The sequence below is a fragment of the Chaetodon auriga genome, chromosome 22 (genome assembly GCF_051107435.1).
Source record: "Chaetodon auriga isolate fChaAug3 chromosome 22, fChaAug3.hap1, whole genome shotgun sequence".
NCBI lineage: Eukaryota > Metazoa > Chordata > Actinopteri > Chaetodontiformes > Chaetodontidae > Chaetodon > Chaetodon auriga.
Genome location: NC_135095.1, coordinates 16,134,836 through 16,259,481, shown reverse-complemented (window position 1 = coordinate 16,259,481; position 124,646 = coordinate 16,134,836). Strand labels below are relative to the sequence as shown.

General features: G+C 44.5%; 11 protein-coding genes across 22 annotated transcripts; 5 read left to right on the top strand and 6 right to left on the bottom strand.

The window, feature by feature from the left end:
* Positions 1–3,009: 3,009 nt before the first annotated feature.
* On the bottom strand, positions 3,010–5,026 carry ndufa12 (NADH:ubiquinone oxidoreductase subunit A12). The gene is made up of 4 exons (XM_076722419.1): positions 4,902–5,026; positions 3,860–3,945; positions 3,621–3,708; positions 3,010–3,267 (listed from the first exon to the last, which is right to left on the bottom strand). The coding sequence occupies exons 1-4, from the start codon at positions 4,988–4,990 to the stop codon at positions 3,087–3,089; spliced, it is 444 nt and encodes a 147-aa protein (XP_076578534.1). The 5' UTR covers positions 4,991–5,026; the 3' UTR covers positions 3,010–3,086.
* A 1,004-nt stretch (positions 5,027–6,030) lies between these two features.
* On the bottom strand, positions 6,031–24,597 carry fgd6 (FYVE, RhoGEF and PH domain containing 6). Its single transcript, XM_076722253.1, has 21 exons — positions 24,350–24,597; positions 20,472–22,548; positions 17,512–17,623; positions 16,488–16,555; positions 16,372–16,402; positions 13,877–14,028; positions 12,788–12,944; positions 12,533–12,620; positions 11,767–11,817; positions 11,620–11,678; positions 11,464–11,535; positions 11,001–11,069; positions 10,743–10,826; positions 10,320–10,399; positions 10,103–10,205; positions 9,868–10,011; positions 9,680–9,782; positions 9,180–9,274; positions 8,939–9,067; positions 8,705–8,853; positions 6,031–7,760 (listed from the first exon to the last, which is right to left on the bottom strand). The coding sequence occupies exons 1-21, from the start codon at positions 24,357–24,359 to the stop codon at positions 7,718–7,720; spliced, it is 3,876 nt and encodes a 1,291-aa protein (XP_076578368.1). The 5' UTR covers positions 24,360–24,597; the 3' UTR covers positions 6,031–7,717.
* A 414-nt stretch (positions 24,598–25,011) lies between these two features.
* Positions 25,012–39,165, top strand: vezt (vezatin, adherens junctions transmembrane protein). 3 transcript variants are annotated; one of them, XM_076722409.1, is made up of 12 exons: positions 25,012–25,157; positions 26,404–26,541; positions 30,843–30,932; positions 31,053–31,237; positions 31,935–32,219; positions 33,148–33,294; positions 33,822–33,969; positions 34,538–34,896; positions 35,615–35,808; positions 36,152–36,258; positions 36,450–36,657; positions 37,157–39,165. In XM_076722409.1, exons 1-12 carry the CDS (start codon positions 25,122–25,124, stop codon positions 37,708–37,710), a joined length of 2,451 nt encoding a protein of 816 aa, XP_076578524.1. In that variant the 5' UTR covers positions 25,012–25,121; the 3' UTR covers positions 37,711–39,165. The 3 variants fall into 3 exon arrangements, with proteins under 3 accessions (XP_076578524.1, XP_076578523.1, XP_076578525.1); XM_076722408.1 differs by having other exon boundaries at positions 33,136–33,294; XM_076722410.1 differs by lacking the exon at positions 25,012–25,157 and adding an exon at positions 25,484–25,591 and having other exon boundaries at positions 33,136–33,294.
* A 1,237-nt stretch (positions 39,166–40,402) lies between these two features.
* metap2a (methionyl aminopeptidase 2a) lies at positions 40,403–47,193 on the top strand. The gene is made up of 11 exons (XM_076722263.1): positions 40,403–40,583; positions 42,650–42,745; positions 42,864–42,926; positions 43,062–43,164; positions 44,002–44,163; positions 44,756–44,937; positions 45,243–45,337; positions 45,428–45,524; positions 45,639–45,742; positions 45,850–45,965; positions 46,141–47,193. The coding sequence occupies exons 1-11, from the start codon at positions 40,427–40,429 to the stop codon at positions 46,391–46,393; spliced, it is 1,428 nt and encodes a 475-aa protein (XP_076578378.1). The 5' UTR covers positions 40,403–40,426; the 3' UTR covers positions 46,394–47,193.
* Positions 47,194–47,859: 666 nt separating this feature from the next.
* Positions 47,860–56,941, bottom strand: usp44 (ubiquitin specific peptidase 44). The gene is made up of 6 exons (XM_076722795.1): positions 56,859–56,941; positions 52,877–54,594; positions 51,587–51,785; positions 50,666–50,774; positions 49,822–50,072; positions 47,860–49,396 (listed from the first exon to the last, which is right to left on the bottom strand). The coding sequence occupies exons 2-6, from the start codon at positions 54,425–54,427 to the stop codon at positions 49,272–49,274; spliced, it is 2,235 nt and encodes a 744-aa protein (XP_076578910.1). The 5' UTR covers positions 54,428–54,594; positions 56,859–56,941; the 3' UTR covers positions 47,860–49,271.
* A 6,559-nt stretch (positions 56,942–63,500) lies between these two features.
* ntn4 (netrin 4) lies at positions 63,501–89,213 on the bottom strand. Its single transcript, XM_076722396.1, has 10 exons — positions 88,703–89,213; positions 86,624–87,177; positions 80,522–80,800; positions 75,048–75,174; positions 73,822–74,007; positions 67,188–67,401; positions 66,992–67,086; positions 66,423–66,491; positions 65,538–65,711; positions 63,501–64,761 (listed from the first exon to the last, which is right to left on the bottom strand). The coding sequence occupies exons 1-10, from the start codon at positions 88,851–88,853 to the stop codon at positions 64,622–64,624; spliced, it is 1,989 nt and encodes a 662-aa protein (XP_076578511.1). The 5' UTR covers positions 88,854–89,213; the 3' UTR covers positions 63,501–64,621.
* Positions 89,214–92,713: 3,500 nt separating this feature from the next.
* Positions 92,714–95,374, top strand: snrpf (small nuclear ribonucleoprotein polypeptide F). Its single transcript, XM_076721868.1, has 4 exons — positions 92,714–92,829; positions 93,734–93,859; positions 94,660–94,724; positions 95,081–95,374. The coding sequence occupies exons 1-4, from the start codon at positions 92,827–92,829 to the stop codon at positions 95,145–95,147; spliced, it is 261 nt and encodes an 86-aa protein (XP_076577983.1). The 5' UTR covers positions 92,714–92,826; the 3' UTR covers positions 95,148–95,374.
* A 122-nt stretch (positions 95,375–95,496) lies between these two features.
* amdhd1 (amidohydrolase domain containing 1) lies at positions 95,497–99,870 on the top strand. Its single transcript, XM_076721869.1, has 9 exons — positions 95,497–95,723; positions 96,247–96,353; positions 96,469–96,533; positions 96,616–96,893; positions 96,976–97,201; positions 97,470–97,594; positions 97,995–98,088; positions 98,184–98,344; positions 99,340–99,870. The coding sequence occupies exons 1-9, from the start codon at positions 95,587–95,589 to the stop codon at positions 99,443–99,445; spliced, it is 1,299 nt and encodes a 432-aa protein (XP_076577984.1). The 5' UTR covers positions 95,497–95,586; the 3' UTR covers positions 99,446–99,870.
* Positions 99,871–100,097: 227 nt separating this feature from the next.
* On the bottom strand, positions 100,098–105,410 carry LOC143314749 (tetraspanin-9). The gene is made up of 9 exons (XM_076721867.1): positions 105,243–105,410; positions 104,065–104,111; positions 103,352–103,431; positions 103,038–103,229; positions 101,809–101,883; positions 101,607–101,708; positions 101,209–101,340; positions 100,664–100,747; positions 100,098–100,565 (listed from the first exon to the last, which is right to left on the bottom strand). Exons 3-9 carry the CDS (start codon positions 103,412–103,414, stop codon positions 100,494–100,496), a joined length of 720 nt encoding a protein of 239 aa, XP_076577982.1. The 5' UTR covers positions 103,415–103,431; positions 104,065–104,111; positions 105,243–105,410; the 3' UTR covers positions 100,098–100,493.
* Positions 105,411–105,717: 307 nt separating this feature from the next.
* On the bottom strand, positions 105,718–118,315 carry LOC143314748 (endosome/lysosome-associated apoptosis and autophagy regulator family member 2-like). The gene is made up of 22 exons (XM_076721866.1): positions 118,048–118,315; positions 114,388–114,508; positions 114,112–114,301; positions 113,865–114,012; positions 113,647–113,736; positions 113,454–113,559; positions 113,162–113,311; positions 112,903–112,991; positions 112,027–112,207; positions 111,098–111,226; positions 110,757–110,847; positions 110,454–110,556; positions 110,135–110,272; positions 109,318–109,590; positions 108,607–108,780; positions 108,326–108,515; positions 108,153–108,249; positions 107,978–108,079; positions 107,725–107,851; positions 107,093–107,271; positions 106,468–106,630; positions 105,718–106,149 (listed from the first exon to the last, which is right to left on the bottom strand). The coding sequence occupies exons 1-22, from the start codon at positions 118,153–118,155 to the stop codon at positions 106,078–106,080; spliced, it is 3,021 nt and encodes a 1,006-aa protein (XP_076577981.1). The 5' UTR covers positions 118,156–118,315; the 3' UTR covers positions 105,718–106,077.
* Positions 118,316–123,018: 4,703 nt separating this feature from the next.
* tnnt2c (troponin T2c, cardiac) lies at positions 123,019–123,928 on the top strand. 10 transcript variants are annotated; one of them, XM_076722325.1, is made up of 2 exons: positions 123,019–123,047; positions 123,147–123,928. In XM_076722325.1, the coding sequence occupies exons 1-2, from the start codon at positions 123,019–123,021 to the stop codon at positions 123,844–123,846; spliced, it is 729 nt and encodes a 242-aa protein (XP_076578440.1). In that variant the 3' UTR covers positions 123,847–123,928. The 10 variants fall into 10 exon arrangements, with proteins under 10 accessions (XP_076578440.1, XP_076578439.1, XP_076578438.1 ...); XM_076722324.1 differs by having other exon boundaries at positions 123,019–123,075; positions 123,163–123,928; XM_076722323.1 differs by having other exon boundaries at positions 123,019–123,075; positions 123,160–123,928.
* The last annotated feature ends 718 nt before the right edge of the window (positions 123,929–124,646 follow it).

The following is a 124,646-nucleotide window of genomic DNA, read 5'->3' as shown; positions in this document are numbered from 1 at the left end:
TTAATCACTTTCAAGCATTCGGATGGTATTCTGCCTCCACTCTCCAAGCAAAGTCTCCTCTGGTTTCTAAATTAAGAGGGAAGAGGATTGTTGTTCCCTAAAATGCTGACTCAAGAGGATGCCAAAAGCCTTTTTCTTTCTCTCTCACTGATCTTGCAGTGATACAGCCGAGGCGACAAGGCTGACTCACAGACATAAATCAATAGGAACAATGCCCCCTCTTGGCCATTAAACACTGTTACAGACATAGTGGGTGCTGAAGCTTACATTTGGCTGGTTTTCTTCTTCTTCTTCTTCCTCTTCTTCTTCTTCATCTCTCCCCAAATTGTTCCCTCGACGAAAAAGTGATCGAAACGTGCGCATTTCTCAGCTCTTTCCCTGACACTGCAAAGACAATTCAGATCTTAACTTCCAAAACCCAAACATAACATCATGTTATCATTAGGTCAATAATATAATTCATTTAAATTTTAACAAAAAACACACTTTTGGCTGTTGAGCAGTGGTGGAAGAAGAATTCAAGGTATTTTGCTGAATAGCAGTAGTGTGAAATGTTTGGTGCTCTTATGTGCTGGTATAATGAATGTTACACCAAACTCCATTCAAAAAACAAGACATTTAAGCAGCACCAGTTCTCTTGATTTAATCTTACTAAAGCTCAGAGGTGGATGACGTGCTCGTGTATTCTATTTGAGTAAAACAACTCAATTTAAAGTACTGCATTAAAAATCTTACTTAAGTAAACATACATGAGTATTAAAATCAAATTTTACTTCAAATCGGGTACCAAAAGCAAAAGTACTTATGCAGAATGACCCATTTCAGAAAAAGGATGCATTAATGTCTAAGGATTACTTATTACTTTTTCATATACAGCTGGGCTGCTGAATCCATTACATCACAATTTATAAGTCGTTTTATATTTTGTAGTGAGCTGAATCTGCAAAGTTACTTAAGTTATCAAATAAATGTAGTGGAGTAAAAAGTATAGCATTGCATTGGTTTGCAAAATGTAGTTGAGTAGCGATATAAAGTAGCATAAAATGGAAATACATATGATTAACACACATTTCGTGCACTCAATAAGTGTTTAAACAAAGTTGGGGGAAAAAAACCCACCTGAAAACATCGCCAGTCAAATTTGAACAGCAGTTAAAAGCCAACGGCTATCCTAACGGCTAAGAGCTAGCTAAAATCAAACTTAAACGTCGGCAGCGAGTTAGCATGCTAACATTGGCTACGTAGCATTGAAACACAAAGTCCAGCTGATGGGAATCTCATCAGTTTTGTAGGTATTCAGTCATAAACCAGAAGTGGATAAATAAAAGTTATAACCTGATAGCAGCGCTGAATGAAAAAACACCATGAAAAGCCCTCCTAACGGCTAAGAGCCATCCGAACGGCTAATAGCTAGCTAAAATCAAACTTAAACGTCGGCAGCGAGTTAGCATGCTAACATTGGCTACCTAGCATTGAAACACAAAGTACAGCTGATGGGAGTCTCACAAGTTTTGAAGGTACTCAGTCATAAACCAGAAGTGGATAAATAAAAGTTATAACCTGATAGCAGCGCTGAATGAAAAAACACCATGAAAAGCCCGATATACATATTTTAAGACATTTTAAATTAAAAGCTTTAGATAATAATTTGTGTCTAGTATTATTTTTCCCACAAAAATTGTTCAATTGCCTCAACAAAATATTATTTAAAAAAAAACTCAAATATATTGTTAATTATGACATAATGTAATTGGTACAGCCCAACTGATGTAGTATAATACAACAGTCGTGCAATAAATATGAATGTAATATTCAGTCCAAAGACTGAATATCATAACCTTCGTGTCGGCAGCATTTATTTCAGGACAGCTGTCTTAGACGGTGTTAGTTTGGGTTCAGTGGACCTCATTTGAATCTAAAAAAAAAATGCTCAAACATCCACCCACAATGTTCAAAAAGTGGAAGTAACAGAGCACACGAACATGTCCTGGTCCTGGCTGGAGTTTCACAGGGACCCTGGCGCTGAGTCATTTTGTATGTGTTGTATGTCCAATCAGTTTCACACACACACACAGAGTGAACAGGCAGCTCCGGAGGATCTGCACTCACCTCAGTGTGAAATGTTGCATGCTGCAACTTTCCCTCAGCTCGAGCAGAACCCTGTAGTGACTAACACGTGACAGAAACGGAGCCGTAAGCCGACGATGACATCAGACACTGGGCTCAGTCTCTGCTAACATCTGTCTGTGTTCATAGTCACACCTGTACGCTCACATACAGCACTGAGACAGTCTCTTTGATTACATACTGTTGTATTTTATACACTACCCTGGTTGTCTATGTGACATTTAGATCAAATTCCTTACAATTACGCATAGATATCATTTCAGTGATGCTCTAAAAGCCTTTTTGGATGATTTCCAGAATGACAAGGACACAATTTGAAGAAGAATGTGTTGCTGCCACTTCACCTGCCAACTACCGGCCACTTAGTTTAACAGTAAATGAATCACTAACAAACCAGGAATAGTTTCAGTCATTCAGAAGCAGTGGAGGAGTAGAGGTCAAACATTCTGATTCTCAAACATGACAATTTTCTACTTTTGTTTAAATGGTAAGTTAAATGTGAGTTTTGGACCCCTGGCTGACATGCAGTACATTTTCAATCAAAAGGTTATATTCGAGATGTCTTGTGCATCATTTTGGACACACTTCCCAAAAATTCAACCTGACATATTTGCTTCCTCAGAGACTTTGGGATCTCTACTAGGACTGAAAATGAAGTGGACGTAAACAAAGTCCGCCTGCACAGCTTGAGACTCTGAAGACTGACCCACCAGTGGCTTCTGCGGGGTTGCAGATGTTAATCAGGGATCAGGTTGTACATTTATTCCTGTTTGCAGCAGACACTGAAATGTCGGATATAGTCGTGTAAACCCCCACAAATCAATTCTCAGCCTGTGGGGAACACTACAGTTTTCACGGAAGGATTGCTACTGCCATCATAAATGTCGTATAGAGATTTTATTCAGGACATGCTGGGTACAGAGGCAGAATACCATAATTTACAAGTATGCTGTGAGAGTTCACTGAGCTCCGGCTTTGGGTGGAACCCACTCGTGGATCTTCTTGCGGGTGGTGGAGTAGGGCACGTACTGCTGGGGGGTGGCGCTCACATTGAACTGGTGGATCTCAGCCAGGAATTTCTTGGGCTCTGGTGGATGTGTGGTGGGGGGCTCGTCTGCTATACAGTGCAGCCAGCGATGCCTGAAGAGTGAACAAGGAGGAGGCAGCTGGCTTACATAACAGAGACTTTGTTTGTGGTTTTTGTCTTTGATGACACTGAGGTTACGTTTTTTTTTTTTTTTTTAAATCTACATGCAGTACAGTTTAACAGTCTGAGTCCACTACAAACAACTACTTGTTTTAGGATTCAAAAACTGAACCTCAATTTTTATTTAGGAATACATTATCATATGCTGTATATTTAAAGGGGAACTGTTATAATGTGGGATAGCAGACATGCCAAATTTGGCCCAAAAACATGAGTTTCAGCCCAAGTGGTCACTGCTTGCATTATCATTATTTGTATTAATTCAATAGCAAACTGCAGGTTGTACCATTCAGCTGGAACCATGCTGCCGTCCACCTCCCACAAGGTGTTCTTTCCATTCATCTCTGTGGTGTAGATCACCCAGCGGTGACGTCCTGGACACATATTTGACACAGACAAGAGTTTATTTAACAAATCACACGCTGGTGCAGAATCCTTTAGGTGTTGGTCTGCTGGTATAGAAGAGCGATGTAAATGCCCTGCTAGTGACTTGAATTAAAGCACATGTGGGGAAACTCGACTCACCGAAGAAGTAGTGCTTACTGTCCTCATAGTATTTGTTCCCATATTTATCCACGCCAACCAGGGTTCCTGTCTTCACATCATTCACCCTGCCAGTGAAATGATGATAGTCAGGTTGACTGGCATCAAGACCTTAATGTACTGAAGGACAACAGAAACCAAAAGCCTGTCCTCTTCATCAAAAGGGGGCAAACACTCTCAGTGAAGCAGATCTGTGCTCAAAAACATCGTTTTCCAACATTTTCCTTTGTGAAAACAAGCATTGTGAAACAGTGCTCAGGTAAACAGCACCTGGTGACTTTAGCTAAATTTATCAATCATGACCTTCAGCAGTGAAGTACTGTGCTTAAGTACAATTTTGAGGTTCTTCAATATTTCCATTTTCTGCAACTGAAACTTTTACTCCACTACATTTATACCATATCTGAAGTTATTAATACGTTTGCAGATTCAGATTAGACTATTGATCTCCAGTGGTACTCAGCAGTATATACAGTTATTCAAATGAGCTCCACTGCAACAATAAAGTGATGAACACATTAATGGATCAATAATCATTATCCAGCAACATAGTAAACATTACTCTGAAATGGGCCTTTCTGCGTGAGTTCTTTTTTCTTTTGGTATTTTAAGTATATTTTGATGCTAATACTTTTGTACTTTAATGTAAAATCGTGAATACAGTTCTTTTAGTTGTATTTCTACACTATGGTATTACTACCTGTATTTAAATAACATTCCTGAGTACCTCTTCCACCACTGCTGTTGCTGACCTCTAACTTAAATTCGTGGATTTTTTCATGGAGTTTGGCGCAGATTTCCATTCAAACGCCAGCAAGAGAAACGTATCAAACGTTCGGGAGTGTCTGAACGGTGTTTCACAGGTTTAACGCCGTTAAACGTTTGCTGGAGATCCAGACTCAGTTAGATGTCAACACGCTAACTCGGCCCTGAACAGAAGACCCGGGTCACGCATCTTTACGAAGCTCTCACACCATCAGCGGTGGTTCACGAGCAACAATAAACCTTTATTAACTAAACTGACCTGAATAACTGGAGAAGAAAACCTCGGACTCCGCCATGGCCTCCTATCTGCCCGAAAGCCCTTCGGACGAGGTTAACATACTCCGCCATCTTGAGACGGAAGTGTTACTGAGACGGACCGTTCTGCACCCAAACAGGTCCGAGTAATACAGCCTGGGAACCTTTATTTCCCTATTCAAACGCAAACATGTGTGATAAAAGTAATATTTATTTAATACGAATAATATAACGTGTGCTATTAGAAAGAAGCATCATATCCTGTTGAAAAATGTTTAATAGACAATTTCTTATCGATTGTTGGACTAAATAGATAAACAAAGAAGTGCAAAACCTCAAATCAAGTAGAATTACCTCAAAACTGTGCAGAAAAAGGACAGTACCTGAGTAAATACACTTAGTGACAGTCCTCCGCTGTCGATGGTTCGGTTTGTTTTGCCCTGTACTTTTTATTTTGGTCGTATTTCTATATATAGGATGGGGCTTGATACAAATAAGTAACACAGATACACCGGTTAGTTTTCATGATTATATACAATTTATATGCTGTGAATTTATCAAGAAACATTACGTATACATATGATATGTGTATTTTTTGCAGTAAAATAATATCTAATTGATAAAAGATGTGTAACAGGTGACAAATTGAGATTCCGCTATAATAGTTGCCTGGACAAAAAAAAAGGCAAATCTGCAAATCCATTCAGCAGGTTGCTTGAGGACGCTTCTGCAGCAGAGCCGAGGTTTCCTGACACAAACTTGAACTCAAGCCTTTTAATTAAAGGACCGTCTCTCTGCGAGCTACGTCCCTTTGCTGCCCGAGAGGCTGGATTTGACACGGTCCAGTGTCACAGCTCAGGGGGTGGAGGGGAAGTAGAGCATAAAGCCACAATAAAATTCACTCATTAAAAATGCAGTATCTCTCAAAGCAGCGCTTTGATCGGCTGCTCAAAGGGAGACCCAGGCGATAGATGCATGTGACAGACAGTTGAACCACTGCCTCCCACATACGTCTGTCTGCACAATGAAATTAAGTAGTGACAGTGGTTTGTGATTATGTGTGCTCTCCACAGTTCACTGCTTTTCATCCTTTGAAGTACCAGAACAGGAAATTAATACAGGAGGACAAGATATATATTTATATATATTTTATTAAAAACTGTTGCCTGACAGTTTAGAATCATTGCTTATAAGAGACTTGAACTCTGATAGAGGAGAAGTTTACAAATGGTCACTGTTAATGTACAATCATGAAGAAATGCATGCTTAGTAGCTCCTGACTCACACATTTACACCTCCCTGCCCAAATCTGACTGACGCACACATGACATTGGATGATGACAACAGCCAAACAGCTATAACGTCAGTATTAACCTTTTTATTCCTTCACTAAAAAAGTAGGATTTGGGTTTCTTCAATGGTAAAATCAACTTATTTGCCCTAATTGGGTAGTGCAACATATGGCAACTTAACAAAGAAGAAACAGACGTGGAAAATTACTGTTTTTAAAACTACAAACCCAGAGTACCCTGGCTAAAAAGTGAGTAGTCGCACAAACTGGATGCTGAAATTTATCCTTATTTAGTGAAGAATTTCAAACAGAGCACCTATATTATTGCAATTTATCTCAAAACAGGAGATATAAGGCACAATGTCTGCAAAAACAAGCATCAAAATTCCAACTGTTTTCTTCCTTTTGAGCATTTCCTTAGAAATATAGTTCATGCATACTTTCCACAGTATTTGCTCATTAAAAAGCCCATTTCCTGTAAGTAGTTTTCTTTTAAATTTAAAAGAACAACGGTTTTGATGGAAACATATTTCCTAACAAACCATAACTCCCTAAACAAGTGGCAGCCTGTGCTTTTCAAACAATAAATCTCCCTGTTTTATAAATATTAGCTCTCGGCTTTCATATAAAAAAAAGTCACTGTTGCTGTTTCGTGTCCATATACACTGTTTTACCCACTAACCTGTGGCTAAAAAGGCAAACACACATTTTAACTGTATGAAAAATATACACGACATTTCCAGTTTTCTCCAGGATTCTGATTTTTCAACCCACGATTTAAATGTTTTGTACGTCAACTTTAAAAATACAGGAGCAAAATCTCTTAACCAGAGAGATCAGAGAGCAGAACATCAACTTCCTGTTTGCTTTGTAGAAGCTGGATTTTCACAGTAAAATCCCACCTTGTTACGTCGTTAAAATCTTAAACAGACATCAACGATACTTTGCATCCATGACTCAGATTTTTTTTTTTTTTTGAATTCTATCTTTAGATTTTGTCTTAACAAAATGAAAAGTAGCTTTTAAACTACAAAACGTGGCCAATAGCAAAACGTTCAAATGAAGGCGGTCAGTTTTGAATATTTTGTTTCACACAAAAGTAGCTCCTTCATCCGTGTGCAGTGTAAAAAAAAAATGAAAATAAAAAAATCCCAGACTTCCTTGGATTTGCTCGGCTTTAAATATTTCTGACAACTGTTCTGTCTCACTTCCACACACATGCTTCTGGACTTGACCTTTGACCCACAGCTGTGACAATCTATTAACTGTGACCTCAGCCAGCACTGCTGAGCATCAGTAGCTGTTGGTAAAAAAAAAAAAAAAAAATGTTCGGAGAAACAGAATAAAGCTCTGTGAGGGAAAAGCAGTCTGGTTTTCCACATACAGTATGTGGCGCTCAGCAGTGGGTTTCTGTCCGTCCGGAGTCCTTCCTGAGCTGGTGACCCCTGACCTGAGATCAGTCAGGGGTCGTGAGTTGTCTATCAACTGGCTCCGGTGCTGTGATATGACTTCACTGCTGTAAAAGCGAGTTACTGTTCAAGAATCATTGCCTCTTGGAAGGCTTCGATCCATCTGAAGACAAAAGCACAAAACAGATAATCAGCTACTGAAATTCAACTTCAGAGGTTAGCGCTGACCACGACGCCCTTTTTCCACATTTCTGAATTTGTATCACTTTTAAAGGTTCACCATGCAGGAGCTGTTGGTTCACCGTTTGTCAACACAAACACCACCAGAAACACACATCCTGCCCCTGAAACACAGCACGGCGCACCACCTGCAGCATCACATGGCTACATCAGGCAGTGACTCAGCAGTGTACATGACTACCTGTGGCTCCAACTAGCCAGCGAGTTTAGCTGTCTTCTGTATAGCTCACTAATAGTTATTGCAGAAGACATTAATTAGATGTCATGATGATAACGTTATTACAGTGCCTCATCATCTGTGGAGCTACAGACAGCAGGCAGCAAGCCAACAGCGACTTCGGCTTGCTGCTTTTGTATTCAGACGGGAGAATTTAGCGGAGCTTCCTGAGCTTCAGGCACAGACGTCACAGATTAGCCAGGTCGCTACCTTTCCTTCACCTGTGCTATCATTGGCTGGGGGCCACACACCCACTGCCCACAGGCTGCAGCCCTGCAGCAAAACAATAAAATGAGCAAAACAGGCAGAGTCTGTGCAGGTGAACACACCATCACACACTTCTAGTGGGTCATCAGTGATGACGCAGCTGGAAATCCTGCACAGCAGACCTTTAAATATTGCAGCAATGTGACGAACGTTTCTGTTCTCTGCTGCTGTTGTGTGAAAACTGCTCGCTCTGTTTTGCAGTTGTAATTATTACTGACTGACTTCTTTCCTGAGTCACCGGTTTGTTTGGCGACACTGTAAACAGACACACAGCTGCTCTTCTGCTGTGACGATGCAGCTGCTCGAGAAGCGTTTGCTGTCGTGTTAAACCGCACTGAAACCTTTTGGATCACAACTTTAAGGCTTTGCTTTAATGCAGATACCTCTGTGCAGTGGGGATGTCGTCAGCTTTGAAGATGTAGAACAGCGTGTTTTTGTGATACAGCTTAAACTGCAGCTTCTGAGCCGGCCCGTTCTTCTCCTCCCTCAGGAAAAACCCGAGCAAGGGCTGACTCTCCAACGCCGCAACATCCTGCGGGGAGGAATAATCACTGAGCCAGAGCAGTGGAAAAGCTTCACAGAGTTCAGAAGATCATAAAGTGACACAGTGTGCGTACCTCGCTGGCAGCGTAGGTGTACAGGACTTTATTCTTGATGACAAACCACAGCCTCTTCCACTGCTTCTTGTTGCCTTTCGACCTGTTTAAGTAGCCGCTCATGGAGGAGTTTTCTGTGTTGGCAGAAACCTGGAAAAACAGCAGGAGAACATTAAATCGATTCATGAAAGATGCAAAAAATTACAAATTTCAACACCAGAAAGTACTCTGCAAATCTAGAGAGCTAACGTCTGTTCCATGCCTCTTTTAGTGCAGCAGGGATTTTCTTCTGTTTTCTGGTGAAGGAGAAAGCTCCAGATTTGATCGGAGAAACTGACGTTGAAGCACAGCGGTCACCTAAAAAAAATATTAAAATACAATCAAGAAACCAAAAGCAAATGGTTCTACGAAAAGTAAATAATCCATACCATGTTAAAGAATAAGTCTGATCATATTCTGTATTTTTATTATTGTTAATAATGTTAGTAAAAGCCATTTAAAAGGTCAATGCGATGTGGACCATGTCCTCCAAGCGCACTCCAGAAAGCAGTAAACACAGAACTACTACACGTCCATTTGGGAGCATATTCAGGCCTTCAGATATATCAGGTTTTAGTGACACACACAGCAATTGGTAGTAAGGTCAATTCATTGTTTTTAAATAAACAATTGACCGACGTCTTTATTAAAACAGCGAGTTTGTTCACCAGACTTCACAGCTGATTCTGTGCTGCTGAATTTCCAGAATCCTTGTTTACTCACTATTCTCCTGCAGCTTGACAAAGCAGTGATCACACACACGTGCCGGCTGGTTCTTCAAGTACTCCAGGTAGTACTTATTGGCAGAGCACGCCTGGCACACCACCTGTGAGAATCACGTGGAACAGCGATGAGAAGGGGCTCATTAAAGCAGGTGCTGTCACAGCAGTGGTAGTCACGGCGGTGCAGACCTTGCCACAGGCGCGACAGTGATGCCTCCTCCAGGTCAGGGTGAACTCGCAGGTACAGATCATGCACATGGTGGCCCTCAGGTCTGGGATCCAGATGGGGGCCTTCGAACCTAAAGGGGCCCCGCTGTCAACAACACCCTCCGCCTGGGTCAAGAGAGATTGACGGTTCACGTGGACGCATTCAGGGTGTGTTCGAAAACACTTCACACACACCCGCACAGATTTACAGTTTTACCTCCTCCTGACTTCGGCTTGATATGAAGGTTATTTTCTTCTTCGTGTAGTCGTCTATGGCCTTGGCGATGGCCTCCAGCCACTCATCTCTCTCTGTGGCCGAGCTGCAAGCACAAAATACTGCAAGTCAGAACCCTCAGCGACGGCGAAAACATCCAATTCAAGTGTTTCCAGCTCACGATGTGCCACAGCTGAAGACGAGGCTGATTGAGACTGACCTGGCAGACAGGATGAAAGAGCGCTCAACGCTTTCAATGTTCAGCTCATTCTGATAGGCCTCCTGACTGGGTTTACTCACCTGGAAAACACACCAGAAATCCATAAATAACAGATTAGGACCAGAGACTGTGGACGGCTGAAAATGTGCGAGCAGAGCCGCAAACATCAATAATTCACTACAGCTGATATCTGAACACGAGCACATTTACAGGACTGGGACTCAAAAACAGAGCTGAAGCTCTAATAAAAAATGCAACATGGAATCAAATATTAAAAATAAAGATGATCTAACATGGGAACAAAATCTGACAACAGGACAGAGGAGGAGCAGGAATAATCAGACTCTGTCGAGGAAAACAGAATACAAACACACAGAGTGAGTTTATGGAACAAAGCGAGAGTAAAGGACTCAAATGCAGCACCTTCATCCCAGCCAGAGAGAGGACACTGTTGAGTTTATACTGGCCAGACTGGACCGGAGTGGTGTACATGAGTGCATCATTGAACTGAAGAAACACAGAGACAAGAAAACAGATTTAAGGAGTCAGAATATAAATATGCTGCGCCTCCGTAGATGTAATTAACTCCATTTCGAGAGGAAACAGAGGAAGGAGAAACGGAAAAGTGCAACACAAACTGGATTTAGTCCAAAACAATTTTCCTGCACATTAATCGCTCACCAGAAAGAACATCCGTGGCTGCATGACCTTCCTGGACAGCTTCATGAGAGTGCCCTCCTTCAGAAACACCTGCAAACATGGACAAACACAAATCCTAAAACTAAGATTAGACTCAAAACTAATTTAAAACAAGGCACGAAACCGATGGTGGGAGTCCGTCTGCTGTGTTGATTATGATCAGACATGAGACCTGCTCAGTGTGTATTATTCAGTGTTTTTTTATGTTTACTTTGATAAGATTGAAATGCTAAGCAGCAGCTACGTCTGAAGTCTTTGTGTTTGAACTCTGTAAAATATGAATTTCTGTGCAGAAAACATAAACAACTGAATGTTGTGTTTCTGTGTCTTGTATTTATCAAATGTAGACAAAGGAAGGTTGTCTAAAAATCACTAACACGTGTATTTGTCAGAGAGTCTGTGCGTGAAAATGCTTTTTTCCAGAGTTATTCCTGGAAACACTTACTCTGCCCGGCTGAACGATCTCATGGTGGCCGTTGAGACTGTACTGAATGTGCATCAGCTTCTGAAAGTTATCCTGGAACACAACATCAGAGCGGTGAGCAGAAGCAAAGAGGCTAATTCAGACAACTCGTAAAGCTGCTGTGGAGTGAGGTCTTACCCCTTGTTTCATAATATCGTTAGCGTGGTTGGCCACTTCTTTCACGATGCTGAGGGCAGCTGCACGGACAGCAAACATAAAACATTAGTGTTTCTCTCTGCGTGCGTCACCAATGACCGTCCTGGTGTGTGCTGGCCTTTATCTCACCTTGTGTGTCTTTATAATCCTCCGAGTCTTCTGGGAGGTTCTTCAGATAATCTGGAAAAGAGCAAAGAGGCGTACATTCATTTTGACAAGAAGAGGTGGATTAGTATGCACAGAAAGAGAAAAGGAGAAGGAGGCTGTCCATCCACTGAAATGAGCACAATCTGAGGTTTGACCATGATTTGAGTGAACAGAACAGATTACATAGAGTCATTATCAGCAATTTGCTATGAAGAGAGAAAACTCATAATGCCTTAAAGAAGGGGCTGCAGGCCAGAATATGCACGGGAAGAAACAAACACCAGGGGAAGAAATAAAGCTAAAAATACACTTTGTAGTATTTTCTTATTCGCTCTTTGTTGATCACAGGTAGAAGGAGCAGTCACATCCTTTACTTAAGTAAAAGTAGAAATACCACAGTCTAAAAATTCCTCATTTTCAGTGTGCAGACAGTCTGTCCCTGTCCGTCAAGGTATTCTGAACAAGTGAAATCTGTTCTGCAGAATTTGCCTCTGATGTCAAACAGGCTTCTGTTCCTGTGATTGTCCACCAGGTGTCAGTACGGCACCGAAACCTGAACGAAACCACAACGGACGGACCTGACCTCAGTCCGAGTTTCATTCACGTGTTGTCAATAAAAGACAGCCGTAATTCGATAAAGTCTTGACCTTTAGAGTGCAGAGCTTTGCAGAACAGACCAGAAGAAGGAGTGTGTGTGTGTGTGTGTGTGTGTGTGTGTGTGTGTGTGTGTGTGTGTATGTGTGTGTACCTGTGAGCAGCAGCTGGTACTGAGGGATTCTCTGCACTGGTTTCAGCAGGTAGTGTTTCAGAGCCAGGCTGGCACATCTTGGACTCATCTGAGACAAAGAACAAACAGCAGAAAGTCGTTTACAGACACTGAAACTCCCAATCGACTGCTTAATGTCTACTAAACAACACGCACACACACACACACACACACACACACACACACACACACACACACACAGTAAAAGCAAACACACAACCCTCTGTCCGGCTCTACCTCGAACTCTTTGACCACGGCAGCGAACGCCGTGTTCTTCCTGCACTGCTCGTCCAGCAGAGCCACGTTGTTGTCAAACTGGCGGATGTAGGTGGAGTACATCTTCAGGTAAGGACCCTTCTGGACAAAGATGTCCGACAGTCTCTGGTGATCGCTCCTGTGACCAGACGGACATAGAGAGCCAGTGAAAAGCGAGTCATGCAGTGCTGCGGCAGCAAAACGTAAGAGAAAGGAAAGACAACTAACAACTGAGTTCACTGTCAAAGCTACAATCAATCAACTGAAGCCTTCAGCAGCGTGAGAACCAACCATGATCTGAGAGGCTGTGAACAAGCCTCCAGTTAAACACATGGTGGGTAAAACACTTATTTGGAAGACAAATAACAGTGAACACAACCAAACTGTCCATTAAAATGCTAAGCGCACTGTAAGACCGCGAGATGACAGCAACTACAGGAAGTCGAAGCCGCTCTGTAAAATCAAACATCTAAGATCGACTACGGACAGTTTGGATGATGACCTGATCGCTCACCTTTGTTTAAACTGCTCTTTAAGTGGTTTAAGTGCGGGGTTTTTAAACTGTGAGGTGCACTTTGGAGAGCGTCCAAGTGCCTGATATTCATTGAGAAATGTTCTACTCCTGGAGTCTTAACTCAATCATGATGCTCATATTTTACACTCAGGGTGACTGACGCGTCTCCGCCGTCCATCACCGGAGCATTTCCAGAAATCCTCTTAGAAATCACACAACTCCTAACTGCACAGCGAGCCTGAGAACCATGAGACGATCTCCTCAGGATTAAAGTAATCCACTGAGAGCTTTCCGGACATCCATTAGCAGATTACAAACGGCTAACAGCGAACTCAGCTCACTGTTAAAGTTGCCAAAAGGTAAACAAACGTAGACGAAAGAGAAAGCCACATCGTGACTCAGTGAACGCCTCCGCTGGACACACAGAGCATGATATCCACCAAGCAGATGTCACACTAAGCCCTATAAATATTTTAGGCATTATTATTTATATCAATAAAAGGTTTGTGTGTGTGTGTGTGTGTGTGTGTGTGTGTGTGTGCGTGTGTGTGTGTTACCAGTGTGCCACTCTCTCCTCCAGCTCCCTCAGCAGGTCTCTGTTCAGCTGGTAGAGCTGCGGCAGGTAATACAGGATCTGGCTGAGGATCCGCTCATCGACCACCGGCTTCCCATTCTGACGGGTTGCCTTGGCAACAGCATCCCGAAAGTCCTGAAGAGCCGCAGAGGGTGAGGGATGTTATGTCACATGCACACACACACACACACGCAGCTGCACAGGGTGGGGTGACGCATGACAACACGGCGTGCTGCGGGAACACCTGCTTATCACCTCGCAAACTGGCCCCTGACCCACATCTCCACATGCACTTTACAACACACACACACACGCAGAGCTGAGTCAGCACCCTCCGCTCTGTCCGGCCGGCCAACACACACATCAACCTGGAAGGAAGCAGGGAGGCCACGCAGGATCCCCACGTCCTGCTTAATGTGTTTTCTCCGAAGCACACACACACGCACACACACACACACACACACACACGCACACACACACACAGACACACACACGCACACACACATTCATTTAGCTGTAAAATTAACACGTGATGAAAGACGACAGTCACAGTCAACAGCACGTCTATCAGTAACGTCTTTTTTATAGATGTACCGTGAGGTCGTGTGTCATTATCATTTATCTTGTGTCTTGTTTATCTTTATGAATAAACACACTGAATGACGGCTGATGTTCAGCCTGTTCGCTGCTTAAAAAGGCCGTTTAGCAAACATTTATCAGTGCAGCAGTGTGAAGCATTACTGAGATCATTAACACATCCATTATAAGCAACAAACAACAACAACAACAACAACAACAACAACACACATAATTAGCAAGTGTCCAGTTCCCAGCACTCGTGCACATCCCTGCGCCCTCCTGTGACCAGAGCAGACACACAAATAACCCAAAGAGCACAAAGAGCTGAACGAAGAGCAGAAAAAAAAAAAAAAAAAACAGCATCCATGTTAACGGGGAAGGGAAACGGCGCCCACTTTCAGTCCCCTCCGCTCCCTCAGATGGACTCGCAAACTACCGTCTTAATATTCACAAAACACAAACACACACACACACACACACACACACACACACACACACACACTTTGGTCACAAATAAACCAACTTCAAAAAAGGGACAAAAAAATGTAAACACATCGGTTGGATGACTTGCCACAAGTATGCACACACATGGTCACCCACGCACCCACCTGTGCACGTACACACGCACACACAGAGGATTATCTAAGGCATGTGTGTGTCTGGAGGTCGTCTCTGCGGCCTGAGGAAGCAGCTGCTGCCCGGCCAGGCCGTCCGCGGACACAGAAGAATGCCATCTGACCTCTTTTCTTGGACAGAGCTGCGCGCCTCGCCCTCCCCCCCGTCAGCCACAGGACGGCGTTTTCTACTAATCCTGCGGCGTTTTCGCTAAAGCCACGTCTGAGGCCCCAGACAGGTGGGCCCTCGACCCTCGGGGCGGGTTTAACCCTCTCACCTGGGATTCCCCTCGGGACAGACCGACCGAGTCCTCCACATAAACAAAGGCAGAGCGCAAAAGACGCAAAAACACAGAAGAAAAAACACAGGAAGTCGCTTCTGGCAGCCATTCGAACACGTCAGACCTCATGTCCACAGAGCTGGGCAGGGACAACCTAAACGGCTCTCGTCATGTCAACATCCATACGTCACCGCGTCACATGGTTCCTGTTAGCCTTCATTCAAAACAGAGAAGCGCGCAACATGAAGGGTGATACGACAGCATTTTAGCATTTGTGTGGAAATAACTCTTCGCGGTTACCAAAGAAAATATGCAGAATAATTGCGACAAGATTTTTAACACACATACTGAAATATAACATCTACAAAAGAAATCTTTCCACTGCAGCACCAGCACCTGCTGCCGATTGGCTGGAATAGTGTTGCGTTGTAGGTTGGAGCCACTTTGTTTGTTTAGCATTTCCAGAGTCGGCGCTGAGCGGACAGCCAGCGGAGCCCCTCATTCAACATGAAATTATCAATAAAAATCGAGCTGGGAAACAAACTTTTTGCCATTTCAACAACACAGCTCGCCCTCAACAGAGCCAAACCTTAGCCGAGGACAAGCTAATAAGTCTCTTTTTAACTCACTCACGCTCTTTTTCTTGCACACACACACACACACTATGGCCTGACAGCGCTCCCCGTCATTGGGCTGATCAAAGCGCCGCCTGCCCACTTGCGGCCATGCGTTTGCCTGCCCACTGCCGCCCCCAGGAAACCAAAAACCCCCAACGCAGCAGCTTTAAAAGCCTCAGCTGTGAAGCAACGGCGTTATTCAACTCTGAACGGGCACTTGAGCAAAGATAACATGAGCCAAGACCTCATTAATTCGTGTCCATCCCCTGGAAAAGGCTTTGATCACCGTTCAAAAGAATCATGTGCGCGGGTGAGAAAACACTGACTGCAGAAACAACTCGTAAAAATGTTCCTTTAATGTAACTCTTCAGTAAATAAGACACTTACTATGTGAAGAAGCTTCAGGACATCCACAAACCTGACGAGGGAGCAGAAAAACATCCGTTACGAGCATGAAGTTCAGCACATTCGGGCCTTTTGAGATTGGAGCAGGGACCACTTACACTTTCTCTGAGCTCATGATCTCCTGGGCGATGTGCACCACCTTCTTCCTCTTCATCTCATCCTCTTGCTGAAAAAGGGGAGAAATCAGTTAAGCAGCGCGACAGAAATGCCAACAGCGACCGACTTCGCCAAAGCACGACGCCGATCACTCACGGGCTCGCTGCAAATCACCATGATCAGCGGATCCCGTTTCGAGCATCAGGATCGAGTTCACAGCCCTCCAAACGAGCTCGACCAGGCCTGAGAGAGCAGCGCCGACCTCTCCCTTCTCCCCCTCTCTCCCCTCTCCCTGTGCCTTTCTCTTGGTGTGTGTTGTTGAATGGTAATGGGGCGGTCTCTCAATGACTTAATTTGGACAGCGGCCTTGGCCCCCGTCAGACTGAAATGTCCTACTGGTCCCACCGGAGCCTGTATTTGCGATACCCCGGAGCTCTGAGTGGCATCAGACACAGGCGCTGACAGTATCATGGAGAGGGTCACACAGGACGATGAAAGGAAGAAAAAAACCCTCTTTCAGTCAGTGACAGAGCTATTCCTGAGCCTGTAACCTTCTGTGTTTGCTCACCATCCCCCCCCTTTAACACACACACACACACCCTCTTCTGGAAAGCTGTGACAGGCAGTGAACACACTTGGCAGCGAACGTGTGCACAATCTCCGGCTCGGTCGGTGATACGAGGCGTCGTTGTCAGGTGTTAATATGTTGGCACGGCGTCTGAAAAGGAGCTGATTTTCACAGCGTCCGAACTTCTTTAGAATCAGAGCCGTAAGAAAAGAAAACGGCTCCTGTGACTGTTTCAACATTCACATCATTATTTTAATATTACTGATGCATCAGAGTGTACAGAGCATTTACTGTTTTTCTTTTTTAAGCTCTGAGCTTCTCTGTCTTATATGTTGGTCATCAGGACTGGCAAATCTTTCAGTTTCATTCTTATGCACACCTAATTATTTTATGACTTTATCACCTTTGCTGCTTCACGTCTGAACTGCCCTTTCAGTTTAGAGGAGGTGACTGATTACCTGTCGGTCTGCCTCGTCCAGGTGCTCCTTGCTGGAGGTGGAGCTGCTGTCCTCTTCATCTGAGCTGTGGATCTCCTCCTCCTCAGAGTGGACGTCCTGCCTCAGCCAGTCACTGCTCGCCAAAACACAAAGGCCACACGTTCAACGCCACAAACAGCCGGAGCGACAGCCAGAGGAAGATTCAATCATGGTTTTTCATGATCCAATTAAATGAGAGACGCACATTCAGCACAAGGAAGAACACACGAATCTGAAGGAGACATCATCAGCGGAGGCTTGTGATTGGTTCACTCGCTCTGTTTTTTTTCGTCAGACAGACCCTTTATGTGTTTGTCTCTGCAATGTCGCTGCTTTCATTCACGACACAGACGTATCGGCATGTCCCTGAAAGGTTATGAGGTCCTGAGGCAGGAAACTGGCCTGAATATCGATCGTGTTCCCATTCACACACGACTCCAAGCAGGAAATGTTCTGCATTTGAACAGTGACGCAAACAGTTAGCTTAGGAAGAAAAGACCCAACAATACATAATCAATGACGACGGATCTTTGAACTGAACTGAACGAAAAGATCAGAGTCTGCCGTGTCTTTATCGAGCGTGCTGCTGGCAGACAAGCCGCCGGCTCGACTCTACCCACAAACCTCCGCCAGGTCAGTGCAAGCAGCAACATGTGTTTGTGTGTCGCTAATGTTTTGATCACGCTCTCATCTGTAGATTTAAGCCGTCTGATTTCAAGCAGGAGGATTTAATGTGTCTCGTTGTGGCTTCTTCAGGCCTCGTGCTGCTGTTTCTCTGCACTTCCTGCACAGCCTGCAGACGGAGCACAGAGTGATGGCTCAGAATAAATATTAGATAGGAAAGACTGTGGGACTCCAAAAACTCTCACATTTCCTTTCACTCTCATCAGCAATAGCCCGCTCTCCCCACTTCCTTTTTCTTCCCTGCCTCCCGACAGCCTCTTTTACCTAAATCGCAAGACACACTCACTCTTCCTCAGCTTCTTTCTCCCTTATGCTTTCTCTATAGCGGAGCATTCCAACACACTGGGTCAGGCACAGAGCGCCACTTGTTTACAGCCTGAGGGTACTTACATAAACTTAACAGGCTCAGATGCCTGGGAAACACTACAGATCCACTCTCTCTCTCCTCTCCAGCACACAAACACCGAGCTAACCACTCTGCATACCAGACAGAATTAAGAAGCAGGGAACATCTTAATTGTTCTAACGGCCGATTTCACACCGGTGCGCCTCACCGTCGCCTAACGTGGCCTCGACTTCATCGCCGTCTGACGGCAGACACATGCCGTCTATGATGGGAACAGCTCCTCATCATAACAGTCTGTGCCTCCTGTCGAGAGAAGAGTGGCTCTGTGGGATCTTAATATAGCACGACTGTGACCGAGAAGCCGGCGGTGAAGAGATTAGTCGAAACAATTAATCAGCTGATGAAAAAGGAAGCGATAAATGACTTGATGATGAATAACATCGCGAGTTGCAGCTCAATTTAAAAGCACTTCTGATGCGTTATCTTCACTGCAGAGGTGATCTGTTGGAAAAACATTAACAAATAACTGATTCATGCGATGAACTTCTGTGCACTTTGGCGAGCAGCTGCTCTGTGGCAGACACCAAGAAATAACTGGATCTACAACATCCTGAAACTGGTTCACTGCTGGAGGTTTTGAGGTTGTTGTTGATCTTCCCACAATAAATCAAGTCCAGTTTACTTCATGAGATACTGTCATTATGTACTTTCATCTGTTCAATGTCCTTTACAGCCTCTTTTTTAACTTCAACTTAAATATTTAGCTTTCCTTAAATATTTCGCTCCTTCCGTGTGCAGCCCTCTGCAAACCGCTGCGTTTCTATAGGCGTGATGCAAAACGGCGACTTAACCGGGATGCAAACAGAAGTCACTTCACATGTTCTCACGGAGACACGGCGCAGAAAAATGGAGTGATGAGGTTAGGAAGAGGCTAAACACAGCGCGAGGGCGGGCAGCCTGAGGAGGAGGAGGCTGGTGGTTGCTGGAGGTTTATTTTCCCTGTTCTAGAGAGCTGTGTGGCGTTTCTGCGATTCTCAGACATTTCCTGCCCCGGCCACTGAAAATAACCCACAGGAAAACAGGCCGACCTGCTGCACATCAATGCTCTATTCAAATTCAGTGCCACTGGCTCAAAGGCTGACTTTCACCCTCCTGTAAACACGAACCGCTAATGTCACCTGTGCAACCTGTCGCACACGGCGGCTGAAGCTGCAGGTCAGCTGAAATTACAGGGAGGCGGCAGGAGTTAAGTGCTGCGCTGCAGGTCTGGACCTCAGGCCCACGTCCACTTTCAGGCTCTTCTTCTCCTCACACACACGAATACAAGCAGCCATTGTTCATCGTACTGTGATAATGTCTTTTTTCTTGAACTGGGAAACTTCATGGACAATGGCTGTTTAACAGACATGTTTCCAGAGGTTCTTTTGACTGAGACGATAAATCAGCTTTAGATACACCAGTTACTGCTGAATCGCCCCAGAAAGAAGAATTCAAACTAATTAATCTATTAGGTGTCAACAACATATCATCAATTCTGATAACTGATTAATGCTTTAAGTAATTTAGGACAAACATTTTTTCTGTTTCTAGCGTCTTGAATGTGACATGTCATAACATGTCATGACATTTCTGTCACTGTAAATGCAAAATTTGGGGGGTTTGGCCTGAATATAAATGAGCTGGAGCTGGAGTGAGCCTGGAGGAAGAGGCAATGTTCCAGGTTTGAATTCCGCTTTGTTGCAGGTTGTCTGTCTCCGTCTTTCCTACATTATTCTCATCTCTTTCATAATAAATGCACAAAGTGACAGAAAGGAGTACTAAAAATAGGCCGACCCATCAAGAATAAAAAGAATGATTAGCTGCACCTTTAAACAAGATGTGCACAAACTTGTAGACATGTGAAATAGCGTACCTCTCGTACTCATGGTCCTGGTATCTGTGATATGGATCCTGGACCTCATAGATGTCTGAGTCGGCGGCGTCGGGGTCGTGTGGCCAGCCCAGCCTCGCGCTGTGAAACGGCAGGTTCATGTACTCAGGGATCTCCTCATACAGAGGCACGTTCTCATACTCCACTGATTCTTCTTCACCTTCTCCACAGATATCAGCCTCCCCTATGCAGCTCTTGGGCCGCTCCAGGCTTTTCTCCCCCCTGTTTGACTCCACACTGGTACAGTCCAGAGACTGGCCCCCCTTGGCCAGCAGCTTTGGCAGCATCTTGACAGACAGCCTGAGCTCCAGCAGCTTCCGGAAAGAGATGCTCCTCTTTTGAGAGTCGGCCCGGGTTGCCAGGTCGGCTGCAGAGAAGGACTGCGCCCTCTGCTTGCCCCCCAAAGCTGGCGCTCGGCTCTTTGGCGGCACGCTGCTCCTGGTGGGGATCTGCCGGCTGAAGAAGGTCACACAGGGTCGGGTGAAGCGCCAGGCTGTTTTCTCCTGAGGAGGCGCGGGCAGCTCCCTCATGGGGGTGTTAGCATGTGGAGGAGCAGGAGGGCACATGGAGGGTGGTGGGGGCGCCGGCAGGCTGTGTCTCTGAGGTTTTCTGGGCGGCGCCCTCGGCGACTGCTGGTCCTCGGTGGAGAAGGCCTTCCTCGTGTTCGCCAGCGGAGGGTGACAGCCCAGTTTGATCTGTTTGGGAAGGCTGTGAGTGATTGGGTAGCGCTCAAAGTCGCCGTACCCATCCTCTTCATCCTCCTGCACCCGGTGCTCCTCATCCTCTTTCTTGTGGCTCATGGAGTCAGGTTGGGAGAGCAAGACTAAGGAGTGGGAGGTGTTTTTGTTTAGAGAGGGAAGCATGTGGACTGTCCTGTGGAGGCGAGGAGAGAGGGAGGTCTGTCGAGGAGGGGGGACGGGCGCGTTGGCCTCTTCATCTCCCAAACCTGAGTCTTTCTGGGGTAAAAGGTCGTCACATGTGTCCTGTTTCAGCTCCTCGCCCTCCGAACTAAGAGACGGACCAGCTAGACTCAGCGTCCCCTCAGCCTCTCGCGTCTCAAGCCCCCGTTTTTGATCCTCCGCCACCTGATCCTGGGCGCCGCCCTCCATGCCATCTTGCCTCACCAGGGCGGGCTTTTTAAGTTTACGTGGTTGAGGGATCGGGAGAGGCTTACTGGGGGCAGCGGGGACCTGCAGGTCAGGGTGTGACCTGGGGGGAGATGCTGTGCTGACAGACTCGCCGTGTTCTACCTGAGAGATTTCTGCAGAGGATTCATGAGCAGCGACGCTTGGAGAGACAATGATGCTGCCTGCAACATCACAGGCTGATTTAGAGTCTGTTAAATCTGTGTTTTCAGTCTGAACATCTGCTTTTGAAACATCAGACTCAGCAGCAGCAGCACTTTCCTGATGTTTTACAGTCTCTGAAGCTTTCCCCTTCTGCTCCTCTTTGTTGACCAATACCTTATCCAGGTGTCTCTGTCTTTGAGGTTTATCCCTGGGCTTTCTGCTCATCCCTCCGCCTTCACTCTTCTCTGCAGCTACGCCCTCCCCCTGGTGTTCTGTTTTCTCTTGTGGGCTCGTCCCTGTGAATCCTTCTGTGGAAATCCCATTCTGCAACAGCTCTTTGTGCAAATCGCTCCCAATCTCAGCCGTGCTTCCATTTTCCAGATGATGGTACTGGGAACAGTCGTCGAGCCCACAGGCGCAGGTGGGGATGATGTAATCCGATTCACGTTTGATCGTCTCTGATAAAATCCCATTTTTGGAGTTGAGAAGCGAGAGGCTATCACCTAAAGCCTCCTCCTGTTCCTGAGATAGGATAAGGGGTTCGCTGGGTTTGGGTGGTGGGGGTGAAACAGGGGGAGACGAGGCTGTGGATTTGGGGATGCATGGTTTGGGAGCAACAGCCGGTTTTGTCCTCTTGAGAGTAGACGGGGACGGTTGGGAGATGACCGAAGACTGAGAGAGGAGACCTGGTTTGGGGGCGATGGGCGGGGGAGAGGGTTTGGTGGCAGCAGGGAGTTTAGGTTTGGGAGCTAATGGAGGCTTCTTCACACCTGCAAGTAAAGAAGAAGGAGGAGATTTACAGGAAAGTCAAAAATCATTTACTCACACTTCCTTTGGAGTGAATCATGCATCACCAACACTGCACATAAAAACATGCTTCATCCACCCCTCTGTGAATATAAGCTTCGACAGCTGCAAGCTGTGGTTAAACCAAGGGGCAAGAGGTCAGTCTTAGGGTCAGAGGGGAAGAACTGAGGGTTGGAGTTATGCGCAAAATAAATTCCAGGATCAAATTTAGGATCTGTAGCTTTAACAAAATGATGGAACTCTTGTCACATCGGCTCAACCATGTTGATTTATCTTGAAGTAATTATCTGAGACATGAGTTCTGAAGGGCTTACAACACACTGGTGGCAGCAAATACAAAGGAAAACTGGGTCATTCAATTCAGATTCACATGTGTTGTCCCAGCCTTCCTGTTCTTGAGAAGTGTGATATTACTGCACTTCATACAGCAACCGATATTATAGTTTTCTGTCGTGTTCTTGTATTTGTAAAAGTCATATTTTATGGTCTGCTCCCCCCATATGGAACTACTAAATATATACTATGAATAAATACTAATGTTATACTAATATTTGAAGTTGATGAAACACTCTCACTGGGATTATCTTGGTTAAATAAAGTTTAAATAAAAAACAGAGGCTCCACACCAATAAAAAGCTGTGAATTGTGATTGTAGGCCATATTTTCCGCTCTACTGGCTGAAACTCTTGGCTGGCTGACACCACGAGAAGTGGAGTCATCGAGCGGATGTTTCCGAAAAGGCCAACGACCAAAAAACCGCTCTGCCTCCGATACACGCTGCTCTGACTTTGCGGGCAGCGCCTCGCCAAACTCCGTTCAAAAAACACTAAATATAACGTTACTGGGCTTAAAAACAAAAATATCTACATAAAGAGGCAGTAATTATCTATGTGTACTAATCAATGAGAGTTGCTTTTTAATTCGGCATACACCTTTTCAGAAAATTTCAACTTTAAATGGTGGTTCACCCACAGTTATAGTAAAATTCACCATTGATTGCGGTAACGAGCTGGGAGAACCAATTCAAAACTTTATCCAACTGTTACTTTGTCGTTTATCTATATGCCGAATTTGAAACTACATGCTAACAATGCCATCAAAGTTAATAAACGATGTCCTCAGAGATAATACGCCGACCAGACAAACAGATTTTTGAGCGGAATTTGGCCTTATGTTGTCGCTATAATAGGCACTACCAGGTATCTGGACTGAAACAGCTCATGTCGTGGAAAGAACAATCATAAAAAAAAAGAAAAAAAACTCTATGGCACTTGTCCAATTTGGTGACACGAATTCATAAAGGACACAACTCTTCGTCCAAGCAAATGTTAACTGTTTTATAGGATATGTTAACAGTGCAGTGTATTATCGAGTCCGACTTGTTGCATCAACAGCAGGACAGATGTTTTAAGACAAAGGATTTAACCCCCTCCAGCTCCAACAGTAGCTGTAATATCCAACGGAAAGGGACATTTTTGATTGTGAGTTATGATGGCGTTTTTAGAAAGCGCTCAAATTGAAGCCTTTCCTCTTTTATACATCTCTGAAAGCTGTTATTAAGAAAAACTGTAATTAGCTAACTGTGGCAGAGTAAAAATAGAGTGGATGCTACCGTCCGTTATAACATTCAATCTGCAAACTTTTTCAGTCTCTGCGAATAAGCTCGAGAAGTATTTGGAACATTATTTAGTTTTAAGCTAACCTCAACGGGCGCTTGCACAGCAGGGTTTTGCTAAGTTAAGTTAGCTCCCCCACGAAACAAACCTGTGCTCATGACTCCCGACTTGCTCCTTTCTCCATGAGTAAATATGCTTTCAATGGAATTGCGAGAAAATCTGCGTTTTTTTCTCCTTCGACACCATTGTCAGTTTGAAGACCACTCCACGGAGAAAACATGCAGATCCATCGCTGTTGTCCCTTATCTCGCCAGCGGATGCTCGGATAAAGTCTTTGCGCTTGTTACTTTTTCCATTTTTCCCGAAGTTTTCAGCCACTGTGCTTTTCCCAACAGTGTCCAGTACAGCACAACGAAACAAAACAGTTCCGTTTCGCAATTTCAAAATAAAATCTATCGTTGAAGAAGATCCGCCTCAACTGTTGGATAATTAGGTAAAGCACAAAAGTGAGCATAAAGATACATTCAACTTAATATTTTGATTAAACTAAAATGTAATTAGAGCTGCTTTGCCCTCTTTTACTATCGTAACAAATTGTTTATATCGTGTAGTTTTTTTTTAATCTTGAAGGGAACTTCCGGTAACCTACTGAATGTTTTTCGCTACTTAAACACTACATTTCCTTGCCTAGCTTTCCAAGCGGTTGGGCCATTGCCCCTCGCAGCCACTTGAGGCGCTGTAACTGGAACGAGCTCGTTACTCGCGAGGAAGTGGTGGTAGAAGATGAGCGTTTTTGGGAATTGTAGTTTTACACGAAGTTTAGCAACCGGCTAACCACCAACTTCTGAACGGCTGTTCACGACTACTGTCGCCTACAACTTCAGAATGCAGAACGGGCTGTGGATAGATGGCGGAGAGCAATGACTGAGGAGTTTGATGAAGATGTGGTTTTTGAGGTTTGTGTCGCCGCCGCTGTTTGTAGTCGAAACTTGTAACTGATGCTTTGTCATACCTCCTGAGTTCCGAGGTAAAGACAGACGTTGGGTTCCCGAGCTAGCTTACACAGGTAGCGTAGCAAGCTAGCAGGCATGCTAGCCTCACATAAGCAGCCGTTTTCCCTCTTGCCATGCATTGACAATCCCAAACAAATCCACATATTTGGCTCGCTGCTAACTGCTTGTCTGCCAAGGAGCTTTCGTGGTCATGAGAGGGGCTGAGCTGGGCTAGTGTGCGCATTGTTGTTGGTGTTTCATCATTACTAGACTGGTAGTCAAAGGTGGGGTGGGGATGATCAGATCCAATGCGTCGGTTCTGGAAAAAACCACACACGCGCGTAGCTGCTACAGCTGGATGGTGACAACATGAGCTGCGACTTCGTGTGACAATGCATGTGAGTAGCGTTTCATTGTCTGACAGCTATCTGTGCACACAGTGTGTTGTGATGGGTGATGCGTTAAACTGAGATGCTCCTGTGCAGCTGTCCAGAGGCATCAAAACGCAGCAGAGACGGTGATAGGATCAGCAGCTGGGGGGAACTGGGTCAGGCAGCCTTTGGACATATTCTAGCCGGGGAGGTGTTTCCTTCCTCTCTGCTTATTTCATGGTCGATTTGATTATGGGCTTTCTTTTTTCAGGCTAAGAAACAGCATCTTCTGTGTTCATACCTCGATGGGAACACAAGATTATTACATTATGAGCAGCGCTTGCATTTAGTCCAGTTTTCATACAGGAGAGGAGGATTAATGGGAATCTTGGGTTCATGGCTCGAAAGACAGTCCTGGCGTCTGTGTGAGTGTCTGTTTACAGATTCTCATGTGAAGGCACTTAGGCTTTACAGCTTTCCTTTCCAGGACAGAAAAGTAAGCTACATGGAGGAGAGACGGGGGTTTGGGTGAGGGTGGGGCCTCAACTTCGGCTGAGGAAAATGGAGTTGCTTGACGAATCAGTTTTCCCTTGATTGTCAGCGTCAGGACGCCGTCGGATTTACGCTGGGGAGAAATTTGGGCAAAATCAGGATGAGTGTCAGCTCAGCCCACATTAGACTGACGACCTAACCAGCACACCTTCCTCTCTGCCTCCTCCTCTCCAACCATCTGGCGTTATTTTATCCATCTCTCGCTCTCCATGTCCCCCCTTCCTCTCATCCAGCATTCCTCAACGACTGCGCCACCTGTCTGAGTGTCTCTCTGTTTGTCTTTGCAGAACTCCCCTCTTTTCCAGTACCTGCATGATCTAGGACACACAGACTTTGAGGCATGTCCAACAGCGTCACAGGAGGAGGAATATTGCGGACAAGAGGGAGACCTCACCTCTCCCAACCAAGATCCACAGAAACGTTCAGTGAGTTCCTTCCATCCTCCACACAAATATCACACGTCCGTCCTCTCCTCAGGAAATTATTTAATGTTGTCAGTTAATGAAGGAGAAAGGTGTCTTGCAGCCAGGTGAAACACAGAATGGACACAGACGTGGACATAAAATATGATCAAATACATAAAACATATTATAAAGATCTGTAAATGTTTGTGTACGCCATCAGTGATGACGTACGTAAACCTGGTGTCCATCCAGGCCAATCATGAAACAGTTAAAACAACTACAAAATCACAACCAGAAGCACCTCATCCTGTTTAGATTGACTAACTAGACATTATTATTGTTTGACTGTTATTACGTGTTATTTTCTGGAGACATGGTTATCATTTTGACCAGTGACGAATACCTGTAATTACATGGAATCAGTGCGCATCAAGAAAGATGACCTTAAATGTGCAAGAAGGTTATTTTTCATCCATAGTCCTGCACAGATGTTCCATAGTTGCTCTGAAATGGATCATATAATAATGAAAATGAGTAGAAAAGATGTAAAATAATAAATAATCATATCACACTCCAGCTAGATATTATTTTCATTGTCAATTACATCGATTGATAATGAAGATGTTTCTATTTTTGATGAATTGACTTCTTGTTTGGGCTGCAAAATGTCAGAAAATAGTGAAAAACGATCCCGTCACAATTTCCCATAGCCTGAGGCAGTGGGTCGGACAAAACCTGACATCTGATGACCTGATTTAATGGACATTTTGTACTATTTTCTGACTCTGTGTTGGTTGCAGATCTGGATAAATGAAGTAATAATTTCAGCTGTAGATCACATAACACAACGAATCAGCTGAAGCCAAGTCTCAGTCAACCAAAACCCCCAAAGTCAGTCAGCTAGCTGTCTAACAGGGGGCTAACAAACGCCTGTCACTATTCAAACAGTCTGACCCAGGCCTGTGTGTGCATGTGTGTGTGTTCAGTGTTTGACGTGTGCAGTCAGACACAAAGTAATTAATTTGACTATTGACTATTGAGGGGGGGTCAAACAGCAGTGACATGTTGGCACACAGTCGCCCACAGACCGTCATCTGAGCCGGCTCGTGTGCTTCGCTTCGGTCACACAGGACATGGCAGCGCGGGCTTCCTTCACAAACATGCAGGTATTTTGCGTTGCTCGTTCTCTCCTCTGTCGTCCTGCACAGCGGATTCCTTTTAGAAATAAGACCCGTCTGTGTCGCACCTTTCTCCTGCTGGTGTTTTGGTTTTTAGAGCGTATTCCACATGCGATTACTGCGACCATCCCCTGCTCTCTGTCTGACGTTATATCCTCCTCTGCGAGCATCCTCTTCCATATTGTGCATGTTTTGCTGATATTCACGCCTGTTTGTACTGGATGCATCAGTCTGCCGTCACACGAACCTGTGAACTCTGAGTCGCTCTGGCATTAATCTGACCATTGATGACTGTCGTTTGAGTCGACCTGTGATTCATACAGAGGAGTAATGTGTCCTGGGAAGCTCGGGATCACATGACTCGGCCCCTCCTCGTTCTCCCCCTCCTCACACGACAGGAAACGGCGTTGTGTTTGCTTCGTTCAGGAACTTTCCGTACGTGACACGCTTCCTGTCTGGCACAGTGTTGTTCTAAGGAGTCAAGGAGGATGAGAGATTCGGATGAGACAGGAAAGCTTCTGGGTTGTCCCTCTGTGACCAGCTTCCTGGAGCTCAGATAAAGTCGCAGCCGAGGCGCAGCACCTTGCTCACGTATGCAGACGGTTTGTCTTTCTTTATGTTAAAGGCCAAACTGTCTCACTGGACAGCTCATACATGATAATTGTAGTAAATACAGTGTGTGTGAACGTCCGTGACCTGATATACTGATATTCTGGACGACAGTTAAATGAGCTTGAATGTTAAATCTGGTGATGTGTAAGGGCATAAAGAGGTGGGATTAACATATGGAAGTGTGATGGTGATCACAAAGGCTGCTGGTTCAGATCCTCAGACTGGTTTCCATTAACATGCTTGTGTTGATGGACAGTGAACGAGTGGTTCCATGTGACCACTGGTGCAAGTCAGAATTAGTGTAGCTGTGTGAGTATGAACTGGAAATGGGTGTTTGGTTGATTTTCCCCTACATAACTACTGAAAATAAAAGGTTTTTGTCTCATACTGGTAGCCATGAGACAAAATACTGTTTTATTTAGTGTAATTTGATATTAAAATCTTTATATAACCACATTTGGTTGAGTTATTTATGCGTGGTAATACTGCATAAGCAAATAAAGGATCATAAATGTGCTTTGGAGAGTCACCTGTAACCAGCATAAGGCTGCAGTTGACAATAATTTGCATTGTCAGTTAATCTGCTCTGCAGCCGTATGTGAACTGGTGCACAGCACATACCACTTCTCCAATCCCCTCTCTCCTAATCTTTGTGCACAGTATGCATGCTTGTTGCTTGTTTTGTCAGAACAAAGATACTCAGTTTAGAAAATTATAAACAAGAGATAATTGTCAAATTTTCATATTTGAGAAGCTGGAACCAGAAGAAGTGACTTTAACAGTTGATCAGTAATCAGACACTCGACCCGCCATGAAACCACAACTTGTTTCTAGGCTAGCTGTTTCCCCCTGTTTCCAGTCTTTGTGCTAAGCTAAGCTAAGCTAACCATCTCTGGGCTGTAGCGCTGTACTGAGTGGATGGACACGAGAGTGGTATCAATCATCTTGTCTGATTCTCAGCAAGAAAGCCGTAAGACGTGTTTCCCAAAGGGTCAAATCGTTCCCATAAAGCAGCACTTTCTTTACACATACACTTCCTCTTGCTATCATATAGAGCTGTCTGTGCTCAGTCAGCCGCTGTTCCCTGTGTGACAGCAGGAGAATACTGATGAGCAAGGACCGAGTGTGCCAGGATATTATACAGTATGAGAGTATGGGCGTAGTGTGAGTTAATCTGGACGTGGTTTACATCATCTCTGTGGTCGTATCCGGCCGGATTAACTGCTGTGATACTGCAAAAAACACTGAACAGAGTTGTGGCCTACTTTGAGGCTGATGATCAGTGTTGTGTGAACGCCCAGTCCTGAAGCTCAGTCTCCAATCAGTAATCAATACTGCTGCAGCCTTTAGACTAATAACACTTGTGCTTCACCCCCCAAAAAATGGGTCAGCTCGCGGGCTGATCAATAACCTCGTGCATTTGTTGTGAACTGCAGCACACACGTTTTTTTTCTTTTTTAATTATTTTTTGGGGCTTTGTAGCCTTTATGGTAGTGACAGCTGAAGGTATGACAGGAAAGGGGACAGAGAGAGAGGGGACGACGCGCAGGTGGGATCGAACCTGTGGCCACTGCAGAGGGGCTTACACCCTACCAACTGAGCTATAGGGGCGCCCCACACACACAGTTTTTATCTTAAAGAGTGGATGCATGGACTCCGTTATTAAAGCCTCAGCGTCTTTCAGAATGAGTCCCGTTTTTGAACAAAGCATTTCACACTGTAAGCCGATTAGTGAAAAGTAGATCCTATTCGTGATTAGGCATTACACAGCTTGGGATTTTTTCAGGCTCTGAGCATGTGCAAGAGACACTTGCGACATTTTAAACCGGCTGGGGTTTGTTATGCTTCAGAGTGTCAACACACTTGAAAATGTGAGGCACCGTGACACTCTGGCTGTGATGGGACGTCTCAGACTGTTTACAGAGGGAGTCCACGGTGCCGGGAACGCAGAGATTCACAGGAAGCTCGAAATAAAACAGGAGTGTTCGTGTGTCTGTGTAGCGTCTCCACTGAAAGATGTGCAAGCGCGGTTCTTTTTCTGGACCTAAAGGAATCCTTCCTCTCCGTCTGTCGAGCACGCACTTAGAAACGATTAAAGCTCGAGTTTTATTGATGCCAAAAATGTAAACATTCAGTTATAACACCAAAATGGAAATTCAAGAAACCGAAGCAGTTGTGTGGTTTTCTCGTGCCACAGAAGAGCTATATACGACCCGGGAGTGAGTGTTTTTACAAACACACATTGCACTTATTGTCATTTCCTGAAAGAGTTCGTCTCCTGGGAAACTCCTCTGAACCGTGAGAGCGTATGTTTGAGTGCTCACAGTTGTTATTTAACTGATGTGTGATTCCTGGGAATTAAACCGAAGGTAGAAGAAGAACTAGTGACAGAAAGACTTGCAGGTGAATCAGTTATTATTCTTATCTGGAGTACATTTGAACAGAAAATGATGGAAAGCACTGCATAAAACTGGAATGGAGCCATTACTTAACTGACTCAATCATAACCTTTCCCCTGTGTGTGATTTGCAGGGAGGACGCTTATGGAGACTGGCTGAAGCCTTGTGGAGATGGAGTCCGATTCACCAGGCGGCTGCGTCTCATAAGCTGGGCCAGCAGCTGGTAGGTGGACTGGGAAACAGAAAGGAATGCTGGCACTGAAACCAGCAGCTTCACTCATATATTTCAAAGGCATCTCTTCTTTCAAAGCACTTTTTTTCACGTCTTTCTCTTTTCTTGTAGGACTGTGTGTTCGGTCAGTACTCGGCGAGGTGCATCCTGGACCAGGACGTGCTGCTGCAGGAGGACGTGGAGCTGATCGAGCTGCTGGACCCGAGTCTGCTCACCCTCGGATCGTCGCCCTCTGGCTCATCCAGCCGGGCGAGCGCCCTGCCCAGACCGAGCCTCATAGCCAGGCCCTCCCTGTGGTACGCTGTACGGCGGATGAGTAAAATAATTGGCTCATCGGAGAATATGATGCATTCCAATGTAACACCAGCACAAACTGAAACTATGGCCTCATGACTTTCCTCACAAAAGTAAACATTTAAACTCTGGTACACTTTTAGGAGGAAAAGTGTCTTAAAAAATATGTATTGTCGGGGAAAAAATAATGGTTTGTGTTATATTGTGAGGGTTTCTTTTTGTAGGTTGGAGATATTTTGGAACAGTGTGATGAAATTAATGCCAGAATATGTATAAGTTCAACTAATGCATTCTGCAGGATTCTACATACAGATGAAAGAAGCTGTAAAAACATAATGAATTGGTTGTGATTGTGTCTTATTTAAGGGAATCTCCAGAGATTTAGTAGTGAACTTCCGTAATGATGAGCAGCGTAGAAGAAGCCGATCATAAAGACAATGGTCAAATCGATTGAGGAGAGGCTTGACACATCCGAAATCAAATCCAGTATTAAAACTAATAGAGTAACTGAGCTAATACACCATTAGAGCTTTACGGCATTTGTTTGTATCTGGTTTGATTTGTTAATGAACTGCAACAAATATGTGAGACCACGAAAGCTAATTTTCGCTATCTGTCTTTGTAATAAAGGGAGGTTTTCTTCTGGGGAAGACTTCACGGCTGCACTAATCACACTTCCCTCCTGCTCTCCTCTCTCAGGGATATGGCGGGCCTGGTGGGCCTGGCTGCGGTGCTGCTGGGTCTCTGCTCTGCGTCGGAGGGCCTGTGGTCGCTGGTCGCGGCCCCGTGGGGCCTGGCGCTCCTGGGCTGGGCGGGGCTGAGGGGGGTCATGCTGTGGAGACAGGGCCGCATGCAGAGAGCCGTCCACGCACGAGCCACGCAGCTCCAGGCTCTGGTCCACAACAGCAAGACCCTGACCGGGCTGTCTCGCAAAGCCCTGCGCCTGGTGCAGGAGACGGAGGTGATCTCCAGAGGGTTCACCCTGTAAGTGTGCTCGTTTTATGTCTGCCTACATGCACATCACCAGATCACGTGATGCTAACGTACATTTCCTATCATGACTCCTGTCACTGCCTGATCCAAGCCTGCTCAGTTAATTCCCTCCTCTGTTGGCAGTGTGTTGGTGAACTTCCCTCCTCAGTCAGTGTGTCTGCTGGTGTTTCATTATTTATGTTAACACTTATTTTAGACCACTGTTTGTCTCTGTGTGGATAGCTTTAGCATTGTCCTCATACAAACTGTTTATCTAGCATGAGACACCACTCACCAAGTTAATTAGAGGAATAGTTCGACATTATGGAACATTTTTTTGCTTTTTTAGCTGAGAGTCACATGAGCAGATTGATATCCCTCATATGTCTGTACTGTGAAGCTGAAGCTAAAACCAGCAGAAGATCAGCTCATCTTCGCATTAAGACTGGAAATGGTTAAACATCCCGTCTCTGTCAGGTTAGAAAATCCTTCTGCTTAGGCTTCAGTGCACATTAAACTAATTAGATGTGTAAATTATTGAGCTTTAGAGGTGTCGGTAGGTGGATTTTGTTACCTTTGGACAGAGTCAGACAAGCCGTTTCCAGTTGTTATGCTCAGCTAAGCTAACCAGCTACAGCTTTAGCTTCATATTTACCACACAGACTCGAGAGTCCTATCAGTCTTGTCATGTAACTCTTGTAAGAAAGTGATTAAGTGTATTTCCCAAAATGTGGAGCTGTTGCTTAAAGTTCCTTTCATAGCATGTCATCGTCTTGTTGGTCAGTGTTTTTAACACTCGTGTGTCGTGTTCGTGTCTGAATGGTCTCGTTTGTCGGTGTCATCTTTAGCGATGTGTCGTTCAGTGTTGTGTGTGCCCCCCTGCCTCTTTGGGACGTCTCCACAGTTGTATCACATTTCACTTGTCAAGTTTGCTCGACAGGGTGAGTGCGGCCAGCTCCTTTAGCAGGGCGGGGCCGGGGGCGATGCCGCGGGGCCAGCAGCTGATTGGACTAAGGAAGGCGCTGTACCGGGCGCTCCGCTCGGCCTTCAGAGCCTCGCGCAGAGCCACCTGTCACATGCTTAAGGCATATCCTTTACCTGTGTCCACGCGCTGTTTTAGCCTCTTTTGTAGTGACACAGTGGGGAAACTCACCTGGACGTGGTGCTATTAGTATAAAGCACATTGCATAAATGAAACTTTAAAAGCATCCTGCTGTGCCTAAAAAGCTGTCTTACCTGATTTCTATGTGTCTGGGTTTGAAACAGTGTGACCCATGCGTAAAGATGCTCTCATCAGAAAGAGCTCAGATATATATAACTGGAGTGTGGACGGGGGATGTCTTGTGGGAAAATGTCTTTGGGTTCTTGTCTTTTGAGGTTAACAGCTGTTATTAAGCAAAAGGAGAATGTTTTGATGGTGAGGCTGGAAATCCCAGGACCTTTTCGTGTCATTCAGTTGTTAAGATTTGAAGTCCTTTTATAGGCATAAACAGGCTTTTGAAAGATGAAATGGGGCCTGCAAGCCGAGGTTTATGTGATGATCTTTTTATGAGTCAAAAATAGGTGCACACATTGATTTCACTGAAGCGTGATGTGTCCTTAATTCCCCCCAACGTTTCCTCTGAACTCTGAGATCGATAATGTGACCAACTATGTGTCTGCGGTGCCTCTGAAGGAGCTGGGGCTCGGCCTGGGTATTGAGCACCTGGGTGACGAGCAGGCTCAGGAGTTGACAGACGACTACAGCCTTCCTGCCCTGAAGGTAAGTCCCGGGGGGAAACCTGCGGCTGCTGGCAGCACCACTACACCTTCAGTCCAGGAGCGGAAAGGCATAATCCACAGCCTTAATAATGTTCAGTTTGTCTAAACTTGATGACGACTACCAGAGTAAACGCTCACTGCGTGCAGCTTCATGGACTTCAGCAGCCTGGCTCTGCCGACAGCTCAGCTAACCAGCTGCTGGCTGTAGCCACATACCGAATCATGCTGACATGAGAGTGCTGAAGATGTTCTTATCTAACTTTTGACGGGAAAGTGAAGAAGCTTAGTCTTAATCCACTTTATCCACTTCTCTGCTGTCTGTCGGTAAGCTCAGTATTTCAGCACTTACAGTTTGGTCTTATCCGTTCAGGAGCATCAGAGCTTTGAGCAGGATGATGGCTGGACACAAAAGCAGCGTATTCATGAATTAATTTAGGTTAAAGTGACTGAAAGAAGAAACAGTTGACAGCTAAAAACTGAAGTCAAAGCCAGGAATGTTTGTGGTATTACGGTGAAGTGCTTACACCACGTGCAGAAATGGTGACGTTTGTTGTTTTGTGCTCCTGTAGATGCTGTTCCAGCTGTGGGTGGGACAAAGCTCTGAATGCTTCCGTCGACTGGCTCTTCTCCTGTCGCCACGGAGAATAGAGGAGGCAGAAGAGGGCGGGCCCAAAGGAGGCACCTCCCCTCCTCCTCCACCCCTGCTGCACCAGTCCATCGCCGCAGTGACTGAGCCCCTCCATCACGCTCTGGCCAGCTGCCTCTGCGATGTGCAGCGAAGCTACGACTTCCATCGACACTTCGAGACCCAGCTGAGGACCACGGGCTCTGACAGGACGGGGAGGGCCAGGGAGAAATGCCGAGAGCTCAACACCCTGCACACCTCCATCCGAAGCCTCCAGCTGCACCTCAAGGCCCTGCTCAGCGAGTGAGACACACACACACACACACACACAATCCTGACTGTCCCCGTTCTCCACTCTCCATAAGATGAGATGAGACTTTAATGACTAGTGTGGGGAAACTGGTTCATTCCAGCGTGACCCAAACTATCAATCTAAACTTAAAGGGTAAATCTGGTGTTTTTAAACCTGGGCCCTATTTTTACATATTTTGGTGTGACTGACAGGTACAAAAAGTCTTGGAGTTGGTCCAGTAGATCGCCTCAACCGGCAGATGCGATGCAGGCTGCAGTGGCTGCAATGTAATCCTTGTGGTTAAATGCGTCCGTCAAAGTACGTCTACTAAAACTGCTCGTTGTTGCCACTAATAATACTAAAGGATCCCTACAAAGACGGGCCTTTTTGTTTTCAGAGAAAGATCCTTTTTGTCGAACCAGAACCGGAAACAGCTCCAAATCACAGGTGTCAAAGCCACCAGACTCCATTGACAAAAACAGTAATTTTACAGAACACAGGATTTACTGGTCTACCGCTGCCTCGTTTGTTTGTGTTGTTGTGTGACTTCAGTGTTTTAAAGGGATAGGTCAGATCTGAACATACGTGATCTCTAATGTGGAGTCTGGTGGCATCCATGTTGCGGCAATGTAACATAATGTCGGTAAGCATGTCTCATGGGTCGCCTGCTTGAAATATTAGTCTGTGCTGTCAACACTCTCCCTCCTCTCCTGTCTTTGATATCGTCAGGATGATCATCCTGGAGGATGACCTGGAAAAACTGATGGTGTCCAAGGAGTTGACGGAGTTGACGTTCGAGGGCTACCAGGACCTCAGCGACCGGCTGCACCAGCTGCAGCCTCACATGCAGGCCAGCACTGGCTGCTGGGAGGACACCATCAGCCAGGTGGAGCGCATGCTGAGACGGGCCAACGCCTGCCCAGGTGAAAATGCCTTAAATGTCATTCTGTGCTATAAAATCTGAACTGTGCAGCACTTGTAGGTTCAGTGCTCGGTCACTGCATTACTCAATATGTCATTAAATATATACAAGACAGAGCAGTGACACCCCCTTTAGTAGTACATTGGTTTCCATATTTACACAGGGCCTATTTTTAGCACAGACTTCCTCCTTCCTTTACAATGACTCAAGACTATTGCCAGTCATGGAGGAAGTAGCTCCTTCAGAATATAGGACAAGAAACAGACCAACCAGAGTGGGACAGTCAACACTGACACCGAGCTCCAGCACCAAGTCGTTCACGTCAGCCTTAATCATCTCTGCAGGTAATGCTGAGGGTCTGGAGCAGTGCGGCCCCCCTGTACCCGAGATTCCTGCTCCTCCTCCATCCTACCCGTTGATCCTGGACAGGGATCCTGTACCAGAAGAGCTGGTACGATGAATGTCCTCCTTCCACCTCATGTCATGCATTGTGCACCTCTATTTAAACCTATGTTTATCTCTGTTTACACCAAAATGCCCTCAACACAGTCAGGATTTCTGTCATTTTAATGGCCTCCATTGCTGTTACCTTCCTGATCTGTTTCCCTGTGGTCCGTCTCTCCTCTGCCTCATTTGAACCAGGAGTGGGAGGCCTACGTGTCCGACTCAGACTCCGACGGTGAAGGCAGAGGCTCTTGGTCCGACATGTTGTCACCGGAGGAACGCGAGCGGCAGCGGCGGGAGAGGGAGGAGTCCCGTCGTGTCCTGTCGGAGCTCAAAGCTGTCCTGGGCTTCCGTGCATCGGAGGGGGAGAGGATGAAGAGGAAGCAGCTGCTCTTCAACGACCAAGGTCTGTCTGCGTGGAGCCATGTCGACTCTCTGCTGTGATAACTTTGAGACACTGAAGGATAAACTCCTCTTCTTAGAAATACCCACTTTTTGTATATTTGTGGGCAATAAGCTGCAGCTGATGTTTATTTAAATGGCACAATTTTCTCCATTCATCAATTTATTCTTAAATCTACCCAAAGAAAAGTGACAAATGGCCATCACATGTTCCAACAGCTCAAGGCTGATTGGCAAAATGCTCAATTTAAGATTATAATCATCAAGAGAAGAGCACAAATTCTCACATTTAAGAAGCTGTAGCCAGAAAATATTTAATAACTTCTCTTCATAAATGACAAATTACGACTCAAAAAGATAATAATTGTTGACATAAATCAAATAAGGACAAAGGCTTCACCAAGACGATCAGTGTACGATTAATCGATCATGTCAGATTTGTAATACAGAGTTAAAGTCATCAGTTCAGCCTTCAGTGATTTATTTCTTCTTCTTTCTTGCAGCTGCTGTGACGCCTTCAGCTCGCAGTGAGAGTTCAGATGCTGCCACACAGCCGTCAGACGCTCCGGCCTCTCTGCGCCCAGTAGAAACTGGCGATGAAGAAGGAAACCACCTTCCAGAGTGCCCGGCAGGAAACGAAGGGGAGGAAGAGGAAGGAAGAGATGGCAGGGTGAGGCCTGACCCCTCCGCAGAGCCGGTGACGGAGTTCAGCTGCGGTTTGGAGGCGGAGGAAGGGGAGCTGGGAGGAACCTCGGTCTGCACAAGAGGAGGAGGAGGAGCGTCCGAGCTGCACCAATACGACGGCGTCCTGGAGGAGGGGGAGGGCCACAACGGTCTGGACTGCTTCCTGAACCCCAAAGTCCCCGCCGTCTCCGTCATGGACAGACTGACGGAGATCCACGGCTCAGAGGCCCTCAGCTTCAGCTCCGCCCTCGCCGCTCAGGTGGCGGCGCGCTCGCACTCGCTCATCAACATGGAGGAGCAGACCTTTGGTGATGATGATGAGGAGGAGGATGACGAAGAAGAGAACGACAGACGAACCTCCGAGAAGGACTAAAAGGAAACCCTGCTGCTTTAGCCGAGCACTGAGCAGAGACGCACTCCTGTCCGTCTGTCTGGCTGTCTGTGTGTTACATCTTAACTGTCTCTGGTGTGGAGGCATCTCAAATTTACGCCACTCTGTCACCCATCCGTCCATGTTACTGTGCATTACCCACAATTCTTACTGCTCTTTTGCTGTTCAAACTCAGGTACCAAAACCACTAAAACGAAACATGACCTTACAGCGTTGAGGTCCAGAATGTCTTCAGTTTACTCGGTGACATCCACAGTGTACATTGTTCACGATCACTCAGCAGGTGTGAAACAAAGATTGTAAGAAAGCGTTTGGCTCCATACGTAAAAAAAAAACAGTGTAATAATGTGTAACAGGTTTCTTTGAGATTTTTTTAATTGCAGTTTTCTCTTGAGTCACAGAAATCAAAGCACTCCGATCTGAGTTACTGCGAGGAAGTTATGGGCTGGAGGAGCCGAAAGGCTCGAGATGCAGTGGGAACTATCTGTTCAGACAGAAAGCGAGGAGGAACGCGATCAGACGCGAATTCGTCAAAGCACTAAAAACTTATCACAGTGTAAAAGTACACGGTCAGAATTCAACAGAACCTGATTATTGCCAGCGAAATGTAGCAAAAACACTGTTATGCATTACAGCCCATTTCAGGGTTAAAAATTGTACTTAGGAATTAAATACGTGAGTAAATAAATAAACGAACACGATGCAGCGATTTGTGCTGAATGACGCGAGGAGAAACTTCGTTTCGCTTTCTATCTGAACACCTAAAGAAGGTTGAAGCCAGCTGATGTTAATTCTTAAAGGCAGGCTGATTTAAAGACACACAGTGTGAGAGGGAGCTGTGCGTGAAGAGGAAGTGAGATGCTATTTTTACGATAAGCGCTTTATTTTTAGCCGTCTCTCTGCTGTCAGACTGGACACAATGGAGGGGTGACGGGAACGCGGACACGCCGCCGACCACACGTTCACAATCCTGTTCCGAATGACGTATTCGGAAAACCACACTATTCCATCGAAGAACAATTCATTCATAAAGACTGAAACAATGGCGTTTTTCAGCGTCTGTGTTTACAGGGGCACACTCAGCAGAAAGATGAGGAAGATTCGTTGACGACTCGACACTTTATGGACTGAACTGTGTGGCATGAATTCAATGAACTGCTGCTGTGAGGTTTCAAATCAAATACCTGTACGGGTATAGTGATGTAAAAGAGGTTGATTTTCTCTCATGTGAGGGCAATCTATAACTTTACGTTTCATATGAAGTTGCCATAAGAGTCTGACGGCCCTGATGTATGCCCCCCCCACCCCTTCCTCCACCGCCTCCCCCGTCTTTCTTGTCACCATGTCTGCCTTGTCCTGACCCCTCCTGCACCTTCTCCCGCAGCGAGGTCGACCCCTCCTGCATTTTCCAACGTGAAATAAAATGCCATTCTGGAAGTGTTCGTTGTATCCTGAAGTCTTTTCTGACGCTCGTGTTTCACAGACTCTCACGGTGTGGGGGTAAGAAACAGGTTTAGTGAGTTACTTGATATGTTTTGTGGGATTTTGCATTTGTCTCACCCGCAACAGCTGGTGCTCCCCTTTAAAGCCACTCCTGCCTTTGGAGTCTTACATACAGACCTGATGTGGTGGGCTAAAGACTTAACATATAATTGCTCCTGTCTTTGGGTTTAATACATTTAAGAAGGGAAACACCATATTGCAGTAACTCTAGCTCTGACATTTTAGTTGGGCATTAAACACATCAGCTATGAATTTAAGCCACCCATGCTGACACTGTCTTTTCTCCTGAGTGTGCCATGAAGGCAAAATTGTGCTGCAAGTAGGATACATGCTTCTAAATAAACAGCACCACATAACTTTATTAGTGACATTATTTTATTATGTTGTTTAATGTTATAGCGCTGCCACCTAGTGGCCAATTTTGTGATTACAACAGGTGCCTGGGGCAGTAACGCAAGATTTTTTATAATAGTGTATGTGTCAGCATCTCCAACGTCAAATATTTCTATATTTCTGTGTAATGAATGACCTTTATATAAGTTATGATAATGTTATATATTGTTTTAGTGCTAAACGTTTGTTTCATTTATTTTGCTCACAGATCACAGCTTTTATCCATTTGGTTTTACTTAGTCTGGTTAATATTCTTATTGACATGATATTGTGAACATGTTTTCAGTGCATTTATACCTCTATACAGGTTATTTCCACACCGGCTCACCGCTCGGTGCACAAGCTGCTCTTCAGCTGATTAGGCATGTTTTACTTTGTGCTGCCTTCACGTACTCCCATTAAGCTCCGATTTCTGGAAAAGAAAAAAAAAATTATGGATGTTGTCAAATGTTTTGGTAGGATTTGAAATAACAATATATATATATAAGATAGACTCTCTTTAACTATTTATTTAACTTACAATAAACTATTTTGTTAAACAAAGCAGAATGAAGAAGAAAATAATCGCTGTGCCACAGATTCTTCCTTTGATATCGTTTTGTATCATACAACATTTAATTTATGCTAATTGTCAAACAAATAGCAAGAGTAGAAAAATATAGAAGATTATTATTATTATCACTATCATGACTATTATTACTATTGACGATATTTCTAAAATTACCGAGTGTCACTGAAGGCAGCATCACACACAGCACTCCCACGGTCCCTCGCGCTTCCTTTTCCAGCAGCGCCTGCGATCATGGCGGACGTGGTTGCGGAGCAGGTAGCGGACCAGAAACCAGTCCCGGACCGGGAGCTGAACGGGGAGGCAGAGGACAGAGAAGAGGCCGACCCCGTGGAGGAGACAGCGAAAAAGAAGAAAAAAAAGAAGAAGAAGAACAAGTCCACGGTGACAGGTGAGACTGACTCGACCAGTTTCTTGCTAACAGGCTAGCAGAGCTAACGTTACTTACTAGAGCAGCGTCCAGTTAGCCAGAGTTAGCCATGGCAAATTCGGAAATCACGGGGTGTAGCTTTCAAAATAAAGGTGTACCATTCATTTTTTTCTCCCCTGTGTTGAGTAAGATATTTGTAATTAAGTCGTAGGGACATTTAAGATGTTAGTTTTCTATTGGATCAAGTGTCTGTGCAAATATCTGCTGTTGAAGAAATGTAGGGCTTGACTCTGAACTTTTATTTTGAAAGTCAAGCCGGAAGATTGTTGTCGGAACATGTTTAACTTGGCGTTGATCCTTATTAGCCATGCGGGTCGAGAGCAGTGTGGATAGTGTAGCTGTAGCGCCTGTCAGGCCTTATGAAACACGCCGGGCTTTAATCAGATCCACATCTCGCAGCAGTGACATGTAATACAGATGATATAATAAGTCATTAACTGCTTACCTTGACAGAAAACACGGGAATCTGGAGATCTAACTGCTCCCTTTAGTAATGGTTTGCCTTGCTGACTGCGCTGAGCCTCAGCCAAGTTTTCCTGTTTCGTAATTCCCCCTTTGCCAGAGTTATTATATAAGGAAAGAAGACCCAAAGGATGAATAGTATTAAATAAGTCAGCTGCATCAATTAACAACAACCAAACTCCATCAAATGAACTGAAATATAGAGACATTTTACTAAATGTCAAACGTTCATAGTGAACAGAACCTACGCCAGGAACATTTAAAGGAAGTCTCTTTGTGCTGTCCTGTTCATTAAGTCTATGAAAATGCTTCTTACCTTGAAGTGAGAGCTGTACTCTTTAGAAAACCTGTGCTTGAGGTGATGTAACACATTTTCACTATGATTGAAAAGTGATTTCTTAAAACCCGTCTTACATCCACAATAGTTGGTTCGTGCAGCTGCCGCTTTGAGTAAGCAGTAATTAATCTTAAACTATGAAAGCATCAGCAGATCCTCCACAACACACTCAGTGTTTCCCCTTTAAAGATACTGAAGCTATGTTTTTTCTTCTTAATGACAGACAGTATATAATTTACATGTATATCATTAAATTTGAGAAAAGGGAGTGCTGGTGTCGGATTGATGCTCAGTTTTGGTTGATACCCAGAGTTGAGGTGTTGTAATTAGAATTTGCAGAGAGAAAGTGGTCTCTAATGTTTTAATCAGTTGTTTCTACCTCCCTAGTACAATTACAGTTACCATTACAATTAGTCATTGGCAGACACTTTTATCTAAAGCCAGAGGATACTTCGGCATGTGGACTACCGAGGCCAGGGATCGAAACACAGACCTCCTGATTGGTGGACGACCGCTCACCTCCTGAGCCACAGCCGCCCAGTAGACATTAGTTATCATTTTTGTTCATTCTTAGCTGCTCTACAGCCCTGATTCCTAAAAAATGTCAGCACTGTCGAACATAAATAACAGAATACAGTAATTTATAAACAGCCTGTTTACTGATAACAGTTTTACAAAATGTTCTGAGTCCATGCAGTCATCTCCTTCATCCAACAAAGTGGTGACCTTCGCTTGTGAGCGATTGAGCCTTTCCAGGATGCCCCTTTCACACCCAATCATGATACTATCACCTGTTACCAATCAACCTGTTTACCTGTGGAATGATCCAAACAGGTGTTTTTGGAGCATTCCACATCTTTCCCAGTCTGTGAAACGTATTGCTGCATCAGATTCACAATAAGCAGATATTTACAGAATCAATGAAGCCGATGAGCTCAAACATAACATATATTTGTGCTGTTTTCAGTTGAGTTTGCATCAAAAAAGCACAAAACATTCTGTTTTATTTATGCTTCACACAGCGTCCCAAACCTTCGTGGAATCGGGGCTGTAGCTCTTGTCTACTTCTCTTTTCCCACATCAGCCTCTTCTTTCTGCTGCTTGTGCTGATACAGCACCTTTTACTGCTGCTGGTTGATTGCTTTTTGGGCTGGCTGTGTGTGTGTGTGAATGTGTGTGTGCGTGTGTGTGTGTGTTCTTTTTGTTGATGATCTTGTTGCTGCTGCAGGCGCTGAGGCGGAGGCTGATGGAGTGGCCGAAGTGACCAAACAGCTGGAGAAGCAGGCGATAGAAGACAAAGAGAAAGAGGAGGACGGCGAGGAAGGTGATTGGTCAACACCTACTTTAATGCACACGTCGTCTTATTAAAAAAATATTGCCGCATCACATGTAAACATCACACTTGGTAGCCGGCGCTAACAACAGCCTCTTCGCTCGCACAGATGGAGATGATGGAGAGAACTCGGCAGGGAAAAAGAAGAAGAAGAAAAAGAAGAAGAAAGGACGTAAGTTGACCACGTTTTGATGTGTTCATAAGAGTAAAGCTCCATGCGGTGTCACGTCTGGTGTCCTGAATCCAAACTCTCACTGTAAGACATCGGTCAGTCAGTCTGATGGGGTGTTTTCTTTTTTCCTCTCAGCCAAGTCTCAAACCGATCCCCCGTCTGTGCCCATCTGCGAGTTATACCCAACTGGAGCCTTCCCCATTGGACAGGAGTGTGAATACCCCGCCTCACAGGATGGGTGAGAAGAACGCACGCCTACAGCTCGACCAGTGTTCGGGCTGCTGGTTTCCTACATGCTTCATCAATGCAGCTGGAACTGAAAGTGAACTTTTCCTGGTGTTGCTCCTCGACTCTGGAAGCCAAATCAGCGAACATCCTTAAAGTTCATCTTCAAACATTTTCTTTGCCTTTTTCTTGATCAAATATCTTTTTATTTTGCAGGTTGTACAATTCTCGTACATATCTCTGCTGGCTGTTTCTTCTTTCATTTCCCCTTTCTTCCTGTAAAGCACTTTATACCTTGTGACTGAAAATGTGCTCCATAACAACGAATAGTATTTGCAGGTCGTGTTAAAAAGTCTAAAATGATCGGTTGATAGTATCCTGTCTTATCCATGCAGTTTTGAATTTTAACAGAGGAGTTTTGGAGCACTTAAGTTGGTCTGTTGTTCGCCTGCAAGTCTAAATTTAAACTGCGAACACTGCATGAATCAGTTTATCACAGCTTCTCTAAATTTGAATCAAGTTTACTCACAGTTGGACGGCGTTCAGATGTTCCAAGCTGCATGTTAGTAAAGTCGGTGCTGATAATCTTGCAGCTGTCTACAGTTTTACATTATGTGCTTCTGAGGATGAACTCGTGGATCCTGGTTGGGTGAAAGAGGCCAGACGATGAGTCAGGAACATTGTTTTTGTTACTTTAAACCAGTTACTGACTGCAGTATTCACATGTTTACTTTCACCACTGACTGTCTGGAATGGTCAGCCTTTTTCATCTATAACTCCTCCAATAAAGCAGCGTTCCTGCTTTGTAGTAAGTTCTGTGGTAAAAGTGTTTGTTGTGTTCGTTTCCCAGTCGCAGCGCGGCGTGGCGTACGACCAGCGACGAGAAGCGGGTGCTGGACAAGGCCAACGAAGAGGTGTGGAACGACTTCAGGCAGGCAGCCGAGGCGCACAGACAGGTCCGCCAGCACGTTCGCAGCTTCATTAAACCCGGAATGACCATGATTGAAATCTGGTGAGGCTGAGATCCACTTCATCACTATTGTCTTTTTAAGTGCTGTGTGAGTGGCTCAGACGAAATGGAGAGACGTTCTGAGAACAACAGGAAGTTAACGCTGATTTGGCGTTTATCAACACAGTGAACAGTCGGAGCTGCAGCTGTGGTGATTAAGATGCTTTAAAACCCTCAGTGCCCGATGGTTGTTATTTGTGTGAGTCAAATCTGAGCACGCAGACATGAAACACATGTTTTTGGATTCACTGTGACTTGCACTTTCTGAGGATATCTCAATAAGATGTCCAAAAACAGACATCCTAGATAAAAACAGTGTTCCTTTGTAACACCAGAACCTCCCTAAGAATCGTCAGGTTTTTATATTTTCTTCAGTTTCAGTGTAATCCAGTGATACTTGTCCGTGTATCCATGAGGTCATTGCAAACAGGAAGTGCTAACAGCTAATTCGGCATACTTTTAATGCCTTTTTTTTTTTTTTTTTTTAATGTCGGCTGTTGTAGCCCACAGCTGACTCTTTGACTCACAAGGTGCTGCCTCTTGTCTCTTGTTCCCACTTTAATTTCTTCGTTTCGTCTGTCATCCCTTCCGGCAGTGAGCGGTTGGAGGACTGCTCTCGTAAGCTGATAAAGGAGAACGGGCTGAACGCCGGCCTGGCCTTCCCCACCGGCTGCTCCCTGAACCACTGCGCTGCCCACTACACTCCCAACGCCGGGGACACCACCGTCCTGCAGTACGACGACGTCTGCAAGATCGACTTCGGCACGCACATCAACGGTACGGCGTAAATGAAGTGCTGCTTCGGCTACGCTTTGTGCTGATGTTTAAAAGTGATACATTCAAGGCCCGCCGTGTCTCCATAATGGACAGATTTACATTACAGGCAGCCGATAGTTTACGTTCATGAATGTTTGAAATGAAAATCAATCGTCAGACTCCTTAAACGTGGCGCCGATGTGTCATTAATCAGACTGAACAGCTTAGGTTAAGGTCCCTCTTTGTTTTACGGTGCTGCAGCTTCACATGCAGACGTGCACGTCAACTAAAAGCTGTTCTGCTTTGGGCTCGGTGTCTGTTTGCAGGGCGAATCATTGACTGTGCCTTCACTGTCACATTTAACCCAAAGTACGACAAGCTGCTGGAGGCTGTGAGAGACGCCACCAACACCGGAATCAAAGTACGACTAACAAACACGCACAGACGAACACACCTGATGTGATCTGATGATTTTATGTGGCGCTCATGATTTCCTGTTTGTCTGTTGCAGAACGCCGGCATTGATGTGCGTCTGTGTGATGTTGGAGAGGCGATTCAGGAAGTGATGGAGTCCTACGAGGTTGAGCTCGATGGCAAAACGTACCAAGGTAGTTTCCTAGTACCTTGAAAGTGCTTGAATTTTACTCTGATAAAGCTGCACGCTGCCTGCGCAAAATATCTTGTGGCCTCTTGATTCCTGAATCTCGTTCCTTCCGTTCCAGTGAAGCCAATCCGAAACCTGAACGGCCACTCGATCGGTCAGTACAGAATACACGCTGGCAAGACCGTGCCCATCGTCAAAGGAGGAGAAGCCACGAGAATGGAGGTGAGTCCGTTACGATCGTCATCATCCTCACTAATGCTGCTGTTGAAATACCTAATGTGTTTGGAGTGTAATGTCGCCGCTGTTGATTGTGTGTTTTCTTCCTTCAGGAGGGAGAAGTTTACGCCATTGAGACCTTTGGCAGCACAGGTAAAGGTGTGGTCCACGATGACATGGAGTGCTCTCACTATATGAAAAACTTTGATGTCGGCCACGTCCCCATCAGGTAAGAGTTTGTCTTTCACAATGCAGCCAAAACATATTTCATGTTGGTATACTGTTGACCTCTTCATTTGATAAGTCTGATACAACAACAGTATTGAGACGCTAAGCTAATAATGTCAACAAAGGGAGGAGAAGCATACTAACGACTGATGTTTACTTCCATCCCTCCTCTCCAGGCTTCCCAGAGCGAAGCATCTGCTGAATGTTATCAACGAGAACTTCGGCACGTTGGCGTTCTGCCGGCGCTGGCTGGACCGTCTGGGCGAGACCAAGTATCTGATGGCCCTGAAGAACCTGTGCGACCTGGGCATCGTGGACCCCTACCCTCCCCTCTGCGACACCAAGGGCTGCTACACCGCTCAGTTCGAGCACACCATCCTGCTCAGGCCCACCTGCAAGGAGGTGGTGAGCCGGGGAGACGACTACTGACACCCCAGCCTCCGACAGCACCGCCCCCCTCCCCCGTCACCGCCTCACTGCACCTTCAGACCCTGTTAGCAACTCCTCCTTCAGAGAAACAGCAGAACAGAAACAGAAAAGAGCTTTGAAAAACCTGACGTGGTTGTCTCAGAGCAGCTATGAGGGATGCCAAATGCTACTGTATTCTACCCACAATGCACCACTCACAGCTTGCAAGGAACAAGGACTGGCTTTCTGAGTTTTCTGTCATCAACCACAGCTAAAGAAATTGTAAACAAGCCAACACGTTTTCGTCGGAGGAAGCATGGTAGTTTCCTTCAGTGTCCTGCGGACATTTTACATGATATTAAAGAGTTAACTGTCAAACAGTTAAACATTTATTTAAGCTGCCGCTAAATCTAGTGACTCCCGTATACCTCCCTTCCATTTTCAGAGTTTCTATGGCTCCACTGAGCCTGCAGTGCTTTAGTGCTCGAGTTAAATTAAGCACAAATGTCACTGACGGCTTCAAGAAGTGGTTGGGCCGCTGCATGGCCAGAAATCTCTGCAAACAGACAATTTCTAACATTTAAAGGTGTCGCAGTAATAAACGTCATCTTGGTACGGACACCGTGCATCTGCAGCTGTATGTTTGGCTTCTGTCGCTCCAGGAGGGAACACGACACCTCTCGTCATCCTTTCTTTGATATTTGTAAAATATCTTTGAAATGGTTGCTGCCACTGTATGTTTCCAATTCAAATGCTTCATTTTGAACTCCCGGAAAACGTTTTTGTAAGAAAAAAGAAGATTAAAATGATTTTGCTCATTGTCGGCTGTCCTCCTCTGATGTCTCTAGTCGCAGTACAAGAAATCAACAGATCTCCCAGCAGCAGGTTGAGGTTATTAAAGTGCTTGTTTTATCCAACCGGCAGTCCAAAGCTTAAATATATCAAGTTTACTACGATGGAAGACTAAGAAAACCGGAAGTATCCCATATGAGAAGCTCGAGTCAAGTGAAATAGTTTGACATTTTAGGAATAAACCTTAGTCCTCAAAGTTTGAAGAGAAGCTCAAAATATGAAGCTAGCAGCCAGTTAGCTTATCTTAAGATAGCACGACTGGAAACGGATAATTAATCAAAACTGCTGGCCTGGCTCTGTCCGAAAAACACAAATTGTCATTTTCACACGTTGGTTTATGAACATATTAAGATGTTAACAGTAGCGTGTTAATTAATGAGTTTCAGAGGTGCTTTTAGGCAGATTTTTGCTACCGTTGGACAGTGCTAGGCTAGTCGTTTCCTGGCTTCTACTGCATTTTTATGCTAGCTTAAGCCAACCGAATGTTAGCTGTGCTATTAGCTTCGTATTTAGAAACTCCTGTGGTCTGAATCATCCTTTTAGGTATAAATTGGTGATTTTGGACTATACAAATAAAACTTAATTGACCCGTTTCCTGTGCAAAAGGAAGAGAAAAGCAAGACACTGGCAACTTTTGTAGAAAAATGAAAAAATATTCTCATTTATTGAGGTAATTTTCTCTAGAAAAAAATGAGGTAACAATTTGCATAGTATAACTTCCATAAATTTACACACACACACAACACACACACACACACACACCCATGGAGTAGAAACCAAAATGCCAACAACGTGTCACAACGTCTGACAATGGAGGACAAACGTGAAGTGAAGCACACACACCTTCTTAATGATGGGCGAACAGAGACATCTGTCCAAACTGCTGGTGGTGGTGAACAATCAGCGGTTGTATAAAACTTTTTAAAAACAGTCGATGGCCTCTTTTCTAAAACCTCTGAGAAGGATTGTATAAAAAATACATTCATAATCTAAATGCTGGTCTGGGTGGGACTGCAGCTGTGCAGACTCCACTTTGCTGAATCGATATGAACTATAAAAATATATCAGCTTTCTGAACAAAAGGGCACTTTTCTAGCACACTAGTATCTGTCTGGCTGGGGATGGTTTCGGCTCTGAAGACCATTACATTCTGGAGCAGAGAGGTGGCAGCATTTAGCCAAAAAACATCCCTTTGGAGAGGCTTTCAGCCCCCTCAGTGACAGAGGGAAGAAAAAATAAAAAAAAACATCCAGCAAATATTGAACTGTTTTGGAAATGCTGAGAGGTTTTTCCATACACTTGCCCCAAGGCTTTGGCTAGAGGTCTGACAGTGTTTCCTGACAGACCCAGGAGTACTTCAGAGTGAAAAATAAACTTCCCGTCCTGCTCGTGTACACATCTTCAACTATGAAGAGTAAAAACCTATTCTGTAGAAAGTAGTGCATTTCAGGCAGGACAGCGGCTGAACTCAGCCACGTTGTTAACACCTATCAAAACTTCACCTGTCTCGAGGCCATTTCTAGTGAGTGAATGACATGATACAACCCGACATCCAGTTCTGTGACGACTAGCTAAAGTGACTGAGAAACATTTCAGTTGATTTTAAACATTCACAATCAACAAGCCACCAAACGCAGGTAGGCAGACACGTGAATACACCTGCAGAGGACACCTGTGGTCGTGCCCGGCCAGAGTCTGTTGGCTGCTACTGAGACACATCTTGGCTGATACTCTCTTTATAAAATACAAATGTACACAAATCACAAACGTCACCATTTTGTTTAAAAAATACCTACATATAAACACCATATACAAGAAGTTCATAAAGCAGAACCAGGTTTTAAAAAGGAGTCCTTCCTCTCTTTTTTTCCCTATTTTAGAAAAATAGACTAAAAACACCCATCCTCCCAGGATATAAAATGCCCAAAGACAGAGAGGGAAGAGAGAAAGAGCGAAAGGTGGGGCTGTGCTGATATCTTCTCGCTGAGTGGTCAGGCTGCAGCGGAGGAGGAGGAGGAGGAGGAGGAGGTTCAAGGGGATTGTGGTCCTATAGCGGCCAGTCTTTGTCCTGAGTTACTCGCTGTGTGTAGAAGAGGATGTAGGCCTGAGCACGACAGACCTCCTCCACCGAACACACGTTCAGCTTAGAGTCATTACAGTGAACCCAGAAGCCTGGAGGAGAAAACGAGGGAAAACGTATGAAGGCAGCACAAGAAGGAACCTCAAACTCAGCCCGAATGAACGGGAAGCACCAGTGATTCGTTAGTGTAACCACGCAGGGCCTAAAAGACACTTCTCTCAACATGAGCAGCACAGCTCGGCCTGTGGAAACAGTTACGTAATGAGTGTGTTTACGCTGGTATCCCGGTTTTGATCTTATTCAGCATACGGCGTTTACATGGAATGTGAGAAATCTGGATTTTATGCCAGAGTACTTAAGACAAACCTTACGCCTCTGTGGTGCAACCAAACATCAGCACAGCTTTAGCATCAAGCTAACGAGTTTCAGTGCCTCGTTTAGTGTGGACTGTGCATCCTAGACAAAGAGAGAACGTCTGCACAGCTGCTGCTGCAACAGACCACAGGAGGTTACTCACCTCCTTCTGTGTTGTAGCAGTAAGAGGTGTAGTGGCCAGAGCCGAAGCCCTTCCCATGATGCATCACCACAGCGGAGAGGTTGTAGATGAAGTGCTTGGGGCGCGGCGAGCCCGCAGAGCTGGGGCTGCTGGGACCGGAGCAGGGCACGACTTTGGCCGAGGACTCTCGGCAGCAGTACGGCTCCATGTTGAGAAGCTGGTCGAAGCTGACGTGAACCCCGATCTTCTCCCGGTGGTTCCGCCCAGACCACCTGAGGACCAATCACAAGCTGGTCAGCCAATGATTGCGTGCACATTGTTGACAATTCATGGACTAAACGTGTCTGGTTTAACCATTCCTGATTTTAAGCCTTGAGGTTCTGAACAGGGTTTAGAAACTCAAAGTTTAGAGCATTTTCTCAACAAAAAGGGGATTTTCTGTGTTTTACCTTTTTTCGACACCACTTTCCAGTCCTTCAATTTGAACTATTTGCTTTTTATGTAATACTCCACTTCATTTTAAATGAATGTTCCCGTTATGCTTGAGCTGGAAAGTTAATTTCATGTCATCTTTCACTTGATAAAAGCTACTTGGCACTAATTTCTGGCAACAGATTGTTATGACTGACACTGGCAGGGGAGCGCAAGGGAGTGCAGCACAAATAAAACAAACATATGAAGATTTAATCACACTATTTACGTTGTGCTTCCAGCCAATAACATTGCAGCTGGTACAAGTCAGGCTCTTCTCATCGAGCGCTGACGGGGTGAGTGAGCTTGTGTGTACAACTGTCCTTGCAGGGATGCATTAAGATGGATTGAATTAACCACAGACGCCGACTGACTCCCTGTGACGTCATCGTACCTGAAGCGTTTGAGGTGAAGCCGCAGGACCTGAGGCAGTTTGTGGACCATCAGCTGTTTTTGTGCTTCGGTCAGGAGGACTGATTTGGAGGAGGTCCGCCGTCGAGCAGCTGCGATCAAGAGGAGAGAGTTAACGCGCAACGCAAACTTTACTCCATGATGTTATTACTGTTGCACAACGTCTGACCTGATACTTTTATTTACCTCAATTTTGATTAAATATGAATGTGACACACTGAAATAACAGCTGTAGCCTTCTTACAGTTATCTTTCAAGTTTAGAAGCTCAGGTTCTTGATATCAATGACAGTTTAACTGGGGAAACAGACATCTTAAATGTCTGCCCGTAATCACATCAGTCACAGAGTTAACAGTAATCAGTGACAGCCGACTGTCACGACTTGACGCTGCCGATGGCTGTCATTTTAAATGGTGGAAGCAACAGTCGGTGCCGCCTAAACACTGAGAAGCTGCGACTTGAATGCACCCAAATAAGTTTTCACATTCACAGACTCACTTTCAGATCACTCCTCTTGTCGATATTTTTCATATTTGTATTGTAAAACAACAACAGTAAGAAAACCGACATTAAAATTTGCATCGCCATCACAGCTTTCAGACCTCCTCAGACAAGTAATGACATTTGCTTGAAATGTTATCAATGAGCATCCAACACTTTGGGTAAACAGACTTAAATGAGAAGATGGTTATCTCTTTAACCTCTGTTCACAAGAAAAACCGGTCCAGGGCGAGCTCAGCCTGCCTGAACACAACAACTGGGATTGGAGAGGGAACAGAAGGGAGAGCGCTAACCACAGGCTGGATTTGTGATCCCTATCAATGCCAGATGTAAATGTGCTCGTATTAATGTCAGGTCTGAGAGAAAACATCGTGTGTGTGCACGTTTACATTACTGAACTCACAGTTACAGTGGTCACAGGCGTAGATGTTTCCCTCCAGTGCTTCAGTCTCTGTGAACTTGGCCAGCATTTCCGTCAGATGGCATGAAGCCTGAGCAGCCGACTCCCTGCTATTGCTGTGATACCGCTCAGGGAACTCCAGAGACAGATCCCAGAAAGGCTCCACAGTGTTGGAGCGCTGGTCGCAGGCCAGGCACGTCACCTGCACCCGAGAGCCACGGAAATAAAAACATGAGCGTGGCCAAAGCAGATGGATGTAATGCTATATTATACATACGATCTCATGTTATTCTAACCCTACTTGTAACTGTTCTGGCCATCATGTGTGCCCCTTCCCTGACTCCTATGCTGTCTCACAACCATAAAAAAAATAAAACATTAAGTGGGAATTTGCTTTAATTTTCATACGTAATATAAAGGTCAACCTACACTTTATGTGCAGTGATCGCTGCCATTGTCAGGGAGTGCAAAGGGAGTCTGAGTCAGTGCTGTTGTTAACGGCCACAGGGCCGAGACACCCCAAAGCCCTTAGAGACACACAGCATCTATTCAGCAGGAGCAGGTGTCGCAGTGTGTGCTCAGCCTCCGCAAGTAGACGCTAATCTCTTGTCCTCGCACTAACTCTCCACACCCCCTACATCTCTACTCCATCAGCTACTTTATGTGACGCCGACCATGTGCATGTGATTGTATACATCCAAATATTGTCATCAGTCGCTCAAATGTCTGTGAGGTCTCACAGTCGCACTCTAAGCACATTAAAGACAACAAATTTTTACATTAGGAGGTGAGTCCTTTTACTTATTCTTGAGAAAATGAGCTGTTCATGTGATATTACACTTTCAGTGAGTTTAGTAAGACACATTACAGAAAAGCACTCACTCACACTGGGCACTCTGCAACCACAGAATTTCGAGCAGTTTTTCACTATTTTTGCTTGACAAAGCGTGAAATGAGCTCAATCTTAAAAAACATACTCCGAGTTTTAGACTCATGTCTGGAAGTGTGCTGGAAGCTTAACCTCCACTTCAGGATTTGAAGTGTCAGGTGAATCCATCAAGGCCAGGTTCATGTGAATTATAAATCAGTGTTACAGTTCAGTCAGAGCTGATGATGGCTGATGAATTATCAATGCAACCACAGTGTGTGTGTGGGCGGATCTGAGTGGGTTCATGTGTGTAGGCATCATGACGAATGAGTGAACTGAAGCTTATGACCACTGCTGACTTACTCTGTGCTTAAGTAAAGGTGATTGCAGGTGTGTGAGTGTGTGTAAGTGTATGTGTGTGGTACCTGGCTGAGGAGCTGGCCGTGAAAGATGGTGTTGACCACGCTGAGCACCTGCTTGATGAGTCGTTTCTGTGGGACGCCTGCAGTGGTTGTGTGCTTGCCTGTGCTCTCCAGCTCGTGCTGCACCTTGTCCAGCAGCTCACACAGGAACTCCTGAGCATCCTGCTGAGCGTAGCCTCTGAACGCCGGGATCAGCTGCCACACCGAGTGGAGCATGGCAAAAGGCGATACCAGCGCCCACTTGCCAGACCACATAACCTGGAACAAGGTGTGCAGCTCGTGGCAGAGAGAGATGTGCTTCGAGCTGGGCTCTTTGGGTTGTATCAGTTCCATGCTGCGGCCCCGTGAGGCCCCACCGCTCAGCCCTGCCCCAGAGCCTGAGCTGGTCTGGAATCCTTTCTTTTGGGTTAGGGAGGATTGGGATGAGGCCTTCCCTGCCAACTGGCCATGGACGGCAGATGCCAGTAGCTCCAGTGCCTGGGTCAGATCCAGCCGCAGAAAACACTCCCTGAAGACATGCAGGTGGCTCAGCACCTGCAGGATGGAGTTCATATAACAGGTGTTTCCTAAATTCCTCAGGCCCGTCACTCCAGGAGTAACTGTGGGACGCCGTTTGAAGGGTGAGCCACCCTGTTTGGTACTCTGCTTGCGGCGAACAGGTGTCTGAGCAGAACGGGGGATCGCTGAGGGTGTTTTGGGTTTGGATTTGGTGGCAGAAGAACGACTCCGGGGTTTGGGAGTTGGAGGGACCTTTTTCGTCCGTCCAGCTTTCTTGGGGGTGCCAGTGGCAGGGCTCTGACTCCTGGGCCTACGTGTGAGTGTTGGGGGCACAGGGGTTTTTGACTTGTTGCATACCCTCTTAGATGGCGTTGTGACTGCCGCATCTGCTACTCTCTGGCTCTTCCATCGTAACCGCCGACTCTTCCTGAGAGGGGCATTCTCCAGCTCCTCCTGTAGCTGCCTCTTTAGAGCCCTCCTCCTCTCCCTTGCCTCCCTTTTCTGCTCCTCCTCCTCCTCCCTCTTTCTCTCTTCTTCCTCCCTCTTCTTTCCGCATTCAGTCAGTCCAAACCAGAAGCGGAAGACGCGTCCCATAAGCGCCCTGCGGCGGTGCCAAAGTGCAGTAAACATCCTGTCCTCGTCCCTCAGCTGTAGCTCACGGGCGCCGGACGGCATGACGGCATCCGGGGCGGCGCTAGCAGAGCGGAGGGTGCGCCCGCTGCGGGTGGTAACCTCATAGCGCTGGCTCTGGATGGCGCTAAGCGTACTACGAAGCAGCTTCAGGTCTCCGGTGGCATTATCATTCAGGACATAGTCGTCACACAAATAACAAAAAACATAAAGTTCATTAACCTCCATTGCCAACGGGTGGCGCTGCTGCTGGAAATGCTGCAGAGCATGTTCCTCGATGTAGCGCCCGCATGCCACATGAGCACAGCCCAGGCAGGCCCATATAGACTCGGTGGTGTTGCAGTCCACGCAGTGCCACTTCTGGGGGTTGAGGATGGAGTGGTCTGGGGCCAGCCGCAGCCGCCCCACATGCTTACACCTGTCCATTACACACGCCCGCCTGCCGAGCTGGCTGGCTGGCTGTGTCAGTCAGTCAGTAACTGACCGTCTGTGTGTGGGTCTGTGTGGGTGTGTCAACGTTTCACACTCGCTTCATATCACCATGGTGACCATGGTGAGCTGAGAAATGGGACCCTCCCAGGGCATGGTCGTTTCTAGAGGAGAGAGAGAACAGATCTGGTGAGTCTGGGCAGGTGTAGGAAAAATTCAAATTAACCTATGCTTCAAAACATCAACCTATGCTTAAATAATTAAAAATGTCTTTTCCCTATTGTTATTTTCTGTTCACACTGTGCAACCATCTACCCAGACAAGCCAAAAATATAGCTGAAAAAAAAAAAACAAACCCCAAAACATTTGGTGTATTTTTATATCATAATGACATCCTGCTCTTCTCTTGGAAACACATCAAACCACAAATTAAATCATGATCTCAAAGCCACCACATCTAACTTCCCATGGCTCCGTTTTATGAGGCCATAGCTGCTCACAATAAACTGGCAAACTGCCAGCTATAACATTTCCTAACAGAAACATGAGCCAACAGTAAAATAACTGGTTGATAAACATGACTGCACTGAGTGATACCAGGCATATCCACTAAAAGCAGAAAGGTGTGTGAGTTAGCATAGGCTGTTGAGGCTGAGAAACGTTGGAGCTTTTCCAGAGATAGTAACTAAGCAATAAAAACTCCGCCAGCAAGGTGACAATAGCCAGGGTTACTTCACAGGGATGTGAACATATTTCCCTCTGTCAAAACATACTAATGTGGAGGACAGAAGGTCCAGGATTTGTCTCTTGGTGTAATTCCAGCTTCTTACTGCTGAAAAGTTGTTGAACAATGGGCTGGTCTTTGGGTTACAGATAGAAGAACAAGTAAACTCAACCCAAGACCCAACAATCAGTCTCCACTCAGCCTCCTCTGGCTTCTTTTCACAAGCCCGGGGGTTGGTGTGCCTCAGCTGAGAAAGCAGGGATCCTTGAGTGGGCTGAGCACTATCAACCCACCCACTGAGGTCAAAGAAGTAAGATTAATGAACAAAAGGGGAGCTGATCTTGCAAAGTGGTGCACCCTTTGTCTGGGTACAGAAGTACCTTTACTGGGAAATGAAAGCATGGAAACCAAGGGAAGAACACTGACCGATAGAAAACGGCTTAAGTGGCTGAGAGGGAAAAGGTGGAGACACTGGAACACGGATGATGGGAGGGCAAGGCAACACGAGGTTTCTAACTTCAGAGATGTCCTGTTTCTTTCTGCTGTATTGTCCCTTCATTCCATTAAACACTAAGCATGAAAACAGGCTGAAAGCATTCAGGTCAAAGTAGGTGTTTGTTTATCACTGATAATGTGGGAGTGGGCGTGTTTATTCAATAAGTGCTCATCAGATTGTGCTGCTATGACAGTGTGCAGCCGCTGTGATATAAATAAAATCTCAATGCTGTCAGGGATCCAAGACGGACGCTGCCGAGTTGATAACTAACCTACAGTCTGGTTAAGATTGCTAAATCGCAGAGCAAGAAAGCCTTTAAGGTTGACTCCTCAGGAGGTATCACGATAAGCAATAAATGTGCAGAATAACGTGGCACTCGGCGTCCACATGAGGACTTCACACTGAGGATTATACGTATTGTACATTACAGTAATCATCACAGAGCTTCAGCGATAAAGTCAGTGAATTAGTAGGCAGAAATGAGAGGTAAACAGTGCGAGGACTCTTGTGAAAGTTCTTCTACAGTTTCTAATGTCACCGAAGTTTTCTCAGCAAGTTAGCGCGCTTTGCCTGGTTTGTCCTTGTGACTGCATGGTCTGAAGTGGCTGAACACCCCACAGCCTTACGCTAACACGGGTCAAAGAAGTCACGACAGGCACCATCAGCGTGTCTGACCTTTCAACAAACTGGGCGACATCACAGTAAAACGAGACCCACGATAAGGGTAGCCGAAACAGCCCAACTTTAAAGTTATGTTTCCTCTACAGCTACTGTTAGCTAGCCACCGCTAGCGTGTAATTGATACAGCAATGAGGAGTTGCGATTATAAAACAGATAATTTGCGAAGAAAATCAAAACCACAATTAAAACACTGCGAAAGTGCTGCCCAAACAGCGTAAAATACAAGCCGAGTATACACCTACGGGCGCCAATCACGGTAGCTCTACCTTTTTTATTGTGTTTATTCAACAGATTAGTGGTCCCTAGCTGCCCAGCTAACATTAACCTAGCATGCTAGTTAGCTTTAGCCTGCCAGGCTAACTGCGATAATCCCAACAACTTCATGCGTTAGCCGGAGGTCAGCTCCCAGCGGCAGACTCGCTTTAAAACCAACCTGCTGGGTGTATTTAAACAAGAACAAACACACCATCGACTTCACAGTTACACATTAGTTATGAATGACTCTATGAGAGAAGAAAACAGCATACCGATCCTCTCCTTCACGGTAGTAACTCCTCTGTTTCTAAAATGATCGCCATCTTGTCGTGTCGCGTGGTGTTGGCTCGAGTGCGTCCTCGATACGTGACGTTGTTGTTGTTGTTGTTGTTGTTGTTATTGATGATGATAATAGTGGGAGTGAAGATAGTCCCTTATCCTCTATTGAAACTTTTTTTTGTGTCTTCAAAGTCGCATTATTCTCCAATTCAACTACTTTTAGTTCCTTTTGTCATTCATAAGTTTAATGTCAGACTTATGGATTTTACTTTTATTGTAGTTTAAGTGATTTTTGATTTTTGATTTTTTTGACACGTGTTTAGTTTTCCTGTCAGTGCTTGCATCGTTGTACTGTTTACATGTAGTACAGCTAGTTGTTATTTGTTCTGTGTTATGTCACACTGTCACTTCTCATGAAAACAGCCAACAAGCCAAAGAGGGACTGAGGAAAATCACTGCTGGACACTGATGAAACAGAAGTACTGCGATTTTCTACCGCTAGAGGGAACTGTTGCATCATTCACTCTCAAACATTGTCCCATTGACTTTGTTAACCACTGCAGCCAAACCAGTATTTAACCAAAGCTCCATAACGGTTGTTTCATCAACATCTTTGAGTGTTTGGAGTTAACTAACGATTTGATTTCAAGTCAAGTCAATTTCAATAAAAAAACAAAACTCAATTACAAGTAAAACTCTTGCATTTAGAAGTTTTCCTAAATAAATGCACAGAAGCATCAGCATCAAATTATACGTAAGGTATCAAAAGTAAAAGCGCTCATCTTGCTGAATGGCCTCTGTTGGAGTATGGTGTCATATTACTACATTATTATTATTACAGATGCATGAACATGTAAGCAGCTTTTCATTGTTGTGGCTGATGGAGATCATAATAATAATCATAATCCAGTCATATAATCTCTAATAAAACAGTGTGAAAGGGGCCATTCTGCTTTTGCTTTTGATACTTTAAACACATTTTGTTGAGAATACTTTAATTTTTATGAAGGACTGCTATTTATGCATGAAAGAGTATTTTTACACATTGGTACTGCTACTTTTACTCAACTAATAGATCTGAATATCATTGCCTTTAACCCCAAACAGCCCCTTCTTCGCCCTTGTCATGGATCACAAGTGTGTGTGTATTATCTCTTGCCCCATAGCCCTGCGGTTGTACCTTTTGGAGGTATTTAAAGTCTTGTGTGTTGCTGTGGGATGCAGGTGTAGCACTCCATGCTGGTTAATGGGGGCTGATGGCACTCACTAGATGCTATCAGTGTGTAAGCCAGTGTTTTTATAAAACAACAACACCTTACTTTCTGCCGTTCAGCCTCAACTCCATCAACTAACATAACAGGGAAAAACATAATTACCACATGAGTGTTGTTACCATGACACACTGTGAATCCCTGGATGAATATTACAGTAATTTCACATCTCTGTGAGAGAATAAAGGGAAGATTGGATTTACATTCAGAAAACTGCGCCTTAAGGAGGACCATTAATCTCAACACACGCACCCTGACTGCATGTGAAGAATCCCTGTCATGTACTGATTAGTGGTGAACTGATCCATACAAGCCTTCTTAAACCCCCGCTGAACAGGGGGGGTGCGGAAAAAGGTGTGTGTTTTTATGCGAGTGTGTGTGTGTGTCAATGGAGCAGAGGTTTGTGTGAGAGATTAAGGGGCGTTTGTGAGTGACTTAAAGAAAGAGGTATGTGTTGATGTGCCATGCGATGCCTGTGAATCACCTCTAATGTTTTTCTCCCTCTATGTCCCCGGGCCTTCGCTGCCTTCGTGTCCACACATGCTAACTCTCCCCCCTCCCTGTCCCCTTTTCATCTGCACTCTCTCATAAACACACACATTTCTCTGTTGCCATACTTCCGAGGACCTTATGTTGAGTCACTACCTGAGTTTTATTGCTCAATTTTGTAGCTTGGCCTTGCTTTCGGTGCTTCTTTTGGCTCATTTACAGAATGGTTTAGTGTCCCTTTTCTCACAAAAACTTGTTTTCATCAAACAAGCTGATAAAGGTCAGTGAACACTACCTGTCCTGCATGTAACAATAAACAGATAAAGTCAGCTAGAAGCTAAAGAAACACATATTTTCCCAGGAGTTTGGTGGAGATCAAAACAGATATACAATGCCAGTGAATATTGGTCTTACATCCATCAGGTGGCCAGAAATATGACTCATATGTAATAATCTGTGTCTCTCGTGTGCTATTCACAGGCATGTCAGCCGTAACATGAAGTTTCCCCGCCCCCTAGTGGTTGAAAATCGGCTAATGCAGCTTTAAAGCAGAAATCTGACATTTTCACATGATTAAAAGGATGTTCTGGCCACCATCAGTGCTGTGGAGCAATGTTTTCATGAGTGGCTCAGCATTTTGTTCACATCGTAAGTCCATTTTCATACGATTCCACTAATCAACAGGTGGTGGCAGTAACTTGCAAATAAGGGAGATTTAAAGATGCTGACAGGTTGATTTTGATGCCTTTGGGCAGAACCAGGCTAGTTGCCTGCTGTTTATGTTAAGCTAAGCTAAACAGCAGCTTACCATGCAGAAATGTGAGGGGTGTCAATCTATCTATGCAATCGTCTGGATCTCAGCATGAAAATAAAGAAGCATATTTCTCAAATACAGAGCTGTTCCTTTAATATTTGCTGGTCTAAACAGCTGGCTCTGGCACCAAAGGTTATGTTTATGACAGCAATAACAATGTTTTGTTTTGAGTACATTTAACAAACTTTCTTGTGTGACCGAAGAAGGGAAATAAATCAGCGGTAGCACCTGATTAGAAAGATGGGACTGTTTACTTGGGAGGTAAAAAAAAAAACAAGGAGAATCTTCCACATAATTGTAAATGAATCCTCTTCAGTACAAACAATATCTGAACCATGAACTCAAGTCCTAAAGTTATACAAGCATTTTACAAAAGCAAGGACTGAAAAGACCTCAGAAGAGTAGAACTCCACGGAGAGAAACCTGCAGCTTTGCAACCTGTTTTCACTGAAAGGTGGTTGATAATTTGAGTGAAAGGAAGCCATTCCGGTGGTTTCATGGTGGTGTTAACGCAGCTGGATACGGTGTTGGTTTTGTGGCGGGTGAAAACACAGGTGTCGGCAAGGCCGGGGGAAATGCTTTACACCCTGTAAACAAACACATCTCCTGTAATTTCTGCCCTGAGACCTGCAGCCTGCCTGTTCTGGTTGGGAAGGCCGAATGTGAACGGTGGATTCTCTGCAGCTCAAATCTGTGTTTTAAAGTGTCCCGACTTGTCATGAGTGTCTGTTTTTCCTCTGAAACTGTCTGTCTGTTGCCACGTTGATGCGTGGGTCCGTTCATAATGACTCGATGACATCAGGTCCTTGTTTGCATGGCTATATAATAATCAGCAGTAGCGTCTCAATCACTCTGCTATGTCAACACCGGCCTCCCTGTCCTGGCTTGCTCTGGTGCTCGTCAGGTAGAGAAACATTCCTGATGCGTGTATTCATGCGTGCGTGCGTGTGTGTTTTCGTGTGCAATTAAGTAAAACCAAAAAGCGTGGATGGTTTCTAAGGACGGCGCTGGATGTTTTCAGGTGAAGGACTTCACTGAAGGAGTCTCAGTCTGGCTTCCTAGGCCATAATCTGCTCATCTCCTCTGTAAGTGAATCACAGCTGATGGGATAATACTGACCACATGACTCACTTATCCAGCACACACTTCCTCTGACCATATTCCTAAGAAACCCCCTCCTTCCATATTCTCTGCTTTTATTTTATTCCCTCTGCCCTCCTCGGGACCTCTGGGTGCTGGTAGCTGTGTGACACCCATAGCAGGCCAGTTTCGGGGCGTCTGTCTCAGGGTGATGGGTGCTGCCGAAGAGGGGCATTGTGACTCCCAGCGAGAGGAGGGGAGGGTCGGGGGGTTATTGTCCCCGAGCCTGCGGGAGCTGCCATGCACTCCGAGGCCAGTAGCAACGCAAGAATGCTGACAGGACAAAGGCCATAACTCCATTCTATAGCAGCACAAGCGGGGCATTGTGTCCATACAGGCACGCACACACACGTATACACACACATGCATGCATTTGCCATTACTACAAAAACACACACACACACATAAACTATACCAGAGCAAACTATGCATCTGTGCAAGCATGCCAAACGCTCATTCATCAACTAGTTTCCCACACCGTGCAACCCCCCACAGGACATCTCCATCACAGGCTGAGAATGGCCAGTCAATCTGGGGACAATTAGTGAGCGAGCGAGCCAGAGAGACAGTGAGAGAGAGAGAGAGAGAGAGTGAGTGAGGGTCCACGGTTCAGCTGCAGCAGCTCATGTGTTTGTGGCTCCCTGGTACGTCTACACTTCAAGGACAGTTCCCACCACATAAAACACCTCCTTCCCCGACTGACCTGCAGGTCTGCACTGAGCAGTAAGCGGAGGAGGTCCTCAGGTACTTAAGTCATGTAAAAGTACTACAATAATGACGAAAAATGACTCCATTACAAGTAAGAGTCCCACGGTCATTGTTACATAAGTGAAAATATTATCAGAAAAAAATGATCAAAAGTACAAATGTTCCCTGACATATATATAATATTATTAGATTGATGATGCATGTGTGTAAAGAGCATTTTACTTTCTATACACTTAATTCAGTGGTTTCTAAACTAAAGGTCAAGCCCCTTCCAAAGGGTCATCATAGAGAAATGAGATGTCCAATCGTTGCTTTTTGGGGTCTTAAACAGTTAAAGTTTTTACACTTTACACAAGCTGGTGTAAAATGCCACAAAGGGCAATGAGGAGAGCTTGTGTACATGAATCATGTGACTTAATTGATGGAAACATCTGATCTGTACTCTCTTTCCCACATCCCCCCATTGTGCTCTCTTCTTCTTTTGCAGCAGTATAATGTCACCCAGTTTGAGAATGAGCACCACCAGCTGTTTATCTCGATGAGTTGAACTCATATTCACGTAGTGAATGGAAGTAGTTGATGGAAATGTGCTTTATTCCGTATTTTGTTTCACAGATTTTCTGGATACAGACATCTGAAATGTTGGTCGCAGGCCATAAAGGTCGATTCTAACAATACATTGTATTTTAGAAGCTTATAATATGCTTTTTAAATGTAAAAATATTTAACTGTGAGGTAAATTTAGTTGAGTAAAACGTGCAAATTCTGCTCTGAAGTTTGGTGGCGTAGAAGTATAAAGAAGCATAGAATGGAAATAGTCAAATAAAGTACAAGTACAGTACTTGAGTACTTAGTTACTTTGCACGGCTGGCACTGAGGCTTTCCCTCCAGTCACATTCCTCTTCCCGTATGCACTCGTTCACCCCTTCCCCTGCTGTCTGGAAACAGCTTGGCAGAGACTAGGAGGAGCCGTGACCTCTCTGCCACAAATCTGTGAATGGGCCGTGAATGAGGAAACGTGGGTACAAGAGGCTATCCGGCCACGGCTGTGAAAAAAACATCCACCCCCGCTCACCTCTCGTTGAGGAGGCGAGGCCGGCAGACAGGTGAGTGACCTCCGACCCGGCCTGCCGCGGAGCGCTGCTCGACGCGCCAGGAATGTGTCCACACCTCTCAGCCAACCACGTCACAGAGAGTGGGCGAGGAGGCGGCGGAAAGCACGCAGGCCGCCTAAACCCAAACAGAGCGTGTGCTCGCCCGGCCTCTCTGTTATGGTCTACATTCTGTGGCGCTGTGTGAATGTAGGGGAGAGTGTTTTGGGAGCGAGACTGATGGATGACTTAATCTGAAGGGACGCAGAGAGAGAACAGGAGGCGTGTGTGTGTGTGTGTGTGTGTGTGTGTGTGTGTGTGTGTGAGAAAGAGAGCGGGGTGATAAGGATATTTTTGTCCAATTTATGTGAAGTATTTCAAGGCCTGGGCAGTTATATCAACTGTTGTTGAGAGCTGGAGTTCAGGCTGCTGTGGCCTGCTCAAGGATAAGTTTGGTTTATTACAACTTGGCTCTAATTTTTGGAGTTTCGGCCATCTTTCTTTTGGTTTTGTAACGTTGAATGCGTTAGTTACCTGCTGATATATGGGAACGCTGCAACATCGCTAAAAAGAAGAACAACAGGGCGGGAAACAAGCAGCTTTAAAGAGTTTTCAACAAACTTGTTTAGAAATTAAAAATCCATCAACCTGCAAGACAAATGTCACAAAAACATGCTAGCACGACTGCTAGCAAGCTACTCTGCTAGCATGTTTTTTTCTGCAATACAGAAATGGTAGAGTATCTTTAAAATATGCTTTTCAAAATCTGGTTAACTTGTAGTAACGTTTGCATAACTACTAATAATGCAAGCTGCATTTTCTCCTTTGGCTTTTATTAATTTTCCAAATACAGTTGTGTTGTGTTGTCTGTATCCTCATTCACTCCTAAAGAACATGCTAGCTTGGGTGCGCTCACATTTAGCTTTACCTTCAATGTAATCTGACTAAGTTGTCGGCTTCTATACAACCTGTCTGATCGTCAAAGCATTTGTGTTTCTTGCCCCATTGGACTTTCTTAAAGCGATGTTGTTCTGTTCCCAGACCTCAGCAATGACTCTAGCAAGTACAGCATTACCACAACTGCTAGACGTGATGGCCAACATTGTGAAAACAACACCAAAGTTATAATAATATGGAATTATCCTTTAATATTACCACATACAAAGACAATTAAACAGAAAGGGAGAAAGAGGGACAATAATATTTATATAGATATATACAAATAATACTGTACAAGAGCACAAAGGAAGGAATAAGAAGAATGTTGTGAATGTGTAATATGAGATGAATCAGTATACATAAGGCTGTATCATAAACATTGGAACGGCTGTTTTTGAAAGGGTGCACAAACCTGCAGAAGAGCTGGACTGAATCTGGACTGTGCTCGTTATAAACCTCTGCATTCAACCACTCTCTCTGTCCCACAAGCACACGCACACACGTTTGCAAAAACAGGCAAATACATTCACGTTCGGGGTAAAACCCATTCACTCTGATTTCAACACAGGCACACCTGGACTGGCTAAGGTTTAACCACCTGTAGTGGCTTGTATGGCTTGTTCAGCTTCACTCTGGGTGCTTTGCACATTGTGTCTGCAGCACACACACACTGCTGCTTGTGTGTGACTGTGTGTGTGTGTGTAAAGGAGCATATGGGAAATGGACATGCTCCAGCCACAGTCCATGTCAGGGGGTCATTTAGTGTGTGTGTGTGTGTGTGTGTGTTAAGTCTTCCTCTCTTTGTGTGTCCATATTCCCTCAGTCCATCTTAGGCTAAAGTGCTGCAGAGAGGAAGAGATTCAGTTTTGTGTGTGTGTGTGTGTGTGTGTGTGTGTGTGTGTGTGTGTGTGTGTGTGTGTGTGTGTGTGTGTTAATGTACGTCAATGGGTCCAGGGGGCATCGCTCAGAATAGAAAGCACTTGGCCTCAGCGCTGAATTCCTCAATTTCTTGCAAAAGAAATCCTACATAGGAATGTGCCAGACAGATATGTCTTATTAAAATCACGTCCTGTGTGCTTTCAGCTGGTGCAGTCCACCATTAGCGTTATGCTCTCATTGGACGACAGCAGAGAAATAAAGGGGTTTCAGTCCTGCCAGTTCGGCCCCAAAAACCTGCTCCCAGACTTGTGCGATCAATATTCCACATCTGGAGGACAAGGGAACACGAATCCACGGCCTTGTTTTGTTTCAATAGTCTCATCTGTCCACGCGTCCATCTGTCCTCCGGCGTCTTAACGGCCAGTCTACCAGTTGCAGTCTTTCTTGAGTAGCGTGAGGACTTTGCGCCCCAAACTGGCTTTCCAAGGCTTGACGAAGCTCTTCATGTTGACCAGGAGGCGGCCCTGCTTACGGTCCGAGTGGCCCGCCACGAGGTACTCCACCCCTGAGAAATGACGTCAAAGGTCAGGGTCGCTCTAAGCTTAGAGGACAATTTCAGCTTTGAAGCTGCGCTGACTGATTCTAGACACTGCTTAGATGCACTGCCTGGCCTTAATACAAAAGCTTCTGACAGATAATGATATAACAGTGTTTATTCTGGCTTGGACTTGATTTTATATTGGGACATTTATGATCAATAAGGGTCTCGATATTCTCTTTTTTTGTCAATAAGTCCCATGAAAACACCAAAACCAACAGTACTTTCAAACAGTCCTTCAGTCTATAGTCCCATAGAACAGCTGGTCACTGTAGGTTTTAGCAAATGTTACTCAAACAGGAGGAAATAGCACATTTGTTGGGGACTATTTTCAGTGGTGGACTGATGGTGTGTGTAGGATTCAGTTTTTGGACAACAATGGAGCTCTATGGCACAGAGGAAGAAGATATTTCAGACTGTGGACATACACACAATACTTAGTAAGAAACAGTAATTGTTGGTTTTAGTCCTTTCATGGGAGTTGTTGACTAGATCACATAAATAGAATAGCAGCAGCCTCATCAGTCACAATGGTCAAACTTTGATATGAACCACAGTTTGATGTCTGTTTGAAACGTAATTGAGTGAAATTGAAACTGTAATCTTAATCAAAAGTCATTTCTGTGAGATTTTGATCAGATTTTTAACACATGATTATTTTATCCTTTATTATTCTGATTATTCTGTGTCTCTGTGCGAAGCTGTAAGACATTCATTGATTCATGGGAGAGTGTGAGTCTGACCTGGGTTGAGGATGGGGCAGGTGCAGCCCCGTGCGGTCCAGGACTCGGGGTAAAGAGTGACTCGACCCCGCTGAATCTTCACCTTGGTGTTCTGGCTGAGCACCTTCTGAACTTTGACCTCCACCTCTGCGTGAGAGCCCTTATCGTGGGCGGAAAGCACTTTCACCTTCAGCACTGAGTCAAGTAGAGAGACAAGATGTAATCAGACCTCCAGTGTGAGAGTTTATGAGTGTTTGATTTTTGAAAGGTGCTACAGCTGCATTTCCACCCAAGTGTCAAACTCAGGAGCACTTTCAACCAAAACTTAGGACCCTGCAGGCCTGCAGAGGAGCTACCTAATTTACAATAACTTATAACTTATGGATCGATTGCTATGAAATTTGGTACATTCATGTCCTCCTTGGGATAAACTGTAACATCTTTGTTGACCCTCTGACCTTCCATGCAGCGCCATCATCAGGTTGAAATTTGAAATTTGTCCAGTACTTTGGTTGCTAACCAACTACCTGCAAAGCTGATGACATTCCCATCAGCCTCAGCTGTACTTTGTGTTTAGCGGTAATTAGCAAATGTTAGCATGCTAGCATGCTAAACTAAGATGGTAAATATTAAACCTTCTTATCATCAGCATGTTAGTCATTGTCTGCATGTTAGCATGCTGACGTTAGCATTTAGCTCGAAGCAACACTGTAGACTCAGTCTAATGGCATTTCTACTACTGTTTGGCAAGTTGCTATTCCAAAACCACATTTTTGGGATCATTATTCCCAAATGTATCTGCATCAGGTCTGTGTGTTGTGTTCAGGATCCACAGACTCATACAGGGCAAGTTGAGGAAATGAGTACAAAGAAATGCACGATGTGTTACAGCTGATGAGTTCTTACCATAGGCGTAATTCATGGTGCAGAAGAGTTTACTGTTGGTCAGGGCTTGTTCTTTGCACTCACACTTCTCTGCAGGAGACAGACACACAGGCACAGATTCATATTTGTAACATAACTGATGCTCTGTGTGTGTGTGTGTGAGTGCATGTGTGTGTGGTCTCAGACACTGTGTACGACGTCCTAAGAATGCAAGCACAGTGTGTGTGTGTCCAGTGAGGAATGTGCCTATGAAAGCTGCAGTTACATGGTGGTGGTGGTGGGGGGTCTGAGAGAAGGGACACTTGGAAACTGTCCATGCACACACACACACACACACACACACACACACACACACACACACACACACACACACACACACACACACAGAGGCACACATACAGGCATGCACACACACACATACACGCACACCTTTGTTCTATGTCCTTCTAAGGCTCTATCAAGACTTTCATTACTGAACCATTAATGCTTGGTCAGTGGACTGTGGAGGAGGGTGAAACACACACACACACACACACACACCCACACACACACACACACACACACACACACACACAGTCTCTGTATCTCACCTGAGTAGTGGAGGGCAGAGAAGAGTTCGTCTGCTCTGAAGATCCTGACCGGCTCGCTGGAGTTTCCCTCTAAGTTGTACAAGTCCAGATCAGAGCTGCACAAACACAAACAAGTCAGCAGCAATCTAAAGCAATCAAACGTGAAACTGATAAAGGTTGGAACTGTTATCAGGAGAGAGAAAGTGTTTTCACTCACCCGAACATACAGTCTCCCGTAAACGGATCACAGTCTCCTGCACAATCACACGGACGGCAGCCGTATTCGTGGAAGCCCCAGTATCCCACCATGCACCTGTCACAGTGGGCTCCACCAACTCCGGGTTTACAGATGCAGTTTCCATTGGAGGGGTCGCAGAGTGAGCCGTCGGCCAAGTGGAAGGGCATGGAGCCCAGGGGGTGACAGCTGCACGCTGGGAGACAAAAGCCTTTTGTGAGTCTTTTGTGACAGGAAGCCCAAACATCCACACATGTGGTTTTCAGGTGACAAAGGTCTGAATCAAACCAGGGACAGTGTGGTGAAACGTTATGTGTATTAAACTGTCGTGTTACCACGAAAAAAACCCTGAAATGTGTTTTTCATTTTGAGATACAGCAGCATGAACAATAGCTCTGGTGTCAAACAGAGGCCAACATCAGGCGAGCAGCGAACTCAGAATGCTGCATTATTTAAACCAAAAGTCATGAGAGAGACATGACTTGGCGGTCAGTCAGTCCACCACCTAACAACACCGCTGTGACAGTTTGTGCAGAAATTCATGATCCCCTGAGGACGACACACAGCAAAACCTGAGCAGCTCATCCTTAAACCCAAACTAATTCAATAACAATTATCTTGTGAACATTCAGCAACTTTATCTTAGCGAAGCCTGACTTGAACTTTAGCTGTTGAGCACGAACAAAATATACTTTTAATGTCATGAAAACAATAAATACAAAGTCTTGCATCTGTTTTATGCTCATTTTCTCCTGAAGAGTCTTTTCTTTTCACCTGTTGGCTGTTTTCAAACTTCAAACTTTATTTATTTATATGGCACTTTTCATACTTAAAAAGCAACACAAAGTGCCTTTTTTATCTCGTCTTACCCTCTTGTTTTACTTTTACTTTATTTTCCTTTTACTGTTTTATCACAGATATTATTATTTGCTTTTATGTTGAGCACTTTGTGTTGCATTTAATGCATGAATTGTACCGTATACGTTTAGTATTATTATTATTCTAAAATCTTAATTATGCAGTCATTAATATGTTGGCCAACACATTTAAGTCCTCTGCTAAATGATCCTGTTTTTCTATATGTTTATCTCCTACAGTCTACTGTAGGTGAGTCGCTCCCTGGAGCACGCGGTCTAAAGGTCTTTTAAACTGACAGTTTGCTGACCTGCAAATCATATTTTATTACTAGGACATAAGTATTTCATCATTCATCAGTTGATCCATTTGTCTGACTGGTATTGTTGCAGGAGCTTGTAATACAAAGGACTCTCTCTTTTTCTTATCACCCACACACACACATACACCTCCAGCCCCCCCCCCCCGCCCCCATGTCCCCTCTAATTGTGTGCTGATAGGGTGTTCTTTAAACAACCTCCAAAAACAATACACACACACACACACACACACACACACACACACACACACACGTTTCCACTGGTAGTCTGACAAAGCTACTGTCTGCCGTGTTTCTCCTGTTATCAACACTGAGACCTGGAGCCTCGCAGGAGGAGGTGTCAGGCCTACCCCATAAATCTGTCCCCATCTCGGGGGCAGGCGGTGAGGGAGGGCGTCGGGGGGGGTGAAGGAGAGGCAGAAGATGAGGGGAGAGAAACAAAGAGGGGGGCGTTGTTTGGAGCCATTTCTCTGCTGTTTAATGATGCTTGAAGCTCGACTGGCAGTAAATGGCTGTAACTGCTTACTGTACACTGAGATCTGCCTCCCCGCATTCAACCCTCCTCTGTTATCACCAATGCTGCGTCTGACTATAGATTGGAACAAAAAGAAAAAAAAAAAGCCATCGTGGTGGTGCGGGAGGCTGTTTTCTCAAACCAAAGTTCATCAAATGATGTTAAACTCACATGACTGCTCACAGAGACGACCGTAAATAAATTTACAAGACAGCACGCCGTTAAAAAACGCCTCCGAGGCTGAGACTGAAAGTTCATTCTTGACCTTGGGAACAGCAGTTGATAAAACAGTCTCACCACAGGGTCCATTTAGTGGCTGTTCTAGAGCTTTCGAGTGTGTCACAAGTCGCCCATGAGGATATTGTTTTTAAAATTGGTCCATAAACCAACACTGTAATGTCATTCAATGAAACGTGCAAATAAAAGTGTCGTTCGCTCACATGTTCACGGAGTTCCTACTTTACAACAGCAGCTCGAATGCACAGAGGTCAGGAATGAGATGCAAACTACTTCACACTCGACACTGCACTTCCTTGAGTCCTCAACAACACAACCACCGAATATGACGTCAATCGGATCAACAGTTGTTGAGAAAACTGAAGGACAAGCAGAGATTCCTTTGGCTTTAGTTACAACCCCATTTCCAAAAATGTCTGGACACTTTGCAAAACATAAATAAAAACAGAATGCAGTCATTTGCAAAAAAACTGTGTTAACTGACAACAGTTTTCACACACACGTGTTCACAAAGTGGTGAACCTCGCTCCATCCTCGCTCGTGAACGACTGAGCCTTTCCAGGATGCCCCATTCATACCCAATCACGATGCTATCACCTGTTAGCAATCAACCTGTTTACCTGTGGAATGTTCCAAACAGGTGTTTTTGGAGCATTCCACATCTTTCCCAGTCTTTAGTTGCTCCTGTCCCAACGTGTTTGAAACGTGCTGCTGCATCAGATTCAGAATAAGCAGATATTTACAGAAATCAACGAAGCTGATGAGCTCAGACATTAAATACATTGTCTTTGTGCTCTGTACTGACTCCTCGATGTCACATCAACCTTCGCGAGCTTCAAACCAGACAGTTTATCAGACGAATCGCCCGGGACAACAAAGATAAGATAAACCTTATCATAAGACCGAACTGTGCAATATCAATAAAATCATAAAGTTATCAGATTTGTAGACTTTACAGATACGAACATGCACACAAACACACACGAGACATACACATACGAGACATATGTATACATATACGAGACATATCACACAAACAAGCTTTGTCTGTGTGCGTGTGTGTGGGTGGGTGTGCTGTGTGTATCAGGCCCTATCTTCCACTATTGTTTAGTGAGCAACCGGCGCACGTTAATAATTAACTCAGATTACGGCACCACCTCAGTTCCATGCAGAGCGAAAACACGTGTGACGGCGTGTTTGGTAACCGTGTGCGTTCACATATCTGCGTGACAATTTATGAGCACTTGAAGGGGTCAACACACAAGGTCTGCTGTGTGTTGTGTTAATGTGTGTGTGTGTATCTAAGATAGCTGTCAGCTGCAGGAGCTCTGACAATGAAAACTTCACGAGCGTGTGCTGAGACATGACAAGACACCTGCCCGAGCAACAAGCGCAGACAACAAACTCGCCACACACACACACATAAAAACACACATATAAACACACACTGTAACTCCCCCCCGCTAAAGCGTTTTGGTGTGTACGAGCTTGACGAGAGTGTTTTCTTTCCCGGGCCCCTCGGAGCCTGGTATGAAAAAAATGTTCCTCACGACGGAGGGAAATTCCTCCATTGTCAGCAAGCGGCTACAGCGGGATTTCACAACCTGTACCTTCGTCTCAGGGGTTCTCCAAGCATGCCATCGCTCCTTTTTTCTATCAATCAGCCGTCACTGAGGATCTTTAGCCCTCCAGCCTCCATAGTTACCCCATAGGTGAGTTTTCAGGTACAGAAAAACATGCACATGACCTAAATCAAGCACTGATATCCAAACCTTATAGCATGTCTGTTATAAAAAGGTGGTGCATTAGATTTCTATGACCTTATCAGAGATGCCAACACACCTAAACTTGACGACTGTAGCATATTGACATAGGAGTCCAGATGCAATTCATCAACCATCCTGATAAGATTGATGCTAATGGACTCCAAGCAGTACGGCTCAAACGAAGACAACATGAATTATGCTGGCCCTGACATAAGAGCTTGGTGTACATACGACTGTGGAAAGGTTAAAGATTTATGGTGGAAAACAAGACTTAGAGTCTACAGCCATGCTAGCAGCATGAGTTAATGCAAACATCAGCACGCTAACATGCTCACAATGACACTGCTAGCGCCTTGATGCTAAGTAGGCTTAATGTTTACAATGTTCACCATCTTAGTGTTAATTTGTGCTAACTTTGGCTAATTAGCTCTAAACACAAAGTATAGTTAAGGCTGATGGTATATCATTGGTTTTGCAGGTATTTGTTGATAAAGCAGTATTTTAAAATGACATTCATGACCCCCAGATGATGAATCACAGTGACTTTGGTGATAATCAGATTTTTCTGCTTGACATTTTGTTGTTTTGAGTGGAATATCTCAACAATTATTGGATGTTTGGATTGAAATTAAATTTGGTTCTGCTTTGCTCTGTACGTTCTGCTTTGTATGACTTCGGCCACAGCTGCTGTTAGCATGCTAACATCATAAATTAAGATGGTAAACACAGGGTAAACATAATACCTGCTCAAGATCGGCATGTTAGCATCAACATTGTGCACATGTTAGCTTGCTAATGTTAGCATTTAGCTCGTAGTACAATCTCACAAAGCTGCTAGCATGGCTGTAGACTCATGCATAGACTCTTTTATATTACATATTTGTTTACAGACATATAGGAGTTGGTGGGGTGGGATCAAGGAGTTAAAAAGTAAAAATTAAATAAAAATCATCTAAGAAATGTTGGGAATTCTGTAGTAACGGATCTCTTGATATACTAAAACGACTAAATAAAATACGCGTGACCAAACTCTGAGTGATACAACTGGGCTGATCGCTGACACGTTCCCCTCAAGGTGTTTTTGAAAGGTCTGGTGCAATTTGACAGTTGTTTTAAATTTAATGCCTACGTGAACTCTCTCTCTCTCTCTCTCTCTCTCTCTCTCTCTCTCTCTCTCTCTCTCACACACACACACACACACACACACACACACACACACACTCTAGTAATCATGTGTGAGTCCATCATACCTGCAGGACTGAGCTCACTGGGTCAAATCTGACAGATAATCAGAGGAGAATGTAGCCACTGCGCTGTGTTTATGGATGACTATCGCGTGTTTACTTAAGACGCGTCTCATCACCGGCGGGCAGCACGCCGTTCAGCCAAGACACACACACACACACACACACACACACACACACACACACACAGAGAGGACCCTCACACATTTACAACTACGACCAATGATTACCCTGAAGCTACCCGAGCTCTGAGTCACACATGAAAAATGGCAAAACAAGCCAAGATGGACAAGCAGGGGGTTGTGTGTCGAGCTTTGAGTCAAGACGAAGGAATGTCACCATCTGATGATTAACTATGGCGTCAACCTTGGATGGAGCATGGGCCGTCTGCTGTCTCACACACACACACACACACACACACACACACACACAGAGCCAGGTGTCCATCAGAAATCAGCGCTATCAAGCACGTCCCAGCATGTGATCTCAATCCCCCAGCATTCCTTGAGAGAATGAGAGCGCCGTGCCAGTGTGGTGTGTATGAGGTTAACGTGATGATTCGCTCCAGCAACATTTTGTCAACACTGGCATGATTGATTATGCATTATGAAATTTTACAATGTGTTCTACATGTCGTGGTTGTGGGTTTCATGTTGTCAGTTTGCCAAAAAGTGTGCCTGAACTATAATTACCGCCTCGTGGTTACTCGCCTCTGCCAGACAGTCAAGTTGAATTTATATCCATGTCTGTCCAGACTCGCTGAATAAGAAAGAATTTAATAAAAGGTATTGAGTGTCTTTCTGGCAAAATGGATGTTATTATTATATTGACATGTATGATTCCAGTGAGTAATGTCCAGTGAGAAACATGCTGTCTTCACTTACAGACTATTTTCACAGAGGACTGAGAGAGAGCTTCATCACAGGGTGCAACAGCAATCACCTGAAGATCAGTATCAGCCAGAATAACGGCCAAAAAAGGGTTTCTGCATGACATTATGATGTCACAGTGAAGCTGACCTTTGACCTTTTGGAGAGAAAATGTCATCACCTCATCATTTGTGTGAAATTCTGTCATAATGAGCGCATGAATTCTTGAGCAATGGCTAAAAATGTGTTTTGTTTTGAGGTCACAGTGAGATCTGACCTTTGAACACCAAAATCTAATCAGTTCTTGAGTCCAAGTGAACATTTGAGCCAAATTTGGGGCCAAATCAAGCAACGACTGCCATCAGTAACAAAGGCCATAAGTCCACACTAATATCATTCAGGGAGCCTGGAAGTGTCATCAACTTAGATTTATGCATTTTAATGTCAGGTTGAGCAGAAAATATCAAAAATTTCACTGAGAACTTATAGAAGTCTGTAAATTCACAGTAAGTCCACTGCCTCCCACTAGACTACACCACTAAATTTCCCATAATTCTGATCTCTGTCACATGAAGGCTTCTCTCTTGAGCTAGACTTAAATTAGATTTTCCCATCGGCCTTTTGCTGTTTTGTGCCATGAAAACCCACATTTACACACAATTTAGATACATACATTTAATATGCATTACAGCTGATGGCGGCTGCAAAGTTGGGTAACAACCCATCTCCACTGCTCCTGTACTGTCACCTTAAAGAGTTGTTCACTCTCAGGTGCGTTGTGTGACAGGTGTGTGTCGGTGTGTGTATCTTACGTTTGCAGGAGTCAGGGGCGGTGTGCGGCCGCTGGGGGTCTCTGTGGAAGCCGGCCTTGCATCTCTGACACTGACGTCCTTCTGTGTTGTGCAGACAGTCACACGTGCCTCCGCTCCGCTGGCCAGACTCTCGCCACGCCGTCCAATCAAAATGGCAGCTCTGGGCGTGTCCGTTACACTTACACTCTGGTGTGGGAGGGAGGAGATCAGCACATCACTTCTGCATTCTACCAAAGCTCGACTGAAAAAAAAAAACATTTTTATGGACGTTTTGAGGCATTTTTTGCAGGGTCTCAGGGTCTCTAGTGGAATAACTGTTGGCAATCCAAGCTGACTATAGCTGCCGTCCTCCAATAAGAAGCCTCCTTTATTTAACGGTGTACTCCTTTAATATAAAACTTGGTACCTTTCTCAAACATCATACTGTAGTTGCTTTTAATATTTAGGAAAACAAGCCTGTTTATGGTCCTAAATGGCCAGTTGTTTTTCTCAATTTGTTCTAATCTTGCTTTAATGTTGGTAATCTTTCCCTCTGTGCTGGTTTACCATTTGGTGCAACTCAATTCTCCCAAATGCTTACAGCTAATTCCAGGACCCTCTTCTCTCTAAATCCCCACCAGGGCTTAGATATCATGCTTTGTTCAGCATGTACTTTCTGCAGGCTGTGTTTGCACATGCAGTGGTAAACACCGTTTAGCTGTTTGTTCTAGTAGTTCTTGTTGCTACGTGACACCACATTTGTTTGAACTATCATCATCAGCAGCACTGCCAGCACCACCTGAAACCACCTGGAACTTGACTTGAGAATCACATCTTTTCCAGAACGAAGCAGGACTCGTGAGGATGACTGCACATCGCATTAGGGGTGGGAGTCTCTCTGCACCTCATTCTGATTCAAACGGCGAGATTTGTAATGACCCATCATCACTTTACAATATAATTCAGTTGTTTTAAATTATATTAAGGCTTAATGTTAAGCATAATTATGAGCATGGTTGCTTTGAGTCAGAGCTAGCTGCTTGGTTTCAGCAACCAGGCTTCATTTGGCCGCCTCCCCTCCACCCACACTCTTTGTCCATTGGTGCTCATAATGTCGAGAATCAGGTTTAAATTTCTGCATCAAGACATCACGAGAGAATCGCGATGCACCTAGAAAACTATTTTCTCCCCCAACCCCACATTAAATTAACATTTTGACTTCCTGCGACCGTGTTTGTTGGACTCACTCCGACATTCGTGCGGTGCCCCCGTCAGGCCATCAGCGGGCTGCCAGGGTCGGTCGTTGTAGAGAGGAGCGCAGCGCTCGCAGTGATCACCTGCAGTGTTGTGTCTGCACACACACTTCCCATGGACCTGAGAGAGAGAGAGAGAGGAAGAGGAAGAGAGAGAGAGAGAGCTCATTAGCAACAAGAAAAATGATAGACGGAGGTAGAGAAGGAAGGATGGGAGGAACAAAGAGGTCAGTGTGATGCAGAGGAAAGTTTCCCACGTGAGGACAAGCCTGTTGGGGGTGAAGACTCTACTCTTCCTCTAGATTTCTCACAATTTCTTCTTCTCTTTACTTTCCGATAACTCTCTGCCTTTCCCTCTTTTTCCTCTTCTTCTTCATTTCCTCTGATTTCCTCACGTCCTCTCACTCCATCCCTCTCGTACTCCCTCGCCTGAAATTAGTGAATGGAGATTGATTGTTTGGCTTCATCACTGGAAACGAGAACGGGCCTCTGCTCTGAAAAGCCTGTGTGTGTATGAGTGTGTGTGTTTACGAGTGTGTGTGTATGAGAAGAGTACAAGTATGCAGCGCTGAGAGCACAATAACAATCTCCTTGTCATTCCTGTGAGCTGGAATGCCATGCATGCTGGATAATGATTGAAGGACGGGGGGAGCAAGGCATCTGAGGAAGCTCTTTATTTGTTTGCGTTACACCGTGTAACTGTAATGTAGGACACACACACACACACGATTATACAATGATTACAGAGGTACACGCACTGATACAGGCATGGAAAAAACACACCAAATCCTGCGTTTGTTTCCCACGGTGTGTGATGTGTCACTGCCTCCTGATTCACACACAAACACACTGTTCTGAGTTCAGAGTTAAACACATCCACATGCTGGAGAACAGAGCCAGGAGCAACATGTTCTCTGCCTGGACTGACCCCAGATCAGTCCTGCAATGTAGAGGTGAACACACATGGATGATTTTACACCACCTCAATCACACTAATAAGGGGAGCAATTGCCTAAATGAGAGGTCCAGGCAAATGGGAGGCAGGAGACCTAATGCCACATATCCAAAATGAAAAAGAAGAAGTGGTAATTAATGAAACGTCCACAGTGGAGAGAAACGAGGGGCACGGGAAAAGAAAGGCTGGACAGGCAGGAAGGAGGAAAAGCCGGCAGCAGCAGCAGCAGCAGCAGCAGCTGGCTCGGGTCCAGACAGCTGGTATTTGAACCCATTTCACATGTTTACCATACCGTGATACGGGACAATTAACACATGTACACACTGCGAGCCGCACACACGCAATCATGGACAGAGGACACAGCAGAGCCGGGCTCATACGTGACGATGGTGCTGCTGATGGCTCATAGAACATGTTAGCATCTTTACTGTTTTTCTGCCTTTTTATCTGTGAGATCTACACGTGATCGCTGCCTTACACTGTACAACCCCTATACGTTCCTATCAAACTGTATATTATCATGTCAACACATTACATTCAAATGTTAAGAAGCTATACAATAAAAAACTGGGTCTAATCTCATTAAACTATTGAACTTGATTCCACTGTGTGGAAAAATGAACAGTGACGGTAAAAACCAGCAACAGTCAGACGGGGTGTTACATCTAATGTGCTCTATATTTGAAGAAATCTCTGTGATTGAAACCATACAAAGATCGAATCCGTCCAGCATTTAAGTGTCCGACTCACAAGAGGTGGATTTGAGAAAGACTCGATGCTTCTCAGACTTCAGAAAGTTTCCTCCAGAGCCACAGAGGAACTCACAGAACAGTTTTTTGACTACTTCCTGTTCTCCGTATAATCAGACCTTCATGAATAAAATGCCTCTTTAAATACGTGAGGAAGACGTAAGTGAAAGAAAGAAAGTAAGAGAGGCAGATGGATTAGAGAAACACACAAACCCTGGCTGGACTAATTGCTGCTAACGCTCCAGTAGCTGTCCCTGGATGCCATTACGTGTGTGTGTGTGTGTGTGTGTGTGTGTGTGTGTGTGTGTGTGTGTGTGTGTGTGTGTTGGCTTTGTGGCTAACTAACAGACAGTGTAATCACCCTGAACCGCAGAAACCCCATGTGGGGGCACAGGAGCACAAAAAAATCCAAAACAACAACAAACAAACAAACTGGTCTTTTTTCGTCTACGCTCACAGCGTCTGGACAGTAATGACTCGACGTATCACGGCCACTTTCACTGCTGATTACTGCACACACACACACATGCGCGCGCGCGCACACACACACACGTACACGCTCAGAGCAGACAAAACATTGCATGCTTAAGCACACACACCTAACACACAGCAGACCAAACAAACACACTGCACATATGAAAAGAAAACGACGCTGCGAGGTCACACACACATTTAGGAAAAGCCCAAAAATGCAAACACACACCCACACACGCCCAGCGGTGGAATGTAACTGAGTACATTTATGCAAGTATTTCAGTACAAATCTGAAGTACTTGAGAATACTTGAGTATTTCTATTTTATTCAACTTATACTTGCACTCTATTACATCTGAAAGGCAAATACTACAGTTTTACACTTACACTACAATTCTTCATACTCTCCCTGTGCTGTGAAAACCACGGCCTTCAGTGGAGTATTTTCACAGTGTAGTATTAATACTTTTTAAGCAAATGACCTGAAAACGCCCTTCCCTTCCCTGAGTGATCAGCAATCTCTGCCCTCATCTCCCATCTCGAGCTGCTCTGCTTGTTTGGGTTTAGCCTGAAACGGCGGCTCTGGGCTGAAACGGAGACACAAAACAAACCTCTGATAGGCGGGAAAAGGCACTTACATAACTCCAGCGTGTTTACCGAACGCTCCCGCATGGCAAACAGCAGAACGACGCGCCGATGACCTGAGGTAATGTTGTGTGGACAGTTAAAAGGGATTTACTGTTCAAACTCTAAGTCCTGGGTGCAGTTGGACTAATATTTGCTGTGAAAAATGAATTTCAGCCACTTGGTGTCACATCCCACACATGTGACCATTAAAATGATCTATTATTATTGTTATCCTGGCGTGCAGAGGAGGGTTTTACAGCTCTGGGGTCTAAAGACCATTTCAGAGGATTTTCTACCCTCATAAGAAGGAAATCCTGATGAAAACACTCAGTAGAGCCACTTGGAATTTCTTGGCATGAAAATAGTCAGATTAAGAGATTTAAAGACCACGTCCAATAAATCGTCTATCTTCAGCTTCCTTACAAAAACGCTGGTATCTGCAAAGAAAACACAGGAACAGTCTTGTTCATTTATCATGCATCATACCAAACGTCCCCTCTGTCTTAAAATCTTTTCGGCTGCTTGTCAGAATATAATTTTTAGATTCTGATAAGGTACATGGTGACTTTATCGTTTCATGCACCAAATGACTCACAGGCTGTAAAACAGAATGCTAAGTATCAGCGATGAATCTAAAAACATGGCGCTAATAGCATTTTCCATTACAGTCTAAATAAACAAGACTTGTGTTGGAGTCTGCCGCCACATGAGCAGCTCTGTGAGGCTGGAACGACGGTGTGTTCAGCTAACATGCTCACAACAACAATGCTGACACGCTGATGTTTAGCAGCTCTAATGTTTATACCGTGTTCACCATCTTAGTTTAGCATGTTAGCATGCTAAATTAGCGTGTATAGCTAGTATATTAGCTAGTATATAAAGGCCTGTATTGTCCTTGTACTGTACACACTGTATGGCCAAAAGTCAGTGGACACCTGACCATCACACCTACATGAGCCCATTCTAAAATGATGGGCATTAATATAAAGTTTGGCCCTCTTTGCAGCTACAACTGTTCTGGGAAGGGTTTCCTCATGGTTTTGGGGTGGCATCCAAACCCACACTCATCCATCAAACTGTCAGATAGCAAAATGCGAGTCATTCATCGCTCCAAAGACCACGTTTCCACGCTGCAGCTGGGCTCTGCACCGCTCCAGCCGGCGCCTGGCATTACACGTAACACCAGTGATGTGAGGCCTGCGTGCAGCTGCTGCGCCATCGAATCTCATATCATAAAAATCCCGACACGTGCTGATGTTGCTTCCATAGGCAGAAATCTGCAGTGAGTCACGCAAAAGATAACAGGTGATTTTTATGCACTTCAGCACTTGTTGGCCTCACTGTGACTTTGCCTCATGGCCGAGCTGCTCCAATGTGCTTCCACTTCACAATAGTAGCACTGGTGCTATTTATGACCCACTCTTGATTCTAAATGTGTATCTATAGAGATTTCATGGCTATGTGCTGGATTTTATGAACCTGTTCGCAATGGGTGTGGCTGAAACACATGAACTCAGTAACTTTGAGGGGTGTCCACTGACTTTTGGCCACATCCTGTACATATAAGAAACACAATCAAATTGAACAAGCCAGAATATTGGATGATATTAGCTTTCCAAACTCTTAAGTATTTCTATCATTATCAGCCTCAAAGATCCTTCATCAGTTGGGCTTTACTACAGTATATACTGACGTAGTACTATTGCTTATCTGTCTGAATGTCTCTGCTTATATAAATTGTAAAGGAAACTCCTTGTTGACTCTCGCCGTCCCGGTCGAGCCTCGCTGATTGCAGCAGAACATGCTTCAAAGTCATCCAGCGTTTCTGTTTGTGGAGATGGCTGCGATAAGAGCCTGGCTCTGACGGTTGATCTCCAGGAAAAACACGAAATCACACCTTCATCAACACACATACACATCAACGCCACCATTAACCCTCCACTGAATCAATATCCACATCTCAGCGGAAAGGCAGCTGTTTATCTCAGACAGACAGAAGAACAGAGGAAGCAGCAGAGAGAAAGGTGATCCTCCACCACCCCTCTCTTTGTCTGTTATTAAGACGACTGCCAACACAAAGTAAACAAGCCATTTAGTCTGTGAGTATCAAGCCTTATAATCTTGATTTCCTTAGAACCAATGACAAGCCTGCCCACGGGGGATGGAAAGAAATGTCAGTATGTCAAAACAAGGCAAAGTACCGGCGCATTATCAAAGCATGAAGGCTTGAAAGAAGCTTATTTGCATTGGAAGTGTTTTTACTGTTAAAGAGTATTGATACAAAAACAAATATTAACTGAAGATCCACTTTTCAGACAGTGACATGTAGCTGAAATTGCTGCAAAATGCTCCAAAATGGACCTTGAGATAAGATTTTTTTTTGTCAAATTACTGTTTACAACATGAAGAATGAGCGTTCAAGCTCAAGTTATGACACATTTTAATTGTATTTTTATAAATGTACGTTAGATCTCATAATTTAAAGGTACCCCGGGGACTTTTCAACCACTACTTTTGCTTGAAGCGATGTTTTAAAACGCAGGTCCAGTGATTGACACCTGGTGGAAGTACCATTCACAAGGACAAGAATGGCCCTTCATGTACGATTTCCCGGCATTTTAAAGTACTGTTGTTGGTGCACTCAGTCAATGCTCCTCTCTTACCACATGGTTGGTCCGGTCCCTGATGGGCTGGTACCCCGGCGCAGGGACGCACTGCTCAGCGTGGCCGTTACAGAAGCAGCTTCCCTTCACTATCAGGTCATAGATGGCGAAGTGTTGGGTGGGAAGCGCCTCATGTGCAGAGGCGAGGTCTTTGGCCTGGCACGGACACAACTGACGCTTCAGCAGTCGGATTCGGATGTTGGTCACCCTCAGCTGCTGCTGGCCCTCCGCCCCAAATGGATCCAGAGACTCCCACTTAGGGAGGGTGCGGTAGATCACCTGTCGGTCACAGAGAGAGATCTGCTGTCACATTTCTTCAAAATTTTACCTTTTGATTTTTGTGGGCTAAAGTTCCTGGTGGGCAGAGCAAATTTTAATAAGCTAAATATTTTCCAGGCAGCAAAAGACACAACAGAACCTGCAACAAGCCGATTAACGAGCCGAACAAAGACAGACCTCAGTTTTACAATTTGAACAACATGCATTACAAGACGGCTGCAGCGCCAGAAGGGAGGTCTACTGCATTCACACTGAAAGAGGATCAATTCATATATAAACATAAAAAAGACTTAGTTTTAAGCCTACTTGCTGCCTTTTGAGGATCTTGAACATACAGCATAAACTCATACATGCTTAGTTTTCCCTTCAGAGGGTGTTTTTTTTTTTTTTTTTTTGTCTTGGGTACTCGTGGTTTCCCTCCTCTTTAATTTACTTTTGCTTTATGTCTTTTAATTACGGAAAAGGACAATAAAAGCATTCACAGTACTGAAGAGAAAACTGTTCTCTTGCAGCCCCACTTCATGATTTAGAGGATTTAGACGGGTGTATTGAGCCACACAATCAGGTTTATTGATGCTGCTCATGTCACTACATCTGTCACGTTAATGGAGGTTTGTTTTGGTACGTTTGTGCACCACACGGTGACCTTACACCCCGCCATCATTGACTACGTCCTCACGTGACCACGAGGGTGCTGGGTGTCCCTGAATGAGTGCACCCTCCCTCCCTCGCTCTCTTTACCCTGTCTGGTCCCTGGACATCCTTCAAATCGAAGATCCCTTTATAGGCTGCCATCGCCATGGCTACCGCTGCCACTAGCAACCAACACCGCTGCTGTTGTCGGGGTGAAAAAGTTGGTGTGTGCCCCAACTCTCGCCGTGAAAGAAATGTGTGTGTTTGTAGTGTGTCTCTGCACAAAGTGTGTGTTGTTGTCACTGGCTGTCACTGATATCATGGGATGAGTGGTGTGTGTTTATGTGGGTGAGTGTTTTCTCTGGTCAAAACTTTGGTTGAGGTGCAAGAAGAGCCCCCACGCTGCTCCCTCATTGGCTGGATGACTGGCCGAGAGCGTGATGGGAGGAGCGCTATTAATTTCCCTGTTGTTGAAAAAGGTCATAGGGTCACGGCATTGTGGTCCACAATTAAGAGAACACGACAAATAGGACGAGGGGCGCCGGTCCGCGGGAGAGCACGGAGAGCAGGGCCAGACAAAGACGGGGACGGAGACGCAGCTTCGCATAACTCAGGGCCGGACAAAAGGCCCGCGACAGCCCGGTGACACCACAGCAACACCAGCACACACACACAACCACACTGGCATGCACGCAAACATCAGCGTCGTGGATGAGGTGAGCAGAGAGCAGCGACATCATCCTGAGGAGTTTAATGCTGCCACAGACATCCCTCCACAATCACGCCTCCTACTTTTCCTTCGAACGTGGAGACAAAATATTGACATCTGCAAATATGCTGATGAGACCCATGTTTATGTTAATCTGAGCCCTGAGTCCATGGAAGTCTGGGGACACTCAAAGGGTCCCAAATTTATCGATGCTCATTTTTCATTATAGAAAAATAATAATATAACAAAATCGTGGTGCAATAAGTACAATTTTAGCTCAAAGCTTTTGCCGTTTAACTGTTTATTGCTTTTGAATCTGTTTCAAAGGACTAATTTAAAGGACTATTCTTACTTTGCTTCACTCATTACATGAAGTGTTTTCTGAGTTGCAGGACGGCACAGTTTACTGTGAATTACAGTAAAAAGAGACATGAAATCTCTGTGAAAATCTCTTTGAATCAACTGCTCCTTTGCAAAAATCCGCCATTTTGGGGGGAAAATCATTATAAACCCTAAAAGATGCTAAAGGGTGTCTGTCCGTATGAGACAAAGCATCAGAGACTACAACCGACTATTGCAATTTACTGCAGGAAGAAAACAGCTTTGCTCTAATTTATTGATTATCTTTGATTTCTCACCTGTCTGCTGATAAGAAAACAATAAACCAGAAAGCCTGAAGTGAATGTAGGGCATTAATCAAACATTACAGATGCTGTGCCAGCGTTCTGCAGTCAGAGTGTAAATTTATTATGGTCTACCTGTTCAGTGAGATGGATTTCAAAAGTGCTTTCTAAGTGGAGTTTTTGACCACTGGAGGCGCTATGGAGCAATGTTTTAATGAGTGACAGATGATGCAGTTGATGGTGGAGGAAAAAACGCAGCGATGCCTCAAAGAAAACCAGGAAAGAAGAAGACACCGATCACCGATAAATGATGCAGGCTTCAAAATATCTGTCCCAGAATACACTGCAAATTGTTTCATGAGAAAGGAAATGCATTCAGTGGCTTTTGTTGGGCCTCTGGGAGACACACAATGTGCTTTGGAGAGAAATACCGACTGTAAACATTTATACTGGCATTTGTTTACAAGGAAGCTCCACAGGGAACCTTTAACTGAATTCACAGGAACGTTGCCGAATGTGCAGAATGAAGCTTATCTGTGTCACTGCTGCGTGTGGAATCCGAGAACCTTTGCTCTGCGGAGGACATTAATCGTTAGTATAATTATGGAAGCTGATTACAACGCAGACAGAATGGAGTCGTGAAAGCACACAGGTGGAAAGGTTTCACACCTGCTTTCAAACACCTGTACGTGCAATACGTTTCAGGCATTTCTGATTTCGCCTCTCCGAGGGTTCACCGAGGGCCAACTTCAGGCTGAAAAATAAAGTAAGTCTGGTTTTAATGGGGCGTAATTCCATCAAAGCACTGTGGACTGTAATCTGGTAAACAGGCACAATGGGCATTGATGGAAGGAGAAAGACAGAGAGGGAAACAGAGCGGGGGGATGGGTGTCTAGCCAACAGCACCGACATCCATCAGAGCAACGGCACTTCCTTCCCGGCAGACAGACGGAGAGCCGACTCTATGTGTTTATCTGAAAGGGCACGGACAAGTGTGTGTGTGTGTGTGTGTGTTTGAGAAACTGTGGAAAAGAGAAGGAATATGTGTGTGTGTGTGTGTGTGTGTGTGTGTGTGTGTGTGTGTGTGTGTGTGTGTAGGCCAGTCTTTCTCTTCCCTAAGGAGGTCAGTCTCTACAACAAACACCCACATTCTTCCAGCCTGGCTGACCTCATAAATAAGACAAGGAGTCCTGCATACTCCACACACACACACACACACACACACACACACACACCACCTTTTCCCCACATCACAGGTGAACACGGAAAGCTTTCAGCGCAAGAGATGACACGCTTTCATGTTTGCAGGAGAAAGGAGAGGCAGAAAGCTGAGAATACCTGCTGCCTGTAATTGCTCCCAGCTACAGTAACGACCCCCAGAACCTTCGCTGCCGTCAGTCAAGCTGAGCCGGCAGCGATCCAGCACACGCAGGCGGACCGCCGATCACTCTTATTTACTTTGCTTTAATGTTTCAGTACACGCTGTGGATGCAGTCATGTTTTTTGATTTGGTTTTGACCACTTTATTAAGCTTTATGACGCAAATTCACATAAGATCAATGTGTTCATTATTTCTTCGATTAAACAATTTATGGTGTAGGCTATAATGTTCTGAAGAATGTCAATGGCAAGTACCCAGAGCTTGAGGTGATGCCTTCAAATGGCTTGTTTTATCAAAGCAAGAGTGTAAAATCAAACATTTTCAATATGTACCAGAGAGAAGCAGCAAATCCTCACATCTGAGAGGCAAAATAACAGGCATTTTTGGGCATTTCTGCTTGATAAACAACCTTTTTTAATTGTGGAGTCTTTTCAGTGGCACCTGATAGCAAGTTTCACATAAATGGTGTCATATTAATTACTGTTTTTTTTTTAGAAGATTTTAATTTCAACCAACAATTTGATTTGATTTGAGGAAGGCCACAAGCTGCAGTGAGGGGCCTTGTGACAACAATGTTTTGTCAAACCTCTATTTAAAAGATCAAAAATGAATAAATGAGCTTTTAAACTAAATTAGAGGTGCCCTGAATAGATGTAAGTCTGTGAAAATTACAGAGTTGCTCATAGAAACTCTTCACATTTGAACCTGAGACGGTACTGAAACAGGCTCGAGCAGACGGCACAGTCTGAGGCCTCGTTGTCATCACCTGCCACAGCCACAGACTGTTAAACTGTCATTACAGGTGAAGCACGATTACAGCAAAGACACACAGAAGCAGAAACGGTGAGAGCAGCTGAGGAGCAACAGCAGCTGGTGTGTCAGAGCGCTACTTGACCTCTTTTAACCTCCGGGTCGCCGGTTAAGGGGTCAGAGGGCAAAGGTCAGGCTCTTAGCACAGGTGGCTGAGACGTATGCGAAGCAGAGTCAGAGAAAGGAAAAGATTTCACACCTTCATGCGCAAAAGGTGGAGAGTAAATCCTGGGATGAATCTACAGAGGAACCATTTTTCAGCGCACAAAAAAACACAAACACAGACAAAGACGCACAGCAGGAGCGCATTAAGAAAGATTTACGATACGGCAGCAGAACAAGGCCATAACAGCTGTGAGGAATACTTGGAAAGAGCCCGTCAAAGAGGACGTAAACACACATTACACATGAGAGCACTGCAGGGAGCCCACAGCAGCACCACGCTCGGCATGCGCCTCCACACACACATCTGCAGAGCAGCTCCCGACACACACTGCTTCAATTAAACATCAATGGACTTCAGGAAGCCCTCTCGTGCTACAGTCCGAGCACGCCTATTAAACACTCACTCATGCACATACACACACACACACACTGCAGAGCTTCCCCCACCTGGCTGCGCTCTGCTTTCACTCTGCTGCCACGCCGTATGACTCTTGCATGTTGCGTGACTTACTGCAGAAAGAGCTGATTCGTTCCAGCCGGAGGGGCGACGACCGCGAGGGCGCACTTTAAGACGTTTGTTTAGAAAAGCGGGGGCGTCTGTCCGCGGCACGGTTTACCTGCCGTGCCCGGCTTGCATTATATGACATTGTTGGTAATTCATTCATAGAGGAAGAAAATGCTGAGCTGGAAAGTCTCCTTCACCCCCTCCAGCGTTTCTCTGCAGGTGTGTATCTGCCCTCCTTTCCACCTGCGTTAACCTGCTTTCTGAGCCGTCTGACTGTGTTTGGACCGAGAGACATGCCGGGAATTCAACCAAGACTTGATACAGATCTGATCATCCACCTCTGGCAGTTTGTCATGAATTGTGAGGAGAAAAGGCAAAGTGGTCTGTGCTCTGGTTCAAGAGAGAGAAATGTGATTTAACGTGTAGTTTAGATCATATATTCAGCATTACTTTTATCTACAACTGCTTAGTCTTTCTTCTGATATTTCTCCCATTTTCTTTTCTGAGTTAAAATCCTTAAATGTAAAAGTTTTTGGCCACTTGGGGGCAGCACAACAAGCGGTGCAACACGTGTTCGCCTCATGAAGTTGTCACAGCGAAGAAGTTTGTTAAAGTTATAAACAACACACAATCAGCACAGTTACATGCATAAACGTACGAAAACAGGCTTGAAAAGTTAAACTTCTGTTTGAGGCTGTTGAGCTCTGAGCTCAGCGAACAGGCGGATGACCTGCACTCAGTACTGCACCTGAATGCATCGTGTGTAAATACATGTGTAAGTTCAATACACTCGTGCTTTAGCTCCATTTTTGGTCTCTACCAACTCCTGAGGGAAATATCTGGCTCTTCAGCGGCTAAATGCTCCACTAGGTTCACCAGCTAGCTGCTAACTGTGTCTGTATGTCGTTTGGTAGCTGGCAGGTATGTGTGCAGTGGGGTTTAGAGCTGAAAACACCTCCAGCAGCTCCGAAAGGTAAACATACAGCTTCGTCCTCACCTCTCCACGGCTGCAGGGATAAGCCCCGGAGTATTTGGAGGTGCAGGTGGCGCCGTCCCGGCCCGCGCCTGCCCTTCCCTCCTCCAGCCCAAAGGCGGCGCTGCAGTTGCTGGCGTAGTACTGCAACATCTTCCACGTTCTCCCAAAGTCCTGCGACCGCTCCAGGGTCATGGCTGCAGGCCTCGGCGAGCGAAACACGACGATAAGATGTGTGAAGTAAAACTCCGCCTCCAGGTCCAGCTGCACTGTCTCCGACTCCACCCCCTCGGCGGACTGCCACCAGGTGTTGGGGTGACGGAAGGAGGAGTCTGACATGGCCCCGGCCAGGTGGGACAGGAGGGGCAGGGCGGCGTTGCATTTGGCACACTTAGCGGCGCTGCAGGCCAGGTTGGCGTTGGGGTTGGAGTAGGAGCAGTAGAGCTCGGTGCCGTTGTTGCCACAGACGGTCTGCGTCAGGACCCGGCGGCCCAGGGCCAAGTTCCCCATGCGAGGGTTGCAGGCCCGGCTCTCACAGCGAGGGGCCACACCTGCACGAAACACGTCCACCGACAGACCTGGAGGGACGGAGGGGAGAAAAAAGTTTCCACATGTAGTTCAGAAATGGGCTGAGGTGACATAACAGTTTTCTAGAGAAAAGAAGAAGAAAAGAGTGAAAGCACGGGTGTCAGGTGTGAACAGAAAGGTGTGGCACTCACTGTACCTGAGCTTAAAGGGTCAGGTCACACAAATCACACACCTGTGCCGGTGTTTAGACATGCAGATTGGATTTGTCCACATTTTGGGATGTCTTCCTTCTCAACAACACAATGGAGGAGAACGAAATTTAACTTTAACATAATATTGGGGCATTACAATAGCATTAAATTGATTAACATGGATGATCCATACAACTGATGATAGTTTCACTAGGACTTCTTTGGTGGGATGGAAGAAGGAGGAGAAATACTCAGGTACATTAAAACCTGACAAATACAACCCAAACTCTCCACTTTGCTAAATACCAGAAGAGATTTCTAGAAGAAGAGCATTCATGGGCCCACTTAGACCTTAGAAATTTAATACTTTCTGGACATGTTTGCAGGTTTCGGAGATGCTGGGACTCATTCTTCAGAGCTGAGTGAATAGATAGACCTGAATCTAAATAACACTGACAGAATGTGTGAGCGTGAGTGGGCGAGCTGAGCATGAGAGTGACTCAGTGTGAGTCTGCACAAGTCAAGTGATTTACCTCGATCGGAAACGTTATGCAAAAGGGATAATAGAGGCATTGTGCACCTGCCTGCCGCAGACTGCAGCCAGCGTGGACTCTAACGCAGATAAAGTTTGGCAGCTCGGGGAGGATGAGCAGCATTCAGACGCCTCCCAGACGCTTTGCAAACCCCCCTGAGGGCCACGGTGTCATCTTCCAACGTGGATTTATCATCTAAAACCTGGAGCTCTTTGTTTTTCATGTTTCATGGGTTAATTAACTTTTGCTCTCAGGAGCCCTTACTCAAAGCACGTTTTTGGTTAGTTCACTGAATTACATAAGTGTCGGCAGGTGGGAAGGTCAGACTGAAACCTTTAGACTGAAGGCCTTTAAGAAGCTACTGTTATTGTCCCACTGTGCTGATTAATATGATGTAAACTAATAACTAAGACAGCAAATTACTTTGAATTAAACTATATTTAATTTTACCTCATTTGTAAATTATTGATTTAAATGTACATGCAAGGATTTAATTTGACTGCGTTTTTAATACAAAACTTCCATTCAAATCTGTGGCATTAAACAACAATGAGGCTCAGATATGTTCTCTACAGTTCTGAGTCCCCAAGAGGTTAATATGAAAACTGGAGCTTAATACTTTAGTCTATGATTCTGAATAAACTCTAACATCTTAATATATGTGAGTTCATGTGTCAGAAATCCAGAACACAAACTCTTCCGGTCTGAGATTAAATTGACAGAAAATCAAGGCAAGTTCTGCATTGCTGCATTTATCCCTGAGCAGCAACGGCACATTGTTGCACCGGTGACAATAACCTGACCAGAGGATGTTTCATGTAAAAAAACAAAACAAAAAAACCCACACTAACCTGCATCTGACAGCACCACCAGGCTGATTACAAATAAAATCAACATATCTCCTTGTGGCAGAAATAATCCAAAATAAGCGAGAGGCAGATGGAGACTGGAGCAGAAAATCCCGCTGGAGTTATTCAAACATAAAACACGCAAAGATTTCATCCACAAAAACAGAGGAGAAAAAAAAAAATAAAAACACAAGACAAGTGCGTGGCTTCAAATCCCGTGTGGACTTTCTCTTTCACTCAGCTGCGATGCAATAAGGCGATAAGAGCTCATAGAGAAACAACATGATCCCGGACGGTGAGTGATGCCCCGCAGAGAGAGCACAGGGGCGGAGGAGGAGGAAGATGAGGAGGAGGAAGAGAAGTTAGTGCCCAGCTCGTCTGCCGCTTCGGGACCGGCAGCGTGTTTCATTTCCCCGCAGTGTGCGCCTGCTGCCCGCTCGGCCCCGCACATCTATTTCTAAGGAGCGCAGAGAGACGCGGAGGTTGTGTAGTGACAGCGGCAGCTCCGCCTCTCCTGCGCATTTTTCTCTGACTTAAAGGAACATTCCAGTCCAGAGCAGAGCCGCCATGCATGGAGGGAAGCACATCAACTCCAGTGCTCTGCTGAAGGGCACTTCTGACGTACTTTACCTTAGTATTTACATTTACTGCCACTTTATACTTCCACTCCACCTATAATGTTTACACATGCATGCATCAATAATCATAATCCAACTACAGAATAATGAGTATTTTGGGTATTTTAAGTGTATTTTGATGCTATAATACGGTATCTGGGACAAACTTCCTGTCTAAAGTAAAAGTAGAGAAGTATTATTGGCAAAATGTATTTAAAGTATGAAAGTAAAAGTACTGCTTTTGTGAGTTATATATTATCATATATGACATTATTTGCTTTTTATTAGTCGTGCATCAATGTGTATGTAGTATTTGAATGTTCTGACTGGTTGATGGAGGAAACTGCAGGTGCACATTTCATATACTAATAATACTTAAACATCTAATATTTAAGATATTGATTGTACTATAATAAAGTAATCATTGGCCCAACTGTTACAGCTGTCCAGTGAATGAAGAGGAGTAAAGAAGCTGTATTTCCCTCAGAGATGGCATGGAGTTTAAAAAAGTGGAAATGAGCACAAATCTGAGGGACTTTGTTCATTACCTGAGTAAATATCATATTAATGCCAGAGTCCATGCCTTGCCAGAGTTTGGGCCCCCCTGTACAGACCACGTGGAGTCTGATGAAAAGCTGATATGGGGCGTAAATGAGTGCTCATATCCACATTTCTGACTAATTGGCTTTGGATGGACAAAGTGCAAGTGTACAAGTGCACACACAAAGTGATGCTGGATGAGCCGCTGACGCACTTCGAATTACACCGATTGGTTGCTCGGCTGAACCCGGCTCCGGCCTTTGTTGACAACATTGTTGGTGTCCATACAAAACCAGTGAAATATGCAAGCCAATAAATAAATTGCAAGCTTTTAAATTCCAGTTCTGCTTTCCACACAGCCGTCTACTCCCAACAATGGCTGCTTAACAGCCCATAAAACCAACAGAGGGACGGGGTGAAAGCATTCATATGTGAAAAATGAGCTTTAAACTGCCACAACTTAGATTATTTTAGTGAGAAACAGTTTGAGCTGCAGCCTGCTTGGACAGAATGAGCCGACAGTGTTCAGGCTGCAGGGTGCCCCCCTGTGCTCAGCGACGGTACAAAACAACAGAAGCATTTGTGGAAGGAAGCTGATGTTGGAAAACTGTTCTTTCCGCTCTGGGCCATTTTGGGTCAAGCTCCACTGAACACAGCATGGCTTTGGCTTCTCTGTCTGCTGTGTAATCGGACCATGACCTGCTTTCTGTGCATCTGACCCGTGTCCAATAAGCAGTGAGCCAAGTGAAACTATCTCACCTGGTCACTCTGTTCTGTGTGTTCTGCTTCACTCGCTGGTCCTGGAGGAAAACTATGATCTTTCTCAGAGATTTAAACCACCTGTTTACAGGCTCTATGCTAACATTGTGGCCTGATGATGGTGCTAAAGGACAAATCAAAGGATCATCCACGTGAGTGCAGTTGTTCCTGAGGAGGACATGAAGGTCTCGACCAAACTGTATGCTAATCCATCCAGCAGCTGAAATTTCAGTCTGGAACAAAGCAGTGGAGCAGCCATCAGAAGAGCTGTAGTCTTACTGTGGCTGAAACCTCTTCCAGTCGTCAAACGGTGGACTTTTGCACACAGTTTGGGAGGTTTGTGAGTCCCATGCTTTACGCTTCCTGCAGTTCATCCACTCCACAGGCCCCTTCAGTGTTAACTTCAGGCAGCTCTCAGCCGTCTGCACACTTCAAAGGCCGTTTGGCATCAGACTGGAATGATCCGACTGGCCTATTGAACAAAGCCATTTTCCTCCCAGTGATGATACCAGCACATAAAAAGCTGCAGCCTGACTCTTTCCCATCTCAACCAGGGCATAGACAGAGCCCACCTACACAGGCGCAACACACAAAGACTCTGTCCTTTTGTCACTTTGTGGTCATTTGGTGTCTCTTTGTGGTCAGTTTGAGTGTCTTTGTTGTCAGTTTGTGTCTCTTTATGATCATTTTTCATCTCTTGTGATTGCTTTGTGTCTCTTTATGGTCACTGGACATGTCTTTGTTGTTGTTTTTGGTCTCTTTGTGGTCATTGTATGCTTCTTTGTCCCTTTTTGGTCATTTATTGTCTATTTGTGATTGATATTTGTCTCTTTGTTGTCATTTTGTGTCTCTCTATGGTTATTTTGCATCTTGAGTTCATTTTTGTCTCTTCCTGGTAGTTTGATCGACTGACTGTGTCACTTCACACAGTGGCTCTGATGCTGACAGTCACCTAGCTATCGCCTCTCTGACTCTGACACCGGGATCAGGCTCCAGGAGGGCCATTGCCACTGCCAGCCACCTCTCTGGCCCTGCCCCTGTTCTCAACATAGACCCACACACACATTGTTACCATGCCATAACTGACACAGTGACTGACTGATGGATTGGTTAATTACACAGAGGGAAGCTCAAAAATGAGAGGGAAGAAAAATAGGCTAAATGATGTAAGGATATGAGTGTTTCAGACATGCGAAGAAAGTTCTGCTGCAATTTCAGAGGAATTTTCTGACAGAACCCAGCCCTTTACTGCGGGAAATCAGATGTTAGTTATATTCAGAGTATCAGGTTTGAACTTGTCAGATGCTTTAGTAACAGTTGAACGCTTCAGCGCAGAAAAATGAGTGAAATCTTCAGACTGTTTGTGCCTCAAGAGAAATAGCTGCCCAGACCGGGAGCCAGCACGACCCAGATATGACACTCATTTCACTATTTTCTCCTAAACTGGTCAGAGTTTTCAATTACTGAATAATTCTTGGGCAAGATTAATTTTTAAAGTGAAATATTCTACGGAGCTGGTTTTGCACAAACAATGAAGTTAAAGATAGAGAGATTGACAGCGATGCTGGATATACTTCAGAAAGAAATTTCATTTGCTTTGGACTTAAATTTACAGCAGTTGTATGACAAGTCTTTAAAGAATGTCCTTTCCAGCATGTTATTATGATGCAAGAGTGAATAATACATGTCATGAGGTAATATAAAGTCACTTTAAACTCAACTCTGAGGATCACAGACTCATTTTAAGCTTTAGGTAGAAATGAAATGATTGTTCATTTAACAGTAAACTGATTATTTTGAGGTTTTAGAGTCAACGACAAGAAGAGGATGACGGCAACAGCACAAATCAATTGTTGAATTAATCTATGTGTCTAACTTAAACAAAATATAAACTTAAAAATAATTTCAAAAAATGTAATAGACTGAAATAAAGCATGTAGTTTTCTATCACCTCACGGAGTAGTATTTTGTGTGTGTCTTTGTTATGAGGCTGAATGTATTGTATGTTGTATTGACTGTAATTGACCGACATTGTAGTGTTAACTCCAAACCACTAGGGGGCAGTACGTAAACACACAGACTCCTCAGAGGTCAAAGTGTTGCACTTCCTGTTCGGCGGTAAAGCGTGTTCTGGTTTGCGAAGTGCAAACGTTATTGTGACGAAAAGTTACAACAATTACGAAGTCCCAGACAGAATTAAATAGGAGAGAAATGGTGAGTATATCTTACTAACGTTTACTATCAATTCGTTACATGTTTTGAAGGATTGTTTTTATTATCACCGCGCAAAGATAGTAGCCTATTTTCTAGCTAGCATTAGCTATGTTAGCTTCTCATTCATGATTTCAATTGAATGAATGACTCTCACGTTTACTCACACAAGCAGCCTAATATATGAAATTTACTTAGGTTACGTAAAGAGTAATGAGGCTGGTTTATTGCATTTATTTGACTTTGGCCCACTTTATGCAGAGAGAAGTTCAAACCAAACTCTATCCGTAGCTATCGTATAATCTAGCTAGCATATGCGTATCGGCAAACCGTACGTTTTATACTACGTAACATTTGCTTCACTTGGCTTCATATCTCTACCCGTAAAGATATCGTTGCTTGTTTTGGTTGCCTGGCCTGTCCACATCCTCACTGACTTGCTGTTTGCTGAAGGCCGCACACTCTCGATGAACAAAATGATAACGTTACAAAAATGGTTGTTTAATTCCTCATAATGCTTTTAGGCTTTGGTACGTTGTGTTCTATAGGATACAGGATACCAGCAGTAGGTCTTCAATAAGCTGTTTTATATTTCAAATGACAACCAGTAAAATGTTTTGTGCCGAATTTATTATTATAACTACACATATCAGAAAAAGCCATAGATACATGATTTGATATGATGTATGGTGGTGATATGCCGCATCACAGTTATTTGGCAGGTTTTTTAAACTGACCTCGGCATGAGCTTTGCTTCATGGAGACTGGTATGTTTTGCAACAGTCAGTAATTCCCTGAATATTATTGGCAGATGCTGTCGTTGTATACATGTGTATTTATCTAATATAGTCAACGTTCAGTGTAGTAAAGTGTGTATTATAACCCACCTCATCTTCGTCCTCCATAGAGTTTACCTCTGAACCCAAAACCATTCCTGAACGGCCTGACAGGAAAACCAGTGATGGTGAAACTGAAGTGGGGTATGGAGTACAAGGGCTACCTGGTGTCTGTGGATGGGTACATGAATATGCAGGTAAGAGTAACACTGTTTATTTTATGCCTTACTTGCATAAAGAGAAAACCAAAGCTCTTTTGGGATGTTGTGACATTGTTGATCCACTAGTATCTCAACCAAGCAGAGCTGCATGTTTGTTAATTTCACACTTTGACTTGTTCCCTCTTGACTTTGAATTTTTCCACACCTTTAAAGGATCGTGTGCTTCTGGCCACCCCAAACAGTCAACTAAGTTATCTGTTAAAACTGTCTCGTGAAGTTACAAGAGTCATATAAAATTAGACATTCTGTATAAGCTTCAGAGCTTCCTCGCGACCTTAACGTAAGCAGCCTGCCGGCGACTGCGCACAGTGCGAGTGAACAAACCTTTCTTTAATTTAAGCAAAGTATAACAGCTGTGCTTTTGTGCACCAATTTCAGCTGTCGATTTTACGCTCAGAAAGTGTCCTCTCTCTTTTTTTTCTGACACAGTGTTTGATTTATTGAGTGGAAAAGATAAACCACAACTGTTTGTAGCAGTGGCTGCACATGCCGCCCATAAAAGCAGCATCTTTTAAAAGATCCTTTGTCATATAGTTTATGGGGTCTGAGTGTGCTGTGACCACCTCAAACACCGTTTTCCTGTCTGTACGTTCATCTCACAGCTGCCAACGTCTCTTCTTCTGCAGTAAAAAATATGCAGAAAGCATTTTTCTCTTTCTCATATTTTATTGGGATTATATTATCCCAATCTAAGGTCAGTGTAAAAAGTACCTGCCTTCCTATTATCAAACAGTGCAAATACACTTGACCTTTATATTTACGTGTTTTCCCGACAGCTGGCAAACACAGAAGAGTATGTGGACGGAGCATTGGCAGGTCACCTTGGTGAAGTGCTTATCAGGTATGGTAACATCTTTTCATCTTTATTCTCGGTCAGTTCAGGCTTCTTTAGTTGATTACTTAGTTTTACATTTGCTGTTACTTAAAAGAAGATCATGCTGTTTTTTTTAAGGGTCTTTGCCAAGAAAACATAACAAAATCTGGCAGCAAAGGCAGAATCAGGTTGTTTTTTGTTTTTTTTTTACATCCTTTAAATTTCTAACTTAAATAACTAACCAGTGTTAATAATTCACGTGTCATTTCTCCAAGAAATCAGTGGTGAAAGCAGCGAAGCACAACATGATCCTCCCCTTGTGTCTTCATCTGGCTGTAGTTTGTGTGTGCTAACATGCTAACAGCTGCTTTTCATACCTACAGGTGCAATAATGTTTTGTACATCAGAGGTGTAGAAGAAGAGGAAGAAGACGGAGAGATGAGGGAGTGATGAAGAGACTCGGCCTGTTGCTCTGTCTGAGTGTGACTGTACCTCGTAGCTGACTTAATGTGTGTTTGTGTTTTCACCATGTGAAACCGATGGACGCTTGGGGTTTTTTGGTTATTTTTCAAGCAGTTTTGAAAATGATTTTTTTTTTTTTTCTACCGTATGTGAGGCCAATTTTATGTTATGACATTGTGATACAGACACAATAAATGATTATACCCTTTCTTAAACTGGTGGTTGTGGTTTTTCTATGTGATATCTAACAAAAGTTGCTCTTTAATTATAGAGATAATCACAAGGTAAATGTCTCAGATGTCTGGCAGAAGCGCCGCCCCTCTCTGTGCACTTTAAACTCTGCTCTCCTGCACAAATATTTGCCTTGTTCCCAAACTAGTTGAAACCCAGTCACTGTGAAGCAAGTGTCTGCTTTGGATGAATCAAAATGTCCAGTAATTACAGACTGCTGGTGAAGAATGCCAAACAGGTGGTTCTGATCTGCAACAATGGAGAGAAGTACGTGACCAAACACGAGATGCAAAATCTTTGTGTGATTGAAAATGGGAGCGTAGTAATCGGAAGGTGAGTTCTCCACGTTTTATTCAACTTGGTGTGAGTTAGTGAAGAAATGACATGTAGCTTTAGCTCTCATGTAGCTTTCCTTCACACCTGCAGACTGAATGTCAGCACAGCTGATCTGCAGCTTGGGAAGGTTTTTTTTGGTAAAAGCTCAAATGAATGTATTCTTTTGCAGAACAGGTCTCATGTGAAATAATGCACAGTGGCGGCCCCTGCAGGCTGTAGTGGCTCATTACACAACAAACAAAAGTACTGAAAGGTTGAAAACCTTTGCCACCAATATTTATTAATGTCACTTTATTTCCTTATGTTTAAAATATTGGTGGATATTTTGGTTTTTGGACAATTACTTATTTGTTATTATTGCTCACCATTAGTGGGGTAAAAAACTAGTTTGGCCTGAAGGTGTCGCGTTACAAAAAGGTTTATCCTCCATGTTAGAACATCTGGAGTTTGACTGTGTTAACTTCCATGCTGTGCTTTTAAGTACCTGTTGAACCTCAAGTATCTGATGGTTTTCATGCAGTGACGGTCTGATTAAAGCTGTGGGGCCTGCTGAAATCATCAGAGCCCAGTATTCAGAGGCGTCCTTTGATAAAGTGATCGATGCTGCAGGAATGTGTGTCCTGCCTGGTGAGTGTCAGCTGGGACTTTTATGCTTTTGCACATCAGCTCAGCAGAAGCCAAATGAGCTATTAATACAATAACAACATCAGTGATCGTGGCTTCAGTTACCATCTCGTTTCAGGGTTGGTTGATGCCCACACACATCCAGTCTGGGCTGGTGACAGAGTGCATGAATTTGCAATGAAGGTAAATATGTTTTGACCATTTTTATCTAAATTCCACAGCCACGACAGCTCAAAGGTTCATGAAACGCTTGTTATTCTCACAGCTGGCAGGTGCCACCTACATGGACGTGCACCGGGCCGGTGGAGGGATCCACTTCACGGTGGAGCACACTCGAGCCGCCAGGTCCTCGGAGCTGCTGGCCTCCCTCTGCAGCAGGCTGGTCCGGATGCAGCGAGCGGGCACAACGCTGGTGGAGTGTAAGAGCGGGTACGGCCTGGAGCTGCAGACCGAGCTCAAGATGCTGGAGGTGATCGAGGAGGCCAGACGCAGCGTACCCATCAACATCTCCTCAACCTACTGCGGAGCCCACGCAGTGCCCAAGTATGGACCGTCTTCAGTGATCTCATTTCACATCACATCCAGGAAATTCAGCCTCCACTGTGCTTCTCTGTGCTTTATTCAGAGGGAAGACGGTTGCAGAAGCCACAGAGGACATCCTGCGCGTTCAGCTGCCACGTCTGAAGGAGAAGATGTCTGCCGGGACTCTCCGCGTGGACAACATCGACGTGTTCTGCGAGCAGGGAGTGTTTGACCTCGGCTCCACTCGCTCCATCCTGCAGGCTGGCAAAGACATGGGCCTCAACATCAACTTCCACGGAGATGAGCTTCATCCCATGAACTCCGCTCAGGTATCACAGACTCCTGAAGAGCTCCAGCCTCTGAGTGAACGCCTCTCTGACACAGTCAGCACAAACCTGAACGTTACGTTAAAACCTGGAGCCTACATTACCCATATTGCAGTTCGACGGCTGAAAGTTCAGTCAGATTCATGTATGTTAGCTGTTGTGGCTAATCTCACCTCTCAACCTCATTTTTTAAAATTTTAGTTTCAGACTCAACCAATGCTGACTCATGCGACATCACTTAATCTTGCTAACCCGAATGTATGTTTGTCAGCTGGGCGCAGAGCTCGGAGCTTTAGCCATCAGTCACCTGGAGGAGGTCACAGACGAGGGCATCGCTGCCATGGCAACAGCAAAAACCGCCGCCGTCCTCCTGCCAACGACAGCTTACATCCTACGGTACTGTGACACTTGTGGTGGAATGTATTTAAGTACATTTACTCAAGTATTAGCATTTTTCAGCCAAAAACACCAAACATTTCAAAGTTACAGCTTCCCAAATGTTACGACTTGTTGTTTTTCCTTTTAGTAATTTCAACATATTTGAACATTGATTTGATATATAATAATACATCAGACACAGCAGCAGTTTTTCTGCACAAATTTTTTATTCCAACACTTTGAAGTCCATTTTCTGAATTATGCTTGCATACTTTTACTTAAAGGAAGATTTTAGATGCAGGACTTCTACTTGTACTGGACTGTTTTTGCACTGTGCTGTTAGTACTTTTACTGAAGGAAAGGACCACACACAAACGCTCACACACCCTGACTTGTCTGGTAACCTGTGTGTGTTCAGGCTGCCTCAGCCTCGGGCCAGAGACATGCTGGACGCCGGGGTGATCGTTGCCCTCGGCAGCGACTTCAACCCCAACGCCTACTGCTGCTCCATGGTGAGTCCAACGGGAGCGGTGTGGAGGTGAAATGCAGAGGAGGACTGTGGGGGTCACAGCTCATGCCGTGTCTCTGTCCTGTCCCCCCTCCTCAGCCGTTGGTCATGCACCTGGCCTGTGTTAACATGAGGATGTCCATGCCGGAGGCTTTGGCTGCGGCCACCATCAACGCCGCCTACGCCCTCGGGCGCTCCCACACACACGGCTCCCTGGAGGTCAGAAAACATGGAGACCTGCTGATCCTCAACGCCGCACGGTAAATCCACTCACATAAATACTGAGTATTCCCACATTATGTTCCATTATACTTCTACTCCACTAAATATTTGAAGGTTAGAGTAAGTTTTCAGATTGAAATGTATATATTCATGTTCAAAACATCACTATTTTATATATTTGTTGTGAAGCATTAAGCACCATCTCAAGCAACTACAGCAGTAAAAAACATTAATGTATCAGCAATAATGTAATGAATGACAGTTTAACACCCAGCGGAGCCATTTTTCAACTCTTTTACTTCGATAGAATTAGAAACACAGGACTTTTACTTGTAATGCAGTTTTTGTTTACAGTGTAGTATTGCTGCTGTTACTCAGAGAATGTCAATTCTTCTTCCACCATTGATTAAGTTTTATGTGGAATATAACATTATGGCATTACTGTGAGCTAAATTCATGCTGAAAACTGACATCATAAGGCAACAGTATGTGTCCAGTTTTGTGTTTTTATGTACATGGTGACATGTTGTAGATCCACACTGTATTTAAAGATTAAGGTTAGTTCTTTTCTTGGCTGATCTATTCAGAAAATGCATGTTAAATACTTAAAAAAATGTAATTTTTAATGAATAAACAAGAGGGGATTTCCAATATACCATGTAATACATTTTACATATATGACTGTTTTGGAGCACTTTCCTGTTTTAAGTCATGCAGGAAGAATCGGGTAAATTGTATCTTTAACAAGCATATTTTTTACTATTGTTTTAACATACAGATTAATTAAGAACACATTTTTAGTGACAGCAGAAGCAGTGAATGGTAGTTTATAGGACGTCCTGTTCGCTGTGTCCGATGTTGTTCTTCCAAAATGCTACATGCAAATAATACCTACTGTAACATACTATAAATCATCTGATTCGACCGTAGCACCAAGTCTAATCTAATCTATATTTTGTCTTTTGTGAATTCCTGCTCGTGTCTGTTGATATATTTGTGTCTATCAGACCTTCTCCTGTGTGTTTCATTGCAGATGGGAGCATCTGATCTACCAGCTCGGAGGACATCAGGAGCTAATCCGATACGTCGTCATTAAAGGCAACGTCGTCTACGATAACGAGAAAACCATGAACTTATAACCAGAAGACAGCTTCCTGCTGAGCCTGTCAGATTACTGAAGGTATTGTTAATCACACTGACAAACACAGCAGGTAGCCAGCAGAGCTCTGTCTACTTCCTGGAGTCTCCGCTGGTTGCCTGACGACCTAGACTGACTCCCATGTCCTGATATTTTTGCTAGGCTAAGCTAACAGGCTGCAGCTAATATTTAACACATTAGGAACATTTTGGGAAGCCGTACTGTAATTCTCAAAATGTTCCTTGATGTTAGTATTGACCTAAAAATCAGCTTCAATCGAATCAGTTAACTGCTGTCAAACCAGTGTTAACAAGTCCTCTAAAAACCAGCGTCTTCTGATAAATGTCATGTTAACTGTTAATGAAAATGTGTCTTCACTTCTGTTTCTGTAAGAGAAAAACTCACCTTCAATAAATCATCAGTGACAACAGCAGGCAGGAATTTCATTATCAGCTCCGAAACAAGAAATGGGTAAAGGTGATCAAACGGTTGATTGATTGATACCATGTGACCTTTGTTAAAGTTAAACGTGACCTGATGCTCACCCTGTTTTTATCCTTCAAATCAAAGAGCTGCTGTCTGACAGTCAGGGTGAAAGCAGATAACAGAAGAGTGAAGAACAGTAACGAGGTCAACGAGTCCGTGCTCATCGCTACGTTTGTGCAGAGTGCTTTTATTGAACATGTTAGTACACACAGCTTGTTTTACTCTATCTGAATAGATCCAATTCTGCTTAACACAGGTCTGACTTTAAACAACCAAGATAAAAAAACCCCTTTTCTCTCAGCTCCGACTGTCACAGGCCGATCCTCATCACAAACAGTTTACACGAAAACACGCGTTATAGTGTTGTTTTCCGAAGCGAAATGTAAGAAAGACTAGTTGAAATGCTATTCACAACAACAAGTGGGTGGATAGATGAAGGAATGTGAGATAAAAGGCTGTAGTGACACACAATAACTGGCTTATTTCAACTATAAACAACAGTGAGGGTAACAGACAGATATATTCATGTCCCCAAAACCAACAGCATGGCTGCGTTCATCCCGTCAGGCTTCATACTTCTTCCCTGCTCGGTGGATCTGTTGGTAAAGCGTCATAGAGAAAGCCATGCCGAGGAGCTGCCAAGCAAAAGGACAAAAAAAAAAAACAACAACAACATTACAATAAATAAACAAGTGCTGTCTGAGGGTTAAAGACTATGTAAAGAGGAGCTTACCTGTATGACCAACACACACATGGCGATGGTTCCCAGAAGGTGTTTGTTGTCATCCAGCCACTCCTCCACCTTCTCATAGCAACCCTGAAAACACACAGCAACAGTAATTAGAGAGGGGGGGGGGGGGGGGGCAGAGCACCCTCAGCTCTGATCAGTTATTAACGACACAGTGAAGCTGAACGTGAGGTTCTATTGTTTTGTTCCTTATTTAAAGGAACGCTGTAGAAACATATTGCAGAGAGTTTAAGATTAGCGCCACTCTCAGATCTGTAAAGTATTAAACTATAGTCAGCAGCCTGTTAGCTTAGCATACTGGCTGTAAACAAAGGCATGCTCTAAAGCTCCTAATGAACACATTATATCTTTGTTCATTAAAAATGATTGAGCCTCAGAGGTTCTAGTGGGCAGATCTATTTTTAAACCATGCGAGCTGCTTCCAGTCTTTGTGGCTTCATACACAGCAAACAATCATGCAACAATCAGCAAGAAAGCAAATATGTGCATTTCCCAAAATACCAATTGTTAGACTTAATGGCCGCACTGACCCGTGTCCAGAAGGTGTTGGAGGCGTTGCGTCCGCAGCCCTGGTAAAACTGCTGGCAGCAGCGGTCAGGCACCACGTTCTCGTGCAGGGCGGCGTACCAGTCGTTATGGTTTATCACGCCACAACATCGCCACTGGTGCACAGGCAGGAGGGAAGGAAACCGTGAGGCGTTTACTATTAACTGAAGAGCTAATGTAAATTAAAGCTGAGGGTACTAAGAGCATCACAGGATGATGAATTAAAAACAAGAGCTCCAACACTTAAATCAAAAGAAATGGAAGAAACTATCGAACTTTTTAAAATTCACTCCAAACAGGCAGAAGGCTCGGTTGTTAACTTACTGGTCAACATTAACTTTTCCAGGCTTAAAACAAAAAGCTGTCTATGTGTGTAACACACCTCTCCCTGTATGGTGTTCCATGCATCCCTCAGGCCGGCATTGTTGTCTGTGTTGTACAGAACCAGCCCTTCTTTCAGGTCCCGTCTGGCATTTTCACTCACCTGGGCAAACAGAGGTGAAGAGGTGGACCATGGGATACGTAGGCAGGCATGCTCATGTACAGCAGGAGAATAAATAAATGTGAATGTTGCACAGTCTTACCTTGTCAGTGTAGACAAAGAACAGGATGAGGAGGATGAGTTCAGCCAAGAGGATGACCAACAGAACGATGAAAAACTGAAGAAAATTATAAGAAAAAGGAAGATGGAAAAAAACCTTCCATGTTAACATGAGCAGAAACATGCAGGACACACTAATGGTGCATTTTAGTTACAGGAAACATGAACTACATGAATAAGTTGGACTTGATCCTGACTTTTCTCATATTACCACCATAACAATCCCTGTAGAAAAAAAAAATATAGCAAACAATATACATGAACTCCCAAAATGTTTAGATGACAACTTTTTCTACATCATCGCTTTTCACCAGTGAGTTGCCGTAACGTCCGACACAACCTGAACACAGCATAACACAGCATAACACAGCTCACTAAGCTCTTGAAGAGAGAGGCCCGTGGAATTGCCAATCTGCTGTAAACAAAGCAGAATTTATCCGAGCACTTCACAAATCTACATCAGATTCAGGCACCAGCCCTGATGAAGCCTGGATCCGTCTGGAAGACACAGCCACACCAGCTCAGCTTTCAGCGGACTCTTCTTTCTCCCACACACCTCGTCCTGATGGACATGGAGGTGGCACGGGCGCACTCATTTCCAAAAACTGGAAATTCACTAAGCTCACTCCTCTAAGCAATAACTCCTTCTTTGAATTTCATGCAGTAATGGTCACTGCTCCCATTGAGCTGTACATATTGGTCTTATATCGCCCACCTGGGCTACTGGAGAACTTCATAGCTGAACTGGACAGTAGTACAGGCTACTCTCAGCCGTTCCTGAAGGTGGCACCCCACTGATTGTCATGGGAGACATGAATAGCCATGTTAACAAACCCCAGGCGGTCGACTGGGGTTTTGCTGTCCTCATTCGACCTCAAACAGGTCTCCACCGCTCCCACACACCAAGCGGCCGGTACTCTCGACTTAACTGCGATTCAAAACTGCTGCACGGCTAAGCTAACCGTCAGCCCCTTATATGTATCAGACCACTTCTTTATTTGACTCTGAAGGCCAAACCTCGCAGCACCTGTGTCCGACTGGACCAGAAATTAGCCTCCTGGCACTGACTCTTGTTGTTCTCTCCTGCTTGTGACATGAAAAGCTCATACGTACGTCACTTTGGATAAAAGCATCTGCCAAACGACTAACTGGAACCAAAACGGATCAAACAAAAACACCGCTGATGCATCATGGGAATTGCAGTGCACTCACACTCAGCAGCAGGCACTTGTTCTCCTTGATGGCACCCAGGCAACCCAGAAAACCTGTCACCATGACGACGGTGCCGAGGGTGATGATGAGGTTGGCGGCGGAGAGCGACGGGAAGGAGGGCGACAGGGTGGCGAAGCTGCCCTGCGACACCGACAGCCACACGCCGACACCCAACAGCCCACACCCGCCCAGCTGAAACACACACAGGAAACTCAGACACTTCCTGCTGATCCAATCAGAACACTTTGACTGATTTCACTGCTGATTTACGGTAACATCTAAAGGACATGTGTGTGTGTGTGTGGAATAATTACCCAGAAGAGCAGGTTGAAGAGGAAGAGCATGTATTTAACGCAGCAGATGCAACCACGAGCCATGACTGAACCGACAGCCACTGCAAGAAAGTATTTCAAAGGAAACGAGAAGCAACTTTAATCAAAGGAAAAGGCCGAGATTATTCAAACATGTTGTCTGTTAGTCAAGTGTCAGCACTGTGCAAAGATAAAGACACGAAAATGCTGAATTTTAGGGAGTAATGTGAACTTTTCTGATATAAACTCATGTCACATATCAATCATAATGACAGGGGTTAGAGGTTTTTTAGGGGGCAACGTCTGGCACCTTAGACTTAACTGATAGAGAAATTCTTTGGTGGCGGCAGCAGATTAAACATACACATAAACATCAAATGTATATATAATAAAGACGAATAAGGATGAGAATAAAACTAAGAGAAAAATCTTCTTAAAAAACAGAACTCACTATATAAACACAAAATAACAGCAATTTTTACTGTAAAAGTACATAAAATATGACTCCTAAAAACGTAACTAAGTATATAGTCACATAATATGTATTAGAACATATAATATAATACCATATAATTAAGTATAGAAACACAGAATAACAGCTATGGGCCAGTCCAGTGGTGGTTGTTAGTTGTTTCCTGTTACATCACTCGACCTGTAAACATTTGGCCGGAGAGTCATGCAGAAACCACATCACAACAAGGAGGAGAAAAACTCACCACTTCAGGAGGAGACGCAGGAGAACGGAGAAGCTGGAGTGACCAACCTGTGACACACAAGCAAGTAAGTGAAGGAAACTCCCCACGGTCAAGTTATTTTAATCAGCAATGACTCTGCTGATTATTTTCTTGGTTAACTGATTAGTCACTTGGTCAATAAATACGCTTAAAGTGTTCATTATTTTCTGGAGCCCATGATAATGTCTTCTAACGAACAGACCAAAACCTAAAGACACTTCGTTTACGGTGATGAAACAGAAAAAAAAGCATCAACATTTGAAGCTGTAGATCAGAAACTGACTCAACAATTGATCTGTTTTCAGAGCAGCTTTCTGTCAGTGGACTAATCAATCAAAGAATCAATCAGCTGATTGTTTCAGATCTACACCAACACATGAGGGTCCCCTTGATGTGTTTCCTTTAGTGGACAGTTCACCTGAAAGTTTTCTACCTGTGAATAGTAAAGAAACACTTTTTCATCTACAGGAACAAATAAAACGTATTTTCCTTTAATATACTCTGAAGCGTTTATTTAGGAGAATCTGCTCAACACATGAAGGAAAACTTCATCCTTCAGTGAATCAGAAAAACTAATTTATAGGAATAGAAATGGAGATAGATGATTTTCATTGGACAGGAAGGCCATGTAATCTGAGAAGTGACTGAAGCTGTCAGACAAACGGAGTGGAGTAAAAAGTGCTCGTCTAGTTATACTACAGGTATAAAGCTGCAAGACACGGAAATACTCTAAAGTACAAGTATCTCGAATACAGGACTTGCATGTACTTTCTACCACAGGACGCAGTTCACGTGGTCTCTCCAGGAATCTCTTAATAACACGTTTGCATCTCTGTTTCAGACGAACAAGCTTTGTTCGTGTTTTATTTTGTAGTTTTTATCTCTTGAGCAGCAGCTTCTGGCTCGTGCCGACGTGACGTCACTGGCCTGAAGTTCAATTTGCGGTTTTTACGAAAGTCTGCGCAGAAAAAACAAACATTGAAAACTGAGCGTTGGCATCGCGGACAAACACGCAAATTTTGCACTTTGAAGAAAAACAAAACGCGACGATTTCCGCCGAGAAACGAGTGAACGGCGGCCCTGCGGCTCAGGCCGTGATTGTTTTCATGTCCATGTCCTCGAAAATGAGACGAGGACACAAAGGAGGGAGAGTTTCTCACCGCTGGCTACGACCTGGAGCTCATCTTCACGTTAACGTGTCGAGTTTCAGCCGCAGAAAGTTTCACATGCCGACTTGTGCCGCTTCCCCTCACAGCGTCGCTCCGCGTGGACTCATAAATCCGACGGCTGAGGACTGAGGAGTCGCCTCTGAAGTTTCGTCGATGGCCGGAGAGGAGGAGGAGGAGGAGGAGGAGGAGGAGGAGGAGGAGGGTGACTCCGGAGAGGGCGGAGCACAGCGGAGGGAGGACCCGGAGCGAGGCGTCACCGTCCGAGCTGGAGAGAGAAGGACCCGCCGGGCGACGACCCTGACCGTCAAACATGCGCCGAGTGCTCCATCATCACGGCGCAGTCACGCGGATTTATCAGGACGCACCGACTTCTGCTCAGTGATCAGTACTTCAAAAAGTACTACATTTTACTGTTACTTCTCATGTCACACCTGTGTTGCACGAACTCTAAACAATAGCACACAAATCCCGAATTAAACAGGACTTTAATAAAGGTTCATCATTATAACATTGATATAAATACGTGACTCTGAACGGAAAATAATAAATAAAAATACAAAACATGCAGAACAAAAATAATGAAACATTAGAAGCGTGTTTGTCTTTCGGTTGCCTCCCTGGAGCGTCCATGACGTCACAGCCGCAGCGTCTTTCCTGTGTATTCCAGTCAAGGAGTAAAAGCCATCGTCCAGTTTTTGCCAGCATCTGAATGGCGACCGTTTTCCAGTGAAAACTGGGGTCTGCGGAGGTGGAGGGCAGTGATACGACCACTGACTGACTGTTCCTCCAGCGCTGACCTCCTTCCTGTCTGTCTGTTGTCGTCTGTTTATCCCAGGACCCACTGATCAGGCTGGGACGAGTTCAGCTGCACAGACTCGCTGCAATCTCCATCTTTGTGCTGAAAGATACATGGTATTTGAATACTACTTCGACTGTTACTACAACACAGAACTTACATGTTCGGCAGCTGTGGACCTGTGTTGCCAGACTGGGTGGTTTTCTGCCCAGTGGGACTACTTTTTAGCCATTTAGGCTCTCTGGATGTTGGTTTGTGAAATGTCTCATTAGCTGAAATTTTGTACAGACATTCATGGTTCCCAGAGGATGAGCCCTAATGACTTTGGCCATCCTCTGACTTGAGCCACACCACCAAAATAGTGTGTATTACTGTTACAAGAAATGGTTGAAACTTGTAAAAAAAAAAAAACCCACACACCTTGTTAGCTATGGCCCGGAGTTTCCCCAGCAGGGAGGGTTTCTGGGTGTAGACCACGTCGTCTTCGGGTTCCTCGCCTTCAGCCAGGGCACAGCTGTCTGCAGCTGGAAGCTCACACTCCTTGTTGGCAGACATCACCAGGCGAGAGTACTTGTACTCCAGCCTGACCACAGACCACAGGGACACCGTCACCATGAGACAACATACTGTTTGACATGAAGTCCAGTGTGAAGGCGTTTGAAGGTGAGCACTCATACAATAATTATTATGTGCAATAGTAAAAAAAAAAAACACTGCACTTAAAACATGTGCAATTCTGAATTTTTCCCATTAGCAATATTCTTTTCCACTGCCCCCCCCCCCCCTTTTTGTATAGTACGTATGTATGTATGTGTGACCCCTATTAAAACCCAAGATTATAAGACTAAAATAAAAAACAGCAAATCAAAGTAAAAGTAAACATAGTGAATAAGAAAAGTGTACTCCTTCAAAGAGTCTGAGCCTTCACCATCACTGACCAACAGCTGCTGACGTCTCTACCTTTAAATAACAATTCACCGTGATCTTAATGAGCACGTTGACTGAGACTGCTGGTAGATCCCGATTGGCTGATTGGTTGGCTAACCTCTTGTTTTTCTTCCAGAAATAACACGTGAGGGAGACAAGCAGCACGGCCACGAAGGCTCCGCCGCCAATGCTGACCTTCAGCCACAGAGCGATGGCCTCACACGGAGAGGAGCTCCGAGGAGGCAGCGACACACCTTTGGTGCACAACTTTGGCTCGTTCCACATGTACAGAGTTTCCTGCAGGGTGACAGGTGGAGATTTAACTTCATAAATCAAATGATGGAGCAGACAGATTTCTGATGAATGAACTTTCAAAATTATTACCTTGCAGATACAGACTCAAGTAAAATAGTTAAAACTAGAATGGGTTTAAGTTATAGTACAGTACAAAATAACTTTTTCTCTGGGGAAAAAAAAGCATTTTTCTGAGAGTTTTTGTTGTGTTTTTGTCAAAATTGAATGATGCAATTAATAATGCAGTAAAATCCAGTCACACTGAATCATTTACATCTGGAAACTAAAATAAAATTCATTGAGGCTTTTTATTGGTATTACATGAAGCTACTAAATACTGTAATAATAAGAAATAATTCAGAATTCATTCATATACTGCAGAGTATATGTTTGCTATTTAGCCAACCAACTACTTGGATGGTTTAATTATACTTGAGGTGTGTGTGTGTGTGTTACCTGCACACATCCCTTGCACGCCCCCTCTATCTGATGGTAGTCGTCCTCGGTGCAGCGTGGACAGGCACTGGCGCTCTCCCACAGGAAGTGAAATGTGCATCCATCACACGTTCCTGCAGGACAGGACCTGCAAACAAACACACAGTGGTTAACATGTTCACCCTCGTATTAATTAATTAAACTAAAGTGAAATACTTGCAGTACATGTTTGTAAAGAGACACAGTCTCATACAGTGAGTGCATCATCAGGTACCTGGGCACAGAGAGCTCTCCTCGTTCAGGCTTCTCGGGGTTACAGCGAACACTGATGACTGAGCTGCGACCCTGATCACATGAGGCTGTTGGCTGCGTCGACCTGAAACCAAAGAAGGACACGATTAGGACTTAAACACAACAAAAACAAACGCACTCTGTTTTTCATACTGCACCTGTAGAAGAAGTGGATGTCTGGAACATCTTCTGAGTCCTTAGGAAAAAGATCTGGTTTAGCGTTCACGCCGTCGAGGGCGGTATCAACTGTCGCTCCTGGAAAGAAAACCCAAATGTCAAATCCAGCATTTCCAGCTAACGATCAGATGCTGCCATTTAACAAGCCTCATACCGATGAACGTATCTGCAAGGCTGATGGACTGGGAGGAAATGGCCATCCTGAAGCCCCGCCCATCTGCCGGGATGACGGTTGATTGACAGATGAAGCTGTTCACTGAGTTGACAAACTGAGCCGCGTCGCTCTGGTCGTCCTTGCTGGACACGTAGGTGACGTTATCTGTGCAGACAGCAGCCCTCTTCCCCTGCGGCAGACGTGCACGTGGCATGAAAATGATCTGCTAGTTGCTCTGGCTACGCTCGATGTTTCCCTGCTATCACGCAGGTGTGAATTACCTTGTGGCCACACAGGCTGATGTTGAACAAGTGGAGGTACTTTGTGCCTTTGGAGGTGAAACTCGGCCCGACGGTCAGCGAGGCCGCGTCGCTCAGGGCGCTGAGGTCAAAGGTCAGTGTGCGGTTGTTCACTGTGTGGGTGAAGGAGCAGTCGCTGTGGCACCGAGAGTGTTCCTGGAAGAAAAGGAGATACATGAACCCTCCGCATGCAGTACTATGATGTACTATGGACAGCACTATGGACCAATCCATGAAGAGAGCTTCAAATGGTTCACACTGATTGATATGATGCCAACATAATATTATAAACCATGACTTTGGGTGTGTACTTGATTCTGATTGGCTGAAGGATATCCATTAATTCCTGATAATCGACACCTACTAAGTAGTTCCTGTGTTCCACTGTTCTAAATTAATGTCCAGCCTGTATCTAAAATGATTACAACAGTGAGTGACTTCAACATTTCTGTTAACCTATCTGGAGAAAAGGACAACTTTGATGACTGATTGTAATGTCATGATTGTTCCTGATATAGTCAAATCCTGTTACCATGGAAACTAAATTATGGTTTGTGATGTAAGTGGGATAATGTCCATCCACGGTGTCCATAATCAGGGATTAATGGAGGCCACTATGCCATCTATTAATTGTGTCATATCAGCGATAGCATCAAATGATACCCAGTCTGAACACAGAGCAGGACTCTCTACCTTGTTGCTAATACTTCCAGGCCCACAGGCGACACATGCGTCCTGGCCGTAGGTGTGGCGTCCTGCCAGGTGTGTGTTGGGCGGGCACTCCTGACATCGGTTGGTGTCTCTGTCAATGAAAAAACCAGCAGGGCAGGGGACGCAGGAGGAGCCCGCCTGCTGGGAGTTCTGAGGTACCAGAGCGCAGGCCCGACACGCCGACGCTAACCCATCCACAACGTTGGTCACACTGATGGAGTACACCTTCACCATGTCTCTGACGTAGCGCCGCACCTACAGACATACATACGCTAAGCTGGAATTGATTTTTTTTTTGGTTGTAAGTTTTAAGTTAAACAACACAAAGTATAAACTATTTGTGATACAAATACATCAACGTCTTTTGAATAGCTGCGTGAGAATGACATGATTATGAAAAAAAAAAGTCTACAGCCATGCTACACAATGGCTTTGAGCTAAGTGCTAATGTTAACATGCTAACCTACTGTGTTATTATTGTTTGTATGTATTGATTTTGTTACGTTTTGTGTGTTGTGCTGCATTGCAGGTATTCTCTTCAAGTTTTGTATATTTTTACCACATATTGGGTCTTGCACAGGTTACGCTAACTAGCTTAGCCAATAAATGCTGTGTTACGTGGCAGTTTCACACCATACCTGTCCCCGAAAAAATGCTTCAGATAAATATGCTAAGAGGCTGATGTTTAGCAGGTGATGTTTATCATTTTCACCTTATTTTGTGTGCTAGCATGCTAGGATTTACTAATTAGCACTAAACATAAAGCCAAGGCTTTGTTTAACTTTGTGTGTTCACTCACGTCCAGAGCATGGTTCGTCCTCTGGAAGGCCCACGTATACGTGACAGAGTCGTTCCTGGTCATGCTGTGCGAGTATGACTGCTTCCCCTTAGTGCCTTCCCACGACTCAACCACTGTGGTGCTGTTACTGTTCACATCCTGCAGGGGGCATCACAGTTAAACAGATGGGAAAATATGGGTTGGATTACTGAACAGCAATATGCAGAGTGCTGTAATAAGGTGGCCCACAGCTGAAGACGAGCACGAGTACTCTGGCTTGCTGGTAAAGTCTGTCACCAAATGACTACCCTCTGCTGCAAACACACAGCCAAGCACGCACCATCATGAAGTAGAGCTCACAGTCGGCGGAGCAGATGGTCTCAAACACAAAGGTTATCTGGCCAAACTCACTGCCGGTCATCCCTGAAAGAGAGGCTGGGACCCTGCCACAAAAACACAAACACGGAGATTCGGATGACACACTTTTAACATGATTGTACAAACTCACAGAAATATGTTAAAAGCGGATTTCAGCAGGAAACGGCTTCTGACAACAACAGTTTTTTTGCTGTTAAGTCAAGTGATTTTCTCTATCCGTCCACCAGATCTGCCACACAGCCATCATGAGAGCACACGTACTTACTTGAAGCCAGGCACATGCAGGGTGAGGATGAGATAGTCGTTATCTGAACTGCTTGCTCCACTGCGAATGTGGTCCCCTGCAACCTCCCACCCTGATGGACAACAGATATGATGCACTCACATTACACCTCATTCATTCTGGATTACAGATCGCTTCCTATGTCGATGATTTATTATGTTGTTGCCTCATTATTCATCATCCATCAGAAAATACAGTTAGTTAGAGACAGTTAGTTTCTTTGTTAACAGTACATAGATAGTATGCAGGTAATAGTTAGTTAGTTAGTATGTAGCTAATAGTTGTGTAATGTATAATGTGTGTACAATAGTATCACAGCTCACCGTTCATGTTGTCACATTTGGAGTTTCCCACGTTGAAACACGAAGTCTTCATGTTGGAAGGCAGCACGTTCCACCATTTGTACTCGTAACCTAACACTGGCTCTGTACCTGCAGGGCACTCAGTGCAAGCTGGTACACACATAAACACACACACACACACAAGCTTCATTTAGATTCAACAATGACATTTTCCTCCATGGAAAAACATTATTTGCACAGGAGCCATCTTTTCAGGAGTGGAACATTATGAATAGAGTATTTATGTACGTATGTATGTAGAACTGCTATGATCAATTCACTGTCATTTAATAAGCAAAAATGACAAACATTTGTTTTTTCCGGCTTCTAAAATGAGAGGATTTCATGCTTTTTTTTTTTTTTTGCTATATATGATAGTTAACTGAATATCTTTGGGTTCTGGACTGTCGGTTAAATAAAACAAGACCAGGCGATTAAAAGATACATTGAGAAAAGAAATCAACATAATAACTGGAATGAAAATAATCATTTGTTCAACCCCAATGCTATGGAAACTAAGACCTTCAGTAATTGTTCATTGGTACAGTATCTTTTTTACTTATGTGTGTATTTACTATGTATGCATATGTGTACATACAGTACATATATATACTGCAAAAAAATAAATATATCGCACATATGTGTTTGTGTATCTTTTTTTATATTTATGTGTTTTGTTTTATAATTTACCTATTACACTGGGTCTATTTGTAAATGAAATTAATTTAAAAATATGAATTAAAAAAGTACATTTATGAGGAACGCACATGTATGAAGCAATAGAAAAAAACAAGTCATTTATTTGACTTCTCTGAGATAAATACAGGTTGTGAAGCTCTGATTCGATGAATACAGCGACAGCGCCTCGGTAACAATACATGCCAGGTGAGGACAAGTGTGGGCGGATTTACCGAAGGTGCCATCTGAGTGGGTTCCAGGTGGGCAGGGCAAACAGGTGGAGTCGTTGCTGTTGTAGAAGCCGGGGTTGCAGGGAGGGCAGGGCTCTCTCACCCCTGTTGCAGGCAGCTCCATAGCTCCCGTGATGTTCTCCACACAGATCTTTGGCTCCACCCAATGATACAACACCTGCGTCTGTATCCAAAGAAACCATAGAGGTTATGATCAGGGGCAGGAAGTACGTATTTTACTAGACACTGAGATCCATAAAAATGGACAATAAAGCTTGGACAACTCAAAAATAAACAATACCATTGACAGTAGAGGGATGTGTTGCTTCTCTGTTTTTTCACAGTCTTACTTACTCTTACTCAGCGCTTTCAGAAATGTGAATCAAAGCAGACCAAGGTTGTGGATGAGTGCCAAGGAGGCTGATTTAGGATCAGATGACATGCGAAGCGCTCACTAAGCTCTTCATCATTTCCTTTCTCATCGCATTATGTAACTTCTCTGGTTTCTCATAAGAGCTGACAAACATCGTCACTGCAGATGATCAATGTAAATGTAATGCAGTGAAACACTTCAGACGAGACAGGCGGCGCTGTGTGAATGCAGGAGGTTATTTACCATGTGCTCTTTTGTTAAGTGTTGTTCCAAATGAAAGACGAACGGGAATTTTCATGCTGATCGTGTATTAAATGTAAAATGAATCAAGTGTGTTTGTGGTTGTCAAGTTTTCACTGGATTGTGTTGCTTTGTTTGAGAATGTTAAAAATTCAAACTAAAAACAACTAAATTGTGAACTAGTCAGTGACAACTATCACAAAGCTCTCTGTTCTTTGTGGCTGTGTGCAGGTGTGTGAAATGCAAAACACGTGGATGCTGCTGACCTTCCCTTCGCTGTCGCAGGCCGTGTGGATCGGAAAGTAATCCTTCTCTGAGCAGGGTGGCCTCACTTTACACTCTGCCCATCCTTCATCTGAGAGAGGAGTGAAAGCAGAGGAGACATGATGATGCAGAGAAACAGGCTTAAAACCAAGAAGTTTTTCCACAGGCAAGGAATCTAACAAAAAAAAAGTACTGCAAAAGTCAAAACTCATTAATACAAAATAGTACATATTTTAGTCGTATAGTAGTAAATGTACATACGTGAGTAGTGGTGTTCAGGGCAGGGCATGCAGGAGGACGCGCCCTTCACAGAGAAGGTGTTGCTGGGACACGGCTGACAGGACGAGGAGCCGGGGGCAGAGCTGAACCAGCCGGGCCGGCACGGAAAACACTCTGACGTGTAGGCCACACCTGTGGTGACATAAAGCAGCACAACATGCACAAACACACAAAAGCACATTTTTACCCTTTAAACTGACACAGGTCTTGTTTCATTTAATATAAATTAGTGTAAAATAATTATTGCCATATTGTGTGTCTAAGTTTGCTTTACCTTCTATTTGGATGTTCTTGAGCAGCACAGGTTTGACCATCTTCCCTCCCACCAGGATGCCAGTGGTTCTCCAGTACAGGATGTTGGTGCCAGACTTCAGATTCACCTAAAAACACAAAAGGCCATGCACACAGTGAAGCACACAGAAACCATGACAGTGTCTTTACTAACACCAGCAGGGCCAGATACTCACTCTGTGTGTGTCCCATTCTCCATTGTTAGTGACTTTAATCCACTTCTGGTCATCAGTCTGGGCCATTTCCTGACACTGCTCGTTCTGGACCTGAAAACATGTTGACATTGGAAATTAGCAACAAAATACTACACTATTAACAACACTATTTATTATGAACAAAGAGGAATGTCAGAGGGAGCCAGCGTTAGCCTGATATATTGGCAAATGAGGCTTACATAGAACTCAAAGAAGATGTTGTTGTCGGGATACTGGTAGGTGAAGGAGACAGAGCCCTGCTTCTCCAGGTGGACAGCATAAATCAAAGACACTGTACACTCATCACGGTTGGACTCCAGATACACACCCTGTGGCATCCATGATGAGCTGCCGCACAGACAAAACACACTCAGCAAAACAGCAAAAAGAACAATGGGTGGATACTGTATTCTTGGTTATGATTACATTTATGAGTGTCTGCGTCACCTGTTACAGGCCTGAATGTCTTCTCCATTTGGCCCGGGGTCCAGGAAGCTGGCCAGGCTGGTGAAGCCTGCAGGGATGGCGTCCCACTGGTCAAAACGGAGGCCGCTGCCTAGCGAATAGGAGCCAGCCACACACGGTGTGCACTGCTGTGTGTTCATCTCTAAATACTTCCCAGCCGGACAGGAGAAAGCTTTGTGACAGCAAGGAAGAAGAAGGGTCATATTGACATGTGAATACACACACACACACACACACACACACACTGGCAGTTCTTACAGCAGTCTGTTCCTCTGGTTGGAGGTGGAAGGTCTGAGCAGGAGCCTGGATTGCGAGGGATGGCGACCCTCCATCGTGACCCTGTGCTGTCACACTCTGTGTACTGGTAATAGTAGTCCGTCTGCAGAGCACACATTCAGACACATACAGAGATCAATACGCCATCCAGTCTGTGCACTTTTATATGGATGGCGAAATCAGTCGGTCAGTCCAGCACTCTGGCCCAGCTTAGCAGCTATCTGATGAATTAGCTTTAAAGTTTGTATAAACATTCATGGCCCCTAGAGGATAAAGTTTACTGGTTTTAGTGATCCCCTGACTTTTCCCCTGGTGCACCATGAGGTTGTCTCAACAACTATTGGATGGACTGCCATGAAATTTGGTTCAGACATCCATGTGTGTAAACTAAGATGGTGAACATGGTAAATAATGTAATGAAACATTAGTGTACTAGCATGCTAACACACTAAACTAAGATGGTGAACATAGCAAACAATGTACCTGAACATGCACATGTTAGCACGTGAACGCACTTAACAGAGATGGTACACACGCTAAACACTGTACCTAACTATTAGCATGTTAGCATGCTAACACACTAAATCAAAAAACTGGTAAAAACTGTACCTAAACACATGCGTGTTAGCACATGAACACACTAAATTCAGATGGTGAACACGGTAAATACTGTACCTAAACATCAGCGTATTAGCATGCTAACACACTGTGAGAATGTTAGCATGCTGATGTTAGCATTTCGCTCAAAGCACTGCTGTGCCTCAGTACAACCTTACAGAGCTGTTAGGGTGGTTATACATCCTTTGGTTTTGCTATCCAACCAGACACGCATGACATGATGTGCAAAAATATATTTAAATTCTTTACATTATGTTACTATCGCACCACGTCGAACACAGACACATCTAAACCCTCATGTGACTGCACCTCCTGTCTACCTGGAAAACCAGTGTTTTCAGTCACATGCAGTACTGGACACACATGACTTGGTGCAGGCATGAAGCTGATTTCATGTGAAAACAAAACCTTGTAATACAAAAGGGAACATCAGAGGGGTGGGAGGGTGCCCGGGGTGAAAGTGATGGCTGACCCCGATCACCATGGCAACCAACTGCTGGAAGAGCAACGGTCCATTAAGAGCACGACAGCAGGTCATCTGCACAGTCGCTTCTTTCCAAGGACCGCTGGGCGTGACGTTATGTTGATCATAAGAAGTGACTGAACATTCATTTAGAAGAACATTTTGTCCAAAGTCCCTTTAAGCTCCACAGGAGCGAGCGAGAGCGAGCGTCGTCATCTGGAGTGTGTTCAGTGATTCAGCTGAGTGCTGAGTTTTTTTTTTTAAATTTATTATCTTTTCACCTCATAAACTATAACCTTACAGATTGCAGACTGGCATATTTTATTTCCTCTGTTTTTGTGTCTGTTTTCCATTATAATCTATATCCTATAATTTAATTTGTTATTTTATAAGTTTTAAAAAAAAAATCCTCACTTGAGTATATGTGAAAAACTCAAGCACATTGTACTACAGTGGTATTTAGATGTGGACTTTTAGCAGATTAAATACTGAGATTCAATCTCTTACCCTTTCTTACTCATTTTACCTTTCAAAATTGAAAAGCCAAAGACTTTAAATCAGTTTTCTACTTTATGCAATCCTCTGAGAATTAAAGCAACAAAGCCCATAAGTACGTCTTCCTTTGTGCTTTTAATGCGACTTCCTCATGTCCAAAGCTTTGCTCTGGCAGATCTCCATCTCCTCCCCCGAACCTGCTGTTGACCTGGGCAGACAATCAGCAGAGCATGCAGGCAGCTGGCTGCAGCAGAGCGCTGACATCTGAGCAGCAGCTAATCAAACTGCAATAATCTCAGGAATGACCTGCGACGTGTGAACGGGAGAATTAATCAGACACACAGGGAGATGGTTTACAGATACAGGACGTGTGTGTGCAGCACAGATAAGCTGTGAGCTCTTTCTAAATGACTAATCACCTCTCTGCATCAACAAGAATGGCCATTCATGCCGCGCACCCCCAAAACACACAAACAAACATACACATTGTGGACTGCCAAGTGAGAGGCAGACCACTTTATTAGCATGTAGCATAGCAAGGAGTTTCACCTGCTGCGCTGGTGCTAATGTGCTGACGGGGGAGAAAAGGTGAGGCTGATGAGAAAACCGATGTGGGCTAATGTGTTTGCTGGTCGCCTGGGTGACTCATGCCTGTTGTCATGGAGACTGATGGGGGGGGGGGGGGAGTTGTGACAATCCATCCTGAGTCACCTGGTTGAAGGACTGGAGGTTTCAGGATCTGTGTTGTGGTCTCTTGGTGACTGATATGTATATTGTATTGAATGTTTAATGCTGGAAAGCTTTAAAACATCTAGAAAATAACAAAAATGAACTGTGATGCGGGGTGAGGCAGGTGTTATTGATTTACAATGCATGATTGGTGATTTAACCCAACATCCATTAACAATCCCAGTGAGACTGATTGCTCCTGAATTCAGCTCTTCATTCAGTGCAGATTCAGATCAACAATACAAATATAACCAATAAGTGCATGATGTAATATTATTGATTAAAACTTTATTGATCCCCAGGGGAAATTCACAAGCCATCCAGCAGACAAATACAAACTAACTCCACCTTTACCAGCTTCAGCATTAATGTGATGCACACTTTTATGCATCACTGATAATCCAATAACATAATAATTATGATATAACGGATCATTTTGCATTATGAGTATTTTTGTCTTTTGGTACTTAAAATTCTACTTCAAAAATTTGAATCCACCTACCAGCACCTATGAAGCTCACTGACATTATTATTCATTTAATCCATACAAAACCTAAGTGTAACAACTACAATTTGTGGTGTTATGGCAGGTTATGCTGGCCGGAAGAACAGCTGGTGCATTCCAGGTGTTCTGTTTCCCCAGTGCTAAGCTAAGCTAACAGGCTGTAGATTATTATTGAAAGGACAAACATGAGAGTGGTAGTTTTCTCATCTGTTTCCCAGAATTCACCTTGTCTTTACATCTATTGTGGTAAAATATGGATGCTAATGTGAAACTGAACTAAACAATTGAGCTTTTTAGACTGTATTAACAGAGATAAGATTTGGTTTCATACATTCTGTAACATCTTCACTTTGCTTCCGGGCCCCATTAAAACACTCGAGGATCCCCGGAAGTCGCTGAACCTCGAAATGCCCTAAAGGCTGCCAGCTTCACAGACTGAACCCTGGATGCTGCGTCCACAGTCCACCACCATGAAAAAACCCCTGACGGCACTGCCCGCTTCTCTCTCCTCCTCAGCGGGTAACTCTAGTCAGGCTGGCCGGCAGAGGCTGCCCAGAGGAGGAATGGAGGCAGCAGACAGCGTCATCTCGTTATGGAGCGTGTTTATGGTCAACATGAAGCGCATTTTAAGCCGATCAGCGGCATACATGGCCATTTTCTTCACTTGATCATCGCTTTAAAACAGGTGATAAATCACTGTAATTTCTAGATGACAACAATTACTAAAAAATAACCAGTAAAACACTTATATCTGCCTCTCAAAAAGCACTTGTGTTTTGAAGTAGCTTCACGATATCAGAAGATAATTACAATGAGAGTGAAGCGCACGCACCTCATCGCACGGCCGCAGGTCTCTGTCGGCGGACGCTGATGGTGTGTGAGCGGTGATGATGAGTAGGAGGCAGCGGGAGAACCACGAGGCCCACACCTGCTCCCGCATCCTCGGCTCGGATCACAAACAGCCGGCTGTCCGCTGCCTGGAGCCACAAACATGAAACAGGCCGAGCGGTGAGTGATCCTGTGGAGCTGTGCCTGTCATTGATGCCTGCCTGTCTCTCACTCACCCTCCACCTACACCGCCGTCACACGCGCGGTGCACTAATTGAACTTCCGGTCCTGGCTTTCAAATTAAAACCCATCTCTAGAATAAAGAGAGAATAAACATTTGAAATGAACAAGGTGTGGCACAGCGTGATGTTAGTACTAATTGCTATTACTCCTATTTCCAATTACTGTTATTACTATCTTATTATTATTGATGATCATTTCCTTCAACTAGCATAACTGTATTCCTTTACACTCAATGCAATACTATTAAATTATGAATATTTCCATTTGGTGCATGGTTCCAGAGTTAGCTTGATGCAAAATCACAAACAAAATTTTTATCATACTCTCTGTGCTTTCAAAACTCTTCAACTTCAAAATAATAATCATTCAACAACAGAAAAATGTCTACACTGTTAAGAAATAATTATAAGTGGTAGGTTAAATTTAATTATTCAGCTTGTTTGCTCACCTTTTCCTACCTTTTTCATTGTGATTGAAGAATCCGTTTAGTAGGGATGAGCAAGTACACCACTATCTGTATCTGTATCTGCATCTGTTAAACCATCTAAATGATCTGTATCCCTATCTGTACTCGGAGTGGGCGGGGCCTAATGAAGATGGGTGGGGCTTAAATCGATACATTATTTTACGTCTGAAATTGATATACAATAAAAATATTAATATAGGCTACTTTGTGTGTTCAGCTATATGCGTGTATGTGTGTAAGTGGTCTGTAAGACTGTTTATTTTTTAATGATCTGTGTGAACTTGGTGATTCATGCAAACTTCCAGTGATGTTCCAGTGAACAGGGAAATAATATGTCGCCTTGTTCACTGCATTCTTCTCAAAAGCACCGCGTTCAGTACGAGCAAAGTTTTCCAACTGACTTTATATCACCAGCCAAACTAAGAGCAAGCAGATGGTAAAAAAACAAACAAACAAACAAACAAACAAAAAACGACGGACTAGAGGCAGTGACCGACGCGACACGAGCCGTTTCCAGCTCTGTCTTGTCAAATGCACCGCGTACGTTACGAAACAAGTTCACCAAGTAACTTTAAATATCATACAAACTGAAGTAGAGGCGACCTGAAGCAAACCTTAAGGAGTACTGAAGAGAGCAACGTGAGCTAGAGACGCGTCTGAGTAGGGAGGGGCGGGCGCTGTGTTTGACTGGCCAATCACAGAACGTGAAGACAGTTAGTTACCCAATGAGGATTTTTCTTCAGCATGCGCGCGGATATTGACGAGTTTTACAGGTATCATGCTCGTACTCGTCAAAAATGCTTTATCCGTCTGAAACGAGTATCCGGCTTAAGCCTAGTGCTAAAGTACCTCATACAATTCCCATGTCCCCTCATTTGTTATTAGCGGTTGTACTTGTTCTAATAAAAAGTCGAAGTCCTAGGATGTCATGTGGAGCAGTTCTTTAAATCCAGTTCTGTCGTTTGCCTGGTTAAAAATGCCAAAAGAAGAGGAAAAAAGTGTTTCTGTGTGTGTCAAGCTTCTTAAGGCTGTGTGGTGAAGCTAACCTATAAGCTAGCACAAGCTAGCATGGAAGCACTCACAACTCAACTGATGAATGAGGTAAAATGAAGCTATTGATATTTTATTCCCTCTCAAGCTTAAATGTCAAAGCTAACACAAGCTAGCAAGGAAGAATTATCACCTTTGCTAATTGATTATGTAAAATGCTGCTGTATTGATGGACATACTCCTTTTCTGAAGCTTAAATGTCAAAGCTAAATTGCTACTTAAGGGTTTCTGTCTGTTTCAAGCCTCTTAAGGCTATGCATTGAAGCTAAACTATAAGCTAGCACTAAGCTAACATGGGGCATTCACAACTCAAGCAACTCAAACACAAGCTGAATAATTTGAGTCATATCTGTAAATACATACTGTATATGCTAGTTTACATTAACTACACTATGGCTAAGAGGACTAGCTATAAGTAAATGGTAAAAACACACTGCAGCTAAGAGGCCTGGAATGAACAGTAAAACTAAAGTTAGCATCAGTTAGGTAATTAGCTTAACTGTAGGCCCAGCATGATGTGTGGTTTGGGGTGCTGAACTAATCTTAAAAAGTAGTCAATGTTGTTTCATGTGTTGTTGTTTCATACTTAATGCTTTTCCCAACAAGTAAGAATTGCTTCTAAAACCTATTACTAAAGAGTTTCAGAGACGATGCTTTGGCTGAATTTTTGCACATACAGCCATGGGGCCTGTGGGACAGTTGAAAAATGAATCAATTCCACTTTCTAAATCTGAGGTTTTCTTTTGGTAGCACACACACAATTGTGGAAAAAGAAGTAGACGGAAGCTGCTGAGGATACAGCTGCAAATTCAGTCCTGGCGTCTGCATGTGTGGCGACGGGTGAGTAAAGAGAGATTTGTATGGTCAGGATGGAGGAGTTCACCTTCACCTTTGTGCTGACTGGAAATGTGAAGTCAGGTGTGTAAGGTCAGAAGCCTTTAACTTTTTTTTTGTGACAATGTCTATAACAAAACAGACATATTGATATTTGCCTGGATTTACGTGGATAATTAGTGGGCTTAAGGTTGAGGGGACTGCTGTGGGACACAACTGTACTGCACAGTTTTGACCACACGAGGTCACTGTGCAACCAGGGTTGTTTGCTTCTTTCCAAACTCAGCACAGAAGATTTAACTGGCTTTATTATTATGAAAATGTCCACGCAGGATGTCAATCTCTCTTTACCGTTTTTGTTTTCAGTTTGATGGCAGTGGCATTGAATGTAAACATACAGGAGTTTTAGTGCATCAGTCTATTTGTTCATTTTGAACTGCGTTAAATAGCAGACAGTGTCACTATTTATAGACGTCATTTGGTGCCTTTCTCTGCTGATAGACACAGTTGTCCCTTGCCACCAACAACCAAGAGTGCCTTGATTATACTGGGGCCATCTGCTGTCCTCATGTTGTGCACAGGCATGTTTTAGTGGAGCCTAGTCCACTCTGGGACGAGACAGGCGTGGGACATCCTCACAGGCATTGCAATTTGTTTTTTGGTCCTCTAAGGCAACAATTAGCCTTCTTTACTTCAGTCAGAGTTCCAGAAGATTTATTTTACTGAAATTTAACTCTCTGGAGATAATGTGCTGTCTGCCACATCACAATACTGCCACAAGCTTTATCCTAAGGAGGCGCATGGAACAATTTAATTGGGATTCTCAGACGCAGCAGAGCACCTGTCTCTCCCTGTCAGTCATCTCATCCTCTGAAAGCTGTGTTTGTCCTCCTCCACTCATACGCAAGACGTGGGAACACAAATTCTTGACATCAGCATTTAAATGTTGCCGTGTGGGAGCAATTACACTTTAATCCAGCCAGCGCCGAAAGCAGAAAGCCTGCAATAGCAAGAATGTTTTAATTACATTCCAAAGTGGAGACAGGACTGGAACGGTGATGTTGGTCGTGAACGTCATTGTTGTCAGTGAAGGTCCTTTGTGCTGCTTAGTGTTGCTTTTCTTTACAGAAATAACTGTTGGTACACAAATACTAATCTTTAAAATCCACTGACTGACTGACTGCTATAATAGTAACATTACAAAGGGCTTCAGAGACATCAAAACAGATGAAGACAGTGAAATGAGAAAGATAGAACTCCGATTCCAAAGATTGACAGTTTAATTTATTTGAAGGTGATACAACAACGTCAAGACTTTATGTAGCCAAAAAAAAAGCATTGTACTGTCTTTTAAAAGCAACAAGTAATAAACTCCACAATAAATCAATTAAAATAGAACAAAATGAAAATGTAAATGTAAGATTAAATAAGATGCATAAAATGAAATAAAATACAGTTAGAGTATAATAATATGTTGTAAGTTGTCCCAGATGTTACAAAGGAAATAAAGGTGTAGTCGAGAGAACAAAGAGGAGAACATCACTGTTTTTAACTAATGTTTGAAAGCTTGGTGGTCCCATCTCTGAAGGCCCTGCTGGGTTTCCGTTTTTCAGGAGGTCAAATCAGAGTGTGGTCTTCTAACTCAAAAACAACATCTTAGTGTGTGAATGCTACAGGACACAGGCTATTCAAGGTGATGGCTCTTTGTTTGAAATGTGACAGCTGTAACTTCCCGTCATTAAAATCCTTTCCGGCTCTGACATGCTGAAGAGATTCCTGTGTGCTTTGTCAATGAAAGTTTTTAAACCCCTCACGCGATCACAGTGGATCCGTGAGCTCCTAAACTGTGACTGCTGTGAAACATCCGTAGACTTTTATGAGTTGTTGTACATTTTCTCTGTTTATCCTCCATATTTCTGCTTCCACATCTCCATCTCTTGTTGGCGCCGGAGGCTCGGGAGGCCTTTAAAAGTAAGGATGTGATTTGTTCTGGATGATACTCTGTGCTGCTTTGTGGGGCCGGAGAGCACAAGTGTGTGTTTGCATCTGTTGTGTATCTGAAATAGTCTCTCATCTTGTCCTTAGAAAGGAATGAAGAGTGCTGCAGGGTCAGAGTAGGGAGCAGGGGGGGTCTGTCGGGGGGTGTGTTGACAAGACTTGGATGAGGAGAAAATAGACTACTCCATCTGTCTCAAAATCTGCCCTGCTGCTGACCTACACTCTGGAGACTTTGCTCAGCCTACGGTCACATGGTGAAGGCAAACCCTTAAAAACCCCCAAGCTGCACGCCCAAGACCCCGCTCATCACTCGAGTGCAGGACACCAGCTGGTCTCGGTGTTCATCCTGCTTTCTCCTCCCCAGAAAGCGTCCGAGGTGCCATCATGTCAGACACTGAGGAAATTGTGGAAGAGTATGAACAGGAGGAGGAGGAGGAGGAGGTGAATGAGGAGGAAGAAGAAGAGTTTGAAGAGGAGGAGGAGAAGAATGATGAAGAGCATGCAGCAGAGAGTGAGCACGAGGAGGAGTCCAAACCACGGCATAAGACAACTTATTTGCCAAATATCGCTCCTCCAAAGCTCCCTGATGGCGAGAAGGTGGATTTTGACGACCTGCACCGCAAGAGAGTTGAGAAGGATTTCAACGACCTCCAGACCCTGATCGAGCTGCATTTCTCCACCCGCCAGAAAGAGGAGGAAGAGCTTGTCGCGTTGCGAAACCGCATCGAACGCCGCCGGTCCGACAGAGCAGAACAGCAGCGGGTCCGCGCCGAGCAGGAACGCCAACGCCAGGCGCGTCTGGCCGAGGAGAGGGCGAGGCGCGAGGAGGAGGCAGCCAAACTGCGAGCTGAGGAGGAGGCGAAGAAGAAGAAGATATTCACCAACAAGTCCTTCGGCGGCTACCTGCAGAAGGTGGACCAGAAGAAAGGCAAGAAGCTGACGGCACGAGAGGAGAAGAAGAAGGCCCTGATGGAGCGCCGGAAGCCGCTCAACATCGACCACCTGAACCAGGAGAAGCTGGCGGAGAAGGCGCAGGACCTCTGGCAGTGGCTCCATCAGCTTCACGCCGAGAAGTTCGAGCTGGCCGAAAAGCTCAAGAGGCAGAAGTACGACATCTACGTGCTCCGCAACCGAGTCAGCGACCACCAGAGGGGCTCCAAAGCATCCAAGACCTCCCGCGGGGCCAAGGGCAAGTCTGGCTCCTGGAAGTAAGGGCCACTCCGTCACATCTGGACGGCCAAGTTGTTTCTGGACTATTTGGTGCCTCTTTTCCATGTTGTATCATAAAAGCTATCCCAGGGATTGTGTATGTATAAATGTCTGATTGATCTAAACTTTGAGATGCTGGTATTCACCAGTTCATCTGTTCACAGGCTGTGGTTGATTATTAAACCTGATGAATGTGTGCTGGTGTTCACTCCAGTTTGCTTCGTGGTTGTTTTGTCTTTGCATATCTGTACAGTTTGCTCTATCTGCCCACAAACGTTTTCCTCAATATAATTGTGATCAAGAATTCAAAGTATTTCTGATAAATCGAAACACATTTTGATACGTTCAAGTCAGGTGACATTACTTTTTAAACTCAAACCCAAGAAACCTCTTCAGACACGTCACCATCTTTTGAAAAGGTGCCTCTCAAAGCAGACAGTGTTGAATTGTTGTAATACTTCATTATATGAGTGGTAAGAAGTGTCATTTTGGCAGTGAGGGTGGGGCTGTGTTCAGACCTAACAGGTGCTGCACAGCTGACTTTTTAAGGAGCTAATTTGGTCTCTGAGGCTCAGGAGCAGCAGTGTAGGCCTGCAGTGTTTCCAACAAAAAGACCCAACTGTTGGCTGAAAGGTCAGACCCACGACCCCGAGAGTCTGCTGGAGCTTTACAGGACAGAGGGGCGTTTGGGGTCTTAAGGGTTAAAGTTCATCTCGTCTCCTCCTTTTGAACATAAAAATTAGACAAAAGTACTTCAGAGTCACAGGTATTCACATTTTTGGCGTCAGAATGATCTTGCTCTC

Coding starts and splice junctions, on each gene's coding strand:
- ndufa12 (XM_076722419.1), bottom strand. CDS start 4,990: ATGGCGGAGTATGTTAACCTCGTCCGAAGGGCTTTCGGGCAGATAGGA. Junction 3,946..4,901: donor TTTCTTCTCCAGTTATTCAG/GTCAGTTTAGTT, acceptor TTTCACTGGCAG/GGTGAATGATGTGAAGACAG. Junction 3,268..3,620: donor AGCATGGTTCCAGCTGAATG/GTACAACCTGCA, acceptor TTCACTCTTCAG/GCATCGCTGGCTGCACTGTA.
- fgd6 (XM_076722253.1), bottom strand. Junction 11,679..11,766: donor GGATTATAAAGACACACAAG/GTGAGATAAAGG, acceptor CTGTCCGTGCAG/CTGCCCTCAGCATCGTGAAA. Junction 10,400..10,742: donor TCTCTCTGGCTGGGATGAAG/GTGCTGCATTTG, acceptor TGTGTTTTCCAG/GTGAGTAAACCCAGTCAGGA.
- vezt (XM_076722408.1), top strand. CDS start 25,122: ATGACTGAGGAGTTTGATGAAGATGTGGTTTTTGAG. Junction 26,542..30,842: donor AAGATCCACAGAAACGTTCA/GTGAGTTCCTTC, acceptor TGTGATTTGCAG/GGAGGACGCTTATGGAGACT. Junction 34,897..35,614: donor CTCAAGGCCCTGCTCAGCGA/GTGAGACACACA, acceptor TGATATCGTCAG/GATGATCATCCTGGAGGATG.
- metap2a (XM_076722263.1), top strand. CDS start 40,427: ATGGCGGACGTGGTTGCGGAGCAGGTAGCGGACCAGAAACCAGTCCCG. Junction 44,164..44,755: donor ATGACCATGATTGAAATCTG/GTGAGGCTGAGA, acceptor CCCTTCCGGCAG/TGAGCGGTTGGAGGACTGCT. Junction 45,338..45,427: donor CCACCAACACCGGAATCAAA/GTACGACTAACA, acceptor TGTCTGTTGCAG/AACGCCGGCATTGATGTGCG.
- usp44 (XM_076722795.1), bottom strand. CDS start 54,427: ATGGACAGGTGTAAGCATGTGGGGCGGCTGCGGCTGGCCCCAGACCAC. Junction 50,775..51,586: donor CGCCTGTGACCACTGTAACT/GTGAGTTCAGTA, acceptor TCTTGATCGCAG/CTGCTCGACGGCGGACCTCC. Junction 50,073..50,665: donor CTTCACCTCAAACGCTTCAG/GTACGATGACGT, acceptor ATTGGTCCTCAG/GTGGTCTGGGCGGAACCACC.
- ntn4 (XM_076722396.1), bottom strand. CDS start 88,853: ATGAAATCTTTGCGTGTTTTATGTTTGAATAACTCCAGCGGGATTTTC. Junction 87,178..88,702: donor GGTGGTGCTGTCAGATGCAG/GTTAGTGTGGGT, acceptor CCGTCCCTCCAG/GTCTGTCGGTGGACGTGTTT. Junction 75,175..80,521: donor GGGACCGGACCAACCATGTG/GTAAGAGAGGAG, acceptor TCTCTCTCTCAG/GTCCATGGGAAGTGTGTGTG.
- snrpf (XM_076721868.1), top strand. Junction 93,860..94,659: donor ATGGGTACATGAATATGCAG/GTAAGAGTAACA, acceptor TTTTCCCGACAG/CTGGCAAACACAGAAGAGTA. Junction 94,725..95,080: donor CTTGGTGAAGTGCTTATCAG/GTATGGTAACAT, acceptor TCATACCTACAG/GTGCAATAATGTTTTGTACA.
- amdhd1 (XM_076721869.1), top strand. CDS start 95,587: ATGTCCAGTAATTACAGACTGCTGGTGAAGAATGCCAAACAGGTGGTT. Junction 97,202..97,469: donor ATCCCATGAACTCCGCTCAG/GTATCACAGACT, acceptor TATGTTTGTCAG/CTGGGCGCAGAGCTCGGAGC. Junction 98,089..98,183: donor ACGCCTACTGCTGCTCCATG/GTGAGTCCAACG, acceptor CCCCCTCCTCAG/CCGTTGGTCATGCACCTGGC.
- LOC143314749 (XM_076721867.1), bottom strand. CDS start 103,414: ATGGCTCGTGGTTGCATCTGCTGCGTTAAATACATGCTCTTCCTCTTC. Junction 101,709..101,808: donor TCTTTGTCTACACTGACAAG/GTAAGACTGTGC, acceptor CTGTTTGCCCAG/GTGAGTGAAAATGCCAGACG. Junction 101,341..101,606: donor GGAACACCATACAGGGAGAG/GTGTGTTACACA, acceptor CCTGTGCACCAG/TGGCGATGTTGTGGCGTGAT.
- LOC143314748 (XM_076721866.1), bottom strand. CDS start 118,155: ATGCGGGAGCAGGTGTGGGCCTCGTGGTTCTCCCGCTGCCTCCTACTC. Junction 114,302..114,387: donor AACCAGAGGAACAGACTGCT/GTAAGAACTGCC, acceptor GCTGTCACAAAG/CTTTCTCCTGTCCGGCTGGG. Junction 110,273..110,453: donor GTGAGCTCTACTTCATGATG/GTGCGTGCTTGG, acceptor TGCCCCCTGCAG/GATGTGAACAGTAACAGCAC.
- tnnt2c (XM_076722317.1), top strand. CDS start 123,019: ATGTCAGACACTGAGGAAATTGTGGAAGAGTATGAACAGGAGGAGGAG.